The following is a 117395-nucleotide window of genomic DNA, read 5'->3' on the forward strand; positions in this document are numbered from 1 at the left end:
TCATCGTACCCAACAAGGGCTAATAGACCCAATAACACTAATTTTAGGTATTTGCTCTAACAAATATGCATGTAAACTGATCATGACATGCTTAGGAACGCCCACACCTGTGAAATGTGGTTGTGAAACTTTATCTTTTTTATATAATTATATCTAATTTCTTTCCCATTTTTCCCCAATTTACATGGCCAATTACCCAACCCACTTATTAGGACTCCCCCTATCACTGGTGATGCCCCAACACCAGGTGTATGAAGACTAGCATAAGCCTCCTCCGATACATGTTAAGTCAGCCACCGCCTCTTTTCGAACTGCTACTGATGCAGTATTGCCAAGTAGCATCACAACGCTAACGCTCGGAGGAAAGCACAGCGACTCGGTTCCGATACATCAGCTCACAGGCGCCTTGTGCTGATAGACATCACCCATGTAGTGATGTGGGGAGAGATCGCCATCTATCCACCCAGAGAGAGCAAGGCCAATTGTGCTCTCTCAGGGCACAACCGGCAATCTCCTGATCCTAGTGGCAGGGCTTAGCCTACTCGAACACTCGAAGCCCATGAAACTTTATCTTGTAAGTGAGGTTAAACCAGTAGCTAACAAGTAGACTGCTCATGCTAAGAAGTAAATTATTGGCGTTTAAGCAAAGCCTGATAGGGGGTGAATCTGTGTGGTCATTTAATGGGACTACCTCATAGAAGGCATTGCCATCCACAGTGAACAGCAGTCAGAGTCAGAGTAAGGGTTAATGATTGTGACTGGTGGCGTCTGGCTAGAATTGTGCATGCCAAGACAAATGGATATGACAGAAATTACATCCATATTTAATGCAGGAGGTCCAAATTGCATTATTCTACAGGTCAATGCAGCATTATTTAGCTTGTATGGAACAAGGCAAGGCAAAGGTCACCTATACATCTATACACTCCCATAATTAACATTGCCTTGCCATGAGCACACTGGCATGTATTCAACCTCATCTTACAAGATAACACCTTGCACCTTATACAGATGTGGGGGTTTCTGAGCACTACCCTGAGGTAACACTTCATGATCAATTTATATACTGCTATCCCATGACTTTTATCACATAGCATTGTCAGTGTTTGTACAGTAGCCTTTGTTCTACTATGTGTGAAATCAGATTCTATGGTTTGTATTGGTAAAAATGGAAGCCATAGAATACGAGAGAGGTGTGTGAAAGCTCTATTGCTTAATTATTAATCCCTGATCATAAGGGAATCAGTTTACGCAAGAGTGTTGTTGGATTTTGGCCTGTTTGAAGTTTGACAGGCTGCAGGTCAAATGAAATAATAGGCTATTGGAGATATACTTGCTGTTTGAACATGCACTAGAGTAGACAACCGACTGCACTGTTAACGTACAATAAGTACATGTGCTACACGTGTTACTGGAGGCTTCCACTAGAGGTCTCCACTTGCTTTAATAGCAAGGACAGACCGAGTGCCTGCACTGCTCCTACTGTTTCAATGTGTATGGAAACTTATGGGTGTGTCGCATTAATTTCTAAAGAGGCGCACAACCGACGCACCAGTAGTGATGGCAAATTGGAGCTTTTGGGAGATTTAATCAAATAAACCAGTTTAAATTAGATCTTGTGATCTTGTGAAATTTTCAAATTTAAATCATCATCCACCACAGTGACATCTGGTGGACAATCAGGCAGAGGCACTTTACCTGTTTGTCTTTAGGAGATCCTTCAGTTTCACAAATTTTAAGGGTTTGACAAATTATTAGAAATAAATAATAAAGCAATACAATGCATGTGTGTTTTTCTTCCACCTCAAAATACAAATCAGTTGCAATGCTTTTCAGATCTTATGACATGCGTCGTGTTGATAACAAACACAGTTCTGAGATCAGGGATCAGATTTTTAAATGTAATTTAGAAACATTTGAGGACGAAACATTATGATCTCAGATCAGTTTCTTGCACTTTCTTAGGCCTGTAAAAAACTCATTAAATGATTTGAAACATTTTGGGACAGTCGTGTGTTTTTTCCCCCATTTTGATACGGACTTCAAAGGAGTGTATCAAAACACTCTGATTCAAACGCAGGATGCAGTATACTTAATGCAGTCATCATGCCTATACAAATGCGCAGTTGACAGCAAGTATATCTCTAGCCTATCTAAAAGATAGCCAACCATTAGCCACAGTTTAAACTACCTTTGTTTTATAACAAACAGTTGGCAACGGTTGGTGAACAATCCTTGCTGTTTTAGATCCTTGCAGATTTAAACACAGAACTTTGTGATTGAAACTATCCAGGTACTGTATGTCTAAGTACTCAGCGATTACAGCAGCTGTACACAATAACACAATAACTCATCGTCATTCTGGCCTCAGAAATAGCATGCCGCTGACTGCCGATAATGATAATCTCTGAAACTGACCGACAGACATGTGCATTCATATGTAAATCCCCTCCCTTGGTCCATCAACATTTGTACAAGCATTCAAAAACAACTGGCAGCGAGGACGAATGAACCGCAAAAGTGTCGCCTAAATAAAAAATGAACCAACCATGCGTCTATTGCAGCTGCTAGAAGGTACTGACAAAGCCTTTACCTCAGCACAGGGTCAGGAGTAAAGGTTCAATCACATTCAGTCACCACTCTTGAATTTTTCAGATGCACACCTCTTGCCTCTTCGTAGAACACTGAAGAAACCAGCACGGACGAAAATAAGTGCACGCACACACACGCACACACACACACACACTCACACACACACAAAACTCACCAATAGCTTCAGGACATAAATATCTATTGTGAGGGCACTTGCAATTATCATTGAATAATCACTACAACTATTAAAAAGAGTACTCAGTCACCAATAATCATCATAATAGAAGTAATCGAGAATGCACACTGAGGCATACCATACATTTCAGCAAAGAAGTCCTCTTGTCCCTGAAGTACACCAACGAATACCCAGTCAAAGAAAGGAGTAAAAACGGAGAAAAACAAAAGCCATGACGTTTGGGCATCTTGCACAGTCAGGCTCTCATTAATGGATTCCAGCGAGGTTAGTAACAGAACGGAGTGTAATTGCACTTTCTCAGACACCATTCACAGCCTCCCTGCCCTTGTTCGTTCCTTTAGACACAGCAAACAGCAGAAAACTAACAGAAGTCTTACTGGCCAAATCTAAACCAATCAACTGCATTCTTCTGGCTGCAATTCCCTGCGTTCACCCAGAGTAGGGCTGCACAATATTTTTATATATACAGCTCTGGAAAAAATGAAGAGACCGCTTCAGTTTCTGAATCAGTTTCTCTGATTTTGCTATTTATACGTATAGTAAAATGAACATTGTTATTTTATTCTATAAACTACTGACAACATTTAATAGCTCAGAAATCAATATTTGGTGCAATAACCTTGTTTTTTAATCAGTTTTCATGCATCTCGGCATGCTCTCCTCCACCAGTCTTACACACTGCTTTTGGACAACTTTACGCCTCTCCTCAAAAAAATTCAAGCAGTTCAGTTTGGTTTGATGGCTTGTGATCATCCTTCTTCCTCTTGATTATATTCCAGAGGTTTTCAATGTGGTAAAATCAAAGAAACTCATCATTTTTAAGTGGTCTCTTATTTTTTCCAGAGCTGTATACACAGTATTTGTTTACAGATACTGCACTTGTAAAAATATAACACTCCACAAAAAATGCTCCAAAAGATTTGTTGAGCTATGCCAGATCCCAGAGAAGCCCATTTGTTTCTACTATGGCATTACTCAAACAACCAAGTTTTTAGCATTTTCTGTCTTTATTTTTAAGAGTGTAGCCACTGCAAAAAGGGTTACGCATAAAGCTGCAATATGCAAATGAGTCATGCACGCACCCAATCACACTACTTCTCAATTTGTGCTTTGTGGTTGACCAGTATCAGTTACACATGAGTGTTTCTGTGAGGAAATCAATTTATGTATGTAACTATTCTTAGTTCAGCAGTGACACTGTGGTGTTTAAAAACTCCAGCAGCACTGCCGTGTCTGGTCCACTCTTACACACACACACACAATAAACACACCATCACCGCCATCATCCTAGTGTCACTGCAGTGCTGAGAATGACCCACCACCAAAATGAAATGAGTATGTTGATGGTAGCTGCTCTGTGGTGGTCCTGTGGGGTCCAGACCATTGAAAAACTACAGTTAAAGAACTGCGAAGTGTCCCTACTGTATATGGCCCAAAAAAGGGTAGAAAAAAGGAGGTGATCATAATATTCTGACAGGAATATGATGTATAATCACAATACGTGTATTATTTGTATATTGTGCAGGCCTAATCCAAAACTATTCTGAGAGAAGGCAGAAACACTAAGGCCCATCCACATGTATCCAGATATTTTTGCAGGATAAATGCAGTTTTCCTCTTTGTCTGAAAATCTCTTTGTTCAGACAGACACACAGAGACTCAAAATTTTGATCTGTATCCCATAAAAATAATACATTTTTAACATATGACTTTGCAATGTCAATGCAATTGACTCTGAATCACCTACCTTTTTAATCAGTTAAAGTGGTGAAATCATATATTTTCTATTCAAAATCAAAGTCTAAGGGCCCTATTTTAGCGATCTATTGTGCACCGTGCAGCTTGATTTAGGGCGTGTCAGTGTGTCTTTGCTATCGTAACGATATGCGTAGTTAAGATAGGAATTGACTGTTGTCAGGGTTCTAAGCAGTCAATGGCGCACCTGTGTTTTCCTTTGCCAAGATAGCAACACAATAGAAATGTACCTGAACACACCACACTTCCAGACGACCACACTCATTAGCGCAGATATATTTGTAAACTCCATTGCTAATCGTTGCTAATTTAACGGTGCAGGCGCAAGATGTGAAAATAGGTTGTTCGCAAGGGTGTAAGATAGCAATCGCGTATCGCAACGTGCCTGGAAAAGGGTGTAAAATAGGGCCCTAGGACATTCGGTCACAATGTAATAGAACAGGAAACTGAGTTGTTAATTGAAAACAAACAAGTTAACACTGTGATATTAGTATTTTCTGCATGTTGACTCATAAAAACTGAAAACAGAGACTGCTTTAAAATCTTGTGAAGCTTTTTAAAATAACAGAGGACAATCTACATCATAAAAATATCTGAAAACATGTGCGCTGGGCCTGAGATGATTCCTGTATAAGTTGTGTACATTAGCGGCTGCTGCTATTTGTTTAATGACCCCTCGGGAGGAAGTACGCCGCATCCGCAAAACAGGTCCATTTCAATCCAATCCAGTCTCCAGTTTGCAGAAGTAAAATGTACAAATGTTGCCCATTTGCAGCAATAAATATGTTTTACGTATGTTATATACTTTATGTATTTTCTCTTATGACAAATAATGATAATGTAGTTGTGCAGTACTGTTTCTGTTTTTTTTCTGTTTCAATTAAGGCTGTACGAGACCTGAAATAAAAAGGAACGGTTCAGATTTCTCTAGGGTTCAACTCTGCTGAGACTCCCCCCCCCCCTCATTTTTTTTTACATATTTCGCATTCACATATTATTACAGTTAGTGTTCATGGCTTACAAAAGTGCAAAAGCTCACTCAGTCACTCACTCTCTGGGAATCTGGCAACAAGTATTCAGGGACAAAATAATACTCAGTTATCATAGAACTTGTTATCTCTATACAAGATAAATATGGCATGTCACACATATGAATATAGAATTCATATTTGCCTTTACATCTGTCCTCTCATTAACACGTATCTACAGATCTTTATGTACAGTCTTCGTATTTACACTGGAGCGGAACCTGTCACTGATCTTCAATAAAGTCCTGATAGATGAATGAATGGAGTCTCTGCATTGGGAGGCACAAAATATATAATGTCGTAATGGTTTTACCTCTCTTTACCAGTCAGTGTCAACTGGCCGTGAGATTTGCAGCTGGTAATTTTTTTTTTTTTTAAAAGCGCAGATTGCGTACCACTGACCTTCAGGTTAAGTTGAAGTATTTTCAGGAGAGCTTTCAGGAGAACTCGAGAAGAGCTTGAGGAGCTCCAGACAAAACAACAACAACAAACCAATATCTACCTTGTGAGCTCTCGTTTTGTTGTGTCTACTTGTGTCTCAGTGTTAGTGTTTAGTGTTAGCAACCTTCTGATAACATTTTTTAATCATGTGCTAGACTGGATGAGTGTGCTAGACACATTTCAGTCTCTACACCGTTGACTTCAAATCAAATTTCCCTCAGAAGTCATCGGTACGAGTGGTGGTGCTATTGTCTAGGCCAAAGCAGTGGTGTGTGTACCTATAGTTCTGCGTGCACATCAGAGAGCGATATTGAGAGAGAAAAAGAAAAGAGAGTGTGAGAGAGGGAGACATAGAGACAGAGCTTGAGAAAGCAGGAGAGAGCTAGAGTAAAAGAGCCAAATGAGGCCTCAGCATTGTAAAACTAGACAAATAAACTCTGCATGCTTCACGTTTTCAGTTCATCTACAGCATAAAAATGAATGACACCGTCCTACCTCCTCTCCTTGGACCCTGTAAAGATTAACGGGCAAGTGCTACCCTCTCTCGCAATAGGGAGGCGCTTCGATCTCATGCTTCCCAGCATGAGAAAAGAATATGAGGTTCCTTTAGAGGCAGCAAACAAACACCAACTTCCGTGTCCCACTGTATTGCGTTTTTTTTTTTTTTTATAAACGTCAGGCTCCGATTGTAAGGCAGAAAGAAAAAAAGCAGAATCGACCAGAGAGAAAACAAGCGTGGCACAAACGTCCACAATACACAAACGTCCACGAAACTCAATCGGCAACATTCCGTAAGTCCTGTAAAGTCCTCCGTCCTTGGTTTCTGCTATGGCACAAGTTGTGAGTTGTGTGTACAGAAGATGTTATCATTAATAGACGTATCGTTGATTGTTATTTGTTATTTATCTACTTATCGGTGAGAAGGTTGGCGCAGGCGTGCGTATGTTGTGTGGTGTGTGAATGTTTTGTTGGTTGGTTGGTTGTCAGGAAGGGTTGGTTGGGGCGTGGGATCCAGTTCCAATGGAGAGGGGTGCGGGGAAGCAGGGGAAGCAGGGAGAGCGGTTGAGGTTGGGGGTTTGGTAGCTGGTGGAGGAGGCCTGCTGGCGGTTGGCAGGGCCTCAGCAGAAGGTAAGCAGGTGAGCTTGGCAGGGCTTGGCATGGCAGGGATGGCCTGGGCTGGCCTTGACTGGAGTGGACTGGGCTGGGCTGCTGCTGCTGGCTGGGCTCAGGGGTTATAGCGTGGTGCTCTGGGACTCCTCCTCGGTCAAGGGCTCCCTCTCTGGAGAGTGGTCAGCCACGGCCATGGAGCTCCGGCAGGGCGCACCCACCCTGAACTCGTCCAGCAGGCTGTCCAGATTGACATTGATGGAGGGGATTTCCAAGCTGAAGAGATCTGCTGATATAATGAAGGTGGAGTTGGCGGTGGAGGTGATGGAAGAATGAGATGAGGTAGTTAACGATTAATGGTTAAGGGTAACGAGAACGACAGACACGGATGGAAGTGGAGTGGAGTGTGGGGGAGTGGAACGAGTGTGGGGGAAAGGATGTGGTGATGAGGGTGATGATGATGATTATGATCATGTTGATGATTGGTGAAGAAGAAAGACAAGGAGAGAAGAAGGAAGAGCAGGTTCAGTTCGAGGCTCATGATTGGTAGACAAGCCAACACTGGACGGTTGGTTGAATACTGTATATAATGCGACTCGCTGAAGGAGAAGGCTGAAGAGAGGGCTTGTTCCCTAACATTCTCTACACAGGGATTCTGTCACACTTATTCTTTGGACACGCCGGCTGCTCTAGAGTCGCTCTAGAGTCGTCTTCTGCTGCCCAAAGCTATAAAATCGGCTTAAATAATTGTTGCTACCATTTTTCTCAATTAATTTCCACCACACTGACCATAATACTTTAGACACATAGACAATGGGATGAGCATAAAGCGAGGCAGACGGGACAGTGCGAATCTCGCCGCTTGATTGGAACGCAGCTCTCTGAGGAGCCGCCGCCGTTGTGTGGCCTGGGTTCTGATTGTGATGACCTCCCCTGTGTAAGAATGAGATGGACACGCACAGCGAATTCACAGCAAGTGAAAGAGGAATGGGGGGGGTATTCAGAATTGCTCGAAAAGAGGGCCTGGCTCAGAGAGAGGGCGGGGTTTACCTGGGCCCACCCACGCAGTGAGGAGGAGCTGCCACATAGCTGTTAGGGGAGAAGTCTGAAGGGGAGAGGGAGTGGGATCAAAGGGGGGAGGGGGGGCAAGGGCGTTACGATGGACGTCAGAAAGCAACGACGTTGGCAATGTGTGTGGGGCCCTCTGGAAGGTCCGTTAAGCCATGCACAGGCCAATCCCAACACCATGCACAGACTGAACACGGACAGAATGAGGCAGCGGCAGACAGCTCCACGAAGAGAAAAAGAGAGAGAGAGAGAGAGAGAGAGAGAGAGAGCAGGGGTGACCATTCTGGTTCCAGAAGTCCAGAGTCCAGCTCAGTTTGGAGATTTCCCAGCTCACGCTTATGTAACCTGGTATCTATTGATGGGCTAATTTAAGATTTAATACATGAGATAATATGGCATGGCCTGATAACCAATAAACTTTAAATCTTTAATTTCAAGAATTCTGACAACTATTTGTATTTACTGCCTTTTAAAAAAAAATCATGGTGAAAAAAAAACACTCCATAACTTATGTTAGATACATTTAAATCTCTAAATACATATCATCGTTGTCACACATAAAATTTGCATCTCCTTCAAAACAGCCCCTTTATAGGGTTAAAAAAAACATTCTTTACTTGGTAGTCAATGTACAATTAATTTAATCCAAGTCTTTTTTTAAGCTATTCTCTGTATAGAATAACGGCCAGACACAAATTCTTTCAAAAAGTGAGAAACTTTTTATGTAACAATGATGGTGTGCAAGTTTTACTCACTTGCAATAACTGCTGCCTTTTATCTTTATCGTATCAGTAAACACCAACAGGTCTACAGATTATTGTTGTATAATTTATATAATTCAATCTTATATAATTCAAGCCACTCCTGGTGCAAAACGTCAAGCAGTTTAGCTTGGTTTGAAGGTTGTGATCATCCATCTTCCTCTTGATTCCTCTTGATTGATAAGAGATTTTCAATTTGGTAAAATCACAGAAATTTCATTTTAATAATTTTAAATGGTCTCTTATTTTTTTCAGAGCTGTATTTAATTTATACATGTGACACTCTACATTGAGTTATATCATATGGAAAAGTTTAACAGACAGGGCTTAAGCCATGTCTTTGACAACACAGCATTTTTAATGGAGATTTACATTACAAGGAAAATGTTTGAGATATATTTAAACTATAGGAGAAATATAGGAGGTTCAGAAAACGTCCCTTTTTGTCAGTGTGTAATGCTGCATTTTAAAGTACTCCAAAACCCAAAAAACCCAAATAACTGATCCATTTCCCACAAAACTTTCCATCACAAAATTTTCAAATGGTACATAAACCGGCTGAGTTTATTTATTTGAATCAGATGTGCTAAATATTGAGAAACCCCCCCAAACCAGGCTGGACTAAAGACCTCAAGGACCGGAGCTGGGCAGCCCTGGTTGAGAGTGTGAGTATGAGAGAGCTGGCGTAATGTAGAGAGGGAACAGGCTGCGGCAGGCCCCCGGACTCAGCCACAGCACCGGGCCCGACGGTGTGAGATGAGGCTACGGCGTGGGGCGCAGCAGTGCAGTAGGTTTCTGGCTTACCCTAAACGTCCCCCTCACACTTAGCCCACACTCAGTGCCTGGCCTCACACAGCTGCAAAGGTGCACGACGATGGCAGGGGACAAAAAAGTCATACATCAATCAGAGTGATCAGGAGAATGACCGACAGACACACCTCAGAGGCTCACATGAGAGAACATAGAGTCAGTGCCCACACAGCTGCCCACTAGAATGATAACACAGACCACAAGCATTATCTAGAAAACAGAGTCTGACAATAGTGGAGAGATTTTCCTGACTGATACCCGTTAACCTAAAGGTCCTGGATGTCTCAGAGCGTTTTCACACCTGAAGGTCTGGACCATATGTTTGCTACATTGTATGCTGTACGTTGTTTCCGGTTAGTTTTGGTTTCACACTGTAGTTTATTGACTAAGTCTCCCCATTTTTGACTTTGATTGGTTTGAAGAGTGCTCTGTGTTGTTTGGGGAGTTGTTTTGCCTTTCTGTGTGTTGTGCCAAATTCTGCCTCCCTGTCAAAATCTGCCTCCCCTTCGCAGACATGTGTGTCACACAGCAAAATTATAATTTTAAACCTATTACCGATTACCCTAAGATTCTTTATAAATAAGGGTTAATCTACAGTCACAGTAGATACAGCAGTCATGAGTGTAACTGTTGTGTAAGCTTTCATCATGATGCTGCGTGACAAGCGTGCACATGAATGTAGAGGGGACTCAGAATTCAGTAGAATTCAGTAAGACTGTTCCGTATTTTTGATATTTTTTCCTGCATTGTTTAAAGCAGCAGTCCGTAAGTTTGCGAAGATAGGGATTTAAAGACCTTTCTGGTGAGAATGTGTAATTGCACAGAGCATATGGAAGAATACCTTTAATGCAGGTTAATATAAATACATTTAAATACTGTCAAAACATAGAGAGCAATTACATCCAGCGAACCTACCAGACCACTGTGTTTTTAAAATGAAGATAAGACTTCAATATCATTAAATAAACTAGATAGAATATTGTATCCCCTCCTAACTGCTTTTAACGTAAAAGGAAAAATCTTATGGACTGCTGCTTTAAAAAAATATGATAGCCTGCCTTAGCTTCCTTCTAGAAAAGTGCTTTTACGCTGCGGACCATGACCATGACCACAACCGGACCACGGTTCCGTCAGTAGATCTGGATCGTGGTTCACGGCACCTTTCACACCTGCTATTTTGGTTCGGACCAAACGAGGTTGGTGTGAAAGCACCCTAAGTACATTCCCTTTACATTCCTTTGATCAAGTGCTTGACCTTACCGTTAATACTGTTTCCGCTAAATGCTAAAATGCTACAGTGCTAAAAACTCTGAGCTTCAAGGCAACTGAATTGAATCTAAAAGGCACCTCACACTCAGAAATCAGCTTAGAAATCATCATAATCAACAAAATATACAGAACGGAAATCCCTTCAGATCTGACGGGGGACGAGGGTCCTCACAGTCCGTTGCCTGCGTAGGACGGTGAGACAGACAGTTTGAGAGAGGGATGCTGTCCTCCCGTTCGTGCTGTTGCCACAGAGACATGTTTACCTGTGGACATGCTCTCCCCGGGGGACAATCCGTCCAGCAGGCCCTGCTCCATGGGCTGGGGGGCGGTGGGGGGGACAGTGGGCGGCTGCGGAGGGGGCAGGCTGGGTCTCTGCCGGGGCTTGGGGGTGGGCCGCGACTTGGTGAGCGTACCGGTCAGAGACGGGGGAGAGGACAGGGAGTGGGGGGTCCCGAGTGGGGCCTGCCCGGGGGAGGAGGCGGGCGCGTGCCCTGGGGGGCAGCCCAGGCCGTACGGGGAAGGGGTACTCGGGGGAGTGGGGGACAGGCTGACCGGTGACGGCTGACCTGTGGACTGGTCTGACATCCCCCCTGACTGGCCGTACGGGACCTTGGGCGGCACGGGGGCTAGCTTCTTCGAGGCTGTCGGGGGGGAAAAAAGAGAGAGAAAGAAGAAAAAAGAAGAAGAAGTCAGATTTAAAGGATGTTATTCAGAGAGATACAGGTTGCTTGGTAATTTATTGGCACAGATTAATAATGTAACTGATTATTAAATTTTATTAAGCAGACTTAAGAAATAGTTTGTTGAAAACTAAAAAAAATAAATAAAACAAATTGCTTTTACCCCAAATGCAGTTGATCAGCCAAGTCTTAAGCTTGTTTTTATTTTGGGACAAGACAATTTTAGCTTCTGTCCCATAAAATTTTGCATGCCAGTATGTCTTGTGCACTGATATATGTAATACATGGAAATACATATTAGAAGAAGTAATGTAAGTTTAACAATCAACTATGTAACTCTTGCAATTTATGCAATTCATAGCTATAGACACCATGTCTAAGATTTAAAGATATTTGCAAAAGTTTCTTAACTTACATTAAACTCATACTGTGTTCTAAATCACATCAATCTGTCTGTGCCAAACACATAAAGATCTAGATGATCTGGACGTGGTTTTGATCAGGCCTTTTTTGAGTGCGTACTTCTGTGTCAGTGTCAGTTAAATACTGTATAGGTATTTTTAACAGGCTAATTTTAACATCCAACTGCTCACACATCTCTTTAAGATTTACAGTACTTACAGTAATGAACATTATTAAATGGTTAAGTAATGTCTTTAGTAATTATTGATTAATGATACATTAGCTAAAACCTGTTGTCTCAATGAACAGGGTTCATACACTTTTTAACCAATACATTTCTATTACTTTTTTTCATGACCTTTCCATGCATTTGCTGCATATTATCATGATCAGCTAAATTAAAATTGTCTGATGTTGAGGAAAGGTCAGCAATATCTACTAATATTTTACTCGCTGTATAACATTTCTGCATTTTTTGCACATCCAGGTCTTTAAGCTTAGGCCGTATGTTTGTCTTAATTAAGTCAGACAGCCTTAAACTAGCATTTCTCTTTTTACAGTTATAGCTCAGCTAAAACTCCAGTTGGAGTAGGACCCCACTCCGCAAGTTAGCTAATGTGTGAAGGAATGGATTTGCCCAAATATTAAATTATTTTAAAAAATGCATTTTTTTCAGTCGATAAACGAAAACACAAAGATGTGTAGAGCAAATTTACATGACTTTTTAAAAACTCTTTGGTATTTTTATTTTTCCAAAACTTATCCAGGTATGAAAGTTGGTATTTTTTCATTTAAACTGTGAATGAATCATTATTTGAGATAATTATTTTGTTGCAAGTACTGATAAGTATTGTACCCTTCTTTTAAAGTTTAACCACAAGTCATCAGTAGTGTTACACGGTTATTACATGTAAAATAACAATTAAATAAACATTTAACTGAAAATAATGCAGTTCTGACAGGTATCATGGTGTTATTGACCCATTTAGATAATATATTAGAAATATAACTGGTGCTATTTACTGCCTAATTACAGTGTTTATTGTTATTATACTTTGTCTAGAATTGTCTAAGTTTCTTTAACTTGATAAGCCAACTTTAGACACAAACAAGTCTTGGCAGATCTACTACATCTTTAATAAATGATGCACCAGGTTCATTCGAATTTTCAGTGAACTATTCCTTTAACTGCATTTGGCACGAGGCTGAAAGTGTAAATTGGATTCTGAATGCTTCACTGTTTCTTTAAAGAATAAACCATGCGGGACAGACCTTTGCGCAGGGTGTGTGGGCTGTGCTCAGCCGAGTGCGGCGATTGGCTGTTGCTCTGCTGGCCTACAGGGGGCACTGTTGGTCCTGCTACCTGCACAGCCTTATGGCCGATCACAGGCGAGAGCTCCTTGCTCTTCAGTGTGCTGGGGAGAGACAGAAACGTGACGGCCTGCCAGCGACCTACACCCACCCATACCCATTCCCGTTCCCGTGATGAGGAGGAAGAGTGCACAAGGACTAGTCGTGCAGCTCGAGCGAAGCGTATTCTGCCTCCTCGCACCATCACACTGTGCCAAAATAAGACTAGATCACTCTCCAAATGATGGTGGAGGGGATGTGTATTAATTTAATGCGTGCCAATCATGTAGAATCGTGTGAAATCCATGTAAAATTCATGTATAATCCAAATTAATGAGAGGAATGTACTCTATTTCTCACATGTAGGCCTGTCACGATAATCACATTATCAATTTATTATACAATATTGAAAATTACCTCAAATATTTGTGTTGTGTTAATGTGTGTTGTGCTGGTATGAGTGAATCAGACACAGCAGCAGTGCTGCTAGAGTTTTTAAACATCTCAGTGTCACTGCTGGATTGAGAGTAGTCCACCACCAGCATCCTGTATGCAATGTCCTACTCTAGATCACTCCTCTGTATCAGGTAACATGGTGATGGGCAACATTTGCTCCTTGCAGGCTCTCCACAGAGCTTCTATCTCTGAATTTATATTATCTACAGGCATTTTCACACCTGTAGATGTTTTCTATGGTTCGGATCAGTTAATGAGTTTGTATTGTTAATTTATTTGTAGTGTTTTTTCCCTCTGTTTGGTTTGGTTTCACACAGACATAAACCTAAATGCACCTAATTGGTCCGAGCTATCTGGCGTGGGAGCAAGAAAGTAAATACAACTAAAAGATTCTGTGTTCCAGCAGTGAACGCAGCACAGACAGTGCATGTAAACAGCATGGAGCAGCAGAGACAGCTTTTTTTTCACAGCTGCGGTAATTAGCGTTATCTGGCTAATATATCAGATTAAACTGCACCTTATCAGCAGTTTAGCTCAAATAAAAGAAGTATATATATATATATATATATTTGAACCGCTCCAGAATTCGTTTGGAGCCTCCACTAGTTGATCTCGGTCCGGTTGGTTTGATCTGCACCCGAGTGCGATTACTGCACTAAAAGTACAAACAAACCAGAGTCCGTTTTAACCGGACCAAATAGTACTAGTGTGAAAATGCCCTACAAGATGGTGCAGCTCTAGGCAGGAGTATCTAATAGAGGAGAAAGTGTGTGGACTGACTGTGTGTGTTTAAAAACTCCAGCAGCACTGCTGTGTCTGATCTTTCCTTAGAAACAAGAAGGTCACCAAAATGTTAAGCTTAATTATGATTTAAAAATGAAAACAATATTGTTTATTGCATTAATTTCTCTTATAATACAGTATATCTTCCATAAAAACAATTATCGTGACAGGCCTATTCACATGCATTAGCAAGAAGGGAATAGAGAGTCCTTGTGCAAACCAACCAGCCGCCCACTAACCCACCCACCTACCCACAACTCTACCACACACACATACATACACATACACCAACACACACACAGGCACACTGTTTATCTATAATATAACAGGGTGGGTATGTGGAGGCTCTTCTTCACATTGACAGGCCTACTAAAGTCTACAGCACCCTGTCTCCTACATCTACAGCTGTGAGGACGGCTTAATCTCGGCGATTCTTTCAGCTCTACATGGAGAACATCTGAATGAAGACTCATGGAAGGAGATGGGGGGGGGGAGGGAGACTCTATCAGGCAAGCTTGTTCTCAGACACAGAGAATACAATCAGGATAATGGCTCATGCTGCCTTGCTTCTAATAACTCTAACTGGGAGATCTCACGCTGCCGTCCGCGGGAGCCCGAGGCTAGAAAGCGCCTCACGCTGCATCCTTCTGACATTGCCACAACCTCTAAACACAACCTGTGGAACTACTGCACCAAACTGCATCAAAACCAGTGTAATCTAGGGCTGCATCTGTTAGAATTACTGTATATTAGTATATGACTAATGTAGCTTAACCATAATTTTGATAAATAACCAAGCAAGGCCAAGATCCACAAAAAAACAACTTAAATAGGTAAAAACAATAAGTACCACAAGGTATATAATGTACATAGGCGTGTCTATTATCTTTATAGAGTTTCATAAAGTAACGACAATAAAATACCCAACACAATGCAAGCTAACAAACAAACCTGGTCGATATATCAGAAATGTTCGTTTTTAAATTGATAAATTTTGTACAAGTGTCATTGTAGCAGTCTGCATATATATATATATATATATATATATATATATATATATATATATATATATATACAGTACAGTGAAAAGGGCACCTGAGAAAAATACAGTTGCAAACTATTAAATAACTCTTTTCACATTGACTGGTCTGATCCTTAAACCTACAAACCTATAGGTTTATTTAATATCGGTCGCCATTTTGAAAAATTCCTGCATGAAAACAAAGCTGAGGTGGAAAGAATTCCGGAAGTGTCATGCGGAGCTGCAGGAACTGTACAGCAAGTTTAGTCTGCAATGCTGGTATGGCATATTTTTATCAATATTTAAGCTTTAGAAACATGTTTAAAGGAATAAAGTTTCAAGAAGAATATATTTATATAGTTATAAAAGTTAGTTATGTCTCAACAAACCTTCCACTGAAACATATTCTGTCTTGACAGAATACAAACCAGAATATGTCTTTATTAAATAAAGAAATCATGGAAGTTTTCCCTTTTCAACTGCCGATCTGCTGCCATTAGCGACACGTTAGCTAGCGTTAGGCTAGCGACATGAACAGTGCTGTTACACAGGCTATTTTATTGTCTATCTTTAAGGACATTAATAAAAAAACTGGAACCAAGCATATGGATTCCTAGCTCAAACCACGTCAACCACATTTTGTTCATTTTTACTGCATTAAACTGGTTCTGGAATCATTCTATAATCAAATGAAGCAAAATACACTATTACAGGTTAGTGAATTCAAGAGTTCACTTACTTTTTTTAGCCTGCACTGTGGATTTTTACTCAATAATCTCAATAAAAAACATCAACAGTGCAATACCTCATTTAATGAGTAATTTGTGCAGAAGTGAACCTTTTGGAAATACAAATTATTTGAAAATGTCACTTTTCACTAGTAGTTTTTTCTACTTATGTCTGCTTGAATCCTTGAATCCTTGAACACTAGCCTGCACTATTTGCTAAACACAAATAATACTGTATTAATGCAATACTGCAATAATGCTGATGTATGTCAATCGTAATTCTATGCATGCAACAGTATTTATTGTCTATTTTATTGTCTAGCTTTAAGGACATTAATGAAAAAATCTGGAACCAAGCATGTGGATTCCTAGCCTGAAATCATTCTAAATTCAAATGAAGCAAAATACACTTTTCTATTTTACATATGATGGAAAGAAATAGGTGCCTAAGACTTTTGCACTGTACTGTATATGAGGAGGGAAGCACATTAAGATGAGAATAGGTTATCGTACTTCCGAACCGTGAGCAATATCTCCCATCTATATTGCATTAGCCTACTGCCCAAATGTAATTCTAGGTGAATGTATATATCGACCTTGACATTGAACTCTACCCAGCAGAATCTAACCAGATTTCACCATTTATTTTTTTTTTTTTTATTTCTCCCATGCATCAATCTCTTTCTAACTGCACACAGCCAGAAAGGCAGCCATGACAGGCAAATGCAACTCGCGGTGTGCCAATAAATACATTCATATGCAGCTCTATAACCATATGCAGGGTTATCCATGTATTTATTTCTAATCTACGGCAGGATCCACTTTCTCTAAAAGCCAGTAACATCCTCAGTTGCTAGGCAACCCCCGTGAGAGGCTTCCCTGGACAACGCGAATGTTACAGAATCCGAGGTATGGCGTTGAAAAAGAGCACTACGAGCATAATCATAGAAATAAAAGAGGGTGAAGAAAAAAGAAAAGCTCAAAAGAAGAGAGCCAGCGTGGAAACTCCGGCAGCCCTGCTGACCATTCCAGTGTGTAGCTGAGGCAGGACAGGTGCTCCAAATATAAAGGCTAGCCATTCAAGTGTTCAGTACATGTCTGGAGGCTCATGCTACTGGATGTACTACAGCCTTGGGTGCTAATTGGGATCCTCTAGGGCACTGGTCCACATGTTATATGTTTATATTTATTATATTTAATAAATAAGGGCTCTTATTTATTAAATCTATTAGTTTTTAATTTAATAACGATTCATATGCGATTCATGTGCGGAAACCTAAACTTTATTAAAAAATGCCATGTTTTTTCTGCCGCCCATGGCATAGTTTCAAAGCTCTTGGTTCGGCAGCAGTATGTGGACAAGCATTGCCTTGTTGGAACAGAACAACCAAGTGTGCATTCAGAAACAATTAGGTCCACTGGTTGCTAGACTTAACTTAACTGCATTAACTTCAAGTAACATTGGGCTGTCAATGCAACCATTGGTCCAAACTTGCACTGTAATGCCCTATTCCAGCAGGACAATGTTCGTTCACATACTGCTGCAGTCTCAAGAGCGTGATTTAAAGATACTACAGTATGCCAAACTGACCTGACGATTGAAAATGTGTGGGATGCTTTTTGACGTGCTATCAACACCTCTACCATCCCATCGCAAATCAACTGGAACTATCTGAGAATATTCAAGCTGCTTGGGATGAATTACCTCATTAGGAACCTCTACAACTTCATGTCGAAGCTTCCTGCGGACCACTGCTCTAGTGACCCCACGCCAAGGGTAGGTACTCTCTGGTAAGTTTCTTTAGAAGTATGAATCAGCCACTCTACTGTACTCTGTACTGTACTATATTGTACTGTACTGTATTGTACTGTACTTTTTTACTGTATATCTACCAACTGGATTTTTCACTGGATTTGTTTTCTTACCAACCCAGTGCTTCTCAGGCTTTAGTGTTTGGACCTTAGCTCTGGACGGGCACAGGCATGTGGGTATTTACCTAGTCAGCCTGGGGGGTCCTCGCTCGCGGGCACATGGGCAGGCGGCCCACGGAGGGGGGCCGGAGGAGGGGAGGCTAGGGGGGTTTCCGAGCACCACCTCGTGGCGGGTGAGGACCAGGGGTGTTTTAACGTAGAGGGGGGAGGCGTTCGTGTCGGGCGGGACGGCATGCGGCGGGTCGCACGCGAGGCCATGTTTGGGGAAGTGCAGGCAGCTGGGTTTGGGGTTGGAGTTGATGTCGAGGGAGGAGGAAGAGGAGGAGGAAGAGGAGGAGGGTGGGGGCAGCTGGGGCAGAGGGTGAAGCTGGGGCTGGGGCAGGGACATGGGGTGAGCAGGGGGGCCGAAGCCGGACCAACGCAAGGGCGGGGAGTCGGGGGGCTGGGACTCGGGGCCCGGGGCCACGGGGCGTGCACAGGGAGGGGGCTTGGGGTAGAAGTGCTGAGGGCCGTGAGGGGTGCAGGAAGTGGAGGAGGAGGAAGGGTAAGGAGGGGGCGGCCGCTCCTCCCCGTGGGGCGCATAGGCATGAGAGGGGTCCGGCCGGTGGGGCGACACCTCGTCCGAGCTGCAGATGTTGGGAAACAATAAGAGAGCAGACACAGAGAGAGAAAGAGAGAGAGAGAGCTCTAGTAACTGCACAACGGACACGGATGACAGCACTAGACAAAAAGTGGATTCGTCAGCTCCAGCTTGCTTCGGTTACCGTGCTCGCTAACTAGGCTAGGCTAAAGTGCTACAGGACAGTTCTACTTACATTCAGTTATTAAAGGGGAAATCTGGTGTAAAGTGGACTTGGAGTGTAGTGAATCCTGATAATGAGAACAAACTTTTGTTGAATAGCTCACCTCGAATAGTTCATCCACAGCATTCCGAAATACAGTGCTGTTAGCCGATGCTCCCAACAGGCTTACAATGCTAGTGATAGAGACGTACATTGCAGTAGTTATCTGGGTGAAAATGTATGAATCCAATCTATTTGTTAATGCATTTCCAAAGAATTAATTTTGCATTAGTTCCCCTAACCTACCTATTTGTTCATGCCCATCAGTAGACTTATCGTGGCTTTCAAAATTTCAATATGGCGTCATCCGGAGAACAACCTGAAGGTACTATGTGTAAATACAGTGTTTAAATAAACTAATCTGTGCACTCCATTTACATGTCAGGGCCCTCAGAATTCTACCAATGAAGTGTGGATCTACTTTGAGCTTGTTAATGGTGTGAAAATGTAGATTTTTTTCTAGGCAATTGCTATGCCCCTATCGCTAGCATAGCGGTTAAATCTCAGTATTGAAGTGCTAGGGGTGAATGGATGTGGGCTATTCGACAAAAGTTTGTACTCGCTATCATGTTTCACTACAACCCAATTCCATTTCACACCAGATCTCTCCTTTTAGCTTGCAAAAAAAATAAAAATAATAATAAAAGGAAAACTCAAAAACCAATAAAAAGAACTGTGGCAGTGTTTCTGTTAGTGTGTGCTTTGTCAAGCTGTGATGTCATTCAAGTCAGATCAGTTGCTGCGGGACGGGACGATGGTAAAGAAGCGTAGCGCACAGGAAGCCTGATAATAAGAAGCCAAAGCAAAAAAAAAAAAAAAATTGAGAAAAAAAACAAACAAACAAACAAAAAAACTAAAAATAAGAGGCGGGTCTCAGAATTAGCATTCAGATTCCACTAAGGAATAATAAAAAAAAAAAACAGCACAGAACATACTGCATTAAAAAAAGAAAAAAGGAAAAAAAGCACTCTCTGATGAGCTGAGAATGACCTTGTGTCTGCGCACTGCACCAAGTCCAGAACCGCTTTTTTCCATTTAAACAGCCAAGCTCGGCTCTGAACATCGCAGGGAGTTTGCGTTTGGTGAATAATTCAGAAAGCAATGCTTTTTAAGTTCCCATATTCTCTCTCTCTCTCTCTTTTCTAGCGGAAGAAGGAGCTAGCGCTAAAAACGCTAGCGCCAGCACACTGGCCTGGTCCAGCTCCTAAACCCAGAGCAGTTGAACACAGACACAAAACCCTTTCATAGCCTGAAAGAGTCGCGGAGAGGGAAGGAGCGAAAAGTCAGCCAGACCTACAGCCATCACAAACCCAGAGTGCAAGGCAGTTTAGCCACAGGATGATGGTGACGACCGATGGAACAGCACAGATGAAGAAGCGAGTGGGTTATACAGAACAGGTCACTGGTCCGACTGTAGCTCATGGAATGAAATGACCGTTAAGCCACAGCATGGAGTCTATTCATACATGTTCACATCTAATGTAAACACTAGCAACTAACAACACTATCAACTCCTACCAACCTGCAAAGTGTTCACCACATCATTACAGTCAACGTATAAATGTAAAAAGTGTAAGCATAGAGAGAGACTGGATTTACGTAGATGAGTAGATTAAATGCGACAAGTTATTGAAGTGTATCTTGAAATTAGAGGACATTCAAGAGTTCTGGAAATTACTGAAGCAATTTTAAACCTTGAATTGTTTGGATAAAAGCCTGAAACATGTTCCCGATTTGATGTGTCTGTATACATTTGGCTGCTTTAGCAATAGCAATAATATCTGCGTTGTTTGGTCCGGACCTTCAGGTGTGACAGATGCCAGCACCACAGTCTCAACCAAAACAATTTGGCCTGAACAAAAGAGGTGGTCTCTGTCTGGATCTACTCAAATATGAAAACATTTTCTTGGTTGGTTCGGATGGATTTCCAGACCTATTACAAAAACTGATGGAGGCTATCATCACCGTTTAACAGCAGACGGAGTAACAAAACAGATGTGGTGCCAAAATTTGATTCCCTTTCCTTTTATGTCTTTTCATGAATAAAGGATAATCTACAGTTATAGATACAGGAATCACAAGTGCAACATGTTGCACCCATACTGCTGTTAGTGATCTATAGCGCACTGTTCAGTTGCGGATTGCGCAGCTGAATTTAGGGTGTGTCGGTGTGTCTTTGGACGCAAAAAATATGTCTTGCTCGACTCGAAATGCGCAAAAGACATGAACTAATTTACTAAATTAATCATGGGTGTGTTTTGGGCGTAACATGAAATAAACCAAGAGACAGGTGCACTCTAACTTTGGCGCATTCATATCTTAACAGCATAGCACTTTTGTGTGTTTTAGCAGAAGATACTGACCTGTGTGTTCATGCTGTGAAGGTACACCAGCAGCTCATTTAAGGGAACAGAAATGTTATTTTGACGATTGACTGTTGTCAGGGTTTAAATCGGTCAGTAGCGCACCGATGTTTTCCGCCATCCAAATAGAAACACGGCAGAAATGTACCTGAACACACCATGGCTCAGTTGATCCAGACTGAGACTCTTTTTAAGTTCCTTTGGCACCTTTTTTTATTCTTTCGGCACCAAACTGTTGCACCTGTTACTTTAGTTACTTGGTTCGGACCAAACTGTCCAAAGTCCAAAGACCTTGACCAAACAAGGTACAGTAGATGTTTTTAAGATTTGGAGGAATTTCCATTTTGAAGTGCATTCATGTCTCAAAAGAGGGGATTGGCCTTTGTACCACCTTACTGAAAGACTTCAGAAGAAATCTTTACTATGGTGTGACCACAATAGATTTCTATTTTTCTATTTTAGGAATTTGACTATCCGTCCAAGCCCAGAGACGTTGACTCCACCTCTGGACATGGTTAATATAAGTCAGTATAATGTTTTTATATGTTCCTTTAGTGAGTGTAACTCCATATTGTAGAGCTTTCCATAGGTTTGAGAAAGTAATCCCTTGCCCGTGTGGTCCTACTAGCATTTTTTTTTATCAGCAAACTCCCTTTTGTACGTAAATACTTCTGTTATTTAAGTATAAAACAATTATAAAGATCATTACAGGGGGAAATGAGTGAGAAGTAAGACATGGAACCAGAGCTGGATATCCCTGTGTGTCAGAATGTGCACACCTAGTTTACAGACCTACAGTAGTGTTACAGTAGTGGTGATGTTGGGGATTAAGAGAGCGAGAATGTTTAATATAATAAAGAGGAACCCGCTTACCCGGCCCGGTCCACAGGAGGAGGAGTGGGGATGGGGGAGGTGGCTAAATCCCCGCACTGCTCGGAGAGGAGGGTGTCTGCTGGCGAACCTGGGGGCTGTGCACTGGGTGGGGTGGATGAGGCTTTCCGAGCCAGAGTGGAGGCGCCTTTTCCCTTGACCCAGGACGTGTCCATCACTCTTACCCCCATACTATACCCACACAGAGAGCAAACACACTCAGTCAATAGAGCCAAACACTATTTACAACAGGTGAACGATGTTAAAGGAGTCATTTGGAAGAAAATCTAATGTAATTAAATTAGCATCTTTAAAATGTATAGCTTCTTTGGATTGAAGGCTGAAGGCTGCACGATTTTGAAAACATTTTACATTGCAAATGTTCTTTTTTGTTCGACGATATATCTTGTGATATTGAACAATGCAGGGCCCATGATGTCACCAGCCCCGCCCCCAACCCGCACGCTGTCTCGTGTCCAGAGAGATCAAGAGCTGAGTCAGTGTCGAGCACTCAAAACCCGAGGAAAACAGCAAAACAACAGTCAATCGACCCTTTAATCAGGCATTTAAATGTCTTTTTAAAAAGTAAATAAGGGAGTTTTTTCTGGGGTTAAAAGTGTAAATTCAGCTGTAACTGGAAATATCTGCACTGCAAAACTGTGCTGGACTGAGGTGCACAGCTTTGTATGATTAGAATAACAGTGCTGAAATACATATATGAGATAAATATGCGATTTGAATAGCAGTGCTGAGATAAATCTTTTACTAAAATTGCTTTACTGAGGTAAATTTATGATTAGAATAGCTCCACTGAGGTAAATGTATGTATGTTTAAAAAATCCCCAAATTTTATATAGACAATTTAGAAGATGTGTCTCTTGTCCAAAGCTTCTTTGGATTTGAACTAGGGCTGCACAATATTGGAAAAATTTTACATTGCAAATGTTCTTTTTTCGACAATACAGTATATATCTCAACATTAAACAATGCAGGGCCAATGATGTCACCAGCCCCGCCCACACTGATCAAGACTGATCAAGAACTGAGTCAGCACTGGGCACTCAAAACAACAGTAATCGGCCCTTTAATCGGGCATTTCAATGGCTTTTTAAAAGGTAAATAAGATCATTTTTCTGGGATTAAAAGCATGAATTCAGCTGTAACTGGAAATATCTAAGCTGCAAAACTGTGCTGAACTGAGATACACAGCTTTCAACACATGCGTTTACAAGCACGTGCCCAACCATGTGAATGGAGGTCATGCGGTTACCTTGTGTTTACTCTTGCCCACCCCTCACGCTCCCCCTTGCGCTTCTCAGGCAGTAGCAGCCTGTCACTTACACAGACACAGAGACAGCGCTGTGTATCTACTTCTTGTGTCAAGAATCAAACCATTGTAACATGAAGTGTTTGATTTAACTGCCTCAAGTGACATCGCATGTCCTGCGATGTGACTACTGTGCATGCGCACATCACGATGACGATGCTTAAACGATATATGGTGCAGCCCTAATTTGCACTGGAGCACCAAGGCAAATGCAGCTTATCAAAAATAGAAGCTTGCAGTGGTTCTGGATAGTGTAAGAGAGGGAGAGTAAACTAAGTTGCTGCAGTAAATTTCTTCATTCCTTTGGGAAGGCTTTCCAATACTTTTCTGTAAGGATTTGATTGCAATCAGCTAGAAGAACAATAATGAGGTCAAGTACTGATGTGGAATGAACTGCAGTACTTCTGAAACATACAGTAATGTATGATACCCCATCACCTCATCACATTCATCTTGCATTTTTCGAGATTATGATACTGTTCCAACTCCAGATTCTTCGGTTTGGTTGTGTGATTTGTGATTTTCTCACATCCTATTAAAAAAGCTTAATTCTTTATATTTATTCTGCAGCTATATCAGTCCTACCACCACTGCAAAAATAAAGAGGCTTTGTTAGATCGGCTACATTTGGGGCAAGAGAAAAACTTTACATTTGATTTTCTTCCAAACAGACACTTAAAAATACTTCATGCTTTAATACATCAACAGAGAAGCAGAGTTCATGAAAGGAATGCACCAAATAAGTGAAAAGACAAACATATTGCTGTGTTTATGCAAATGTTAGGATTTATCTAAATTAATTAGATTAATTAAAACCTCTTTATAAACTGCTTGATTTCCAATTAAAAGATACAAACTGTACAGGGATAGGATAGTAATGTTAGCTTGGCTAACTTAGCCTTAGCATGTGTATGTTTACAAAACATCTGGCTATTTTTCTCTGTGTGCATTTCACTAATTTGTGATTTACTTTTTCTTAGAGTACTGCTGAGATAAATATATGATTAGAATAGCAGTGCTGAGATAAGTATATGATTAGAATGCAGTGCTGAGGCAAATTCTGACTAAAATAGAACAGCTGAGGTAAATGTATGATTAAAATTGCACTGCTGAGTAAAATTTATGATTAGAATAGCAGTGCTAAAATATATATATGATTATAATTGCACTGCTTAGGAAAATGTATGATTACAATGGCATTGCTGAAAAAAATGTATGATTAGAATAGCAGTGCTGAGGTCAATTTGACTGAAACTGCACCGATGAGGTAAATATGCCTCATTCTAATCATAAATATATGATTAGATTTGCAGTGCTAATACAAAAATATACGATTTGAATAGCAGTGCTGAGATAAATCTATTACTAAAATTGCTCTTCTGAGGTCAACTTATGATTAGCATAGCTCTACTGAGGTAAATCTGACTGAAATTGCAATGATGAGGTAAATGTACCTCATTCTAATCATGAATATATGAAATATATGATTTGAATAACCGTGCTGAAATACATATAGAATTAGAATAGCAGTGCTGAGGTAAATTTATGATTCAAATTTCACTGCTGAGTAAAATGTATGATTAAAATAGCAGTGCTGAAATAAATACATGATTCAAATTGCAAGAAATGTATTGACTGACTGTAATGTAATGTAATTACTGAAATTGCGCTGATAAAAAATTAATATATCTTATTCTAATCATAAATATATGATTAAAATAGCTCTGCTGAGGTAAATGTAGTGTGCATTGTTGGTTTGTCTGTAGGAATATTAAAATACTTTGTCGTTTCGGTGCATCCCTTGTTTATGAAATGAGACAATAGAGGAGAGAAAACTAACAGTACCTTTGTATTTTCCTAATGCTGCATTGGTAAGAAGAGAGGAATGAAGGTTAGATGTCAGATTAAAAGGGCTTGTGTCACAGTGCATTCACAGTCTGGCAACTGGGCTGGCAGAGTAGGTTAGAGAGCCACGGTGCAGGAAGAGGAGGTGGTGGACTGCTGGAGAGAATGGATGAAGGAATGGGGGGGGAATGGGGTGAGAATGGAATGATAAAAGAATAAATATATTCCAATCCTGCGAAGTTCAGAGTTTTGTTCATAACTTTAAAATGGAAGGGTTAAGTGGAGAGTGGGTAACCGCAGGGATGCGTTTGGTGGAGACGGACATATTTGGACACAGTTAGGGAAAGGCAGGCATCTGGAGGTGAGGGAAAGTAGGCCCAAATAAGCAGCTGGCATCTTCCCCCTGCTGTGAAGCTATTAAGCCTCATTTACTCTAATTACCCCCCACCCCCCAAGCCTGAGTGCTGTGGACAGAGACAAACACAAACAGAGAAGAGTCTCTCTCTCTCTCTCTCTCTCTCTCTCTTTTAACTGAAAAAACAGCTTAGTCTGAAGTTCGAAAACTGTCGGAAGATAGTGCACCATCATTATACTGAACACTTTAAAAAGAGAAGTGTATGAATATGGATAGGAAATACAAAATATGAAAGTGGTACGGTCAACCCAAGGAAACTAATTCTGCATTTGAAAATAAATGCCAGGCAAGATGCAGTTATGCTTCTTAAAAATGATTGCCATCAGCCTCCGGAGCCCTGAGAGAGCACAATTGGCCTTGCTCTCTCTGGGTGGGTACAGTAGATGGCGACAATGCTGGATGACACCTGTAGCCAGCGTGTTAACACTGCAGTAGCAATGCTGGATGACACCTGTAGCCAGCGTGTTAACACTGCAGTAGCAATGCTGGATGACACCTGAAGCCAGCGTGTTAACACTGCAGTAGCAATGCTGCATTACACCTGTAGCCAGCATGCTAACATTGCAGTAGCAATGCTGGATGACACCTGTAGCCAGTGTGCTAACACTGCAGTAGCAATGCTGCATTACACCTGTAGCCAGCATGCTAACATTGCAGTAGCAATGCTGGATGACACCTGTAGCCAGCGTGCTAACACTGCAGTAGCAATGCTGGATGACACCTGTAGCCAGCATGTTAACACTGCAGTAGCAATGCTGGATGACACCTGAAGCCAGTGTGTTAACACTGCAGTAGCAATGCTGGATTACACCTGTAGCCAGCGTGATAACATTGCAGTAGCAATGCTGGATGACACCTGTAGCCAGCATGCTAACACTGCAGTAGCAATGCTGGATGACACCTGTAGCCAGCGTGCTAACACTGCAGCAGCAATGCTGGATTACACCTGTAGCCAGCATGCTAACACTGCAGTAGCAATGCTGGATGACACCTGTAGCCAGCATGCTAACACTGCAGTAGCAATGCTGGATGACACCTGCCATGATTCATGAGAAATCCTTATAACAGACTTAAAAGGCTTATTAATGGTACAGTTTAAAAATGATCAAATAGATTTTTTTTATACATATTCAGTAATCAGATCAGGATTAGATCAGATCAGGCAGACTGATCAAATCAAAGCAGTGATTCTGGTAATGTGAGCTCAGGAGATAAATAACAGTATAAATAACACTAAGCTGAGGGTGTTGACTGACTGCCACGGCGGCTGGGTGTGCATGAGCGCTGGAGCCGCCGCCTCCACACGCGGTAGTTTTCCACCTGCCGACGCATTGCAGGTGGCAGGAGGCTGAGCTGGCCACATCTGCTGCGTGTCTCCCAGCGTTCAGCAGCAGAGCTCCAGCCCCCTCACTGAATGATAACCCAGGTCTCGCCTTCCATCACACACCGAGCAGGTTGCCATAGAGACCGCGCTCGTCCAGCCAGGGACGAGCCGGGCTTAAGCGAGCGCGAGTGGAGGGAGTTGGGCCGTTGTGTAATCGCCACATCTGAGCGGATAACGCCGGAAGGCCGTATGATAAGCAAGTCATTACGGCATGCATTAGCTTTTACACTCAATCTCTCTCCGTCACCTCTAATCTGTAGGAGGAGTGCTACAGAGCTCGGCTCGGCCCGTAATGAGCCATTTAGCGTGATGCTATGTGAGGACGCTGCTGATTTTGACAGCTGAAGAGATGCTAGAAGACTTAATGGATCCACATCTTCGGAACCGAGACTGTTTGCAAACTAAGTTGCAAAGGCAATCCGTTTTAAATTTGCCATGGTTGTGATGGCAATGAAAAATGTTGATGAGATTGTGGGTCTTGGAGAAGATGTTCAAAGTAACCTCAGCAACCTTCTAAATAAAATGCTGCACGAGCCAAGCCAAGAGTAAAATGCTAGTGAATACATTTTATGAGGATAGATGGAGACAGTTTGGAGTCTAGAAGGACTACAAGACGGACTCAGAGCTGGCAAATTTGCTTCTGAACAGGTAATCACTGAGCTTCACCTGAGGTAGATAGTTATTTTATCACAACCACTAGTAGAGATGGGCATCTTAAATCATTTTAACATTTGAGTGCTTGTGTGCATGCATACTCAGAATTCCTTGTTCAGCTGTGTTATTAAGCCTAGCTAACCGAGAACATTCTAAGAACGTTTAGCAATGTTTTGAAAAGGTTTTAGGAAGATTAGCCTGTACCATGATAGGAATAAAGTTCTGTGAACTTAATAACGTGACGTGATAATGGTTTGCATCACAACCTTTTTAGACTGTTTCTTACATAACATTCCAAAGTGGACAAATACAAACATTATAGTAACATTAAGTGAGACACAAGTAATGTAGCAGCAATTTTTTCTAGAACGTTTGAAAACGTTAAATAAAAAACTTGACGGATTAAAAGTTCTAAAAAAGTTAACTGTTATGTTCAAAAAACGTTCTACTAATCAGCATTTTAAAATGCTGCATGAGCCAAGACAAGAGTAAAATGCTAGTGAAAACATTCAATGAGGATAATTTGGAGATAGCTTAGAGTCCTGAAGGAGCTTAGAGTCTAGAAGGACTACAAACTGGCTAATTTCCCCCTAACAGGTAATCACTGAGCTTCAGCCAAGGTTTACTAACCTGTCTAGGTAGTTATTTTATCACAACCACTAGTAGAGATGGGCAATTTAAGCCAACTTAATGGTCATTGTGAAGCTGTGTTATCAAGCCAGAAGGTAAAATGATCCAGACATTGCAGGTAAAAACCTTCTTAACTTTCAATGGAAGTCAATGTAAAAAGAGTTAAGTTCAGGTCATTTCAAAGCGTTTCTTTTTTTTTTAAAGCATTTCTATTTGTCTGTTCATCAATACATTTTGGCACAGTATAAGGGACAGTTTGTCTGTTCAAATTATGTAGTAAACTAAAAATCAACAAAAATAGAGATAAGTGTTTTTCATTGGACAGCGACAATATACAGCCATCGTTTTGATCTTGCTGTAGGTGTGTTTTTATTGGAGGTGAAATATGTGGATTAAACGGTTCATTGATGTTTTTGGGAACATGATAGAAATGATGACCACAGTGTCCACAGCTAACCAAAAACATTCTAGCAATGTTTAGCAACGTTTTGAAAAGCTTACAGGAAGATTAGCCATAAGCAATCCAAGAACATACAGAAAACTTGACAGATTAAAGGTTCTAAAAACATTAACTGTAATGTTTACAAAATCTTCTATTAACCAAAAACTGTAAGCTGGTCAGTCAGAGAGAAAATGTTACTTTATATTCACTCAATTTAGCTTTGAAATGTGATTGATTATATGTTGCCATTGCAAAAACTCTTAAAGACATCTTGCACTTGTTCATGTAGGTCCAGTGTCCACTACCTGGCAACCCATGTGAGCTTTGTATCTAGGAAGGAGGGGACAGGGCGGAAAACTCTCTCTAGTGTTTTTGAATTGTACTGTTATAATTATTTTACGTGCTTGTTTTGTAATCACTGTGTTTAAAGACACAGAAGCAAAAGATAAAGAGAGATTGGAAAAAAAAAGAGGTCACAGAGATCATGTAAAATATCTGAAATATATTTTTTTTTGGTGCATAAACCCACCCAAAATGCACGAGCAGAAAAATAAAGCATGAGGAAAATGTGGCATGTGGGCACTTTAATGTTGGAGAGGAAAGAGCGAGTGTGTGGGAGTCGCACAGAGGGAGCGAAGGAGAGGAACAGCTTGTGCAGGAGAGAGAAATAAATAATAAAAGCCCTACCCGTCCTTTTTGTAGAACTCCAGCATCATGTTGTCGGTGGCGACGCTGAGGGGGCGTCGGCTCTGGTCGTGCGGCTGCTTGCGCTCCGATTGGTCCATGTCTGGAGAGGGCATGGAGCTGTAGTTGGAGTTGTGGTTGGTGTGCATGGGGCTGCCGTAGCTGCCCGTCAGGTTGAACTCGATATCTAAAAATAGCGGAGGAAAACCAGTTCAGATCTCTCAGGGGGGGGGGTTAGGGACTGGTGTGTGTGTGTGTGTGTGGGGGGGGGGGGGGGTGTGAGGGAGAGAGAAATAAAGAGAAAGAGAGAAAAAGAGAGAGAGGGAAAAAGAAAGAGAAAAAGAAAGAGAAAGAGAGGGATAGAGTGTGTGATTTTGATTTTCTCACCTCCTGGGAAGAACCAGTCAGCGTGCTGGATGATTGGCTCAATGATTCCCACAATTTGCAGGGACACTGTGGTCATCATTTCTGTCATGTTCCTAAAGAAACAATAAATGACCCGTTTAATTCAAATATTTCACATCCAATAAAAACACACCTACAGCTAGATCAAAACCAATGGCTGTATATAAGCATGGACGCCATGGTTCAGTTTCTTCTCTTTTATGTCTTCATAGAAATAAAGCCAAAAATGTCCGGAAGGTGGTCAGTTTTGCAGCTTTTTGAACGCCAATTTTGAACGCCCACCTCTTCAGATTGCCTGCAGTTTAGAGTTCAGAGTGCAGTCTAAAGGCTAATGCCTCTAACACACACATACCAAATGCCTAGCCACGTACTCCATGTCATATCCTGACACATGCCTCCTCAGAAATGTAACTACGTGTGGCAGCAACACAGACCGCAGCATCTGTGACTGGTCTGCCAAGCCTTGTGTTCCCACCTACACATTCCCAGCTTCACAGTTAAACTGCAGAGCAATGCAGACACATGAATGCACAAGTGGAGTGGGCTGCTCGCTGAGTGCAGGCCACATTATAAACAGTGTGTTAACTCAATGCAGAGATTTAATTCAGTGTTACAATTTGCTCACATCGTCCCAAGTTCTGTTTCTGTGGAAGTGTATTGCAGTAGCCAGTAAGAATCCTGGCTAATTTTGCAAGTTACCCATCAAGCGACCAGGGCTGGGTATTGTTTTACAATTTTTGATACTGGTACCGATATTCATACTTTGAATTCTGTACCGATATCTAAACGATACTTTTTTCTTATTTTTTTTTCTAAATTGTAACCAAAAAAACAAAAAAAACAAAACGATAATTATTATTACACAATGCAAAAGGTTTATAGTCTATCAATTACAGTGTCAGAGTGTGTACTGGCAATACCTTTAATAAATGGAGGCAGTATAGAGCCCAGAAGGACTACAAGACAGCCAAGAGGAATTTACTTTTCTATGAAATTACAGCACTGGAGCTCAGCTCTGTTTGCTGATGAAACAGACCATAGTTGCTATGGTCCTGTGACAATTGAAAGAAGGAAAAAAAATGAACAGATTGAATCAGTTTTAAAAGATTTGGAAAGAGTGATGAATCAGGCTACATATAAATTCTAGCTGCCTAATTCAACTACTTCTAATGGGCTTGTGCAATAACGTTACACTAGCCAATTTTATACTAACACTCAACTATCAAACTATCGAAAACTATTGAAAAGTATTGAAAACTATCAAAAATAACTATGTACAGAGTATTATGTTTGTACGAGCAACAGCACAACAATAGTATAGAAGTATGATGACTAGTTCCAACTAATGCTATTATTCATGTCCTACTTAAGTGTAACCCTGCCATCTCGCAATATAACAGAATAAAAATGAAAAAAATGCACCACAGAACTTAATTTAGGGCATGTCTGTGTTTTTTTTGGTGTCATAACAACGGGGAAAGTATGTCTTGCGCGGCTCGAAATGTGAAAAAAAAGGCATGTACTAAAAGAGGGATTGCTATTTTAATGGTGCAGTGTCCATGAGTGTTTAACAAGCAGCGGTATATGCAAGCTGGAGACGCACCTGTGTTGACAATTTAACAGATAGCAATCTGAACATCTGACTGTTGACGCCTGTTTAGGTTGTTTTCAGTTAGTGGCACACCTGTTGTTTTTTTTGTTGCCAAGACAGCAATAAGCTAGAAATTTACCTGAACACGCCTTATTTCGACACTATTACACCCATCAGCGCAGCTATATTCAAAATCACTGTAGCTATTTAAACAAAGCAGGCGAAAGACAGGAAAATAGACTGTCGGTGGGGTGTAAGATAGCAATGAGCACTGTTATGTGCCTTGTGCTAAGTGTAAGGTATAGCCCTTAGAAGGTAAAAAAGAAAAAAGAGATAGAAAAATGAGCAGAGCTGTTTTGTCATTGAAAGATATAATGGGAATGAATTGAAATACATTACACGTCATACTGCAACCAGCCAGCAGAGGCTCTAGACCTAAGCTAGCTTTTCTTTTGATAGATGTTGCGCTGTCCATGCTTACACACAGTCACAGGACAGGACACGAACAGACACACACAGTTACAGCGTCCAATTTAATATGGTACCAACGTTTCTTTTCCCGATACAATAAAAAACTGGAGAGCAGGGAAATCTCTACAGCAGATATATTTATGATCAATATGAAATAAAAATCAGGGACACACTCACGCTTCAGAATGCGACCACAGCAGATTGGGTCCGAGTACTATTGCGATGTTACCAGGAGTCATCTTGTTGGAGTCCTGGTACTCTGTGAGCTTGGATAGGAATTTAATTAAGTATCTGTGGAAGACAGAAGCAGGGTGACAAATGAAAAAGCCAGTGTTTTAATCTACAGTATTTACACAGACTGCCCGGCCTGCAGCCTCCTCTCACATCTGCTATTTCTGTCTGAGCCGTATCAATATTTCAGTGGACTCAGCTCTCCGGGCCGAAGCAGGTAAAACAAAACACTCAGGGTCTGTGGAGAACCACAATTAACCTCCAAACACAGCCTCAATATGACAACCGCGTCAAGGTTACACAGTCATTGACATCAACACAATCACTACAGTATCAGCATATTACATAGAGGGCTGAAAAATGAAGGCTTTTTAATATATAATTAATATTTTTTATATTTTAATATACGACTCTGGAAAAGAAATAAGAGACTGCTTAAAAATGGAATATAATTAAGAGGAAGATGGATGATCACAAGCCATCAAACCAAACTGAACTGCTTGAATTTTTGCACCAGGAGTAAAGGTATAAAGTTATCCAAAAGCAGTGTGTAAGACTGGTGGAGGAGAACATGCCAAGATTACAACCAGGGTTATTCCACTAAATATGGATTTCTGAACTCTTAAAACTTTATAAATACTTTATAAAAACTAGTTTTCTTTGTATTATTTGAGGTCTGAAAGCTCTTCCATTTCTTATTTTATGCAAATAAAATGACAATATTTTTATTTGGAATTTAGGACATATGTTGTCCGTAGTTTATAGAATAAATCAACAATGTTCATTTTACTCAAATATATACCTATAAATTGCAAAATCGGAGAAACTCGTCTTTGCTCGTTATTGATGTCGATATGAAGAATACAAAACAAAATAAAATTGTGATTATTTATTATTTTTTTTGCACATCAACCAATTAAACAGATTTTTACACTCTCTTTAATGAAACGTGCATTTATTTCAGTGTTCTTTAAACGCTGATGATACCCTTGATGTGTTTATGAAATAATACTGTAGATACAATAAGAAAATGTATCACGATTTCATAAAATATCAATATATTGCCCAGCTCTAGCTTATATACAGTATCTCACAGTAGCTGAGTAAAATACAGTATATTGTAGATATAATATGCCAGGGCTTCATCTTCAATTCTGTATTACATTACATTCATTTTACACACAGGTTTTCTCAGGCTCCTGACAGACCGTGTTTGCTGATACTGCCGGTAAAATGATTAGGAATATTATTTTCAGTTCTGAATTAGTGGTTAATAGGGAGAAAAATTGTCTAATAGTCCTTAAATAACCTCCCAGGGAAATCATGCAGTCAAAACAATTACATTGTAAAAAAATCATTCCTCCTCACAAGTCTTTCTTTCATTACAGACAGAATAAACACTCGAGTACAGTGAAGACAGAATTCATTCCCTCAGGTCTGAGTAAACAGGTTTTTTCCCGCCAAACATGAGAAACCTGGGCAGAGCCAATGAGCTGCTCTGAACAGCCGGCCCACAAAATTAATCAGAGCAGAGGAAATTTGCCCGCTGATTGTCACTGAGGATGGAAGCTCTCTCTCCTCGAACGTCCGTCAGAGACGCGCTGTCCGACACATTTCTCCAGTAATGGGCTTTCGTCTCCCTGACTGATCCAAACACACTTACAGCTAATGAAGCAGCAGGTAAATAAACAGCAGTCCTCACCTGAAATTGTTTAAATTGTCAGTTGGAAGTTTCTCACACGAGTTCAGCAGGGCCTGGAGCCTCTTGTCCATGTCTTGAATACTGGAGAGATATAATTGCAAAAGAAATGTGTGTGTACAATAAGCAATGCTATATATAATAGAGTATGCTATGCAGTGTTCATGGCATATGCAGCTCTGAGAAAAAAAAACAAGAGACCACTTAAAAATGATGAGCTTCTTTGATTTTACCAAATTGAAAACGTCTGGAATATAATCAAGAGGAAGATGGATGATCACAACCATCAAACCAAGCTGAACTGCTTGAAGTTTTGCACCAGGAGTGACGGCAATAAAGTTATCCAAAATCAGTGTGTAAGACTGGTGGAGGAGAACATGCCAAGATGCATGAAAACTATGATTAAAAACAAGAGTATTGATTTCAAATATTGATTTCTGAACTCTTAGAACTTTATGAATAAGAACTTGTTTTTTTGCATTATTTGAGGTCTGAAAGTTCTGCATCTTTTTTGTTATCTCATTTTCTGCAAATAAATGCTCTAAATTACAATATTTTTATTTGGAATTTTGGAGAAATGCTGTCCGTAGTTTATAGAATAAAACAAAAATGTTCATTTTACTCAAACATGAACCTATAAATAGCAAAATCACAGAAACAGATTCAAAAACTTAATTTTTTCCAGAGCTGTATATAGTGAGACTATGACTACGAAAATAAAATATATTTTACTTCTAACCAATCAGAAGAGTAGAATCTGATGAACGCAACACTGCTATCTAGTGGTCGGGGTTTTAAACATAACAGAAAATGGTCACAGTCTAACACAAACCCCTACCTGTAAACTATTCATTCAAATCAATCCTGTATTTCGAGAACTGGTATTATTAGTACTACAGGTATTTTCAGGGCAAGTCAGTATAACAAAACATAATATATCTCCAATATATTCATCTTTTTTCACTTTTTTCACCCTACTAATATTTATATTAAATTCCAAAGCTTTGACCTTCATTGTTACTTTTGGTGTCAACGTTAATTTACGCAATTAATCTGGAAACTTTAATGCGTTAATGTTTTTCACTTGAATAATCTCTACCACAGACCCTAGCAAACAGCATTCAGAATATAACAAGCTATTTATTTATGCTGATTAACTCCCTCTAATCTACTCTAATCTAATCTACCTGTCTCTCTCACACAAACACATATTCTAATTAAACAATACCAGTATTTATTTTTTTACTTAGAGTTTTAAGAAAAGAAAAATAGAATATTGCTGTAATTAACAGCTTTTTTTTTAAGACTGACATCACTAATATAATAAATATGAATCCATTTTGCCAATCTTACATTTTTTATTATTCTACATCAACTTAATTATCCATTTAATTATTATTAATTATTATACACTTAAAACCTTAGGAAGAAGAATATGTGTGATTAATCGTAAATATTGCTGTGATTAATCAGAGTAAGTATTTTAATCAATTAAATTTTTTTTTCTCCTCCTTTTTTAAAGATACCATTTTTGACATTTAAAGTTTTTCCATGAGAGTGGCAATATGTAGTTTTGGATATTACATGATATCCTGACATGCCATATGTCATTGGACAGACTCTGTGGGTCACAATCATTAGCACCCACTGTACTGCACACTGTGGGTTTTAATTTCTGTAATGTATTACCGGAATACAGGCATGATACTCGAAAAGGAACGGCCTATTAATTTGAAGCCCACTATCAGGCCTTGCCATGAGCATTCTGGCTAGTGTTCAGCCCCACTCACAAGATAGCACCTCACAACATCAATTAATAAACTGCTATCCCAAGAGTTTTGCCATGTGAGTGTATACCGCGTATAAAAGTACTATAAAAATATACTTTATACATAGCGAGTTTCTCTATTTGCATCATTGGCGTGAGTTCCATTGACTTACTTTGAAGCCTGAATCCACTCCTCATAGAGCTCTGAGGTCATCAGAGGTTCAGGGAGTTCACGGAGATACGACTTCAGAGCTCCTGTGTCAGGGAGAGGAGAAGAACGAGGGACAGGGAGGAGAAAGACAGGCAGAAAGAAAGAAGTAAGAAAAAAAAGCCATCAAACCGTGAAAGAAAAAGAGAGAGAGGAAGAGAGGAAAAGAGAGAGAGAGAGAGGAAGAGAGGGAGGACAGAGGCTATCAGGCAGAAGCATGTCTGATAGGGCCTGAAGGGAGGTGTGGTTTGCACAGCTTTGAACACAGTTAGAGTTAGGAAACAAAGAGAGAGAGAGAGAGAGAGAGAGAAAGAGAGAGAGAGAGAGAGAAAGAGAGAGAGAGAGAGAGAGAGATGGGTGCCTCTGAGCCATGCAAGATGCCAGCAATGTTTGCTAGTGCTGCTGGCCGGCTTCAGCCTCGCCTCACTGGCCAGTAGTGAGTCATACCAAAGGGGGCAAAGCATGATGGGATTAGAGCAAAGGGAACCTAAGGCTGAGTTAAATGGAAATGCATTCGGGGTCAAACTCTGTTCCAGAACACCACAGCTGATAGAAACAGTAACAATCATCGACAGATCAATATATCAAGAGAACAAGACTCTGGCAAATCAGATTAGTTTCTCAGATCAGATCTGCTGAGATGACTGTTCACACTGATATTTGTGTATTAGGGATCGGATTGGAACACTTAACACATGTATCTGCATGGGTTATGATCCACTGCCCTTCCTTCATTAAGAATTAGATGACATTGTTCTTTGTCTGAAAGAATCTCTAGATAAATGAGAAATTATGTTGCTCTGGCTGTTTACACTATTAAAAATCAATGGGGATACAAAATAGATATGCCATACATCTGATTTTATGTCGTTTCTAACTGTCTGCATTATCAAATATCAATATGGATGCAATCTAGATATTCAAAAAAACTTATTTTATGTGTTTTTTGGCTGTTCACACTTCACAATAAAAAATAAATCTAAATACAATTTAGACATGCAAAAAAAAAAAACGGATTTGGGTGGTTTCTGATTGTCCACACTATTAAAAATCAATGAAACTGGACAGAATCTAGATAATGCTATAAATCAGATTTTATAAATTCCCTGGCTGGCCACACTAATGAAATCAATCTGAATACAATCTAGATATGCTATAAATGTGATTTTATAAATTCTCTGGCTGGCTACACTAATAAAATCAATCTCGATACAATCTAGATATGCCATAAATCAGATTTTATAAATTCTCTGGCTGTCCACTCTATTAAAAAATCAATCTTGATACAATCTAGATATGCCATAAATCTGATTTGATAAATTCTCTGGCTGGCTACACTAATAAAATTAATCTCGATACAATCTAGATATGCTACAAATCTGATTTTATAAATTCTCTGGCTGGCCAAACTAACAAGATTAATCTCGATACAATCTAGATATGCTATAAATCTGATTTTATAAATTCTCTGGCTGGCTACACTAATAAAATCAATCTCGATACAATCTAGATATGCTATAAATCAGATTTGTTAAATTATCTGGCTGGCCACACTAATAAAATCAATCTTGATACACTCTAGATATGCTATAAATCTGATTTTAGGTGGCTTCTGGCAGTCCATGCTTATAAAATCAAACGGAATACAATCTAGATATGCCATAAACCAGATTTTATGTAACCTCTGGCTGTCCACACTTATATCTGCATGCATTCTGGTCCACTGCCCTTTCTTCAATATGAATTAGATGACGTTGTTCTTTGTTTGAATAAATCTCCAGATAAATGGGATACAATGTTGTCTGTCTGGCTGTCCACACTTTTAAAAATTACTAGACATGCCATAAATCAAATTTTATATGGTTTCTGCCTGCATCAAAAATCAATGTGGATACAATTTTAGATATTCAAAAAAAATGGATTTTATGTGGTTTTTGGCTGTTCACATCATCAAAAATAAATCTGAATACAGTCTAGACATGAGTCTAGATCTGCCACAAATCATCTCTGGCTGTGACTGTCCACACTTATAAAATCAAACATTACTTTTTATTAGGGCTGCACGATATATCATTTAAGCATCGTCATCGTGATACGCGCATCACAATAGTCACATTGCAGTAATGGCACAAATCATATTTCATTAACTTAGTGATGGAGGTCTTGGTCCCACCTGCTATGGCGTGTGGATCAGCAGAGTACTCCTGCACATCCACCACCCCGCAGTCCAGCGACGCCTTCAGCTTCTTCAGTTTGGACGCTGATGGGGCCACTCTGAACAAACCCTGCGAGAACAGAGAACCCGGAGTCAGAAACACTCAGTTAAAGACTCAAACACAAAGCACCTAGAAAATAGAAGCGTCTAAAAATGGAAGTGTCTGATTAATTTGGGTTCTGTGAATGCTGGTGTTGTTTGTGCTGTGAAATCCACCATAGACTCTTCCCAGGGTGATTTTATTATTCCAGATTTTTCTAACAAAAGGGCTGTAAAAGCTTATTCATCAAACACTACTTATTAAATATTATTTGTTGGCAAATTTGCATCGGATATGAATCAAAACTGACTGATTGATTTTCTTCTGTATTTTCTGGCTGTTTTTTCTTGATTTCATTATCTGTATCTGAAGAATAATGGTTTGTGCACATGCACAGTGCAAACAGTAAAACAGATCAATCCCAGTTAACAATGCTACAATCAATGTTATTAGAATGTTCAACCTGTTAAGTTTTCTGGATGCTATTAAAACTTTTTTTTATTTAGCACTTTTTGGTACATTCTGGTACATTCAGCAACATCACTTGTGTTGTTTTAATATTTTAGTCTTTAGTTTTGGAAATATTACATTTAATGTTTCCATAATGTTAGTATTCACCTATCTGGGAACGTTATGTGAGAAACGTTCCAATAACATTGTGATACAAACCATTATTACGTTGTTTTCAGAACATTCCAGCAACATTATTTCTGTAACATTACAGGCTAACCTTCTTTCAGAACATTGCCAACCATTCTTATAATGTTCTCTATTAGCTGGGATGTTTGTTCACAGTTATTTTTGTTTGGCAAACAAACATATAATGGTAAGCTGAGATAACTAAAGACTATGTCTGCCCACTTGAGTAGCACTACTGAGGTACATTTACGATAAGAATACCACTAATGAGATAAATTCATGATAAGAATAGCACTACTAAGGTACATTTGCGATAAGAATACCATTACTGAGGTAAATGTTTGATAAGAATAGCACAACTAAGGCAAATTCATGATGTAAATAGCACTACTGAGGTAAATGTAGATTAGAATAGCACAACTAAGGTAAATTTAGGATGAGAATAGCACTACTAGGGCACATTTATGATACAAATAGCACTACCAAGGCAAATGTATGATAAGAATAGCACTACTGAGGTAAATTCATAATAAAAATAGCACTACTAAGGTACATTTATGATGAGAACAGCACTACTAAGGTACCTTTATGATATGAATAGCAATACTGAGGTACATTTATGATAAGTATAGCACTACTAAGGCAAATTTATGAGAAAAATAGCACTACTGTGGTAAATGTATGATGAGAATTGCACTACTAAGGCAAATTTATGACTAAAACAACAATGCTGAGCTAGCTAAATGTGTGAATAGAGCAGCACTGACTACATAAAATCATGATGAGGTAAATATATTGTGCTTTGTTGGTTCATACATATTTTTCTTAGTTTTTTAATAGCAACACAAAATATATTTTGGATTTTTAACAAATTCCATAGCAAAAAAGTGGCAAATGTAATAAAAAGTGGCAAAATGTTTAATTTTGTTTAGTTTAGGTTCTTCTGTCAAAAAAAATATTTTAAGACATTCCTGCCCTCAATAAGTTTGTTATACTGCTGTATAAAATATTTTTTGAATATTAAAGCTTTTGTTCTTGATGGACGCACTTTGTTTTTTATGAGTTATAAACCAGAACATTTGGGACTATATGACTGGCCAGACACAGTTTCACAAGCCTATTTACAGCCCTTTTTCTTCTTTTTGGCTTTGTGGAAAAAGAAATAAAACATTTTGCTCAATTTTATCTTTGGTTTAATGTATAAAACACTATTACTGATGATGCTTGTGTCGCTATCTTTAGAAAAGTGATAACTCTCAGCTTCTATGGATTAAATCTTGTTGGTATACAGATGGTCCTCACCTCCTCCTGCATGCCGCACTCCAGCAGCATGGTGACACAGGCCTCGATGGGGAAGGCTATCTCTCTGCCACTGAGGGTCAGGTGCTCTTCTAACGGCTTCCCATAGGATGGCTTCTCTATCCAGGCCTCTAAAAAACACACACAAACACCGATATTCCAACAAACGCTTACATCTCTTCAGAAGCTGCTGCCTTCAAGGCAGGAAAACATAGATATAAACACATACAGAGGAATAAACATAAGCATGTTCACTGACATTTCTGCTGCTCTGCTCTGAGAAGGAAAGTCAGGAACTTGATCAAACTCGTGTAAGCTGGAATTAAAGGGCAGGTGGAGGGACTCACCCTGTTGCGCTTTGATCTGAGGGAGCACGCTCTGCAGAATCTCCAGAGACTTCCTGTGATACTCCGCCTGAACCTCTATGAGCTACAGAAACAAGCACATGAGCATCGTTTTAACTGACGTCTCCTCGAGTTTCGTGGAGCAATTCTCTTTATGCACACAAATATAGGAGCTACAGAAGTGAGTCAAAGTACATATCTAAAGGTGGAAATCCAAAAACATATTTTTTGTGAAATTACTGTAGATTTGTAATAGTATAAATGTGTGTTATATTACCATATACCAAGGGGCACTGTATTATAAGGTGCATTAAGCGACACTAGTAAGGATGCCTACATCGAAGTGAGCAAGGGTGTCATCATGTGTTCCTTTTAATGGGGAAGCGCCCAAACAAACAAAAATGTAATTCTTAAAAAAAAAAATCAAAATCAAAATTCAAAGTCAAACGAGTGCTGGATGTTAATCTACACAGGTTTATTTCCTAAAAAAACATTTATTTGGGTGAGTAAAGCACTTTTGTTTATTTACAGTAAGCTTAGATCTCCAATATTTTGTATTAAGGGTGAGTTGTCAGTGAAAACTGCATTAGCCGCAGTGCTAGCGGGACATAAATGCCACTCAAAAGCACTAAACTGAGGAATCCCGGAGTGTTCCGGTATCCCAGAGCGCTATCAGCTAGTAGTTTTTCCCACATAGCTTTTTTGGTTTAACACAGTCTACAGTCAGATATACACGCCTCTAAAGTGCAAAAGAGCTAGTGCTGCACTGTGGTTAGCAGCTAATGCTAATGCTGCTGCACCCAGCCTTATTGCTGGAGAACTAAACTAAAAACTAACCCTCATAATGTACTTCAGCAGAGTGGCTTTACTGCTCTTTAATACCTGACTGGTACAATTCATACATAAGGCGCACCAGATTATAAAAAATTAAAGGATTTTAAGTGCGCCAAGAAATGTATTGTCACATAGAACACACCTTGTTTCTCCATTTTGCTATTCATTCTTTTTGACAAAGAATAAATCTGTCAGTTCTTCTTAATATTGTGTCTAAATTTCATGATGAACGGGCTAATAGAAATAATTTAATACATAAATCTTTTGAAACTGATTTCAGAACAGCACTACTGAGAAAAACATATGACTAAAATAGCAATGCTAAGCTAGCTAAATGTGTGAATAGAGTAAAATAGAGCAACTGAGGTAAATTTAAAATTACTGTTCATACTGTTCAACTGTATGTTTCTGTAAAGTAAACATTTGTAAGAAACAAGTTTTGTGCTATATGTAATACCTAAAAATAAAAACGTAAACAATCAAAAAAGCATGAAAAGCTTTACGATAGTTTCTATAACATTTCTAGAATATTCTACACTCACATGTGTATTCATGATTATTACCACCCACTGCACTGTTCACTGTGGATGGTAATGCCTTGTATGGCCTTGTCTTATCCATCTGACACCCACTATCAGAACAAACAAAGACAATTCACGTTTCCAAGAGCATGCTGGCCAGTATCAACCTCACAAGATAACACCTCACAACTAATACAGCTGTGGGCACTTTCTCAACCAGTCCTATGAAGTTATTTTTTACACTTTTACACAAGTTTTTTTTCTACTAAACCATGACTTGCGGCATTTCAGTGTATAACAGTCTAAATAATGTTTAATCAGTAATAACCAATAGACAAATTATTTTGAGAGAAATTTATTTTATATTAATTTTATATTTACCGTCTGAAAGTAGTTTGCATAGTCTATTTCTTTGGCCACAAAGTTGTACATGTCCGCTGATAACTGGTCCTAAATGAAGGAAAGAACACATGGTCATTAGTGATCATCAGTGACAAATCAGATACTATCAAACTGACATTAATACAAGTTCAATGTTAACACCAGTGGGCCATTTTTCTTTTTTTTAATAATTTTATTTCTATTTTTTTCCTTTTTCTCCCCAATTTACATGGCCAATTACCCAAATCACTCATTAGGACTCCCCCTATCACAAGTAATGCCCCAACACACCAGGAGGGTGAAGACTAACACATGCTTCCTCCGATACATGTCAAGTCAGCCAAAGCAGCTTTGCCGAGCTCGGTTTCAATACATCAGCTCACAGACGCCCTGTGCTGCAGACATCACCGCAGAAGTGATGTGGGGAGAGAGCGCCATCTACCCACCCAGAGGGAGCAGGGCCAATTGTGCTCCCTTTGAGTGCCGGCAGCTTGATGGCAAAGCTGCATGAGTGGGGGTTCGAACCTGCGACCTCCCGCTCATAGTTGCAGCGCTTTAGACCGCTGGAGCACTCAGCGCCAGTGGGACATTTTTAACACCAGTGGGCTGCTAAAACAAACCTGGGCCTTAGTCACCAGAAATTCCTTTTTAAAAACCCACGTCTGTAGTTTTTACAAAGTTTACTGGAGATCAGTTCAATTCATGAGAACAATAAGATCCATTATTTTACAGCCTTTTTCATCCTTTTTTGTCTTGACTTTTTTCAAAAACACTGGTGAACAAGGCCCAATATACTTAAATGTAGATACCATGTTAAATATTAAATAGACAGGTTTTACTGTTTTTTTTATATATATATAAGGTGGTTTATTTATACAAAGCTCTGGAAAAAAATAGGGGTGCACTAAAATATTTGGCTGGAAATTGAATAAAAAAAAAAACAGTGTTTGGCCAAAAAAAACCCAAAAAATGATTTTTTTTTTACAAAACTGAAGTTTTGTCATTTCTTTTAATAGATGCAATGCTAAAAAATGTGATCAAATTAATAAAAAATTTAAAAAAAAAAAACTGTGTGTGATATGTTACATTTTGTTTGGTTTCAGCCAAAAACTTTCATTTCAGTAAATCCCTTCTAAAATGGTAACACTTATAATGGAGAATATCAGTTACACAATAAAAGGAAGAGATATGATGTGGTGAGAGAGAGATATACCCTGCAGATTTCCATGCGATTGGCTGTCTCTTCCATCTCCTCTCTAAGGGAATCTGATTTGGCCCCGCCCGGCTGCAGGTTGCTGGGGTGACTGGAGGACTTGGACGACTGCTGCCACCTACAGGCAGGGAAAGAAAGGACACGGTGAGAGGAGGACGGGAACCTGCGACTGGAGAGAAAATGAGCTCAGCTCTCATAGCGGTGTGCATCCATCACCTTGTCCGCGCTGAATCCATGTCCAGTACAAGCTTGGCTAGATGTTTCCTCTGTTTCTGTATGTTGGGAATGTCCACCTAAAATGACACAAAAATATAATAATAACAATAATAATATACAGATTTACTATTCATTTTTTCAGCTCCATTAAGCATATAGGATTACTTTTGTAATCCTATAGTTTATTATCCTTTTACCCTGTTCCCTACCATTCTCAGTCCTGCAGTAACACTGAGGTGTTTAAAAACTCCAGCAGCACTGCTGCTCTGTCTGATCCACTCGAACTAGCAGCACAACACACACTACTAACACCTTTAACGCCATCACTATGCTAATCAGTGCCAATCACTGCATTGCTGAGAAAAAAACAGGGTTAAAGGAGGAAAATATTAAAGTATTAAGAAAAACAGATATAGGAATACAGTCTGTATTCATAGAACTCCATCCGCTCCTAGATTTTTATTTCAACTAAGATACAGTACCAGTCAAAAGTTCAGACACATCTCTTCTCATTCAATGTTTTCTTTCATTTTATGATTTTTTTGCAATTCAGAGGTGAGTATTATCAGCCTGTAGCCTGCTCCTAACCCTGGCTAGCTCTGCTGGAGCAGCATTAGCATTATCCGCTAACCACACTAAGCACTAGTTAGCTCTTTCGCAGTTCAGAGGTGAGTTTATCAGACTGTAGCCTGCTGCTAACCCCGGCTAGCACTGCTGGAGCAGCATTAGCATAACCCGCTAAACACGCTAAGCGATAGTTAGCTTTTTCACCGTTCAAAGTATTATAGTCTGCGCATTTACCGTGTTAAAACAAGCTACGTGGGACAAACCGTTGGCTAATATCGCCTTGGGTTACTGGAACACTCAGGGTTCCTCAGTGTATTGGAAATCTAAGCTTACTGTAAACAAATATAAGTGCTTTATTCACCCAAATAAACAGTTTTCAGGAGAGAAATCTGTGTAAGTTAACATCCAGCGCTCGTTTGACTTAAAAAAATAATGTGCCTAAAAATCTGGTGTGCCTTATAGTGCAAAAAATGTTTTTATGTCTTTAATATGAATCTACAATGTAGAAAATAGGGGTGCAGGAAAAAATCGATTCAAGCTCAAATAGCGTTCCTAACATTAAACGCTTCAGAATCGATTCTCATTTTCAATTTTTTTTTTTTTTTGCCGGTGCAGCTACTGTCGCGCGGAGCTTTTTAACTGTACCGCGGAGCTCAGTAGCTGAGCTCCACAGGACAGTAGATGTACTCCATGAGAGAGTTAAAAGGCTCTGCGGTACAGTTAAAAAGGTCTGTGAGACAGTTAAAAAGCTCTGAGAGACAGTAGGTGAGCTCCACAAGACAGTAGGTGAGCTCCGCGAGACAGTAGGTGAGCGCCGCGAGACAGTTAAAAAGCTCTGCGAGACAGTAGGTGAGCTCCACGATACAGTAGGTGAGCTCTGCGAGACAGTTAAAAAGCTCCGCGAGACAGTAGGTGAGCTCCACGAGACAGTTAAAAAGCTCCGCGAGACAGTAGGTGAGCTCCGCGGTACAGTTAAAAAGCTCCGCGAGACAGTAGGTGAGCTTCGCGAGACAGTTAAAAAGCTCCGCGAGACAGTAGGTGAGCTCCGCGGTACAGTTAAAAAGCTCCGCGAGACAGTAGGTGAGCTCCGCGGTACAGTTAAAAAGCTCCGCGAGACAGTAGGTGAGCTTCGCGAGACAGTTAAAAAGCTCCGCGAGACAGTAGGTGAGCTCCGCGGTACAGTTAAAAAGCTCCGCGAGACAGTAGGTGAGCTTCGCGAGACAGTTAAAAAGCTCTGTGAGACAGTAGGTAAGCTCCGCGGTACAGTTAAAGAGCTCCGCGAGACAGTAGCTGAGCTCGAATCGTTTGGATTTAAAAGAATAAAAAAAAAAATCTAATCGTGACCCCAAGACTCGATTCTGAATCGTTATGTGAGATTCCCAAAGATTCACAGCCCTAGTAGAAAATAAATTAAATAAAGAAATAAACTAAAGAAAATCAAGAAAAAACATTGAACAAGAAGGTGTGTCCAAACTTTTAACTGGTACTGTATGTTCAGCACAAATTAAGACATTTATAATAAAAACATTTACAATTTAAAGTGCTAGAAAATGAAACAAGGCTTACTTCAGCCAGGACGTAAAGAGGCTCCACCACATCTCTCTCAATCTGGAACTCGAACAGGATCAGTTCCTGCGCCAGCTTCTCTTCCGTGTCCCCACACATCTTCAGCATCTTACTGTGAGGAATTTAAAGAAAACACACGTGTTTATACACTCTAAACTGTGAACACAATTTATAAAAAAAAATGAATGGAATGTAAAACTGTATTTTTCACAGCATGGTTGAATAAAGACAGAAAAAAGCAATAAGTGAACAGAAAGTTAATCACTTGCAGAACCTTGTTAATCCTGGACATCATTTCTTACCCAAGCAAAGAATCGTCTCCTAGAACTGCAGCTCCCTCCACCATACACTGGGCCAGAGTGGTCAAGGGCAACTTTTTCTGTTCAGGGGAAAAATAAAGAAATGAAGAGCAGAATTTTAATGTTTTTAAATTTGTGACAACTATTAAATAATAAAAAATAACAGATTTTCTCCTCAATTATCTGAACCAATAAGCCCACCCACTCACTAAGCCGCCATCACAAGGAAGCTGAGGACAAGAGCAGCACCACAACAGAACGGAGATCATGGCTAATTGTGCTCTCTCTGACTCCAGCTGCTGATGGCATAGCATCCTGACCATAAGTGCCATAAAGTGTAAGTAATTTTTAGAAAATAAGAAAAATTAGTGACAAATTACCATCAGCCTTCTTTTATTTCTGTTTATAAATTAGAATTAATCTACAGTTACAGTAGATACAGGAATCACCAGCATGATATTTTGTACCCACACTGCTGCATGATAAGCATGCATGCAAAATAGAGACAGATTTCAGCACAACACCGTTTCTGTTTCTTCTGTTGGGGTCTCAACTTACAGTAATTGGTTCAAAAGTCTGCACCATTCAAAAAACACATTTTTTTTATAACCACACCATAGTTCAGTTAATCCGGACCAACAAATTCTCTTCTGCTCTGATCAAATGTCTGTCCTTTGATCCTCTAAACCACAGTTTGTGGCACATTTTAAACCTGCTATTTTGGTTTGGACCAAAGAGAAAAGTTTGTAAGCCTAAAGCAAACAAGGAAGGTGTGAAAGCACCCTTAGTTTGCTGAGACACTATGGGCCCTATTTTAGTGATCTTTAGATGATCCATAAACCTTGCAGCTTCATTAAGGGTGCACTAATTACAAATTAATAATAGGGGTGTGTTTCGAGCATAATGTTCAGCGTGTCACTTCTGCCATGTCCTTTAAGAACCAGGTGTGTTCTGACTTTGGCAGATTGCTATTTTATTGGTGCAGCTACCTGGACTTTTCCAACACTGCTCAGCAGAGGAAACTGAGCTGCTATTTCACACTGTAAAGGTGCACGAGCAGATAAATTATGGGAAAAGCAATGTCATTTTATTTTGTATTCTGTTTATTGTTTTGTGCACTGAAGCATGTTCCTAAGACAGCCTAAGACATACCTTCATTGCCAAGACAGCAATAAACGTCTGACTGTTGACATCTGTTTAGGCTGTAATCAGTCAGTGGCGCACCTGCGTTTTCTGTTGCTAGGATAGCAATCCGCCAAAAATGTACCAGAACTAACATCTCTTCCACCCCACTACACCCACTGAAGTAGATATATTCACAAGCACAGTTGCTGTTTGGTGGGAAAAAAAGACTGTTGGCAGGGTGTAAGATAGCAATGAGCATCACAACGCACCTTGCACAGGGTGTAAGATAGGGCCCTCAGAGCTTATTATATTAATAAATTTCACTCAACATGACAAAGATTAAATATTCAGCATTTGGGTAAGAATGCAAATAATTTATTGTGATACATATTTTTTTTCTTTACTTTGAACTATCATATTTCATAAATAAATTAAAGAAATCTGGACTAACCGAAGGTGATTTGACTGATCTCTTTTCCACGTCGGCCCCTTGCTGTCCCTGCAGGCAGGCGGTGAGTTTCTTGTGTGTGCTGTGGGAGACCTGCTTGACCAGGTCCAGACGCTTCTCCACCTTATTCACACACACACACACACACACACACACACATGGCAGTGAGGAGGTGCACAGGCGCTTCACACACCCACACAAACTGTCAAACGAGTCGAGCACTTCGCACACCCAAAAATACACCCTGCATCCATATTCATGAGGACCAAAATACTTTCAAAGAAATCAAAACAAAACGAGAAGATAGATAATAGATAGAACTCCATGCAGCAAACGGACGACAACACAAACACCACAGGGAAGCAATTTGAAAGCAATGCAGTATTCAGTAGCATATTACCTGTAGTAGGTCCTCACTAAGTACTTCTGTTTTCTCTGCCCTGTAATGTAGAAAGAGAGAGAGATAGAGAGAGAGAGAGAGAGAGAGAGAGGCACAATTAGTCAGGTAGGCTAGTGCAGGCCTGAATAATTTAACCAGAATAAACTGAACAGGCCACCTGGGGAATCACTCCATGTTCCTACAGCAATTAATTACACACGCGCCTGATAGACTGCTAATGTACTGTATGTTTAAACCATAGACTGTGTATAGCTGGACGTCTCTCAAAAGTAAAGCCACCACAGGTCGGGCGCCCCCTGCTGTTCGGTTTCAGAAAGCTGTGTAACCCCACCCATCCCCATAGGTTTCAATAGCAAAACAGACAACTTTCAATCACATTTTTTTCTAATATACTGTAATTCTACCTCCATTGTTTAAATGCAACAGCTAGTGTAACCTCTGCTTATATTGTCAAATTTTTATATCCCCACAGAACTCGTTTTTTAAAAACTTTATTCATCTCTATTCAAAAAAGGTGTGGTTATTGTAAAAGGGCTGGTTATGGGCAGGACCAATAACAGACCATCAGCTCCGCTCTGCAACCTGTGACCGTGAGGCAGCCCTCAGGGGCGGGGTTATTTAAATGAGTAGGTGGTCTCTCCACAGTCTTTCTCCCTCCTCAGGTCTCAACTGCGCAGACTCGGTATCAGAATCGCCAACATGGCGGAAGATTTTGGCTTCATTTACATTAAATGAACGGCAACACAACGTCCATCTTTTTTACAGTCTCTGGTTTAAACCTGTTTTTTTCTCTTTACAGCAGCCAAACAGGGCTAAAACTGCCCTGCTCTGCACTGTACTGTACTGCCCTCAACACAGAAAGAGTGATTATCAACAATAGTGTGGCTCGTTCGCTGGCAGACAAGAATGCAAATAATTTATTGATACATATTTTTTTGTCTTGACTTTGAACCATCATATTTCATAAATAAAAAATAAAAAATCAGGACTAACCGAAGGGGATTTGACTGATCTCATCTCATGTGTTATAAACATGAATCTGTATGCAGGGCAAGAGGCCAGTACTGACCCCAAAGAGACCTAAAAAAAAAAAGGCATTGTGTAGTTCCACCTTTAGCTTTAATTGTGGTGCACAATCACTGTGGCATTGTTTTAATAAGCTTCTGCAATGTCACAAGATTTATTCAATCCCGTGTTGCTGGATTAATTTTTCACCAAGATCTTGCAGCATTGATGATGGTAGAGTCTGACCGCTGCACAAAGCAGCACTTCTCCATCCAGCACATCCCAAAGATTCTCAATGAGGTTAAGATCTGGACTCTGGGGTGAACTCTCTCAATCCGTGAAAATGATGATCTCATGCTCCCTGAATCACTCTTTTACAATTCCATTCCCATGAATCCTGACATTGTCATCTTGGAATATGGTCGTGCCATCAGGGAGGAAAAAATCCATTGATGGAATAACCTGGTCTATATTCAGTATATTCGGGTAGTCAGCTGACCTCATTCTTTCAGCACATACTGTTGCTGAACCTAGACCTGCAGACCAACTGCAGCAACTCCACATCATTTGCTTTAGATCAGTTAAATCCAGGTGGCGACTTTTTTTTGGCCAGGTAGTGTATTACAGAATGTCTGCTAAGTCCTCTTGTATTTGAGCAACATGGCGCTGCTAATGTTGCTAATACAAGAGCTACTGCGAACATGGAGATATCAGAACATCAAACTCAATTTGTCTGTTCATTCAAGCATCAATAAACCAAAGAAACACAGCTTTAAGAGTACATCTTTAAGAGTACTCTACCTCAAGCTCCATCCAACTATAGTACACATTGTTATCAGAGTATAGCATTTAAATCTTAAAAGACAATAAAAACATTGGTCAAGTCAAGTAGTTTTATTTTCAATATTGCATATGTACAGGATATACAGAGGATTGGAATTATGTTTTTCTCCTTCCCAAAGTTACAACTACCGAGACGGCTCTGTTGTCTGTGACTGAAGCGTTGAAAACTGCCCGAGCTGCAGGTCAGTCCTTAGTGCTCATTCTGCTGGACCTCTCGGCCGCATTTGACACAGTCAACCACGACTTCCTACTAACTATACTCTCAAACATGGGGATCTCAGACAATGTGCTGTCATGGTTCAGATCATACCTCACTGGGCGCTCGTTCAAGGTGTCGTGGCAAGGACAGCTGTCCTCAGCCCACTCTCTATCCACTGGGGTTCCCCAGGGTTCGGTACTGGGACCCCTTCTCTTCTCAATATACACCGCCTCTCTTGGTCAGGTTATCCGCTCACATGGATTTTCCTACCATTGCTTTGCTGATGACACCCAGCTATACCTGTCATTCTCACCTGAAGATCACTCAATCTCTGCACGGATATCGCAGTGTCTCTCTGACATATCCTCATGGATGAAGGAGCATCACCTTCAACTAAATCTCTCAAAGACTGAACTTCTGGTCAGCAAAACCATCTTTTCAACACAACCTCTCTATAAGCATCGACTCTCTCTCTCTCTCACCGACAAAGGTTGCTAGGAACCTGGGTGTTATGGTTGATGACCAGCTCTCCTTCACGCACCATGTGGCCTCGGTTACTCGATCCTGCCGCTTCGCGCTTTATAACATCAGAAAAATTAGACCGTTTCTGACGCAACAGGCCACCCAACTCCTGGTACAAGCAGTCGTCATCTCACGCCTCGACTACTGCAATGCCCTGCTAAATGGCCTCCCGGCCTGTGTAGTAAAACCACTCCAAATGATCCAGAACGCAGCAGCACGTCTGGTCTTCAACCAGCCAAACGGACTCATGTCACCCCGATGCTCATTGAGCTCCATTGGCTACCAGTTGATGCTCGTATCAAATTCAAAACTCTTACAATCGCCTACAAGGTGATGAAAGAACAGCTCCTTCCTACCTGCACTCACTCCTGAAGGCTTACTTTAGTGTTAACATTAGTGCATTAGTGCAAAATAGTGCTATAAAATTAACTGTAATTAGTAACTTAAATGAACTGTAATTGAACTTAAATTTTAATAGTGAATAACTGAACTATTACATTATTTACAATAATCTAACAAAACTAAACCTAGGCTGCTACAAGTGCAATAAAGTGCAATATATAGTGCAATGTATACATTGAAATTTATCATAAAAGTCCTGCAGGATTATGTATTAGCTACCAAGTTTGCTTAGAAAGTTTATTGTGACATTTAGCCCTGCTTTTGATCGGTATCAGTGGTAGGCCAATCAAGCTGAAAGAAATTGGCACCAAAAACACTTCTAGACCAACTCTATTCATTTCTACTCATTAGTTATTCATTATTTCACATACAAAAAATGTGAGAAAGGTCATTTGCATGAATCAGATTCTTAAAGGATGAACTGAATGACATTATTTCTTATGGATAAAAAAAAATTATCAAAATGGGAAGTTTTTTAAATACCCAAACCCCTACAACCATCATATGTGGATTTCAGGGAAATTTGTAGGATACGGGCCCCTTCATAATGATGTAATTTAGCCCTGAGAACCTTTCAGGACCTTTAACAAGCATGTAAGGTTGAGGAGAGGCCCGAGTCTCGACCCGTGAACACAAACAGCAAAACAAGCCCGACCCCAGAGCCGAATCCAGCACCAGGGAATTCATCTGCACATTCCAATCAAACTCTCAGACTCTGAAGCCCCGAACTGCAGGCAGCGTGAAGCTCATGCACACAGACCCTCTTACAACAGACATGTGTGACAGGCTCTCTCTCTCTCTCTCTCTCTCACTCTTTTTCTTTCTCTCTTTCTCTCTCTCTCAAGCTTTCTCTCTTCCTTAAATCACACCCTCTCTGTCTCTCTCTCAAGCTTTTTTCTCTCTTTCTCTCTCTCTCTCTCTCTCTCTCTCTCAAGCTTTCTCTCTTTCTTACCTCACACCCTCTCTGTCTCTCTATCGAACTTTTTCTCTCTCTCTCTCAAGCTTTTTTCTCTCTCTCTCTCTTGCTCTTTCTCTCTCTCTTTCCTTCCCTTCCATCCTTTCTCTCTCTCTCATTCTTTTCCTCCCATCCTCCCTCTATATCTCTTACACACACATAAACTCTCTCACTTTCTCTTTCCATCTGTCCATCCCTCACTCTCCCTCTTTTGCTTTCACTTTCTCTCCCACCCTCTCTCTCTCTCTCTCTCTCTCTCTCTCTCGCTTTTTCTGGCTCTTGCTCTCTCTCTCACGCACACACATACACTCTCTCTTACTTTCTCTTTCCGTCCGCCCATCCCTCACTCTCTCTAACACTCTGCCTCTCTCTATCTCCACTTCTCTTTCTCTCACTCTGTCTCTCTCACACTCTTTCTCTCTCTCCCTCTCTCGTTCACTCTTTCTCACTCACATTCTCTCACGCTCTGTCTTTCTCTTTCTGTCTGTCTATCACTCACTATCTCTCTCGCTCTGTCTCTCTCTTTCTCACTTCCTTTCTCTCTATCACTCTGTCTCTCCCACCCTCTCTCTCTCTTTCTCTCGCTCTTGCTCTCTCTCTCACGCACACACATACACTCTCTCTCCTTTTCTCTTTTCTCTCGACTTCTCTTTCTCTCTCACTCTGTCTCTCTCACACGCTCTTTCTCTCTCCCTCTCTCTTTTGCTCTTTCTCTCTCTCTCTCTCTCCCGCTCTCTGCTCCAGATCTGCTTCCACAGCCGGCATGACCCATATGCCTCACACATATACACAGCAGAACAAGTTGCCATGGCAGCGAACCTCTGCAAATGAAAATAGACAGTAACACATCTGGACCGGGACGGTGAATACATGTTATGGTTGGAGAGAAGGTGATTTAAGATAAACGATGACAGAGCAGAAGATATCTTCATAATGCTGATGAATGTGAAAGACCTAAGCTGGGAAGAAAAACAGGGCTGGGAATCTTTGGGTCATTTTTCAACCTTAAAAAATAAACAGCTTATTTGAAATCTTTTTTTTAGCCTCTGTTTACACCTGGTGTTAACACGAGTGCCAAAACACGTAGCTAATTTATTATCTTGACAGGCAAAATTTTGAAACATCATGAAATTGAAATTACAACTATTTGCAGGATGCTTTTCATTTCATATATATAAGAATAGTGCAGAGGGCGGCTGACTGTTCAGTTGTGCACCTGTATTTCTTGCCTTCAAGATAAAAACACGCCAGAAATTTACCTGAATACACCTCACTTCCTGACCACCACACACATCAGTTTAGATTTACTCTAAACTCTGACCCTATTTTAATGGCACAGGATCAAGGCGTAAAAATAGACTGTTGATGGGGTGTAAGATAGCAACAAGCATCACACCAAGCCTTGCACAGGGTATACAATAGGGCCCGCAATGTTGCTATAGATGTCCTACTACTACATTTACCCGGAGATGGGTAAATGGCTCACTCATACAGTTTACACTTAACTTAGTCTGTGTCTCTAAAAGTGCTCAAACACAACAAATTACACATTTACTCACTAAATATCAATACTCCCCACATTTAAACAACATCTACATATTTAAATTTAGTTTTAAATCTCATTTTTAGCTGTTTCTATCATTTTTAGAGATGGAGAACATGGCAGAAATAATCGTTGACTAATCGACTAATTGTAAAAATAATCATCAGATTAGTCGACTAATCATTAGCAAAATAATCATTAGCTGCAACCCTACTAGAGACAGATTATGTCTGTACAGTTTCATTTATTTTTTACTTTAATGCTGGATATATGGAGATATTTGAAATGCATTATTGGTATTATTAGTTTCATGACATTCTGAATCGTTGACTTCTGTTACAAATCTGACAAAATTCTTGTATTTTTTAATATCTCAGTTAGGGGTGTGCTATATCATATCATATGCAATAATACAATTTAATTTTCATTTTGTTGCAATTCATTGTTTTGTCATATTGCCATACACTATCCTTACATGCATCAGTTCACTCATCTTTAGTGAAGAATCTTCAGATTACCAATCCTTCGTGACCAAAAATCCACTCATCTGGCCTTTGGCCTTCATCTGCTTCATGATTTAAGATGAAAAAAAAAAAAAAATCTAATATGCAAGCTTCCTGCAGCAGATGCTGAAAGTCGGAATGCGACAAAATCCCACGCCTAAGATAAACAAACAAGCTGGCAGCAGAGAGCAGATGATGCATGTGACTGACCTAGTGGTCCTGCTGCTGGCAGCGCTGCCTGCTGGGCCTGGGCCAATATCTGGCAAGCATTGGGCTACTGTCCATGGTATAGACTTGAACTCGGGATAGACTTAGAAGGCAGAGGGCGCAGCTGATACAAACACACACACACACACACACACTAGGGGTGAAATGATTACTTATTCTATTTTAAAAAATTATCAATTAATGTTCTGTGTCTCAAGGAATCATTTATTAAATTTTAAAACGCAGAGCACAGAATTTAGTGCGGACTTTTAATGTGAAACAGCGCGCTGAGCGTTATGTCACCCACGCACAGGAAGCAGGAAGTGGAGGAGGCAGAGGGTTTTGGAGCAGGGGAGCGGAAACCAGGTAAATTTAACTTATAACAAATCAATGAGATTAACATTAATGTACCTTAATAACATAACGACAGTGCTGTGGAGTTCTCATTATTAGGAATACTGTCTAATGAGTGTGGTTAGTTTATTACAACGGAAACAAGTTCTAGATTTAATACAGGCTTTAAGTAATCAGTAAACACATCGCTGTGGAGTTTATAAACAAATACATGTTAAAATTACTCTGGCCAGAATGCACGGCTATGAACTCACTGTATTATGTCATTTAATCTTAGTTATGTCAATGAATTAGATCTGAGTAGTGTACGACATAATAAAATAAAATAAAATAAAAACTTTTTTTCACAGGTATTTCCGAAAAAATCCCCTTGTCCAAGAAGGAGAATACACTGGCTTAAATGCAGCGAGCTTATCCAACAGGCAGAACTGAAAAAATCTCTGCTGTTGAGAAGCTAAGATGCACAACATAAAGCCAATGTTTGTGCCTTTATTATTGATTAATGCCCTATATTTTATACTTACAGGAAATCCTAAGTTTAAATAATTTAACTTAATTTATTAAAATATTAATTATTAAATTATTACTTGTGGCATTTATGTCTATTTTGTGTTTTATTTATTTGTTTGCAATGTGGAAATGTATGTTGTGAATTAAACAAATAAACCAATTGGTCATTCATTATTAAGTGAAATTTCTTATTTTATGAAATCTCTTATTTTATGTTTTATCCGATTACTCGATTAATCAAATCGATTTTTTTAGTAGAGTACTCGATTACTAAAATAATCGATAGCTGCAGCCCTAACACACACGCACACACACACACACAAATACAGAAACATCTATGGCTGCTGTGGGCCTGTGTCATGATGTGAAGGCTGATAAGGCTTCTAATTATACAGTTTGATGCAGTACCATGTATGCCCAACTCATTCTACAATAATGACTGAATGAAAAAACTTTACCGTTCTTCTATTATAAGCACAACCCCCCACCCCCCCCACCCCCACAATCCCTCCTGCCCACCAAATTAAAGCCCAAAATTCCAAGGCTGGACCCAATTGGATCGCAGGTCTTCAGGCCACTCAGGCCACTTCCTGCTAGAGTGGTGCCTTATTGTGCCTTTTGACGCTGAATGGAGCATAATAACAGCGTACGGGATATATGTGTATACGATTTGCCCCGCGGCCTCCAGAACGGCCCACAACAAGAAAACCAGACTCTTACTCTCCTCCCCACTTCCTCCACGTCCCGACAGCCCCTTCCAGGTATTGTGACCCGAGCAGGGCCACGCCAGTGCCCAGCCATTCCACATAATAGCGACTCTGCCGCCTTTATTTCAAGACAGAATAAGGCTTTTGTCGCTGGGCAGAAGAATGGGTTCACTTTTAGCATCCTTGCAGCAGAGCTGCCATCAGGACTCCTATCTGATGCCAACAAGCCTGTAGTGTTAGGAATATTTTTGCCATCTGTTCTTCTGCCCTATTTCTTCTGCCGTGTTTGAGTCCCTCTTTAGGCCTAGGGATGCCAGTTCAGAGCCCAGAGCCCAGGAAATGTGCTAAGCCCCTTAAAGAGTTGAGCTGAGAAAGAGATAACATGTTAAGTCCCTTAAAAGAGTTGGTTGAGTCTTTTAAAAAAAAACAGTTTTGGTACTTGTAATAAATATGAATTAATACACTAATCGCCAAGAAAAACTGCACCCAAAAAAAGATGTGTCAGGTTGCACAATTACGAAAAAAATATATATAATTATTTAAAATTCAGACTGATACAGGTTTAAAACTCTTAGCCATGCTGTATACCTTTTGAACTACACATACAAAAGTGGTGTGTAAGGCAATGTGCCAGACATATTACTATTGTTGTAGAGTTGTGGAGATTCCTAAAGGAGTTCTCCTGCAATAATCCATCACATATACAGGGGTTGGACAATGAAACTAAAACAAATGGTTTTAGACCACAACAATTTATTGTCCTGACGAGAGTTGAGGTGCACATTGAATTCTGCTGTGATTTGGGCAGCCATGGTTTTACGTTTTTTGAATACAATCCGGGTTAGCACCCGCAAATCCCTTTCAGACAGCTTCCTCTTACAGTGTCCACAGTTAATCCTGTTGGATGTGGTTCGGCCTTCTTGGTGGTATGCTGACATTACCCTGCTAATTGAACCTTCACACTCTGCTCTCACTGGTGCAATGTGCAATCAATGAAGATTGCCCACCAGGCTGCTCCAATTTAGCCATGAAACCTCCCACACTAAAATGACAAGTGTTTCAGTTTCATTTTTAAACCATGTAGCTTGAACATCTTCAAGTAGTTTCAGCAAATTCTCCGGTAGGGATGGTTGTGAACATTTATGCATCCAATAGCATCCCACACATTTTAAATCAGGGATAGGTTTGCAGATGCATTTGGTCAGGGGTCGGCAATTAAGTTTGGCTGTGGGCCAGATATTTTCCAAGCCATTACGTGGCTTGGAGCTACAGACTAGTAGCTCTCCAGTCCAGAGGGTTGTTGAACCCAATTGCAGAAAAGTTAAATTCAAAGCAGGTAAACTCAAGAAGAAAATTGCCTGTAATGAAGACCAATGGTAATCTGGCATTGTAAATGAAATTGCACCCCACTCCAGGCCTTCTGGATGTATGATGCATGCCAGCAAACACTGATTGTTGATCTGGGTGCTGACCACGTCGCCTCCACAAATGTTGGAGGTTGTCTCAATCAAGACAAACGTGGGAATCCTGGAATTCTTAATTAGGCTACCCACCAAGTTTTATTCCTGTTGGTTGATTCCTTCTGGGTGCTACTATTTGTTTTAACTTTTTGAAATTTATGATGAACATCAATCAGAAAGCTTATACCTTCATTTGCTTCTAGAGTGTGTTAAACAACAATATTTTATCATATCTTGATTTCATTACTGAGTCCAATTTTAAGTATCTATCTATCACTACTCATGCATTATGATTGCTATTACATATATTGTGATAAATACCGTGTATCATTAAAAATGTGTCTTTAAATATTGTGAATTACACTTTTACATATTTCACCCAGTCCTATCTGGATCTACTTTTAGGTGCTACGATCTCAATCTCAAGAACCTCTGACATATAATGAAGGACACTGATGTATAAGTGAAGTATTACAGTCTTAACAGTAAGAGTAAGAGTGGACCATACCCTCATGTATGCCTTTACACACATTGGGAGGAAGGAAATGAGCTTTAATGATGTCGGTGATTAGTGTCCCAGATAGCGGGCCAAGACGTGAGGATATAGCCATGGGAACTGGGGCATTTCATGTAGAAGTGACCTAATAAAAGCCAGCCTTTTGGAGAGGGCTGCTCTACATGTAGCCATGAGGAGAGACAGCGAGGCGGCGGCTGAGAAAATCAGTCAGTGCAGTAGATTAAGGACCAATTCGGACCGCTGAACAGCACCAGGCCGAGCTGAACATTTCAAATGAATTTGCCCATTATAGTATATTAAGCTTTTCCACTTTTACAAACGGCGAGAGCTTCAACAGGCTGCTCGAACTCTCAGAGCAGAATTTTTCGCTCAATTGTTCCCTACATCGGGCAAGCATCTTGTCCCGAAATGCATTGAACCAAATCATACAGTTCCTGGGTTAAACACTGCTGTGAAATGACTTGTGCTTGGCTGGCTCATGCTCATGATTTAGTGGCCGCATTTGGTCTTTAACAAGCCTAAGGTTCAAAATGGTATGTTCTCTCCTCTTCTTTCTTCCTTGCTTTACAGCGGTCACTGGGGACTTCTTCTTTTTCACTGCATAAAGGTCCAATCTCAGTTCACTCCTTGGCCCTACCACTCACCCTTGGAACACAGAGTTACAAGAGGAAGGGGGTTGAACCAGTAATCTCCAAGCTCCGGACTCCACTGCGAATACTGGCAACATTCACTCATTTATTCACTTCCTTACATGACTGATCACATGCCACCTTCCAGATCACCACAATCACCTGAGTATTGATTTCACCTGTTCACCTCACTATACTGTATACACCCCAGCTGTATCATCCAGACATCATTCCAAAACTTGTCTTATCCCTGCATGGCCCCGATACCCCACCCTCTTAAACACTTTATGTGTTTTTATGGCTTTATATTATGTTTAAGTACATAATTGTGTAACCTAAAACATTTAGAATAACAAAATATGTTATAAAAATAGCAATATGTATAAAAGCTAAATTGAAAAATAACCAGACATTCATCCACAGTCACAGTCAAGGACTGTATTGTTTAGAAAGGGTAATAAGATGATTTTGACATTTGTGTTCATTGTGTTTATGTTATGACTAATATTAGGCATCTGGATTTGGACTAGAATTTGCTACAAAATGGGCTACAAATTGATCACAAAATATGTGAGTAGGTAAAGGGAACCCATTCAGGCAGGCGTACAAACAGTGCAATTCCAGGACCGTCCACATTCCACCTGCATTGTTCTGCATGTCACGTTCTCGTCGGGCCCAGATCCGACATGAAGCTTGGTATTCTGAGCAGCTGGCAGCCTGCCGCTCCACATGTGCACAAACAGCCGCCGGCAGCACGAGGCAGCTGGCACAGTCCAGCGAGCAGCTAGCGGTCAGGCCGGCACTTGTGTACACATGGGCCGTGCCGCGAGGCCTCGCTGCGGAAAGGCCATCGGAGACGGACAGGTAGCTCGTCACCCCGTGGCTGCGGGCCGATAAGGCCCGGAGAACGCCGGCGAGATGACAGGAGCAGATGCTGCCACGGAGGGCGAGCTCGTCTCATCCAGAGCAGTGGACACACACACACGCACACACACATACACACAGGCAGGGACAGAGCCGAGCGTTTCAGGGCAAATTTTGAGCGTTTCCCAGGACGCAGATCAAAGCAGCTGGGGCCGCTATCGGCGGAGATCTTTAACGAGGCCCACCGGGGTCTGCATCCCCAGGCCTGCTTGTTTCCGGAGGGAGGGATTTCCTCTCAGGGTAGACGCCACGGCTGCTAATCTGCCTATCAATGCAGGGGCTGGAGGAGCAGAACGCAGCCTGAAACATGGCAGGCAGACAGGATATAATGCTGTAAGCTGGGGGAGAAGATGTGTGAGGATGTATAAACTGGAGGCTTTAGAGAGATGTGTGTGTGTGTGTGTGTGTGCACGGATGCTGAATATGAACTTCATTACAGATAAATATAGAGAGCTGTGTTAGCAGGCCTGCGGGCGGAAATTCCGGGAAGCCATGAAAAATCACCAGGTCTCAAAAAACCATCTGTCACATCTCTCTCTCTCTATCTCTCTCTCGCTCTCTCACTCTATCAATCTCTATCTCTCATTCACATGCAGTACCTGGTGAGCATGAGCTGCAGTTGATAACACTATACAGAACCTACTGCATATAAAATGCCGTAAAGATTGAGCCACGCTGCCAGAAAGAAGGCAGTTCTTAGACAGATCCATGACATATCGATACATGGTATCAAATATTGATTATTTTTTTTTATACTTAGGGGCTCTAAACACCCCCAAATTTCACTTACTAGAGAAATAATATGTTACTGATTCTTAGTTATTTACAAATCCGGTAAAACCCACACCAATAAATCCATAATTCCTGGTGGTCGCTTATTTAGAAGTATTTTATCCTACTATACAGAGAGAATCGTGATATTATTTGTATTGTATGAAACGTATTGTGATAATATCTTAACATAAAATGCCCTGTGATTCCCACCACTCCTATAAATAGGCCTGTGATGATAACTATATTAAGATATTTAAGCAATAGTACATGAGAGGGAGTGCTATAACGTGTAGTATTGGCAGTGCTCCATGTGTAGCTGTGCTGTTTGGTTTGTAAGTGCTGCATCATTGCTAGGTTACCTGTATGTGGCGAAGTGATACATGGAGAGCTTCGGTTATAGTGCATTACCAGCTGATAACGGTACTCATTGAATGCCTCTCAGCCAATCACATTGCAGGGTCAAAGCTAACTGTGGTATAATTTACAGTATATATATCTGATATAATGATAATACAATAGCATTACAATTCAGTTATTCCCTTTTAAAAAGCAACAAAGATTAAAAATGTCTAACAATTTTTACATGCAGGAAACACAATATTAAAAAATTCTAATCAATTAAAAAAAATATTAAAAAATGTACACTGCAACCCAAGGTCATATCATTGTAAACTGTTGCATTGGTTGTTTTGCATATTTGTTCTGTTGCTCATCACGGGTGTATTTCACTTATTTTCTATCACGATGTCAGATGGCGGCATGCATGTTTTTGGCTGAATCTCAAAAAACTCCTTACCTGCTAATTTTTTATAGAGTAAACTACATAAGTCTCAAAAATACAACAATTAAAAGCTGTTCTATTACAGTTATATAAAGCTTAGTTTAGATTTAGAATTCATAAAAAAACAATTAATGTTTTGGATAATTAGAACACACCAGGATTTAAGTAAGTAAATTATGTGGGGTTGATGCTGCAGTTGGTCTGCAGGTTTAGGTTCAGCAACAGTATGTGCTGAAAGAATGAGGTCAGCTGACTACCTGAATATACTGAATATAGACCAGGTTATTCCATCAATGGATTTTTTCTTCCCTGATGACACAAGCATATTCAAAGAAGACAATGTCAGAATTCATGGGGCTGGACTTGTGAAAGAGTGATTCAGGGAGCATGAGATCATCATTTTCACACATGGATTGTTCACCACAGAGTCCAGATCTTAACCCCATTGAGAATCTTTGGGATGTTCTGGATAGAGAAGGCTTTGTGCAGTGGTCAGACTCTACCATCATCAATGCTGCTGCAAGATCTAGGAGAAAAATTAATCCAGCAACACTGGATTGAAATAAATCTTGTGACATTGCAGAAGCTTATTGAAACAATGCCACAGTGAATATGTGCTGCAATCGAAGCTAAAGGTGATCCAACTACATATTAGAGCGTGACCTTTTTTTTTTGGTCAGGCAGATTGTATATGAGCCAAATACTCGTCACAGAATTGCTTTGTATTTGTCCAGGCCAGCATCTCAGCGTCTGTAATCTTCACCCATAATTCTCACTGTAACGCTGGACGCGTTAGCCGGCTGTTTGACCTTTAAGCAGAGTGCAGTTGTGAACATGTGCATAATGAAATGTGACTAAAACACAAGCTCAGGAGCCGAGCCGAGAGAACACAGGCCGGTTCTACTGCTCCTTCTCCTCCTCTTCATCCTCTACCTCTTCCTCCTCACAGCAGACCCCAGCACAGCTCATCTGACCTGGAGAGACTGTGCTCACACAGCCCCACCCCACTGAACCAACACACACACTTCTGATTAAACACAACATATACACACACACACACACACACTTCCACACTCTCACTCACACACAACATATACACATATAAGGGGAAGAGTAAGAGACCAAAAGAGAAAGAAATGGATAAAGAAAAATCCTGAAAAAGAAAAAAGAGGATAGATGAACATACAGACATAAAGTGGATAAAAGGAGAAAATAGAGAACGAGAGCATGACAGATATAGAGAGAGCGAGAGAGAAAATGAGAATAAAAGAGAGAATGAGAGTGAAAGAGCCAGAGAGAAAGACAAAAAGAGACGGGTAGAGGGAAAGTGAAAGAAAGAGATAGACATGAAGGGGATACAGAGAAAGAGAAAGTGAAAGAGAGAAAGTGAAAAAGAGAGCAAAAGAGATAAACAAAGTGAAAGAGAGAGAGAGAGAGAGATAAAAGATGAGAGTGGAGCAGAAGAAAAGCGAGAAAGAAGTGAAAAAAAAGTAGTAAAAGATGAATAAAGTGAGAGATAAGGAGAGAAACAGTGAGAGATGAGGAAACAAAGAGGCACAGACATTGAGAAGGGAGAAAGAAGAGAAAGACAAAAACAGGGAGAGACAGGAAGAGGGAGGGAAAGTGAGAAAGATAGATAATATAGAGAGTCGAGGGTGAAGAAAGATAGAGAAGGTGAGAAATTAAGTGAGAAAAAGAAAAGAGGCAGAGTGAGAGATAAAGTAGAGAGATAGAGAGAAAGAAAGATAAAAGCAGGGAAAAGAGAAAGAGAGAAAGAGAGATAATAAAGGGGAAAATATAGAGGAAATAAAGAGACATTGAGGCGAGAGAAAGAAAGAAAAAGAAAAACACAGGGAGAGAGAGGAAGTGGGAGGGAAAGTGAGGAAGAGAGATAATGTAGAAACAGGGCAAAACGAGAGAAAGAGAGAGAGAAGGTGAGAGATGAGGAGAGAAAAAGGGAGCGGTGAGGAAAGAAAGACATAGACGATGAGAAGAGAGAAAGAAAGAGAAAGACGGGGGGGAGAAAGGGATGGGGAGGGAACGTAAGAAAGAGAGATGATATAGAGATTAAGGGTAAAGAGAGATAGAGAAGGTGAGAAATGAGAGAAAGAGAGAGAGAGGAAAGGAAGTAAAAGAGAGAGAGAGAAAGAAGTTGAGAGATGAGGAGAAAAAACAGAGAGGTAAGGAAAGAAAGATACAGACAATGAGAAGGGAGAAAGGAAAAGAAAGAAAGGGAGAGACAGGGATGGGGAGGGAAAGTGAGAAAAATAATAATAAAGAGATTGAGGGTGAAGAAAGATAGAGAAGGTGAGAAATGAGAGAAAGAGAGAGAGAGAGAGAGAGAGAGAAAGAAGTTGAGAGATGAGGAGAGAAAAAGGGAGAGGTGAGGAAAGAAAGAGATAGACAATGAGAAGGCAGGAAAAAAAGAAAGACAGGGAGAGACAGGGATGGGGAGGGAAAGTGAGAAAAATAAATAATATAGAGATTGAGGGTGAAGAGAGATAGAGAAGGTGAGAAATGAGAGAAAGAGAGAGAGAGAGAGGCCTGGAGCGTTGGCGTGAAGCTGGGAGGCGTTTGCATGGAAGAGCAGCTTTTAAAATAAATTTCTCTACAGAGAGCATTTCTCCAACTGTCTGACATGAAGCCCTCTGAAGAGCCTCAGAGCTGATCTGCAGCGTGTCAGAGCTGAAGGAAAGATGGGAGAGAATGAGACGAGCCACTGAAACACTAAAACCCACTTAGTTGTCCAGTAAACTAGGTCACCACTCTGTTAAGTATGCAAGAATAACTGCAAGGGGCACAGTCACACACACACACACTGAAAGAGCTGCGTCTATCCCGAGTAACATATTTTTGGTTTGGCATCACCTGACATTTAAATGGACAAACCAATCAATCACAAAGAAGCCAATAGGAATCTCCCATTACAACTTAGTGACGGGGTTTTTCATATTGTGATTGATTCTTTTATCAGCTATTAATTTTAATCTAATCTTTATATTATGTTCAGGGCACCATCTGACTTCAAAAAGACACAATTACAATTATTAAACTATATCGCTCAGCCAGCATCACTAAGGAGAGTTCTCAGAACGTTAATAATAGAGGATAGTTAGCAACTGCAATGTTTATCTATTTAACAGTATCTACTTTATACTTTATAAACTATATACAGCTCTGGAAAAAAATAAAAGATGAGTTTCTAGGATTTTACCAAATTGAAAACCTCTGGAATATAATCAAGAGGAAGATGGATGATCACAAGCCATCAAACACCAAGCTGAACTGCTTGATTTTTTTTGCACCAGAAGTGGCATGAAATTATCCAAAAGCAGTGTGCAAGACTGGTGGAGGACAACATGCCAAGATGCATGAAAACTGTGATTAAAATCCAGGGATATTCCACCATATATTGATTTCTGAACTATTAAAACTTTAAGAATATGAACTTGTTTTCTTTGCATTAGTTGAGGTCTGAAAGCTCTGCATTTTTTTGTTATTTCAGACATTTCTTTTTTTCTGCAAATAAAGGCTCTAAATGGAAATATTTTTATTTGGAATTAGTGAGAAATGTTGTCTGTAGTTTATAGAATAAAACAACAATGTTCATTTCACTCATATACCTAACATATACCTATAAAAATCTAAATCAGAGAAACTGATTTAAAAACTGAAGTGATCTTTTAATTTTATTCAGAACTGTGTAATCAACTAAACCTCCCGTTCTACCAGCAGGAGACCTGGACGACTTTCTTTCATTTAAAAACAGCACTGAAAGGCATATTCAGATTAAAAAACACTACTTAATGGCTACTAAACTAAATAAATTAGCCCAGAGTGTCAAAACATTTCAATTCATGACTCAAAAACGCGGACACTCTCCGTGCGAACCGCGGTTGGGTTCTGTGCTCTGTTACGCCCTTTCTTACGACTCAATTCCTGACAAATCAGTGAACACCCACGTGTATAATTTGCACACTTCAGCCACAGCAGTGTTAAACCAACCGAGCTAAATGAAAAAGACACATTGTCCCTAATGCCCAACACTGCTGCAGACTACAGCAAACAAATTAGCTGTGAAAGGCTTGGTTTCTACATTTTTCTTAGACCTTAAGTGCATTAAAATCCTATTCTATCAGCCGTCTATTTCAGGAATAGGAATAGGTGGAACAATTTGCACCATGCCTAAAAAGCTGGCATGTGCTCTCTTTTTTCAGGTTGCCAAACTGTGGAACTGAACACCAAACACTTTGAGAGAGCCACGAAAAACACCATACTGATGAACTACTGCCTACTAACACTACATACAGTCTTTAACCACAAAAAAACATACATGAGCCCCTTTATGAACACTTTAAATCACATTATTTTTTGCATTTCTGCTGTAGATATAGAAATAAAACAGATAAAACAGTCTTTAATGAAACTCTACATTAACATTCAGTATCATTCATCACACCTACTGTACTGGAACATCCATCGATATCGGTATCGGGCGATTTTCAGCCAAAATATATCAATACTACTAACCAGAACATATACAAATCAGAACATATATGAAAGTAAGAGATGACAGCAGCTTTGTGTCACCTCGTCCAACTGGTAGATGGAACTTAGTGGAGTGGCTTTACTGCTCCTTACAACCTGACTGGTAGAATAATACATAAGGTGCATCAGATTATAAGGGGAAACATTTTTTTGGAAAATTAAAGGATTGTGTAGTGAGAAGTGCGCCTTATAGTGCGAAAAATACTATAGATTTTGGTCCTTTAACATTTATCAGAATATTCCATCTCATACTTCGCACATGCAATTCATCACACAAAATTAGGGGTGTGACGAGACACTAATCTCTCGAGACGAGACGAGACACGATATTGGGTTCACGAGAAAGAGACGAGACGAGATTTAAAAATACAATTTTAAAGAAAACGTCAAAAATGAAAAATGGCTTAAAAACTAGAGTTTTATTTGACAAAATCATATAACTCAAACTTAACAGACTGCTTTCTCTCACACATTGATTCTATAAGAAATAGAAATAAGAATAAAAAATATATATAGAGCAAACAATAAGTGCAAACCACAACCAGTCATATTAAGCCTAGGGTTTGTGTTTTGTTGTGTTTTCTCCTAAATCTCTTGTAATTTAACTATGCATAACCATAACCAGTCATATTAAGACGATGCTTAAAGTTCAAACAGAGACAGAATTTTTTTAATACTAATACAGTACAGAGCTAAGGGATTAGTACAATTGCCAATGAAACAGTCATGTGTACGTTTTACTTACAGTATTTACATATGGTTTGTGTCTTGTTGGTCACTCTTTTACCGTTTATTGTTTTTTTTCCCACTGGAGCCAAAATTTAGCCAGACATACAACTTAAAAGCAGCAGAAGCATCTTCTATACAAATGCCTGAATTTTCCTCTTCTGCTGAGAGCTGCTCTCACTGTTCAGCCATCATACTCTATCGCTATCGCTACTGGGTTGCCAGATCCCTCTGAAAAAGTCCACACTTAATTGTTTTTTTGCCCCGCGAGACAGGTTTAAGCCTGACGAGAAATATCGTCCGTTTTAATCTCGCGAGATCTCGTGCCACGAGATCTCGTCACACCCCTACGCAAAATCATCATGCAATTACAGTAAAAGTAAATAAAAAATGTTTAAATATTAGAAGATATCAAATCAGCTCATTAACTCAGTGTACTGACACACACCTTTTAAAAGAAGCTTATTTTTTTAGAGTACCCTCTGCAAGTGTGATCTTCTGCAAGCAATCACCCAGGCAGAGACTCACCCGACACTAAAGCGTTCCCTAAACCCCACAGCATCCATCACAACCGTCACCCACACCCCAATCTCAGAAAACTCATTTTCCAGAATGACAGGTAAGACCAGGTACAGAAATTCAGAGCTATTCAGGTCCTTCAGGTGTACTAAGAATCCATTAAAGGCCATTTTTTTAGAAACTATAGTTCAGCCCAAAAGCCTGTATTTCCTCACTTTTCTCCTCACCTTTTGGAAATAACAGGCTGTAATTATCAATAACCGTAGGCGGCAGCCGGCAGAGGAGCAGAGTATTACTTTTAAAAACGGGGAGAATGGTTACTAGGCAACCAAATCAGGCATTCCTGTACCCGTGACAGCACCAGATAAAGGCTTCGACAATGTGATTCATGACAGCGGTGCAAAAACAATTGAATCATACAAACTGACCAGGAGTGGCATTCATAAATAATCTCGGAAAGGCAGCTGGTCCAGGGTCAGATTCAACCTGATGGTGGCATACCGTAACTCTATTCAGGGATGTTTTATGAATGCTGATTTGTAGAATTAGAAGAATCAGAGGGATGCACAGCTAAAACAAATTGTAATGGTTTTGACAGCAGCAGCTGCATAGAGTTATACAGTGCCAGTCAAAAGATTTGACACACCTTCTCATTTAATGTTTTTATTTATTTATTTTTTCCTATATTGTAAATGAATACTGAAGTAATTCAGACTAAGTAATTATGTTGTAACTAAAAAGTGAACTTAGTAATTTAGCTGCTCTTATCTGTGGAGTTGTTAACTTGTGGTTTCTGAGGCTGGTAACTCTGATGACCTTATCCTGTGCAACAGAGGAAACTCTTGGTCTTCCTTTTGTGGAGCAGTCCTGATGAGAGCCAGTTTCATCATAATCTTTTTGACAATCTTTGCAATGGCACTTGAGGATACTTTTTCTGAAGTTCTGAACAGGGCTATTCACTGTATACCAACTCTACCCTTTTTACAATGCATTAAGGGGCAAGTAATTCAATTAATTTTGTCTTGACGAGTTCAGCACAGCTGTTAACTGAAAGCTGTCATTCCAGGTGACTCTACCTCATAAAACTGACTGAGAAAATCCAGCCAAGATGTGCAAAGCTGTCATCTAATCAAGAGGAGCTACTTTAAATAATCTAAAATATAAAACATATTCTGGTTTGCTTAACATTTTTTATATTTACTAAATAATTCCATATGTTTTTCCATATGAGTTTAGTATTAATCTACAATGCAGAAAATCCAGTACACATATGTAGACTATGTGCATCTCCCACTTTGGCAGCCAACCAGCAAGTGCTGCACAGACCCACAAGTGATGTTTACAGCAGCTTACGGCATTCAGTGTGAAAGCTGTACATTGTAATGACATTAATTAGGGACGCACCAAATAGAACATTCGGCAACCACAACTGAAAATGGCAAAAAAAAAAAAAAAAAGCACTTATCGTGTTTAGCCGAATAAGAGAAAAGCCAGAACAATTTTGCCTCCTAGGATGATGAAAATGTTATATGATCAATAAATCATTTTAAAGACAAAAATAAACATTTTTAGTCTATTTAATTCATTCAAAAAAAGATAGATGATTATTATGATTATTGCCTTTGAGCAAATGTTTTTGACCAAATTTTGTTTGAATTTGGCTAAAATTGCAGTGCATTCCTAATATCAATACTAGATAGATAGATAGATAGATAGATAGATAGATAGATAGATAGATAGATAGATAGATACTTTATTTATCCCGAAGGAAATTTAGGGATAAATAATTTAGGGATTAATACTACACTCATCTGCAAGGAAGATCAAAGAAATGTGTCCCTACACTGTCATGCCAAAAGTACCCATCCCACAGGAAAGCAGTATGTAAACTGATCATTAGATGTTCCCTCAGGGAAAAGCTTGGGAACCCCTGCACCTGTGCAAGTTATGAGTTGCTATCTTGTGAGTGTGGCTAAACACAACTGGCCAGTGTGCTCATGTGAATGATCAGACTTAGACTGAGGCCTTTGTCACGTGTGTAACAAGAATACATACTAGAAGGCATTATTACCCATGGTGGACTGATTGTGATGATGGATTGTGACCGGCATGGACATGGAAAATGTGTCTGCAGCATTCTTTAGCTTCCATGAGAAATTATCATTTCTGTTTCTGGTGCATAACATTTGGTGTGTCAGTGTATTCACAGCTACTGTATATTGCTTCAATTCATAGTACATTATTCTCAGTCAGTACTGTTAATACTGAATAACTGCCTGTATCATATTGAAACATATGTAGTCAAAATAAATAGAGCCTGATATCTACAACCGGCAGTGTACACTAACTGTAATAAGATGTCAGCACATTCGGCCGCTGTCTAATTTAAGTAATTTACTTGTACCACTGCTGCTGTTCTGCTGGTTCAATGTCCCGTTTTAATTAGCTGGTAATTCACTAATAAATTAAATATTGTGACACACATTACAATAGACATTGGAGCTTAGAGCTTAATCTTAGAGCTTAATTATATTTTGCTTGTTTGTTTACTATTCATTTTCTGTATAGTCCATTTATGCACGCACCAGTTTCACCAAGACAAGCACACTTACAGTAATCCTGGCTTTACAAGAATCATGGCAGATGTCATGAACTATGAAGACCTCTCTCTAAAGTTCCAATGTAAAACACTAGTGACCTCCTCTACCTCAGAGGAGACTAGATCAAAAACCATCATTCAACAATAGATGTTAGAACCACATCTACAAAACAGAAGCTTTATTTTAACCATGTCCATTAGAGACTCTCAGCACCTGGGTTGAACCATCATACAGTGGAAATGTGCATTGTGGGCAAATGAATCAGTATTTCTGTAAAGGACCATCCGGACAGCTATCAGCAACACGATCAACTGGAAGAAATGGAGAAATGTACATTGAGATATTGTACATTTAAAATGCCCTCAAATCTTTTCCAGGGACACCCATGCATTTATCAACATGACAATGCAAAACCACATGCTGCACCCACACTACAAAGGCATGGCCGTGGAAGTACAGTGTACCCTAGTACCGTAATACATGTTTGCAGCACCTAAAACACTTATTCTTGGTGCTTGTCCCTTTTTTCCTTAAAATGTTGTGCAAAGCAATGACAATGTTAAAAAAGGCTTCATCTTTTTTCTACAACTTTTCTTAGAATGTATTGCAGGAATGGCTGTTTATTAGCAGCATAAATGGAGAAATGTACTCTTAAGATGCCCTCAATTTGGAGCTTAGATCAGGACCCAAAATACCCAGCCCATAAACTGAGCCTGAATTAAACCCAACATTTTTTAAGGCCCTGTCCCACTGCGATTGCGTCTAAATATCCACTAAAGTACGTCCAAATTTATCAGAAAACACTGCGTCCACTGAGTGAACGCGCTGCGTCCAAAATATAGACGCACTGCGTCTAAATGGACGCAGTGCGTCTAAATCACGTCCATATTTCGTCTAAATTGAAGTTGGACGCCGACTTCCAAATTTGGACGTCGACTTCCAGCTATATATGGTTGTTTTTTCTAGTGAATCATCATTTCTTCTTGAGCTACAAGAGAGAGCACATCTATTCTCTTCTACACAACCATGGACCACAGATTCCTTGCAGTGATGGTGCAGCAGCAGAACATACTCCTCCATGTGCTGGACCAGACCGGGAGGAGGAGGAGGCGGCAGCAGGAGAGGACTGTATGGGCGGCGGCCGTCTTAGCGGAACCCTTTCTCTTGGCTGGCATCTTGGAAAGTGTGGAAAAGCGATGGACGCCAGAAAAATATTTTTATGGACGTCGACATCCACCTGTACGTGCCGTCCAAATATCCACTAAAATACGTCCGTACTGCGTCTAAATATCCACTAAATTACGTCCATATTAGTCGCCGTCTATTACGAAAATTTTGGGAGGTACCAAAACCACTTTTGCGTCTAAAGTGGACGGCAACGTCTAAACTACGTCCACTTGGACGGTGCCGTCCAAATATCCACTAAACTACGTCCAGATTGCGTCTAAATATCCACTAAATATCCACTAAACTGCGTCCACTGAAATTTGGACGTACTTTAGTGGATATTTAGACGCAATCGCAGTGGGACAGGGCCTTTAAGTAAGCAGAGCATTAAAACTAAGCTTTTACAAAAAAACATCAGAATGTTTGACTGAGAGAAATCTATTCAGAATGATGTTAATTAACATTGCAACACTGAAGAAGCCTAGATTACCTATTATTTAGGATAAATTTTATTAAAGTTTATTAACAACAAATCTCTGAAAGAATAAAACACAAACAATGTGAATGTGAGACTTTCCTTTTAATCTAATATAATTTAACATGGTTTAAGAATAGAAAATACTTTCTAAACAAACTAACTTTTTATATTGATCTTATTAATAGCTTAAATGAAAAAAACACTGAAGAAACAGTAATAAGGCTATGCACTGCACTGCACAAGTGTGTAATACGGACAAGTGGAGTGTGTTATGTGCCCTTTTGCAACTTTTTTTTTTAAACACAGTTTGATTTGTTACTTTGCTATATTAAGATTGTCACGCCATATCGTTATATAAAATTAAAATATTATTAAAAAATAGATGCCTATGTCACAGATTATTTTCTTGAGCAAGGCCCGAGGAAAGTGGTGGGAAATCTCAGGATCGGTCAGAGAATATAAACTCTACCTCAAATTTTCTCTATAGATGCCCATGAATTTATCAACAAGACAATGCAGAACCAGATGCTGCACACACACAGTATAGAGGCATGGCAGTGGAAGTACAGGGTCTCGATACTAGACTGGCCTGCATGCTTGTAGTCCTGACATGTCCCTGATAGATAATATGTGGAGAATTTTGAAACAGAAAATGCAAAAATGACCCTGTACTGCTGCGCACATTGAGACGTGTTTGCATAAAAAAATGTGACAAAATAACACCTAAAACAATTGAAACTCTCAATTTTCATGGAGCCAAAATCTTTTTTTAAATGTTGTGCAAAAAAAGTGGAAACGTTACAAAGTGAATGTAAATAAAATGTTTCACCTATTTTCACAACTTTTCTTAGAATTTATTGCAGGAATGGATGTTTATTAGCAGCATTAATGAAGAAATATACATTTATGATGCCCTCATTTTTTCTATGGATGCCAATTAATTTATCAACAAGACAATGCAAAACCACATGATGCACACACATTACAAAGGCGTGGATGTGGAAGTACAGGGTATAGATACTAGACTGACCTGCTGATGTGTCCCTGATAGATAATATGTGGAGAATTTTGAAACAGAAAATGCAAAAATGATGACCCTGTTCTGCTGCGCATCTTGAGATGTGTTTGCAATACAAATGTGACAAAATAACACCTTCATCACGTGTGAATTCATATGTATGCATTCATGGTGCCAGAACTCTATCTTTTCAGTGTTGTTCAAACAAATGGCAACATAACATCTAAATCTAACAGATGGATGTTTATGAACAGAACACAGAATATCTTGGAATCACATCGTCTGCAATCCATACTGTGTGAGACTTTTGTCTGAGGAGAGCTGATGAAGGCTTGGAACAGTGTTTTAGCGCCATTAATAATGTGGAAAAAGTGTAGACAAAAAATACAGAGGAGGTGAAAGAAGGCAGATTTAGTGCAAGAAGTGATAAAGGGCTTCAGGTGAAAGTGACTCATGCCGTCCTCACCCACCTCCATTAGCCACTCCAGCCTATTCTCTCACTCCTCCATATATTCTCAGCCTTTCTTACTTCTTCCTGATTGATACCGAACCTGCAGCAGCACAAATCAGGAACCTTAACTGAATAAAGGGCCAGCAGAGTCTGGAGCCTGGTCCATCATTACATCATTCTGTGGTCAGAAACAACAGAGCTGTTGAGGGTCTGTTGTGATCTTCAGGCTAGAGCTGCACGATATTGGAAAAATTTTACACTGCAAATGTTCTTTTTTTCGGCAATATATATATCACGATATTAAACAGCGCAGGGCCAATGACATCACCAGCCCCGCCCCCACTCGTGCGCTGTCTCGCGTCCAGACCGATCAAGAGCTGAGTCAGCACCGAGCTCAACTCCGAAACCGAGAACAACAGCAAAACAATAGTAAACGTCCCTTTAATCAGGCATTTAAATGACTTTTTAAAAGCTAAATAAGAGCATTTTTGTCAAAGTGTGAATTTAGATGTAACTGGAAATATCTGTGCGCAAAACTGTGCTGGACTGAGGTGCACAGCTTTCCACACGTGTGTTTACAAGCACCTGCCCAACCATGTGGATGGAGGCCATGCAGTTATACTGTGTTTACTCTTCCCCCTCGCACTTCCCCTTCCCCTCACGCTTCTCAGGCAGCAGCAGCCTGTCACTCACACAGACACAGAGACAGCGCTGTGTATCTACTTCTTGTGTCAAGAATCAATCACACTGCAACAAAACATTAATTGCCTAGTGCGATGTGACTACTGCGCATGCGCACATCGCGATGCAGATTCTTAAACGATATATTGTGCAGCCCTACTTCAGGCCATCAAGTGCAGCAGTTAACTCTGCTGAGAGCGATGGGAAGCTTTTGTCCTTTCACTGCTCCAGATGTGTAGTGTGAAAGGGACAAGTCAACTTAACAGCTCCATCCAGCTGTGTGGTGTCTACATTTGTGTGTGTGTGTGTGTGTGTGTGTGTGTGTGTGCAGGCGTGCACGGCTCAGGCCTGCTGATTGATTCAGCCTAACTGGTTCTCAAGGACATCCTGATTCAGATCTGAGCACAGCTGTCCTTGACGTAGAGCATGTGTGACTGAGGCTGAGCGTGCTGAAGGGAACAGCAGCAGAAAAATGGTTCAGGATTCCCCACCGGTAAACGACCCGCCTGCTGTAACAGGACAAAAAGCAAACATGCTGAAAATTTAACTGAATCAATTGTACAATATTATAAGTAGATATGCATAGAATGCAGCTCTGGAAAAGAATAAGAGAGCACTTCAAAATTGATTTTACCAAATTGAAAACCTCTGGAATATAATCAAGAGGAAGATGGATGATCACAAGCCATCAAACCAAGCTGAACTGCTTGAATTTTTGCACCAGGAGTATAAGGCATAAAGTTGTCCGAAAGCAGTGTGTAAGACTGGTGGAGGAGAACATGCCAAGATACATGATACATGATCCATTATAACGCAGAAAAAAATAAAAACTGTAATTATCACCAAATATTGCTTTCTGAAAATTTAAAGCTTTATATATATGAACTTGTTTTCTTTGCATTATTTGCATTATCTTTTTTATATGCTATTTGTGCCGTTTCTCATTTTCTGCAATGAGATTTCTGGAATTTGGCGGTCAGTCAATCTAGCAGTTGAAGATAGAACTGGAGCAGATTTGTTGTAATCCTTAACTCCTTAGAGAAATATACATCTTTCCATCTGTAGATAAATGTAACATTTCGTCACAGTGAGATACTCTTCTGAACACATTATCAAAAATATATTTTTTGAAAATATCTTTGTATTTAATTATATTTCATTATTATTAGTGGTTTAGTACTATTAAACAATGTGTGCTACTATATTGTGTTCTTTTGTCAGTTTGAACTAAACGTTTTTATATTATGTACCATGAAATGTTTACATTTATAACATCCCAGCAGGCAAAACAACAAAGCTGAATACATTTACCTCAGCTGTTAGACATGATATTAGAAATGTTATTCCTATACATTTGAGTCAGAAATGCCAGACTGGCATTTCTGGACTTTTAAACCCGCTAACCGTATACCCCTCTAGAGAGTGCATCTTTCAGCCCATTCAGTGAGTAGTTATTAGCACAGCAACACAGTAGAGCTATCAAACACCATGGTGCAGACCACATTTAACCATGAACAAATGTATCGGAATCTAAGGAATCTAAATGAATCACATTCAAGATGATTAAGATTTCAGTACTTGATAAGCAAATGACAATGAATAAGACAAAGACCATGTTTGCCACATTATCAAAGAATGCATGGAAAGGCTATTTTGATATCTAGCCCATCCTTAATTTGTATCGTTATCTCACTTATCAAGCTTATCGGCCTTAAAAAAACACTCTTCAGTTCTTTTCTAATGGTGTGTGGTCTAAGATTTACATTTCTAATGCGAAGATGCAGGACCTTTGTACGCAATAATTAAATCCTGTGTTTTATACATGTGGTTAGTGGTGGTTGGTGTGGTCAGTGACGAGGCTGACAAAGGCTTTAAATCTTGGGCTGCATCTATCACCACAAGCATCTATCATGCAGCGTTTCTGCAGCATTGTTCAGACAGTTATCAGCACCAGGGGACACATGCTCACAATATCTCTGTGTACTCAACACACCCCCACACGCACAGCTCATCCACACCTCCCTGTGCTCCACCCCTCCCAGCCTGGAGTCCCCAGGGAAGAGTATCAGCCATTCCTGCAGACTCCTGCCTGTTATGAGAGATGATGTGAGGAGGGAACAGCATGCCAGCTCTGCTGTAACTCGCTCCAACAGCATTGTTACTTTGTCTTCGTAATGATTCGATCTGGTTATGAATCTTTATGAATCACTATTCAGTGCATCATAAGACCTTAGCCTCACATAGAGTTCACCATGAATTCCTTATAGGGGTGGGCGATATGGCCTTAAAATGATATCACATTTTTTAGGGTATTTTTGCGATAATGATATTCTTGGCAATATGACGTAATATTGACTTTAAAAAAAAAATCAAGAATACACTAATGCAAAAAAAAAATTATATTTTTGCTAACTTACTTTCACCAGATTAATGAGAACAGAATTCAATAATCCAGTGTGTCATGATACTAATAATGCACTAAACATATCCAGGATTAAAGTAAAATAAATAATATTGGAAAGATATAGATATTTTGTAAAGCACCATGTAGGATTATATTTTCAGTAGTAAATGTTAAATAAAATAATCAAGATGTATCATCAGATATTAAGGAAACATGCTGAGTTAATGCACTGGCAGCTCTTGTCAGCAGTGTTTCAGCCTCTGACTGCGCCTGCTGCTCATTTCCCAACACTAACTAAACCCCTGAGGTTGCTAAAACACGACAGCGAGCGAGCGGTGCTGCAGCATGGAAGCTAGTAAGCAGGGCTGGTTTAGCTGAAACCTTAGCTGCTACACAGCCTAAAAAGCCTCAGCATGTCTCACACAAAAAAAAAACTGTGACCAACAAAGGAATAAAACAAGAGTAAATAAAATTGTCAGTGAGTTTTTAAAAGTTTCTCTGCCTCTCCTACTGAGATATAGATCAGGCTGCAACAAGATAAAACGATAGGCAACTCAAATATAGATGTATATATCTGCTAAACTAAGCAGTGAATTACTAGAACCTGTAAAAGAAGAACCTCCAGCTCTGGGGTGTGTATTTTAGGGGCAGTGGGATTTTTCAGGTATAACAGGCTTGGATTATGCTAACGCAACTTGCGGTGCATAAAGCTAGGTTACATAACTTCAGATAAAGTTCACATGAGCCGGTTTATAATGTGCAAACAATAGAAAACTCTAAATGTATTAATTAGCTGATTAACTTACTGAGTATGACTCGTTGTTGCTTGCCATGAAATAAGTTACTGAAGTCTGGTTTGTGTAGATTTAACCTGCTCAATTTGGCAACTCTCTGTGGTGTTTTGAAATTGGTCCGCTCGCTCTCATTTCCTACTAAATGCTCATTTAATAGGAAATTACAACAGTGTGAATTTTGCTTTTGCTACATACAGCCAAAAATGTTGTACCCTGATGGCCCATATGGCCCTAAAATAATATCAAAATATTTCAGGATATTTTTAAGATAATTACATTAAAAAATGTTAAGATACGAAATGGCACACCTCTATTTCCTTCTAAGAACTTTAAGAGTAGCTTAGAATAAATATTGTCATTTCCATTGGATTTGTTGGATAATGAGACTTTTAGGTACATGGAAGTAACTAGACGTGGAACTGTGAACCTAGGCCTGTCACAATAAGAATTTTAAGACTATTAATCGCCACTGACATAATGATAACAGAATAGCATCAAAAAGCCATTATACACTTTTTAATGACAACAAAATGTTAATGAATAATTGATTATAATTAGTTTGGGAATTATATACTTATTTCTTCACCTACATTAGTCCACACTGTGTGTATGGAGTCAAAGTTATTGAAGCATGACTGGCTAAAATACTGTTCACTGTTCTATACGTAAACAAACATACACATAAACTCAGTAGATGACATCACGATTATAAAAATTATTGAGGTCATGTTCATTTGATGTATGATTTTATTGTGACAATTAATATGACCTCAACAGTTTTGACTAGTTATACACTGATATGCCAAGTTTGGTGTCCCATGACTTTTGGCATGACCAATGTAAGCTAAGAAACATTGCCCTGAGGTTGTGATATGCATGAGAGAGTGTTTGACTAGCAGCTCTTAAGAATTTACAAATCTATTACTAGTGCATTTTGTCTGTGTTTAAATATTGTTAATTGTAAAGATCTCTTTAAATATTGTGATATCATATTTTTGCCATATCACCGAGCACTACTATTGCTGTAATACAACTGATTCTAACATTCTGAAATAAACTCCAGCTTCAGATTGAAATGCATAAATATGCATCAGTGTATTTTCCAAATCCTGTGCTCCAGCTCTTGTCCATGTCTGCTATGAGCCAAACCCAGGAGCAGGAGGAGGATGGAGGAGGATGGAGGTGGATGGTGGGGTCCTCTCACAGCCTCCAAATGCCTCCACTCTCACAGCCAGACTGAGCCTCAGAGGGCCAGGCCTAATTGCTTAAAGAAAAAAAAAACATTACCTCACAACAACCAGTATTATTGTAAAAGGCCAAGGCTCGGAGAGTGTGAGTTTGTGTGTGTGTGTGTGTGTGTGTGTGTGTGTGCAGTGTAGCGGATGGGAGGGGAATGGGAGGTATTCCTAGAGGACACGCTAGAAGGTTCTGTAACTAAAGGCCTGCATGTTCCTCACCTCACTCTGTAATGGTGGATCTCAGCTATACAAGCTCTTTCCACAGTGCTTCCTTTAATAAAAGCAGAAAAATAAACACTGAGTTCATTACTGAGGTCATCGTCTGAGGTCATTACCGGATTACCTATTTTATATGACTGAGCTGTTCTTTCCCCCATGGCGTTTAAAAAAACAACAACAGCACATGTAATATAATGCTCAAATACAAAAATATACACAGAAATTTATATTTCTACAATGAAGAAAACCTTTGCAACCTGAACGGTCAATCAATCACAATTCCTACTTTAGTAATGCCACTAATACAGAACTAATAAAGTTTGGACACACCTTCTTATTTAATGTTTTTCTTTATTTCGTCTATTTTCTACATTGTAGACTAATATTAAATACATAAAAACTATTAATGGACACATAAGAAACACAAAATCTCCACAATCCCCTGATTTAAACCTTATCAACTGAGATAATGATTATTTAAGGTGATCTGGGATGAGCTGGGGCTTCACAGCATGAAAGAACTAGCAGCAACATTTGTTCAGCACCTCCAGGAACTCCTTCCTTCAAGACACTGAGAAAACTGTTCCAGGTGATTCTACCCTCATGAAGACACCTCTCTAAAGCATATTCTGTTTTTTTTTAACACTTTTTGTTTACAGAACAATTCCACATGTGTTCCTGTATAGCTTTAATATAGTCTTCAATATTAAATTTACAAGGTAAAAAAACATTAAAAAGAAACAAAATTGAAACAAATTGACTAAGAAAAGGTGTGTCTAAACTTTTGAATGGTACTGTATGTACACATTTTGCTTTTCGGCCCCACCCACTCAGGGTATAGGGTGTTTACTCATCTGACTCATATATCTTGTCTTGTGTTTCCGAACACGTGGATTGAGTTTGACAAAATTTTGATGACTTACTGTACATTTATAACAAACTATTTTTTTGTGCTATAATTGATTTATTAAAGCAATATTTTAATGAAATATATATTTTAACAATAAATATTTTTGAGCACCATTGTATCCCAGAGAGCAAAATTCATCAAAGCTATTTTTGGGCCGAATATGACACGCCAAGACGGAGCTGCTTCGGACCAGCTACGTTTTTAACCTTGGCCTGACTCTGGCTCAAATTCATGGTTTACATCTGGGCTGCATGTACCATCACTCCATCTGGCAAGTATAATAGGGGAATCAGCCCACTCAGTTCTTGTGCCAAATCCGGTTGCTGAGTATAATATGGGAATTGGCCTGTACCAATTTTGCCAGCACCCTGGTTGCTGAGTATAATACGGGAATCAGCACCACACCACTTTTTCCATCTCTCTGGTTGCCAAGAATAACCCACATTCAGCCCAATTTAGCATGCCCAATGTTGAGTCTCTGCAGATACTGCCATACATACTGTAAGTCCAGATCCTGAGGCCAATTCTTAATGCTGTTTGCGGTGGGGTTATTTTATACATTTGTTTAGTGATTTTTAGTCCCTGGGGTGTATTTCTCTCATTTTCAAACGATGCACGGCAAATTAATTGAACTATAGATGTATAGATGGATGGATGGTCATTTTCTGCAAGTGTATATCCATCTTATACATCGTTTAATCTACTGAGCTGAGCTAGGTGTGCTCTCTGGGCGGACCCACTGCAGGGGCTGGAGGCATCCTAGCAATAATAACATACAAAGAAGCCCACCAGTGTGTAGGACAGACCGTGAGCTGCTGACACAGCACACCTGAAATCCCACAGTGTAGGACAAGGAGAGAAGAGAGCAGGGAAGAGAACAAACAAGAATAGAAAGTAGAAAAAGCGAATGAGAAAAAAGGAGAGCTGATAAGAGAAGATTTTTGTGAAAAGCGTTTCTGAGCTAATGAAAAACTGGGCCACTGCAGAGCGAGCGAGGTGGCGTAATGGCTGAAAAAAGATGCCGTCCCCGTGACTTATATTAAATATAGCTGGCTGAACGATACTGTTACTGAGCCTCGATGTCTGCTGCACTCGTGTCTCAGATGGAGCAGAAACGCATAACACAGCCTAGCACACTTTATGAAGCAGGCATTATAGAGTTATATACAAATGCAATATCAAGACTATTGCATGTTTTATTATTACAATAATATACTTAGAACTTATGTACATTTCTAAAATTCTATTCACGTGTACTAATCACTTTTATACAGCACATTGAGAAAACAGCCACATTGCAGGCTAGAAAAAGTAAGTGAATATGTGAAACTCTTTGCTATGTCTCAACTTTGTCCAAGATTTTGCACAATACTTCTAGGAAAATGTGCAAATGTTCAAATGCACAACATTATCCTGGAAAAAGGGGATCAAAAACTGCACATCAACACCAAAACCTTATTACTACTTGCAAAAGCATTGCAACAACGCTAAAACAAACCACTGTACAGCCGAAAGTCATTGACACAGTTGAGACAGTTGATACACAGGATCTTAATTAGTCTGTGTCAGGTCAACAGCAGCTGGAAACTGACCAATGAATACAAATGAAAATGCTCAATATCATAATTAAAGCAAATCACAGAGTGAATAACACAAAGAGAACCATACAGGTTGCCTACTGCTCTGTTTATTACAAACAAGAACAATGAATAAACAGTCATTGTTCACCCTGTTTCTTTCAGTGAGTGAAACGGATCACAGGCTGAATAAGAAAGTGTGAAAGGAGACCCTGATGGGTGAGCATGTTCATTAAATGAACTCATTAATCAGCATACACACATTCACGTTTCACAGTTTGTGCTGCCGACATCGCCACTGGACTGCTGGAAATGTGCGACATCCTGTAGACAGGGTATCTGTTCTTATTGGGAAATTATATTTAAGACTTGGCAAAAAGCACACAAAGTTAACAGACTTTACAGTTAACAAACAAATATTTCAAACAAACATAAATCAACAGACAAAAAAAATGGACTTAGGGTTTAGTTTCAATGCTATAGTGCCATATTTGCATGCTTAAAGCTATTATTAAGGAAAATACCTGACAAAAACATAAAAAAAGCATAAATAATGCTGCTTGTTCAGCTTGTTCCGGCTGATGTTCAGGCCCAATCACATTTCTCATTTGTACCCCTACAAGTGTCACTCTTCCCCTAGAAACAGGGTGAGAAACAGAGTGAAAAGTGGTTGAGTTCCTCCCCGAAGAAATGGGACAACTCTTCAAAATAAATAAAAAAGAACACAGCTTCATTAGCAGCTACTAACAGTGCTCTGTAGGCAACCCTGCCAGTCTGTTGTGAAATAATAACAAGAGAAGAATTTAAGTTTAGAAACATTGCTGCTGAACTTAATTTAGAGAATCATATCTGTTCAAAAAGGAAAGTGATGATGCAACAATTATTTATTTTAGTTTGTTGTTTATTGGACATCTCAAATTCCCCTATGTTGTTGTTAAGGTGGCCGCCATACCATAAACACTGCTACGGGAAACCCAGTCATTTGCTAGCCTTTCCATTTGCTAGATTTTTCCATTCCACCTTAAATGCAGCAGCCTCAGTAACGGTACACGTCTACTAGCACTTGAGCCCTGATGCATCCTATTCATTTTAATGGAGAGAGGCGCCGCATGCCGCGGTGCATGCTGAGTTTCGCTGCATTGAAGGCTGCTTCACTGTGCTGCAAAAAAGTTCAGCAGAGCTCAACTTTATTCAAATAAATTCGGCCGCCACACCGCATTCAGCCAATCAGGGAACAGTAGCCTGCAACGTCATGCATATGAGAATTATGCATTCTGAACAGCTGCCTGTTTTAACCACAGACGAGAAGCTGAAAATGGCAGAATATTGATTTATAGAACAGATTAGAATGAGGTTGTTTTTTTTATACATTTATTTATAATTTTCATACCATTTTCTCCCCAATTTACAAGGCTAATTACCCAACCCCCTCATTAGGACTCCCTCTATCACTAGTAATGCCAAGACTAGCACATGTCTCCTCCGACACATGTGAAGTCAGCCATCACCTCATTTCAAACTGCTGCTGATGCAAGTATCATCAAAGCACACTCGGAGGAAAGCGCAACAACTCGGTTCCAAAACATCAGCTTACAGATGCCTTGTGCTGATCAACATCACCCTTTGGGGTGATGAGGGGAAAGAGCGCCATCTACTCACCCAGAGAGAGCAGGGCCAATTGTGCTCTCTCAGGGCTCCAGCCGCTGATAGTAAGCTACTTGACCAGGATTTGAACCACCGACCTCCCGAACATGTTAGCAATGCTCAGCCCGCTGGACCACTCAGAGGCCTTAAAATTATGATTTACTACATCTGTTGCTTCATTTAAATAAATCATATCTGTTCAAAAAGGAAAGTGATGATGCAACAATTATTTATTTTAGTTTGTTGTTTATTGGACATCTCAAATTCTTGTTGTTAAGGAAACCCAGTCATTTGCTAGCCTTTCCATTTGCTAGATTTTTCCATTCCACCTTAAATGCAGCAGCCTCAGTAACGGTACACGTCTACTAGCACTTGAGCCCTGATGCATCCTATTCATTTTAATGGAGAGAGGCGCCGCATGCCGCGGTGCATGCTGAGTTTCGCTGCATTGAAGGCTGCTTCCTACTTGACCAGGATTTGAACCACCGACCTCCCGAACATGTTAGCAATGCTCAGCCCGCTGGACCACTCAGAGGCCTTAAAATTATGATTTACTACATCTGTTGCTTCATTTAAATAAATAAAAAATGTCACAGGCATGCCCACACGGCGAGCCGAAGAAAGTGGACACATGTGGTAACTGTTACTGTTAGTGATTTTTATGCTAGCTGTGGAAAAAAAGGGCTAAACTACATTCAGCTGTGATAATGCAATGGATTTGATCACTTCTAACAAAGAAAATGCTACATTTGTAGGTTCTTGCCATGATTTCTGGAGTGTGCCTACCCCTAGACAGGAACATTCAAAACAGAGAATTAGGGATAAATGGTAGGAGCAAATGGGCGAATTGGGATTGGGCCTTAATCAGTAAACTACGGTAACTTGTGCATGGAATTTGAAATCTGTGAAATGCAGCACAAAAAATAAAATCTAAATTGTATTTCCTGCCTGTGAGAGATTGATTTAAGACATTTTAAGACTTTTTATGGATCTGCAGATACCCTGTCTAGAAGTGGTCTGGCCGAGGGGAACGCTGCCACCCTTTCCTGAGGGAATGAGTTCAGCACAGTTCCACATGAATGGGAGAGAGGCCTCCAAATACAGATCCAATGAGGTCACAGCGAGCCCGTGCAAATTACACACACACACACAGTTTCACTCTCTCTCATAAATACACACACACATACACACACTGCAGGAGACAGTAATTTTCTCCACAGTGGGAGGGGATGTTCAGTACATTACAGATTATGAGGAATCAAAGATGATGTGTGTGCGTGCTTATGTGTGTGTGTGTGTGTGTGTGTGTGTGGCTATGTGTCCAGTAAACATTAAAAGTGTCAAAATAAATAATACTTACAGATTATGTATGCTTTTAAACCCACTTTAATGTTTAAACTGTCTGTTTAAAACCCACAAAAACCATTTCCCACAACTGATCAGCTAAACTGATGTAAAATAGTCCTTTAACATATACATTCAGCACACACACACACTAATATGTGGCTTAAAATGGAGTGGCTTGTGACCAAGCTAATGTGACTAACCATTAATGGAAACAAATATGAATCTATGTATTAGCATCCACATAATAATAGTGGCTATTCATTTTTATTTATTATTATTAATGTTTTAAATGTGCCTAAACAGTGCTTATTGCAGTAAAAATAAGCACTAGCTTACAACTAGCATAATGGTAACCATATAATGCTAAATGATGGCTGGTCGTGTTAATTTTTTACCTTTTTTTTCACATAATCCACATAATTCCACATTTAAGAGGGTTGCTATTTGTTTATCAGAACAAAATTAGCTTTTTTTTATTACAAAAAGAGTGGTTTGACCAAGCTAATGTGGCTAAACATAAATGAAAACAAGTAGAAATCTATTAGCATTCACATAATGCTAACAGTGGCTAATCATGTTTATTTATGTATATGTGACTAGCATAATGGCAACCATATACTGATAAATAAGTTGATCATTTTTAACATAGAATATAAATCATTATTCTCAAGTTCATGATCATTTTTAACATAGGATATAAATCACTATCCTCCAACTAACATAATATTATCCACATGACACTAAAGGGATGCTATTTGTTTACCTTAGCTTCATTTTTTATTGACAATAGAATGGTTTGACCAAGCTAATGTGGCTAACTGTGAATAAAAACAAGTATAAATATATTAGCATAATTCACATAATGCTAATAGCGGCTATTATTTATAGTTTGTTGTTATCAAAATGTTTTAATATAGCATAACAGTTCCTTTTGCAAACCTGTAGAAACCATGTTGCTAACAGTAATAAAAATCCATTAGCATACAACTAGCATGATGGCAATCATATAATGATAAATAATGGCTCTGGATGTTCATTTTTACCTTTTCAAGTCTGTTCCCAACATGCTAACTGTGGCTAACATCGGATATTAATCCTAGCAACATTAGCTTTATTTTGTAAAATTGAGTGGTTTGACCAAGCTAATGTGGCTAACTGTGAAGGGAAACAAGTAGAAATCTATTAGTATTCACATAATGCTAATAGTGGCTATTATTTATAGTTTGCTGTTATCAAAATGTTTCAATGTAGCGTAACAGTTCCTTTTGTAAACGTGTAGAAACCATGTAATAAAATCCATTAGTATACAACTAGCATGATGTCAATCATATAATGATAAATAATGGCTCTTCATGTTCATTTTTACCTTTTCAAGTCTGTTCCCAACATGCTAATGTGGCTAACATCGGAAATAAATCCTAGAAACATTAGCTTTTTATCAAAAATGGAGTGGTTTGACCAAGCTAATGTGGCTAATTGTGAATGAAAACAAGTATACATCTATTAGTATTCACATAATGCTAACAGTTGTTAGTATTTATTGTTAGCTGTTATCAACCTTTTTAAAAATGTAGTGTAACAGTTCTTTTCAGTTATAAACCTGTGGAAAACATGTTGCTAATAGTAATAAAAATGAGTAGCCTACAACAAGTATAATGGCAATCATATAATGCTAAATAATGGCTGTTTGTAATAATGTTTTACCTTTTCAAATATGTTCCCAACATGTTAATGTGGCTAACATAGGATATAAATCATTATCCTCCAACTAACATGGTATAAGTTACAATATGCTTAAGGGATATTATTTGTTTATCATAGCAACATTAGCTTTTTTTATTAAAAATGGGGTGGTTTGACCAAGCTAATGCGGCTCAATGGTCATGTTAAAAGGTAAATTTGACTGTTGCAAACACAATAATATGGCTAACATGTAATGGAACCAGCAACCTTGAGCTAGCAGGATGTTATCCACATGCTGCTAAATGATGGCTTTTTATTAATTTTTCGACAATAGCTTTTTTTGACTTAACAATTCCTTATGCAGTTTTTTAGGCATGCTTCAAATATGCTAATGCTTTTAACAGTAAATGGAAACTTGTCATTAATCACCATTTTGTCATTAGCACGCTGCTGTTTGATTTAAGATAAAAAATATTATATTGATTTTTATTTACTATCATTAACAACATTAGCTTTGACTGAACATTTCCATTTGCATAAGACTTGTAGGTAATCTGCAACTGTGCTGGTGTGGTTAACAGTAAATTGAAAGCAGTAGCCACAAATTTTCATGATGATATCTGCATAATGCTAAACGATAGCTATTCATTTTCATTTATTATAAACTGTATGAGTATTTTTAACTCAATAATTCCTACAGCAGTTGTGGGCCTGGTGCTTAATCCAATTGAGCTGCATTCTCAGGAATCTACACTAGGCTAATGACCAGAATACAATTATAGTGTCAACCATTATGTACAAATGTGTTATTAATCATTTAATTAGTTAGGTGTGCTTTAGTTCTGAATGGAATCAAATGGACCAAAACACAGTGAAGCTGCTAACTGCTACAGAGGCCAGCGTGGCACGAGAGTCCTGTCTAATCCATCATGCCGCCACAGTTCTAGAGGAAACCCTCAAGGTCATGAGCACAGAGGGCAAAGCTACTGTGTTAGGACAGTTAGATGCATAATAAAATAGAATTATAATACACTGACATGACAAAAATCATAGGATGGGAACTAGTTTTGTGCCCCATGTCTTTTTGAAGCCATGTCCCATGAAGGCTGACCTGTGTTGTTCTCTAAATTGAATGTGGATGTGATTTTATGATTTCTTTTGTCAGTCTCTGGTCTGAATGCACATTCAATTCTAGCCAAATGCCACCAGTCATGGTCATTACCACCCATTGTGCTATTGACATACGCGACACTGTGGATTGAGGAATGCTAAATGCCCGCATAACTTCGGAAATGCAATAATGTACCCACTATTAACCTTGGTGTTCAACCTTACTTACAAGGAAACACCTCACAACATACACAGGTGTGGACATTCCCAAGCTGCCTCCTTAATCAGCCTCAAATATTCAGAGCTCTATGCCTCACACCTCATAAATCAAAACTATAAAAAAACTAGTGAAATGACAATTTTGACTATGAAAATGTGCAAAAACGCAAACTTTTAAAGGTTTTCATTAGAGCTGCACCCACCAAACACAATATTTCACATAGTGTTCCGTTCCACCTTAAATCCCACCTTAAATGTGGCAGCTCTATCAGCAGTCACAATACAAGCCGTCGTTTTAGTCAAGCTAACGTTAGTGACAAGTTCCATCTTTTATCTCACTCAATGATACTAGAGCCTGTTAGAGTAGTTAAACAAGGTGCGTCTCATTTTTTGTTAACTTATATCTTACTCACTTTTAGAGTTTTCCGTTCCACCTTAAATGTGGCTGCAGTCACATTCAGCTCAACTTTCAAGGTTTTTCGTTAGGGCTGCTCCGACCAAACTAAAACTATATTTCACATAGTTTTTCTTTCCACCTTAAATCCCACCTTAAATGTGGCAGCTCTATCAGCAGTCACAATACAAGCCGCAGTTTTAGTCAAGCTAACGTTAGTGACAAGATCTATTTATTATTTTACGCAATGCTGGTAGAGCCTGCTAGAGTAGTTAAACAAGGTGTGTCTCATTTTTTATAAATTTATATCTCACTAACCTTTAGCGAGTTTTCCGTTCCACATTAAACGTGGCCGCTGTCCCAGCAATTCCAAAACAAGCCATAGTTTTAGTCAAGCTAACATTAGTGACAAGATCTATCTTTTATTTCACGCAATGCTAGTAGAGCCTGCTAGAGTAGTTTAACAAGGTGTGTCTCATTTTTGGTAATTTTATATCACACTCACGTTTAGCGAGTTTTCCGTAAATGTGGCTGCAGTTACATTTAGAGTAAAAGAAAATTCTAACATTTTTAAATAATAAAGCCTTTTTCAAGTGGATGTGTTTGAGAATTACAGCCTCGAGAATCAAGTATACTTACATAATACATACTGTTGTTGTGTTATTAAATGACAATAATAATAAAATTAATGTAACTGTCAGACTAATTTATGTAGTTTTTAATAATGGTAGGATGTGCGTTCCTTATAATTGCAATATTAGTACAAAGTAGTGCACAGTATCAGATGTTGGTATCTAAACCTTGTTTGTGATTACAAGTATGAGTATCATATTTATGCATCCCTAATTCCAGAACACATACCAACAAAGCATAATATTTATTCATTGGGAGCCAGAGCCAATCCCGGCAGGAAACGTACGGGCAGATTCACTTACAAATTTACATGTAGGGACAATTTTGAATACCTCCATGACCCCAGTCACCTCAGATGGGAATTGAACCCAGGCCATCTTGCTGTGAGGCAACAGCGCTACCCACAGCACCACCGCGCCGTGCACGTGCACAATATTGTTATCAATTATTAAATATTGTGCATAATTCAGTCATTTATCACTTTATCACTCAGACCTACAGACCTTTTTCAAAGTATCATGATCAAAAATGTAATCATTCTAAATGCTTAGTGTCCTGATACACCTCTCGCTATTTTGAGCTGTTTATTAATAGACATGACTGCGCTGGTAACACGCAGTTAAAGGATGGTGCTGCCCCTAATTCCCAAACTAATCACAGGCTAGCGTCGCCTCTGTGGCCTTGGCCTTTTTATTAATGAGTATGGCCAGTGCGCTGTTTAGGGAACATGTTGTTGCTCATTACTGTGGTGCTGTGGACAGAATGCCTCAGCAGGCCACTGCTACTGCTCCCTGGACACGGCCGAGAGAGGGTGAGAATACTAATGTGGGGCATACAAGCTTAAAACACAAACACACACACACAAACACACATGCAGAGTAATGCCTGTAAGAAAGCTGGAGCTGGGTCAAAGGAACCTAGGTTGCCATGTTTCCACAAACACACCAGCACCAGGGGCTTCTGCTATTTGGCCACCCGCTACACGAGCGCAGGGTGCTTGAAACGATGACCCACAATGCTGCATGCCACCGCCTCCCAGTATGCCAGCAGCTCCTAGGGCAAAACACACCTGGAACCATGCAGCCCCCTCCTGGACAGCAAGCTGTTTCCCTTCCACATGGGCCGGGGTGAGGGAGGCATGGGACACACACTAATCAAGCCTGTTAAAGGTCACGCACTCGGCTCCCTCTGGAGAGAAAAGAGCTACATTAGCCATGGAGCTTTATCAGAACAGCTGCGGTACATCACACAGTAGTACATCACACCTCAAATGGAATTATACTATGGATATACACTGAAGTGAACAGTCACTTAATTAAATTAAAACACTCCGAATGTGTTGGGAGCAATGCAAGTGATGGGTGGGTTAATTGGCTCAGCAAAACTGAGGAGAAATTTTGAGTAAGAAAATAAAGGAACACTATGGACTGAATGGCAGGATGTGTGTAAAATAGATACCATAGTCTAGTTTCAAAACACTGGAGAGTTCTGCAATGCATGGCCAATATTTATTTGCATTTTACTCATCATTGCATTAATATATGGTCATGGAGCATTTTAGAAGGATGCAGAGTCTGTAGCACTCCAGAAAGCTTGGTATCATGGTGTGGGGTTAAATTTCGCACAATGCCAGATCACCTTTGGTCTTAATTACAGGTACTTTTGCAGCCCAACGTTACATTAATGACTTCCTGCAACCAGTGGCTCTACCTTTTCCAAATGCACGATTCAATGCGCTATGTTACAACAGGACAATGCTCAACCACATACTGCTGACATCTCATGATCTCACCTTAAAAGCACAGATACTAGGCCAGGGCCGGCTGAATCACTAACCCTATCCCTGATTTAAAATGTGTGGGATGCTATTGGACACATAATTAACACTCCACCCCTTCGCAAAATCAGCAGGAACTGCATTAGAATATGAATTATTGCAGAACACGATTAGGAACCTCTCCACTTCCTACTTAGTACAATTGCAATGCAATACTTCATTTTGCAATCATTATTTTAACTATGGGTGTGTGTAATACATAAGAAAAAAATTCAATACGGGCCCTTAAAAACATTTAAATTGGTCACCTAATCATCAATCAAGTAATTCTTTGGCTAAATCATCTCCATCATTTGATTCTACCCATTTAGGATAATGGCCTATGTCAAGAGTGTGACCCAAAGGAGAAATCCAGTTTGAAATGGACTTGATAATGAGTATGAACTTTTGTCGAACAGCCTACCTCCATTTACCCTAAGCATTTCGAAATACAGCACTTTTAGCTGATGCTCTCAACAGGCTTACAATGCTAGTCATAGGGGCATCAAAGTTCAAAGTAGCTCAAAGTAGCTCCTATTTCTCATTTAACCAATTTTACCATGACTAAGTAAAAAAAATCGTTTTCCAAGATGGTTGCTTCCTATCTTCACCGAACCAATTTCCACAGTTCAGGGCTCGTCCCCAAATTGGAAAGTGATGAGATTTTTTCTAGAAAGTTGATGTCTTATTAATAAATGCTATAGGCTGTAAATTGTGCATAGTTGTTTAGTCCATAAATCTAACTAAACATTCTCTTCAATTTGTGTCTGTTCAAATGTTCTTTTTGTAGGTTTAAATTAGCATTGTTTCTAGGAGGTGCTACTGCTCGACTGAAACTATCCTTCTAAATCATTGCTCATTTTTGAGTTGGAAAATGAAAGGTGTCGAAATGCAGGTGATGAAATATATACAGCTCTGGAAAAAATTAGACACCACTTAAAAATGATGAGTGTCTTCGATTTTACCAAATTGAAAACCTCTGGAATATAATCAAGAGGAAGATGGATGATCAGAAGCCCTCAAACCAAACTAAACTGCTTGAATTTTTGCACCAGGAATAAAGGCATAAAGTTATACAAAAGCAGTGTGTAAGACTGGTGGAGGAGAACATGCCAAGATGCACCAAATATTGATTTCTGAACTCTTAAAACTTTATGAATATGAACTTGTTTTCTTTGCATTATTTGAGGTCTGAAAGCTGTGCATCTTTATTCGTTTGTTTTAGCCATTTCTCGTGTTTAAATAAATGAATTTAAATAAAATAAATGCTCTAAATGACAATATTTGTATTTGGAATTTGTGAGAAATGGTGTCCGTAGTTTATAGAATAAAACAACAATGCTCATTTTATTCAAACACATACCTATAAACAGCAAAATCAGAGAAACTGATTCAGAAACTGAAGTGGTTTCTTAATTTTTTTTCCAGAGCTGTATGTCAAGATAACCAGAATACATGCAATATATATAGCATTTAGCTATGTATGGGTAGCTTAAAGCTGACCATGCAGTCATCCTCTTAACCCTCTTATCATCATAGGAGGAACCACATCATCATCACCACCTTTATTCAAAGTTGGCCAAACGCAACGCCTAGTGATGGGGATGGTGGTGATGATGATGGCCTACAGATACAGATTACAGATGGTACTGATGCTGATACTGCTGGACCTAGCTAATACTACTGCACCCATCCAGCTCCTTCCCTTCCTGCACTTCTCTCTCTCTCTCTCTCTCTCTCTCTCTCTCTTTCTCTCTCTCGCTCTTTCAGAGTGACTGCGTGATGAAAACATTGCGCCTGTTCCATCATTTTTCCCCCTATCACGTCGCCTGCACTGCATCCGTCTGCATCAGTCAGATGGTGGGAGGAGGAGGAGGATGGAGGAGGAGGATGACACCCTGCGCTTTCAACTATCTATCTGACGTTATTCAGCGCGTTTAAGCTATAGAGACCCCCCACAAACAGCTATTCGATACAGAGCTGGATGCTTTTAATATTTTCTGTTCTGCAAAAAAAAAGCAAAGCTGTGATTTGCTGTTCTGTTTCAGGATGCATTGCGCCATCACTAGCTAGCTAACAGCAGCCCACCCCAATCCCCTCTGCTGCTGCTGCTGCTGCTGGAATCACACCAATTCTCTCTCTCCACGCACACACACGCGCGCGCACACACACGTTTCCCATTCAAACTCAAAGCGACCCCCATGCAATAACCCAGAACACACCCCGGCCAGCCCCCTACCTGCCAACAGTCTGGTTGGCGAGCTGTCGCATCCGATTGAATTGCTTCTTCATCTTCTGGGTTTTGTTGCGCTATTTTATGCGTGTTTTCCTGCGTTAACACCACCGGCGAACCAGACCCCGCATGTCCGTGAGAACGAAGGCCCATATGACGGCGTCCGCCCAGTCCCACAGCTTCTCCTTCATCGCAACAAACCAAACGCGGCGGAGGAAAAACCCTCGGACATTTCCAGCGCCTTCTTCCCCGTCCTGCGCTCTCCTCCTCCTCCTCTGCGCTGCTCCTCGGGAGGAGATGCTGGGCGAGCTGACAAGCGCAGCGCCCAAGAGCAGACGCGCTTCCCCGATGCACTGTGGGAAATGTAGTTCTGTAGTTTTGTAGTTTTTCTTTCCTTTTTTTTATTTTACAAAGGCTCGCCACATTTTTAATGATAAAAGCTGGCCTGTTTGATGAGGGAATTTGTGTAATTTTAAACTGTATAAAATATAATATATATTAAATAATATAGATCTGCAAGAAGGCAATCTGGATTTAGACTAAAAATAAATGATACAAAGAATTTGATCAAGAGAATTACAGGCCCGAAACTAGTATAACGCTGCCACCCAGTGGCCATGTAGAAACGATGATCTGAAGCAGAGAGACTTGTAGTTTATAAACGTGTAATTTTTTTTATATATATATAAAAGGGAACAAAAAACAAACAAACAAAAAACCCCTAGAAAACCCTACAGTGCTTATAATATTTAATATAATATAATATAATATAATATAATACATTGTTTTATATATATATATTTTTACAAGGCGCACTATCAATAAATGTCTTTTATCTGGGAACAAAAAACAAACAAACAAAAAAACCCTAAAAAACCCTACAGTGCTTATAATAAATAATATAATATAATATAATATAACAGTGAGGCAAATACCCTTTTTTTCTGCTGTACACAGTAAACTATTGGCTTGTCATTAAAAGATAAATATGAGACAAAAGATCATCATTTTAGCTTTTATTTCTAGGTTCTTGCATCAATTGACACACATATTTTATGTCAAACCCAGATGTATTCAGTCAACAGCAAAAAAAAAAAAAAGATGTGCTTAATCTTTCAAATTTGTGTATCTCTCAATATAATATAATATAGTATAATATAATATAATATTATATATATATATATATATTTATATATTTTTTTTTACAAGGCGCACTATCAATGAATGTCTATTATCTGGTTTATGTACATAAATAATTTTGCATTGGATTATACGGCGCATTTTAGACGACAATCGTAAGCAACAAGGGTGTTACCATGTTGTTAATCTACACAGATTTTTCTCCTGAAAACTGTTTACAGTGTAAGAGCTAGCGCTGCGGTTAGCGGCTAATGCTAATACTGCTCCAGCCCCGGTGAACAGAAACTCCTGAATAAAGCTGTACTTCAGTGGAGTGGCTTTACTGCTGCTAATACCTAGCTATTAAAATTCATACAGAAGGCGCACCAGAATATAAGACGCACTGTCTATTTTTGGTAAAATTAAAGAATTTTAATTGCGCCATATAATATAAATATATTTTATTATTTTATTTAAAAAAAAGTATTGAAACATACAAAGTGATAAATACTTTACTGTCACCTTTTTTGTAATGTGTTATAGACCTGAAATGCAGGCCTGGATGTTTGTTAATAAATATACTAAGGTTGAGCAGGCAAAAAAACAAGAAATACCTTTGCGGTTATAGTCTCTGCAAAGAAATAAAGTCCAAAAAATAATATGGGAATAGGTTGAGTTCCCTTTAAGCAGTTGAACTGATGTATTAACTGCAAGTTTCCAACAGATGGCGCTGTTTCATCAAATAACGTAAGGGTTAAGTTATTGCTGCTGGTAAATGTAGTTTAATCATTTGTGAACACACCTGCTAATGAATGCATTAAGTTACTTGAAGTTGGATACATTGCTGACACAGATGTGCAAATGCACACAGTCAACTTCTTGTATAGAAAAACTGCCAATAAAAATAGGAGTCTCTAGAGCTAAAACAAAAAACTATGACATAATAATATAAAATAGATTCAATGATAAATAACGTCAAATACTGATAATATGATATTATAAAAGACTTATCATTTAAAAAATATATATATTTTTTTAGTTTTTGTCATTATTTTTAGTTTACTACCTAATGGAACACTTGTTAATTTGTTTTACGAATGGACCAATAGAACTTCTCCAAAATGACTGAAATATTTTTTTTTACTCTTTTTGACCTCCATTGAAAGTTAATAAGATTTTTTCTCGCTCTTGTAAAATAATTATAACATTATTTATAACATTATTATCAGGGAATGTTAAAAGTAGGACTATTACATTTATGTGTTCTTTTTAACAGCTTACTTTTAATATAAGGCTTAAATAGAATATACTGATAAGCTATAGGAGATATGGATAGGAATGATAGGAAAGCTATATTGTATGATATGTAAGCTTGGTGTATGATGAGTGCTAATGGCTGGAAGGACATGCTCTTTCAGAACTCTGTAGCTTTGATGCATAAATATATACACAAATAAATGGCTCTTATGAAAACGCCTGTAAAAGGATGGTGAATTCAATCGGTTTTCTGCCTAAATATAGTGGAGGTGTGGACAGTCGAGGGGAGGTGAGGAAGAAAAGTGCTGACAGTTTCCAGTGTGAAAACTCCAAGACTAAACCATATGGAGCCATTCTGATTCATTTACAACAGCTTACAGCACTGTTATCACCTCACACATTCCAACACAGTGCTGAACATTAGTACACTGGTACAATAATAATAAGAAGAATAATCATAATAATAATAATAATAATACATGCACTCAGACCTCAGACACAATCACCAACCTTAATCAGTACCCTGTTATGATCTGCTCCTCTTTTTTAATATTGTGTAAAATAAGTGTATACCGGTATATTGACATCTTTATCTTATCTTATTTAGTGTATATATTGCTATTTAGTTCTTACATAGTTTTGGTCTGAAATGATCTCTTCTGTTAAATAAATATTGTTAATTGCTGAGCAGTTAATACGTGTCTTCAGGGACAGGGAATTCTTGGACACGTATAAATAGCTTGATATTTTTTAAGTAAATAGCTTAATTCCAGAATTTCCCTCTGGGATCAATTAAGTATCTATCTATCTATATATCTATATATCTATCTCTGTCTGCCTGCCTGCCTGCCTGCCTACCTATCTATCTATCTATCTATCTATCTATCTATCTATCTATCTATCTATCTATCTATCTATCTATCTATCTATCTATCTATCTATCTATGTGAGTAGTTGAAAGAATCTTTAATTTTCAGTGAAAGCAACGACGAGTCATTGAATATATATATAGTGTCCAAAATTCCCATCTCTACTGCGCTAGTGGTGGTGGTACATTATCCAGCTGTGGTAAACAACCTATAAGAAGCTCAGTGATTATCTGTTCAGAAGAAACATAGCCAGACCCATTTCCATGCCTGCAACACACCTGGCAACCCTGATTGTGGAAAAGGGACTATGGGACTGTGGGCAGATTCAGAGGCATATTCCGAAACAGATTTCCATTAGTTCAAATAAGAAAATACTGGCTGCAGCTCTGCTGATTTAAACACGATTAAAGAATTATTCAACTTAACCAGGCAGCACTGCAGATATGTAGTGTTGCATAGTGTTTGTATGAATCTAAAACAACTATGCTGTTGGAATATAACTATAATATGGAAAACTAAGCACAGTTTCAAACAGACAGTCTTCTGGTTCAGCTTTTCTTTTGCCTTGTGTGTTGTGTGTTGTCTTTGCTTTGACAGTAGAATAGGGAGTGTATAATGAGTGAGTGTCTGGGGTTGTGCACAGGTTGTAAAGAGGCTGGAGACAGCCTTCACAGCATTACCATCAGCTCTGTGTCCATAACCTGTGTTTAGTGTCTCTGAGGTGTTGTGATAGCCATCATTTACCTCCATCAGATCCCTGGTGGAAACAGCCCTTCTAGTTTGGGCTTGTAATAAGCCCCTCCCACCCATGCCCAAACATTTTCATTTAGTCCAGGCGCGAGGTATCATTACGGCTCCAAGTGCAGCTTTAAAGACACAACAAGCTATCTGACCTTGCCTCTCAGCACCAGACCCTGAGAGCCTTTTAATCCCAGCAGGCCACTGTGTCCAGCTAAGCATGACTAACTGTGTAGACCGGCAGAGCTTCTATTGTCCATAAGAGAACTGTTAACTCTTTGTTCAGACTGCCAAATGTTTTGGGATATCTAGTTTGTATCCAGTTTGTTTGCTGCCTAATATACAAATCCCACATCATAAAAAGTGATATTTTTTAAATTGACAGGTTCCACAGGAAAGATCCAGTGGTGCATGGATCCGTGACAGCTTCCGTCAGAGGCACGTCTAGACAGGTCACTGCCAAAGTCCAGCTCAGCTCATTACAGAGGTCACAACCTTTAGAAAAACAGCTTCATTAGCTCTACCAGAGAGGATATTGTATATAGTGTAGTTCTGTATCTGTTTCTCTGCATACTATTATTTTTACCCTCCTCACGTGCTGTTCTTCAATGGCCAGGACCCAACAGGATAACCATATAGATTAAAAAAAAATTGAATCAGAAGCTCTGATTCTGTTGCTGCACTGTTTGCACTGGTCATACTCTAGGCCAGCGTGTCATGATCTGGCAGTACTGCGTAAAAACAGTTTTATTAAACAAAGAGGCGATATAAAGAGTGGTCAGATCAATATCAAAATAAAATCAATGCCGATACACAGGAGCCAACAGGGAATGAAATACCATAAACTGTGAAACAGTCCAGGGTCGAAAACACAGGCAAAACACAGCAACGAAGGGCAGGAAATTGCGTTGTAAAGCAGGATAAACAAAACAATACTCGGCAGGGAGTGAGTGAACTGAGGGGGTATAAATACAGAGACAAACAGGTGAGGCTAATTACAATGATTACTTTCTGATAGGGTTGTGTGCAGAGCATAGACTGTATATACAGTACAGGCCAAAAGTTTGGACACACCTTCTCATTCAATGCGTTTTCTTTATTCTCACTGAAGGCATCAAAACTATGAATGAACACATGTGGAGTTTTGTAATTACCAAAAAATGAACTGGCCTGAACCCAATCCAGATGGTTTGGGGTGAGCTGGACCACAGAGTGAAGGCAAAGGGGCCAACAAGTGCTAAACACCTCTGGAAACTCCTTCAAGACTGTCAATCCCCACATCGCCACACCCCTTTAAATATCACGGAATAACTTCCATAAAATGTATTAACTGTTAAGAAAAACACTGGGGGGTTATAACACAGGAGGGGGGCTTGCAGAATGAACAGGACCCAACTTCCAAAAAAAATCCTGGATGTGTAATTTTAAATTAAAGATTCAGATAAATAGAAATAGGCGGGTTAAAAGTTGTACTGGGGCCAGCCACCAGAGGGACGTAGTGGCTCCACTTTTCAACCCCTGTCGTGCTGTCCATACTTATATACCGTCTATGGTGCAGAGTCATATGATTGGATGAGTCATTGTAGTCAAAGTGTGGTGTGCTCTGGGTATCGTAGTTTGGTGACTAAAGAGTGCAGGAAGAGCTGAGTGCGAGGGAGACAAAAGTGCTATCAGCGCCAGCGATTCTAAACTGGTGCATTGGGTAACGTTCTGAGCTTGTAAAAAAAAAAAAATTAAATAATTAAATAATTAATAATCTGATTTTGTACTCATCTTTTATATTGGGGTAAAAAAAGAGACAGAGGGAGTATTATTTTTACTGTATACGTGTGGTTGTCATGTTCCTCCTCAGCTTCTTAGAAAAGGCTCTTAAGTTTCCTTTGCATTCATATGTATGTTTAAATGTGTAAGTCCGGGACTCTAGCTCTCGCTCTAAAGACTACATTTCCCAGTATGCACCTGCGCTCTACCCTCAAGATCACGTGACTATTCCCATTGCCATTTCCTGTTTCCTCTTGTATAAATAGCCCTCTGTTTTTGTTTCCCTGTTGCTGAGTATTGAATCTATACTCTAGCTCTTCTACCTCGCGTTCTCTCTATCTTCTCTGCCTGTCTTTCGTGTATGACCTCTGCTTGTTTGTTTACCGACTACAACTTTAGCTTAGCCTCTCTGTTTACGATTGTGTTCTGGTTTGATCTTTGCCTGTTTTTGGACCTTGCTCTCTGCCTTGCCCATGGTTAGTGTTGTTAATCTTCTGTGTATGATTTTCGGCTCCAAACACTCAGGAATGTTGTTGGTTTATGCCGCCTTACTGTTAACTACACCTGTGCTTGGTTTTCCCTGTAGTAATGTTGCCTTCTTTATAAAATTCTTTGATTCTAATCCGCATGTGTCTCACCTGTGTCTGGCATTCGTGACAAAATGGGTTTTTAAAGGATATTTTTCAAAAATAAATGTAATTAATGACCATGAGAAAATGTGTGTCCTGAACTGAGACCAGTTAAGAACCCCTGGTTTAGGCCTTCATCCTACAGGATGCTGTTGGTGGACTATTCCCAGTCCAGAAGTGACAAGAGGGATGGTCATAATGTTGTGCTTGATTTTTGTTTATAATATAAATGAATTTAATACTTTTGCACCAGAAGATTGGACACACATGTGATGTATTTACTGTATAATAAGAGTCCCGGACTCATGTGTGCTTACTCCTGTCAGTAAACCCGGACTACCCCACATCACAGGGCTAAGTGAATCATAATGCTTTCCTTTCAAAGTTGATTAGTCAGGCTTAGCATTCATTCATTTGTAGCAGAGCAGATTCAGTATTTTCTGTGGCCTTTGACCTCTCTGCCCTCTGCATTCTTCCCTCTTTCCAACCCGAAACAGGATGATGGAGAGGCTTTCTCCAGGAAACTCAGCAGCAGGGGTCTTTTGGAAGAGTGCAGATGTCGAGGCTTCCCTCCATATTGATTTAGAGGAGTCTGGAGATGCTCAGGAGCTGCAGGTTAGAGGGCTAGAGGTCCGCACATGGAGTTTTAAGGCGCACGGGCACTAAAAGCAGTGCTACTGCTGGGCCGAGCTTAGCGTCTGAGCCCAAACTAATGAAAACTAATGACCGAGGCGGGTCAGGGGGCCGAGATCAAGGCCTGAGAGGATCTCCTCTCCGTTTCCAGTGGCCCAGATTGATGAGCCCCCCACGATCGGAGCAGAGAGGAACCATTTTTCAGTATCACTTACTCAAGAGGGCCGCTGAACTCTGAGGCCTTGAAGTGCTGCCCACCTGTTGTCCCACTGCACTCCAACTAACGGACCACAGCACTGCACCTAGCCAGAGGGGCAATAGTGCTTTGTTGAGAGGGTATGGAGGGTTATCTTACAGAGATTCAGTCTTTTGTTAAGTAGTTCTGGTTTTGTAGGTGTATCTCATGAAGTGCATATTGTCAGTGAGGACACTGTGGTATAGGCCTGCTTATGGCACTTACAGTATCCAACGTATGAGTGTTCTGCACCTCTGCGAGCCTCTGTGTGCACCTACTGACCTCTTATTTATAAATATACATGGTGTAAATACACAGATGACATGGCTCTGACCATCAGTAAATTTTACCTTTCATTTGTAAATCAAGGGAGCAGAGTCTGGAGGAAGAGTGGAGAGACACACAGTCCAAACTGCTTAAGATCTAGTGTGAAGTTTCCACAATCAGTGATGGTTTAGAGAGACATGTCATCTGCTGGTGTTGATCCACTGTGTTTTATTATCAAGTCTAAAGTCAGTGCAGTGTTTTCCTGCAAAACTGACAGCACTTCATGCTTCCCTCTGCTGACAACTTTTATGGAGATGCAGATTTAATTTTCCAGCAAGACTCAGCACACTGCCCACACTGCCAAAAGTACCAATTGGCCTTATATAATATTCTAATTTTCTGAGACACTCACTTTTGGGTTTTCATTGGCTGTAAGCTATAATCATCCAACATAAAATAAATAAGCGCTTAAAATAGATTACTCTGTGCGTAAAATATCTATATAGTATATGAGTTTTACATTTTGAACTGAATTACTGAAATAAAGTAACTTTTCCATGATATTCTATTTTTTAAAGATGCTCCTGTAAAGAAAGAAGCACTTCTGCAAACCACAGTATTATAATAATAATAATAATAATAATTCTGCAATGCTAAAAATAGCAACCTTGCAAGTTTTGTTTTTAAACTATAGAAATCTCAACTATTTAAATAATAGAAAACTAGTCAAATACGTTTTTGAGTTACTAGCCATGCAACTTTTATGGAGGTGCAAATTTAATTTTCAAGCAGGAGTTGGCACACTGCCAAAAGTAACAATTGATCTTATATAATATTACATTTTATGATTTTTGGGTTTTTATTGCCTGTAATCTATAATAATAATAATAATAATAATACTTAAATGCGTAATCAGCTCAAAATGGAGCATCCAATGCTAACCGCTAACACCTGTTGTCTTGGTGATGATGGAACATGCTAGAAATAGGGACTCTACTAGCATCATGAACGATTTCAAATCGGCGCTTACAGACAAACAAGACAACAAAACATACATTTGGTTGTTAGCTTTATTTCTACTGTTTTTGCTAAAAATAGTAACCTTACACGTTTTGTCAACTACTATTTTAAGTAACTAGTCAACAAAAAAAATGACTAGCCCTGCTTGCAGGTGGAGTTCAGGGTAAAGTTAAAACCCCAAAAACGGGCCTTTTTTAATAGCATGAACTTTGCCTTTGTATGCAGTTTGAGAAGCTGCAAGTCTGACACTAAAAACCCAGAGCAGCTTTTCAAATGAAGACATTGGTGCTCACATATTTGCGTACACTTTGGAGATTAGCTCTGACACCTGTGTCATCTAAAGCCACTTTAAAGCTTTCAGAAGCGGCATAGAAGCATCAGGAGGGGCGCAGGGTTGGGTGGGGTGGGGGGAGACAGCTGCTGTCCTGAGGCAAAAGCCCGCCCACACTGCTGAGCATCAGTGTGTAGCAGCAGGGCACTCACCTGTGTTCTGCTATCCTGCTGAACCCACCCAGGGAATAATACACTCACGGGTGTGGCTGCTGGTGCCTTGCATATGTGTGTGTGTGTTTTTCAGCACATGTGCTTTAGGGTGAGAGGTTTGCGTGCAGATGTGTGAAGAAAACATTACCAACAGTGACACAAGGAAGCTGTTGTGCTGTACGTGATAATGCCGCGTTGACATATGTGGAGGTGTACAAATACGGGTCTGATAAAGATGTTCTTTGTTACGTTAGACTAAAGCTATTCACCTTAAACCACATGAGATATTATAGGATCAAGTACATCAAGAAGTATCACTGACTTGAGGCTAAGCAGCCGCTCATGATGAATAGTGATGTTTTAAAGGTACTTGGGCAAACAAGAATGACTAATGTACATTCCAAAAAAAAAAGTATTTACCACTTTTGTAATGTTGCCATTCATTCTGACAACACTTAATAGACATTTTGGCACTGAGATTACCAAGTGATGAAGTGTTTCAGGTGTTATTTTGTTTGTATTTCTCCTGCAAACATATCTTAATGTGTGCAACAGTATGGGCTTGTCACTGTGGCATTTTCACTTACAAATTCTCCACATATACTCTATTGAGGACAGGTCTGGACTGCAGACATGCCAGGCCAGTTCTTATACTTTGCCCCATGCTCCTTCTTGAGCAATGCTCTCGTCATGTGTGCAGCACAGGGCCGTTTTAAGGCATTTGGGGGCCCCAAGCAAAATGGACTAAACACCAACCACACACCAACATTATAACCAATCCTGATCACATGACACAGTACATGACACTTGCAGGAAGCAGGTCACCTGAGTACTAGCCACATGGTTTTAGCCCAATATAAAGGGTTCATTCATCTATCTATCTATCTATCTATCTATCTATCTATCTATCTATCTATCTATCTATCTATCTATCTATCTATCTATCTATCTATGTTTCTTTGTTACTGCTGTTTGCCATTGTTGACCATTGCTTTTGTTTGACCAATGAAGTTTCATATTTTGCCGGCTGCAGGAATAACTAACCTGGCTGGCTGGCCACTGTCAGAAACCATCAGGAGGACCCCCCTTGAGGGGCATTCTAAAAAAAGTGTCACTGCACTTTCCTGCATTGACCATCACAGAATTTAAAGGGGCACTCACACTGTTTTTTGTTGCACTCAACCAGTTATTTATACCCAATCGTTTGATTAGGGCCCTACCCTAGTGAAAAAAAAAGTAGAATAAAGTATGCTAAGCATTATTATACTACAGTGCACTAAAGTGTTCTTGTAGCCACATTATTAATCATTATATTTAAAGAGTGCTAAAATGGTACGACTTTTTGAACTTATTATATTTTAATTGTATAAAAATAGTACAAAAGTCTTACTTAAAAAAGCGTACATAGTAACTTAAGTAGATTAAAGTATACTAAGCATTATTATGCTATAGTGCAGTAAAGTGTACTTCTATGTACATTACTAATCAGTATATGTAAAGAGTGCTAAAATAGAACAACTTTTTTGTACTTATTTTACTTGTACAAAATAGTACAAATAGTATAAATAGTATAAAAATAGTACAAAAGTCTGCACCAAAAAGGAACTAAAGTAACATTTAAACATAATACTACATGTATGTAAACCCCTATTTTAAATATGCTCACAGTAAAATTATAACACATTTAAAAAGTATTACAAATGTACTGTGTCCCTATTATAGTGACCGAATATATTAGAAATGTAAGAATTAATGTTAAATATATTTACATTAGAGTACAAATATGCTTCTTGTTCCTGTCTTTTGTAAGTAGCACACATCTAGTATACTTTGTTGGGTATGGAAATATATTTTAATATACTGTACTACAATTTTTCGCGTGTTACAAATTTACTTTCAATTTTAAAACTACTAGTAGTAATTTAATTTACTTTGTAAAAAGTTCCATGACACATTGTACTTTGGGTGAACTGCAGTAACTGTTGTTTTTACCACACTTTGCTAAATATGTACAAAAGTATATTTGGAAATAAGTATTTTAGAAGTATATTGAATTACATTAAACCAAAATTGTACTTTATATTAGTCTATTTTTTTTAAATACAATATATCGTACTTTTTAAGAAGTATGATCAAAGTTTACTGTCAAAGATTTGAAGAAAGCATAATATTAATGTATTTCAAATATATTTTAAGTAAGTACATTAATCTGTTTTTTATCTTGTATATTTATAGCATACTTAGACATTTCTCAATATGGGAAAGTAAAGAATATTCCACTTTGTAATATTGCCTTTCCTTTTCCCAAAACTTTTAAAATTACATTGGCACTGAGAACACCAAGCGATTAAGTTTTTCTTCTGTTATTATGTCCCATTCTACCTAAAAACACCTCCTCCTCTATTCCAACATTCTCTATGCTGGGAAAAGGTTAGGACTGCAAGCAATGCCAGTCCTGTCCCCATATCCTCTTCTTGAGTGCCTTTGTAATGTGTGCAGCATGTGGTTTTGCATTGTCTTGTTAAAAAAAAAATCACATGGATACCCTAAAATATATATTGTTGCTCAAAGATCTCAATGTACATTTCTGCATAAATGCTGCATAAATCTCAAAAGTGTACTGACACAACATCATACCATAACAGACCTTGAATGTCTTTAGGACTTGTTGCTGATAACAGTCTGGATAGTCCTTATTGTTTTTGGTTCAGAACATAGGTGGACATAGGACTACATTGCCCAGGATGCACCACACACCAACATTATACCCAATCCTAATCACATGACACAGTACATGACACTTGCAGGAAGCAGATCATCTGAGTACTAGCCACATGGTTTTAGCCCTATTTAAAGGGTTCATTTGTTCACAGTCATTGCTGAGTATTCACTGTTCTATCTATCTATCTATCTATCTATCTATCTATCTATCTATCTATCTATCTATCTATCTATCTATCTATCTATCTATCTATCTATCTATCTATCTATCTATCTATCTATCTATCTATCTATCTATCTATCCTGTCATGATATCTCTTTGTTTCTGCTGTTTGCCATTGTTGACCCTTTTCATTTTGACCATCCCTTTGTCTGATACTTTTATTAATAAAGTATATTTTTATCTGCCTAAATTCTGCCCAGTCATGTCATTACTACAGTGAAGTGTATTTATAAGGTCACTGCTTTAGTTTTCCTGCCTTTGATTTTTTATCTTTTGCTCTCTTTTGTTTGTTTGTGAATTATAGAGCTACTATTAGCACTATGCTACAATATCATAGATGTCTGCAAGTCGTGAACTGTGCAATATCCCGAATGTATTACAGAGTGTTTTTAACTCAGTAGATGAAAGCCCTGCTGCCTCAGGGCACCGAATACAAGCAATAATTAGCTTTTATTCCTCCTGACATTCGTGGTTAGGGACGCAGGTTGGAGTTTGAACTGCGCTGCTTGAAAGGCCGACCTTATTTCCCCCGGCCTCTGCCTGAACTCCATTTAGGCTAGACTGTGCTCTGTAATTTGACGATGCCTCTTATCACGCTCTGCCTTTATCCAGCTCTCAGGAACTGACAGCTCACCCAGTGATGAGTGTCAGTAAACAGAGGGATTCTCTGTTGTTGTTTATTTTTATAAGTGACTTCAGACACACGGTAAACTTCAATCTACTGCAGTACTCGTCCCACGCGAATACCCGCATTTCATCCGGTCTAATGAAACTAATGGTTAGCGTGTCTTCGCTTGAGTACTGTACGTATTTAAGCCTGCTGTTCTTTATCATGTTTGGACTGGAGAAGGCATTTAGGCCTGAGGCGCTGAAACCAGAGGGGATGTACTGTACATCTACAGCAACAGCCATGTGAAGGATTCAGCTACAATAGCCTTGACCTTAAACCAAGGTCAAGGTGATTCATGCCGGGAAACGAAGCTCTAAATACTGACGTAGAGAACGATATCTAATAGAAACTCTGGCTACAGGAGAGTTGAGGTTCACATTGAATTCTGTGCACATTGAATTGGGCAGCCGTGGTTTTATGTTTTTTGGATACAATTCGGGTTAGCACCTGAACATCCCTTTCAGACAGCTTCCTCTTACAGCGTCCACAGTTAATCCTGTTGGATGTGGTTTGTGCTTCTTGGTGGTATGCTGACATTACCCTGGATACCGTGGCTCTTGATGCATCACAAATACTTGCTGTCTTGGTCACAGATGCGCCAGCAAGACGTGCACCAACAATTTGTCCTCTTTTGAACTCTGGTATGTCACCCATAATGTTGTGTGCATTGCAATATTTAGAGCAAAACTGTGATCCTACCCTGCTAATTGAACCTTCACACTCTGCTTTTACTGGTGCAATGTGCAATTAATGAAGATTGGCCACCAGGCTGCTCCAATTTAGGCGGGAAACCTCCCACAATAAAATGACAGGTGTTTCAGTTTCATTGTCCAAACCCTGTATCTGTGCTCAGTAATAACCAGGCTTTTAAACGTCTGATGTTCTGATGTTAGTATTAATCTACAGAATAATCTGCAGAAAAAATACAAATAAAGAAAAACAACTGAGTTCAAGATGTGTCCAAACACTTCACTGGTACTGTACATTCCCCTGTGAGTGCAGTTTTGTGGCACACGAATGAACCACACAGCTTTTGTACTAGTGAGCGAGTTCACCGGGCTGAAAGCGCTGGACCTATTTGTAAAACAACCTTGTGATTCCAGAGCAATTCATCAACCTCCGGCTAACATAATTCCACCTGATTTTCACAGAGGAATTCTTAGGAATTCCAGTAATTAATGCAATCAAACATAATTGTCAGAGTCAGAGTTTGCCATGTGATTGCTGTGCACTCGTTCGTAATTCTCATCCGATGCCAGATTTTGATTATGCTGAAAGGTTGATTATTTTGAAATAATATTGTTGCGGCGTAACGACAGCCGGTGCTGAGTCACTGCCAAGCCTGAACTGAAAGCTCATTGTTCCTCGCGGTCCCTCGCTTCCCTACATATGACCAGGTTAACCACCGTTCAGCATCGCATGTCGTAAGTAACATGCAGGAAGCTTTCGCAGTTTGTTGTACTACGAGGAACAGCAAATCTCAGCCGAATGACAAAAAAAAAAAGATTTCCCAGACATTTCAGTCCCAGTATAACCTGTCAGAATTCTTTGTCAACAGTGGTGGTTTTAGTACTCAGCCAAACTGACATAATGACATACTGTTATTAAATACCACTGACAGGGCAAAAGTCACGGGACAGCAATATGTAAAGTCATTCATGCAGTGTTACCTCAGGGGACGGCTTGAGAACGCCCACTCCAGAAACGATTTTAGATCTTATCTTAAGAGTGAGGTTGAACATGATACTAGTTCCTGTCCCATAACTTTTGACATGTCAGATATGTCATAAGATATATCATTACTGTCAAACAAAACCGTATAACATGAAAACAACAATTTCTAGGAAATTCTAGAAGTTAATTTAACATTTCTGTTGGTCCATTCATCATGAAATGTTTTTAAATTGTACAGAAAAAATGACAGAAATGAAAATACAGCTTTTTTAAATTGACAGCATGAGATACAAATGAAAAATAAATAGCTGTTATTTTCCCAAATAATCATTCTTCAGAATTTTACCCCTGGTTCCTCCTCTATACTATTATTTCGCCTTGGCCTCCTTTAAGCCTGTCTAAAAAATATATTTTTTACCCTTAACTTCTATTACTGTATGTATTGTGGTGGTGCCGGCTATAATGATTCTGTACTGGAAATCACTGCATTAGATCCGAAATGTCAACACCATCCAGAAATGCTGCTGTGTTCTCGGTGCTAAAATGAAAAAAAAACAAAAACAAAAAAAAAAAAACGTTTTGTAGTCAGATAAATAGACATTTTCCATTTTAAATTAGTTTTGGCAGCTGTAGATGGTAGCATTTCTCTACCTCAAGTCTCTACTGTGTAGATACTAACTGCAAATTCAACAACAATGTGAATTTGAATGGAATGGAATAGAACCATGGCATCCATGTTTGGATCTTTAGATCTGAAAATGTTAAAAAATGGCTCCAAGAGACGTTAATCTATATAAAAAAAAAAAAAGCTTATAGCAAAATTAGCACAAGATATCATATCTATACCCTCATCTGAAACTGGTTGGACATCACTGAAAATATTTTTGAGCACTATTTTAGCAATTTTTAAGTTAGCTGCAGCTTGATTTAGGGCGTGTCAGTGTGTCTTTGCTATCGTAATGATGGGAAAAGTATACCTTGTGCATCACAAAACACGAAAAAGCATGTATTAATTCTCTTAAATAATCATGGGTCTTCATTTGGGTGTAACATGAAATAAACCAATCAGCATGTCACTTGCCATTCCCTTTAAGAGAAATGTGTGCTTTGTCTCTGGCAAATTGCTACTTTAAAGGAGACGTAAATCTATGGGGATCTTCTCAGATCTGCACTTGAACTCCTTGAACTTTGATACTTCGAAATGATTTCTTTTGATAATTTTGCTGTAAGCTTTTCCAACAGCACCTATTTTTAATGTTTTCTTGCACTCCTTTCTTTTCTCCTGGCTTTCTATAGACTTCAGAAATATTTTTTTTAAAGCACTTTATTTCTGACTCTGACTATCTGAAATCTTTTCACCAATCGCAAAAAGCAAAACAACATGCAGCTCTTGACAGAAAGCATATTATAATACTGCCAGATAAAGCACTTCCTCCTTCAACTACTAGTTCAAAACTGTAACTCCGCTGAAGAGAAAAATGGAGTGGAATGCATAATAACCACATGAAAACATGGCTATAAAGATGAATTGACACATCATTCTTCAGCATTTGAAGGCTCCTACAGTCAGTCAGAATGAGTCGTGCTTTGCTTTTCTCATCAGAAACGTAAATAAAAAAACCTTGGTCACACTTATCAGCGTACAGTATACGGATGGGGCAGTGTCTGATTGTCTATTACTGATACTATTGCTGGCTTTTCCCTTATTGGGTAAAACTCAATGTTAAACAAATAGGATCAAGCTGTCCAGACATGTGCATTCTATGTGCATGCCTGAATTAAATAATGTGTTTACATACACAACCCTAAAGGTTACGAAAACACGGGCTTTGGAGACGCTGCAGAGGTTTTTAGCCGCTGTTGTGAAATCAGAGCTGTCAGCATCGTAGATGGATCACATCTGGATTGTTTCACTGCCATTGTTGTGAGCGAGGGAAGGCTGTAGTAGATCCAGCACTGACTGATGAAAAGAGCTCCCTCAGTGTGTGGTTTTAGGTGATGGTAAAGAATTTACCACTATGAAATGTTGCTATTCCTTCTCACAATATTAAAAAAAAAACATTTTGGTACTGAAAATATAAAGTAATAAAATGTTTAAGAACTATTTGTCTTATTTTTTGTTACAAAATTCTCCACACATTCTCTATTAGGTACGGGTCAGGACTGCAGGCAGGCCAGTTCAGTGGACTTGAACTGAAATGAGCTTTCAGTTTGTTGCTGATAACAATCTGGATGGTCCTTTTTGTCTTCGATCCAGAGCACACAACACCCATTTCTTCGGAAAGCGATGTAGAATATTGATTTATCTATTCACTAATACATATTTTCACGAAGAAAGCGAGACACAGCATGATAGAGGGAAAGAGAATGCAAGAAAGCGAGAGACAGTGAGAAACAGTGAGAGACAGTGCGAGAGAGTGAGAGAGCACGAGTGAGCAAAAGACATCATGCGAGAGGTAAAAACAGCGCAAATGAGTAAGAGATGAAGAGAGGAAGAGACAGCGTGAATAAGAGTGAGACAGCCAGCGAGAGGGATAGACAGCCTGTGAAAAGGAGAGACAGTGCAACAGTAGAAGAGACAGCGTGAATAAGAGTGAGACAGCCAGTGAGAGGGAGAGACAGCCTGTGAAATGGAGAGACAGTGCAAGAGTAGAAGAGACAGCGTGAGAAAGAGAGAGACAGTGTGAGAGAGCGAAAGACAGCCAGGGTAAGGGACAGACAGCTTGAGAAAAGGAGAGACAGTGTGAGGAACATCATGTGAGAGGTAAAAACAGTGCAAATGAGTAAGAGACAGTGCAAGAGAGGAAGAGACAGCATGAATAAGAGTGAGACAGCCAGCGAGAGGGAGAGACAGCCTGTGAAAAAGAGAGACTGTGCAAGAGAGGAAGAGACAGCGTGAGTAAGAGAGAGACAGTGTGAGAGAGCGAGAGACAGCCAGCGAGAGCGAGAGACATCTTGAGAAAAGGAGAGACAGCGCAAGAAAGGGAGAGACAACATGAATGAGTGAGAAACAGCAGAAGAGTGAGAGACACTGCATGAAATAGCAAGAGACAGCTCAAGTGAGAAAAAGTGGGAGACAGCAAGAGTCAGAGCAAGCGAATGAGAGACTTTTTGTGCGCCATATAATTTTTTAAACCTTTCTGTACTTGGTAGTACGGAGACATTTCGGTCAGTACTTTTTGGTATCGAATTTCAATACCCAGCCCTATGTCCCATCTATCTTGCAAACTAAATAATTCCCATTGCCTTGCCATGAACATGTTGGCAAGTGTTTATCCTCACTTACAAGACAGCATCTCACAACCAAGCCATTTTAAACTAATCTACTCACTGCTATCCTATGACTTGATGGTTGATGGTTGGTTTATTTATTATCATTTTTGCGCTTGGTCTCACAGTGCGGAAACACTGTTGTCAGCTCAGCAGAACACTATTAACACTATTTGCTTTATCTCAGCGTCTCTGTGTGACCCAGGAACATCCGCGAGGACAGAGAACCAGAGCGGTCAGAGGTCAAAGATGCTCTCCACAAGCTTCCTCCAGCATCGCTGATAAGCTCAACTCAGTAATTAGCTTTTGCCGTCAGAGCATGTGCCATTGGCGACACAGGGGCAGAAAGAAGGGCTAAAGCTTTCGCTAAAGGATAATGCCTCGAAATCCAGCCGGGCTTGGCCCGCGCCGGGCGAGATAAAGAGGACTTGGGAATTTGGCAGGAATTTATAGACACTGAAAACACTCTTAGTCCGAGCGAACGAGCTCAGAGGATGTCTTAAAGCGACGCAACAGCATGTTGATCTGCTTTTCTGCTAAGCTAATGACCTTGTTGTTCGTGACAGGGCTCTGGATCTGGAATCTGCTCTTCCTGTGGCTCTTTCTGTGCCACTTCTACAACGCCAACTAATGAGGTCACAGGCTCTTGTTTCCTTCCACTGCCAATCTGCCCTCGTTCCTTTTTATCGCCCTCGAAACAATACCAAATCAAATCGCTTGTCTGCTGATGAGAAAACACTGAATGTTAATGAAAGTTTAAGTTTACAGTGCTCTAAATACTCTGCCTGAATGCCATTCGCTGTGGCATTGTTTCGATAAGTTTCTGCAACGTCACAAGATTTATTTCAATCCAGTGTTGCATTAATTTTTCACCAAGATCTTGCAGCAGCATTGTTGATGGTAGAGTCTGACCACTGCACAAAGCAGCGCTTCTCCATCCAGCACATCCCAAAGATTCTCAATGAGGTTAAGATCTGGACTCTATGGTGAACTCTCTCAATCCATGTGTGAAAATGATGATCTCATGCTCCCTGAATCACTCTCACAATTCCAGCACCATGAGTTCTGGCGTTGTCATCTTGGAATATGCCTGTGCCATCAGGGAAAAAAAATCCATTGATGGAATAACCTGGTCTATATTCAGTATATTCAGGTAGTCAGCTGACCTCATTCTTTCAGCACATACTGTTGCTGAACCTAGACCTGCAGACCAACTGCAGCATCAACCCCACATCATTGACTTACTTAAATACTGATGAAGACTTTTTTTTGACCAGATAGTATAAATATACTCAGTGAGGATTGAGTAAAACATTAATAAAAGTGATTACAGTTGTAGAGCAGTTGGATACATTTACCTTTGGCTCTTTAAACCCTGTAGAGCATGAATGTAACCTGCTAAAGAGGAGACTGAAGGGAGTAAACCCTTGAAAAACAAACACCAACTGGAAGAGGCTGTGGTGAAAGCCTGGAAAAGCATGGCAAAAGTAAAACAGAAGCAAATGATTTGCAACTAAATATTAAGCCTTATTCACTTTTTTATTAATCTTTTTCAGGTTTATATGTTCCAATACTTTTCCATCTCTATTGTGTGAGTAATGCTTTACTTTTTCAAATAAAACTAGAAAGCTCTGCTGAAAGCATTTTCTAAAAGGGGGATAAGACAGGCAGACAAAAGCAAACAGGATACAGTACCAGACATCCCATGGAGGAAGATGTTCAGGACCATGGCTCTCTTTGATCTGTCAACAGAACTGCTCTTAAATCCCCCTGAAAACACACAGACAGTTTCTTTTTTAAGCATGCGTGTGTGAGTGTGTGTGTGTGTGTGTGTGTGTGTGTGAATGTGTAAGTGTGTGTGTGTGTGTCTCCACACATCATGAAGCGTAACAGAAGAACCTGATCTGCCATATGGTCTTCCGGCCTCTGGAACACTCTATAGTCCGGCGGTCTGAACTCGCTCTCCTCAGGTGGCTTCGGCCCCTGCTCCTCCCTGTCCCAAGATTACTTTGATGTGTCAATCAAATCAAAAATAGACGCTCGTGAGGAACAGACTACTTCAGATTAGCCTTTAGAAGTAGCAGTTATCATGTTGATGACCGGAGGGTCTCTCGTTAGGAAGAACTCCCACTTCAGTTATCTCTTCCTCTGAGTCGATCGGATGCTTGAATAGGCATCAAAGATAGTCCAAAATAAAGCATAGGTGCAAAATTATACAAAATGCCAGCCACAATATTATGACTCCTCCCAGGGCCGGTTCTAGGGGTGGGGGGCTGAGGGGGCTGTTGAGGGAGTGTGTTATCACAAATAACATAACAGCCGTGATGTTATTCGCAATAACACTCGACCTCGAGTGTTCTATTGCTTTTATACAACAGTTTTTTAAAACAAAATAAAGAAAGAAAATAGATCAAAGAACCTTAAGAAATTCAGAATTAATATGTTTTAATATAGACAGTGCCTTCCGCCAAAAAGTAGTTCCACAACAACTGTAACTTAACTACTTTCCCTACAGCCATCAAATTCCAAGTGCTTATTTAGTGCAGGTCAACAAGTTTCAATCCACAGTCACAGTGGACTTGCACTTATCTATTTGTCATTTTTTCATCCTTAGTTACTCCTCTGTGCTCCCATTCATTTTCACAGTTACCCAAGAGTTTCGTTCATTGCTTTATGAAAGATTCCTAAGTTTTAATTTACAGCCAGACTGACCCACACTTCTCCCGTCTGTTGTTTTTCATCCCTTTTTCTACACATTTAGCTGCGCAACCTTTCTGTTTTTCCCTCACTTATTGCACTTTTCTAGTTTTAAATATTTTTTTTCCTTACTTAGCTTAATGAAACAAGTGTAGAAATTGTCAAAAGGAAAAAATCATCCCTTCATTCCTTGTTCCTTCATTCAATCCAATGAATTTCTGCACATGCCCAAGGACTAGAGTTTCATTTGCCTCGCAGCCACCAAAATTCATGTACTGCTTTATTGCAGATTTCTTAATTCTAATATATAGCCAGATTAAGCTACATTAGCCTCATCTGTTTGGGGTTTTTTTATCGTTTTTTTTTTCTTTTAGTAAATGCCCATTTCTAGTTTTACATCAGTTATTCCTTACTCAGCTTAATGAAACAATTAGATAAACTGTCAAAACACATAAGTGTTAATGAGTAGACGATACCTAATTAAATAATTTTATTACACTGTATAACCATGCATAATTCTCATTGTCACTACACTTTCAGCGTGCTTCATTCTCATGATGTGGTATTTTTCACACAGGCACATATCTAAACACGTTGCCTAATTAGCAGACAGGATGTGGGAATGAACTCCTGACAGCACCCAGAGAGTTGTTAGGCAAAGCTTGAGGAGATAAACTCTGAACTGTGAGTGTTATGTGCGGACGTTAAACTGGAGTTGCTAAATAATATTTCATAAGGACAACCGGTGTCCAGTGCGTATTAACAGAACTGATGGAATTCATAAGGTTGTTGAGAAATTCTGGTATTCAGATAAAGTGTCTATCTACTTAAAGTGTGCTGCTGCCCTACTTGGAATGACCCAAACTGTAAGCCTGTATAAATTGAATCCACAGCTCTGGAAAAAAATTAGAGACCACTTCAATTTCTGAAAATTTGTTTCTCTGATTTTGCTATTTACAGGTACTGTATGTGTTTGAGTGAAATGAACATTGTTATTTTATTCTATAAACCAGGGACAGCATTTCACAAAATATTGTCATTTAGAGCATTTATTTGCAGAAAATGTAATTGACTGTAAATGACTGAAATAACAATAAAGATGCAGAGCTTTCAGACCTCAAATAATGCAAAGAAAACAAGTTCATATTCATAAAGTTTTAAGAGTTCAGAAATCAATATTTGATGGAATAACCCTGGTTATTAATCACAGTTTTCATGCATCTTGGCATGTTCTCCTCCACCAGTCTTACACACTGCTTTTGGATAACTTTATGCCACTCCTGGTGCAAACATTTGAGTAGTTCAGCTTGGTTTGGTTTGATGGCTTCTGATCATCCATCTTTCTCTTGATTATATTACAGAGGTTTTCAATTTGGTAAAATCAAAGAAACTCATAATTTTTAAATAGTCAGAGCTGTACTTAAATTATTTGAGGAAACTGGTTGCCTTAAGATTTTCTAACAATGTTTACAGAAAACTTTAATTAACTATACTAAAAAGGTTTAGTTATTATGCCTAAATTTTTTCACGTCTATTTAATTGATTAAAATGTTTTGTAATATCTATCGCTTTGCATAATAATTCTATAATAATACTAATAATACTAATACTACTACTGCTACTACTAATTATAATAACAATAACAATAATAATAATAATAATAATACCAAATATAATAATAATAATAATAATAATAATAATAATAGTAATAATAATAATAATAATAATAATAATAATAATAATAATAATAATAATATCAAAGACACGCCAACACCTCAGTTGACTGGTGCGCTATAGATTGCTAAAATAGGGCCCCCAGTGTCTACTCAGACCACACCTGTAACCATTTACGTATCTGCCATAGGCATATAAGTTTAAGTTTTACTGCAATATGTGGTGCATTATAAGCCAGAACCTATGTAAGAAAACAGTAAAATGCAACATAATTGGTTTTCTTGTGGCAGTATCTGTGAAAGGGTAACATAAACTTAGAAAGCAAGATTTTTAATAGCTTTAAACTCATTTTCTTCATTATTTTCTTCACTGACTGAAAACCTAACCAAAATCAGGAATAAGGCTTATCATTGTATATAACCACAATAACACTCCTGAGGTCATGCTATACCCTGGATACTGGCACTCCCTCTTGTGTGTTATTGCGTAAATATCTTCTCTTCTAATTATACCCTCGCTGAATAAAACGCTACCAAACCGTCACTGGAGGCTTTCCTCACGGGTACATCTTCACAGCACCTTTAATTAAGAAAAATAACCGTATACCATATTATTGCTTTTGAAGTTAAAGTTGCATTACCTCCTTATACTCTGATTGTCTGATTCTAAAAAAACAGCTCAGTTGGGGAAAGGCACAAATATGCCGGTTTCTCTTGGGAAGATAGAGAGTGTGCCTTTAATGTGCACAATTGGACCCTAAGGATTGTGTTGCACCTTTGATGGTGCATTTACCATACCCTGTTTGTACTTTGGTAAACTTGGTTTCTCACTGTTTCTTTGGAGACTTTATTTTATTGATCTTCAATACCTCAAGAGTCAACAATACAGCAATAGCTTATTATTATAGCTTAGTATTTAATCATAAAGGCAAGAGATTACTTTTTTATCATTTTATTTCTAATTTTTCTCATTTTCTCCCCAATTTACACGGCCAATTGCCCAACCCATTCATTAGGACTCCCCCTATCACTAGTAATGCCCAAACACACCAGGAGGGTGAAGACTAACACATGCTTCCTCCGATACATGTGAAGTCAGCCACCTCTTCTTTTCGAGCTGCTGCTGATGCAGCATTGCCGAGTAGCCAGCGCGCTCGGAGGAAAGCGCAGTGGCTCGGTTCAGGTACATGAGCTCACAGATGCCCTGTGCTGCAGACATCACCGTAGGAGTGATGTGGTGAAAGAGCGCCATCTACCCACCCGGAGGAAGCAGGGTCAATTTTGCTCCCTCTGAGTGCCGGCAGCTTGATGGCAAAACTGCATGAGCGGGGGTTCAAACCTGCGACCTCCCGCTCATAGTGGCAGGGCTTTAGACCGCTGGACCACTCGGCGCCCCTGGCAAGACCTTCATCAGTCAGATCAATACAGAGTTACATTCACTAATAACATATAAAACTGTACTGTGCAAAACAAAAGCTCTGTGATGACCATGTCCAGAAGTGGTGTCAACTTCTCCAATCAGGAATATGGGACCATGGACCATCAGTGGAAACACAGGTAAATCAGTATTTTTAAAATAAATTAAATCAAAGCTGTGTACTGCAGACCACATATAAAAAGGACCATCCAGTCTGTTATTAGTAGCTAAAAGTTGACATATTTAAAAATGTTTTTAAAAATACAGCTCTGAAAAAAATGAAGAGACCACTTCAGTTTCTGAATCAGTTTCTCTGATTTTGCTATTTATAGGTTTATGTTTGAGTAAAATGAACATTGTTGTTTTATTCTATAAACTACGGACAACATTACTCCCAAATGACAAATACAAATATTGTCATTTAGAGCCTTTTATTAGCAGAAAATGAGAAATAGCTGATAAAACAAAAAAGACCTCAAATAATGCAAAGAAAACACGTTCATATTCATAAAGTTTTAAGAGTTCAGAAATCAATATTTGGTGGAATAACCCTGGTTTTTATCATAGTTTTTCATGCATCTTGGCACATTCTCCTCCACCAGTCTTACACACTGCTTTTGGATAACTTTATGCCTGGACTCCTGGTGCAAAAATTCAAGCAGTTCAGCTTGGTTTGGTTTGATGGCTTGTGATCATCCATCTTCCTCTTGATTATATTACAAAGGTTTTCAATTTGGTAAAATAAAAGGAATTTATAACTGTTAAGTTCTCTCTTAATTTTTTTCCAGAGCTTTTATATATACTAATGAATGAAATGAAGTTTACAAGACAAAACATAAAATATCTGATTTATGGGCATAGAAGTGTGAAGAAGTATGGAATGTATTGTGAATTTCTCTGCTATTGTTAATTTCACACCTAGTTACTGTTACACTGCTCTCAGGTCAGACTCTCCAGACTATTGAGGCAGACTACACCTTTATTCACACCTGGTTCTCATGAGCTTAATCAACAGCTCTATATATACCTGGACTTTCTTTCTTTCTGCTTTTTTGGTAGATATTGTGATTTACTGTGTCTTTATTGAGTGTTGTGTTTATCCTGTGTTTTTGTATTGTTTTTGACTTTTTTACTTGTTGCCATTTTTCTGTTGAAATACTTTGCATTTGCATTCAGTGTTACAACCTGTGTTTTCTAAAACAAATAATTAATAAAAAAAATACACAATGTAAACATGAGTTAGACAGAATCACCACTTATTCTCTCTCTCTCTCTCTCTCTCTCTCTCTCTCTCTCTCTCTTATTCAGTGTGGAGATGAGATAAAGGGCTTAGTGGACATTCTGCTGAAACTCTAACAGGGATGGCAGCTCTGGAGTAATCCTGGTAATCCCTCTGAACCTCACAGGTGCCAGAGGTCCAGAGCCCTTTAACCCGAGAACACACACATGTATACACACACACATACACACACACACACACACACACACACACACACACACACACAGCTTGTTCAAGTCCAAACACACAGATCAAACACTCCTCATTTGTCAGAAAGTATATGATGTTACTCCTGATTAAATTATTGCTTATTTTTGATTTTTTACTATTGCTATTAAAAGCATTTCATTTTGTAAGAATATAGTCATTATTGTTCTATATTCTAGTTTTACAATATTTATACACAGGACCATTTATAAGTTTGGATTCAATTTAATTTGCATTGTATATTAATACCAAAGTCAACCAAACTATGAAAAAAAAAATACATGGATTTATATAGTAAACTAACAAAGTGTAAAACAAACTGTAAACAGCTGGATTTTCCCAGTCAGTTTTATGAGGTCACCTGAGTCACCTGACATGGTTTTAAGTTAACAGCTGTGCTGAACTTGTCAAAAGTTATTAAATAGTTATTTTTTATATGTCTTACCTCTTAATATGTTTGAGAGCATCAGTTGTAAAGTTGTGAAGAGGTAGAGTTGGTATAATACAGTGAACAGCTCTATTTGAGTAATGTTCTAATCCATATTATGGCAAGAAATTCTTAACTAGTTAAAGAAAAATAAATACTTTAAGAAGTCAATTCAAACTTCAAAAACGTTTTTGTAAATTTTGCCAATATAACTTTTACCTTCTTACTTAATAAAGTTAGTTGAGGTGACTAGTTTGCTATAGTTAAAGGTGCAATTCAATATGTCTGTTCAGCCTACGCAAAAATCACATTAAGAACAATTTTAAGTTTTGTTTTTTACAGTGCAAGTTTTCTTCTGTATGACTGAACAGCTTCAGCTTTTCAACCGCACTGTCCATCAAAGACTAGCTTAGACCCAGCTGGCAACCGACCTTCAATGTTGAAATGGGGTTGAAATATGACTAAAGTAATATATGTGGTTGTTTCAACGTTGAATCAACGTTGAATCAACATTTAATGTTAAACGGTTGTGCTTACATTAAAATTTTAATGTTGAATCAACATAAT

The 117395-nt window shown here is 39.3% G+C and overlaps 1 protein-coding gene across 10 annotated transcripts; it reads right to left on the minus strand.

Moving 5' to 3' along the window:
• Positions 1 to 5500: 5500 nt before the first annotated feature.
• Positions 5501 to 91886, minus strand: arhgap44a (Rho GTPase activating protein 44a). Of its 10 annotated transcripts, none has more exons than XM_049468093.1 (23): positions 91566 to 91886; positions 48316 to 48355; positions 47919 to 48038; positions 46346 to 46422; positions 46044 to 46155; positions 43911 to 43987; positions 43695 to 43812; positions 42482 to 42550; positions 40749 to 40830; positions 40405 to 40532; positions 38382 to 38493; positions 36174 to 36255; positions 34236 to 34316; positions 32480 to 32593; positions 30223 to 30314; positions 29839 to 30022; positions 25627 to 25644; positions 22458 to 22646; positions 18445 to 19005; positions 13382 to 13524; positions 11291 to 11668; positions 9753 to 9804; positions 7320 to 7408 (listed from the first exon to the last, which is right to left on the minus strand). In XM_049468093.1, the coding sequence occupies exons 1-22, from the start codon at positions 91616 to 91618 to the stop codon at positions 9797 to 9799; spliced, it is 2838 nt and encodes a 945-aa protein (XP_049324050.1). In that variant the 5' UTR covers positions 91619 to 91886; the 3' UTR covers positions 7320 to 7408; positions 9753 to 9796. The 10 variants fall into 10 exon arrangements, 8 of the variants coding, with proteins under 8 accessions (XP_049324046.1, XP_049324053.1, XP_049324052.1 ...); XM_049468094.1 differs by having other exon boundaries at positions 7330 to 7405; XM_049468089.1 differs by lacking the exon at positions 9753 to 9804 and having other exon boundaries at positions 5501 to 7408.
• Between the last annotated feature and the right edge of the window lie 25509 nt (positions 91887 to 117395).

This window comes from Astyanax mexicanus, chromosome 19 (genome assembly GCF_023375975.1).
Source record: "Astyanax mexicanus isolate ESR-SI-001 chromosome 19, AstMex3_surface, whole genome shotgun sequence".
NCBI classification, from domain to species: domain Eukaryota; kingdom Metazoa; phylum Chordata; class Actinopteri; order Characiformes; family Acestrorhamphidae; genus Astyanax; species Astyanax mexicanus.

Bases quoted from the DNA above. Each gene is read 5' to 3' on its own strand.
- arhgap44a (XM_049468089.1), bottom strand. From the start codon at position 91,618: ATGAAGAAGCAATTCAATCGGATGCGACAGCTCGCCAACCAGACTGTT. The intron at 48,356-91,565 runs GTAGGGGGCTGG...TCTACATTACAG, and splicing joins GCCAACCAGACTGTTGGCAG to GGCAGAGAAAACAGAAGTAC. The intron at 11,669-13,381 runs GTCTGTCCCGCA...CCCCCCCGACAG, and splicing joins CCCACACACCCTGCGCAAAG to CCTCGAAGAAGCTAGCCCCC.